The sequence below is a fragment of the Xenopus laevis genome, chromosome 9_10S (genome assembly GCF_017654675.1).
Source record: "Xenopus laevis strain J_2021 chromosome 9_10S, Xenopus_laevis_v10.1, whole genome shotgun sequence".
In the NCBI taxonomy this organism is placed as follows: Eukaryota; Metazoa; Chordata; class Amphibia; order Anura; family Pipidae; genus Xenopus; species Xenopus laevis.
This window is the reverse complement of record NC_054388.1, coordinates 51,212,525-51,327,061: the sequence shown is the minus strand read 5'-3', so window position 1 is coordinate 51,327,061 and position 114,537 is coordinate 51,212,525. Positions and strand designations below refer to the sequence as shown.

At 41.6% G+C, this 114,537-nt stretch overlaps 1 protein-coding gene and 1 pseudogene across 2 annotated transcripts; one reads left to right on the top strand and one right to left on the bottom strand.

Annotated features, from left to right (window-relative positions):
- Positions 1 to 21,830: 21,830 nt before the first annotated feature.
- On the bottom strand, positions 21,831 to 39,808 carry LOC108702247 (annotated as a pseudogene).
- Positions 39,809 to 40,255: 447 nt separating this feature from the next.
- marchf4.S (membrane associated ring-CH-type finger 4 S homeolog) lies at positions 40,256 to 86,188 on the top strand. Of its 2 annotated transcripts, none has more exons than XM_018238681.2 (4): positions 40,256 to 42,100; positions 71,555 to 71,710; positions 72,955 to 73,147; positions 84,787 to 86,188. In XM_018238681.2, exons 1-4 carry the CDS (start codon positions 41,660 to 41,662, stop codon positions 85,146 to 85,148), a joined length of 1,152 nt encoding a protein of 383 aa, XP_018094170.1. In that variant the 5' UTR covers positions 40,256 to 41,659; the 3' UTR covers positions 85,149 to 86,188. The 2 variants fall into 2 exon arrangements, with proteins under 2 accessions (XP_018094170.1, XP_041434609.1); XM_041578675.1 differs by having other exon boundaries at positions 40,260 to 42,100; positions 71,555 to 71,716.
- Positions 86,189 to 114,537: the final 28,349 nt, after the last annotated feature.

Sequence of the window (114,537 nt, the reverse complement as noted above, 5' to 3'; positions counted from 1 at the left end):
CATTTCAAAGCTGAAAAGGGAGAAAAGGCACAGGATACACAGCAGATAACAGATAAGTTCTGTAGTATACATTGGGATTCTTCAGAATCTTCAGAAACTTGAATGGCTGCCCCCATGGCTACACAGCATCTTGACTATATAAACTATAGTTGTGTTTCGGAAGCAAACTCACCAATTTTAGCAGTGCAGGGCAACACTAAATTATATTGTCATTCATTAAAAAACAATTTTGGGGGGTTATTGTTCCTTTAATTAAATTATCTTTCCAAGAACACTGTAATATACAGTTGATACCTACTAACCATATTTGTGTGGAATGCCAAGGGTTTCCGCTTGGTTAATCACCAGATATGCATGTAAAATAATTTACCTGCCCAGTGAGGAACTCTCCTACATCCCTGTCAACTGGCATTATTCTTAGTCTGGCAACTGCCCCCTCACCACCAGCAACTCAATTCTTCTCTTCCCTTCTCCCTGCCAGTTGTGCTTCCCACTTTTCCATTCATTTTCCCCTCTTCGGCATCTTATACTCTCTGCCAACTGTCCTTCTGCCAAATTCTCTGATTCTACCCCACTGTCCCCCCCATCTACTCACAAGTTCTGTGACAACTGCAGTACATTTTCCCAGCCAATCTTTTCCTCAGTAGAACTCCACACTCCCTGCCAAACACCCTTCATGGCACCATGTTCTTGCCTCCAACTGCCCCATATTTAGTACCAGATGCTTCTTGCCAGTAGCCATTACTTGACATTCCATTCACCCCCCAACTACCCCACCATGAGGCGCCCACTCCTCCCACTAAGTTCCCCCTTCCCAGACATCCTGCCTGTTAGTAAATCTGCCTAGAAAGGCAAACTGTAGTTATCATTTGGAGACATCACCCTGCACATTGAAAAAGGTAGGCAGGCTTGAACAATAAAAAATGTGCCTTAAATTCTGCAATTCCCTTTTATGAGTTTTATTCAACATGTTTACTTTCCCTTTAAGTGTTTAGCTCTTTGGTGATATTTGACCCCTTATGTGCGAATGTTGCATCATGTGTTTGCTGTTAATGTTCATCTTCCTTTAAGAAAATAAGGGGATCAGAGCAAAATAATGACCCACTATGGACTACAACTGGGACAGGAGAGTGAGTTTGTTGGCTGTGTTCCTAGACGAGTCTCCTTCACTGCTCTGTGCCAGCCTGATCAAAAACTCTATCCCAGAGTTCCGTTGGTTACCACCAGCTCCAAGAATTAGCACACAACTGGATCAGGCTTGATTCTCGTTAGAAATGCTTGCATTATTTCTTTGGAGTGAGTTGGATTAGGATGAGGTGTTCAAGGAGAAGGAGAGAATGCAATCTGACCATGTGAGAGAGAAGAAGAAGAAAAGAAATCAGATGAAAAGAAAGGAGGATCAATGTTAAGGAGGAGGGAAGTGGTCTCCATCTCTCCTTGAAGCAACTGAATGGCCGATACCTACTTGTTTTGGATTGTAAGCTCCTTTGAACTTCCTTTGAACTGGGACCTTTACCTCTTGTGTCAGTTGTATTCTGTATGTTTAATGTAATTTAATGTGTAATTTATATAATGCATACAACCATTTATTGTACAGTACTGGGGAATATGATGGAGCATGAATGCATAAGGGGTTTCTGAAATGAACAAAGTTGAATCAGGATTTGGTCCAATTGTCCTCTTGAAGTCAGGAAGGAATTTTTTCCCATCTGAAGCAAATAAGTGAGGCTTTTTTGCCTTCCTATGGATTATCTGGCACTTAGACAGGTTTTTGTTTTTTTATAATGAACTTATTAATTGGTGAATGTCTTTATTCAGCCTTAATATTCTATGTAACTTGAGTGCTGCAGGGTTCCACCTAATCAATCTTTCACAAGCTCATCTAATGGAAGCCCAGCCCTGTTGTCAGGTCGTACCTAGGCAGGTAACCTCCAAAAAAGGGGAGGTCATAAGCCCAGTGCAGGGGTCATTTTTTTTCTGTAAATGACAAGGCACAACTGACTGATAAATAAAGACAAATACATACCTCCCAACATTTTCGAAATAAAAAGGACAAAAAAAATTTGCCGCGTGTATCGCAGCAACATTTTTTCACCCCGCTCAGTTTGTGGCCACACCCCTAGTTACCATGTTCATTTTACAAAATTTGGAAGGTTATGAAAGAACACATTTCTGTGGTTTTCATGTGTCATTACAGTTTTGATAATGAAGGTGAATTGCCCTTTAAGCTTCAGTTTGTTTCCCCAAGAGACCTGTTTATCTCAAATTGTTTCTTTGCTTGTCTTAAATTGTTACAAAAGTATCAAAGTGCACCTGCCATGTATTCTGGGCTCTCTGCCAAAAGCCAAATACGTTTTAGAAACTTTGTATCTTTTTCTGGCTGTTCAGTGCAGGGGATCAAAGAGAAAGTCGGGACATTTCAGTAACAATCAAAAATCTGTCACTAACTTGTTTACCTTGTTTCCTTATTAAATTGCATTGCTTGTAGTTACTTAGTGTTTCAGATTGGTTCACTCATCAACTGAAAGGATCTTTAGGTGTATGACCAGCTAGGCTTTTTATTATCCTGATTGTTTCCAGCTTCCTTTCCAACTTATATCAGAGAATATTGTTCATCGAGATATCTGATATGGCTATGTGGTCTACCCTGAGAATGATCTAATGCTGTGATTGAAAACCCAGACCACCAATAATTTTTTTACTTGTAGGGGGGCAGATCATTTTATTGTATGGGGGCTTTCTGATGGCTTTCCTGGGCAGAGGTGTAACTACTGCAATGGAGCCTAAGGGTAGAGCTCCATGGGCAATTTTAAGTGCGATACTGTCCATTCCGACACGCCGAGTTGAATCACAGGTGTCACGTCGGATGCGCGAATCTAAGGAAAATAACAGAAATGTCGGACATTGTCACTGCATGCATCCAACATGAATGTCGGATGAAGACGCAACATGCACGCATCGATAAGGTCCGACATTCCTATTGCTTACCTTAGATTCGGCATATCCGTTGTGATGCCTGCGATTCATCTCAACATGTTGGAACGGACGATATCAAACGTAAAATCACCCATGGAGTTCCACCCTAAGGGGCAGGGGGATTAGACCTAAGGGTCTGCTTTATGGTAGTTCCTTTTTCCAACCCCTTCTGCCATATAATTTTCAAGTGTGCAGTTAGATAGCAGTGAGCTGGGAGGGGGCATGGGCCCTCCAAATATCTTTTTTGCGGGGAGGGGGCCTGGCCCAAACTAGTCCCACCAATGTGTTTGGCCTAGCCATTTGAACTGAGCCTTTTGTTGGAATGTCCAGATGGTTGTAGGTCTAGTTTGGACCACACAAATGCCACAAAAGGCAACTAAGCTGCAGAAATAAAGCACCAATGAAAACCAAACAAAATCTAAAACATTACCCTTGATCAATTTGGGCACACAGACATTGAAAGAGACAATCGCAATATAAATTCCATATTACAAACCTGCTCCTGAAACCCTGGGGGGCACTGCAAAGAAAAATCAGGTCAAGCAGGACCAAAAAGTTGGCCAAATAAATCTACTTCTGTTGCAGTAACCTTAAAGGAACTTGACATCTTTTCTATTTAAGCGACACCCTAACATTGGACCAACATAAAGGTGTTGAGTTGTGTTTGCCCAGCAGAGCCGAAATTCAGAAATTTAGAAATTCAGAACCTGCCCTGTTATTTCCCAACCTGCTTCCAAGTGACTTGTACAAACTGCTACAACCAGCGGGTGCCAAGGTCTCACTAAAATGAATTAAACTGATACAGAAAAATGTGAAACTCAATCAGACAGAAATGCTAGAGTATAATTTGTTATTAGAGGGAATGAGGGCTCAGGGGCAGCCTGGCACCAAATCAGTGCTCAGAAATCTGCAATGGGGGATGCAAACAAAGATACGCAGCTGAGCACCCATAGATTTCCCTGATTGGTGTGTATAGTAAGACAAATTGACATGATGGAAAACAACTTTATGTCTGTTACTTCAGGACACTCCAACATTGCTGTTGTTTTAGTTTTAGTACTATTCATTACAATTCCGAGCAATGGAATTTTGCTTTAGGAGTTGGTAAGAGTTGCAGCTGAATCCTGGGCAGCCCTGCTTGATATAAAATGTGGGACCCCTGAGAGACTATTTTGCATGGGGCCCCATCACCACTGGAGGCAGGCTTGAGGAAAACTTGCAGGGAATTATTAAATTGTGTGTAGGAGAAAAGGTGGCGGTTTTCCCAAACAGATTGGGATTTGGATTTCACATTAAACGCCACTGTAGTCTTCACCCCGGAGCCTCCCTTATTTCCATTACCAGCATGGATTCTTTTTTTGTACCTTTTGTGTGGATTTCGGTGCCAAGATATATAAATGCCGGGAGCCGCCTGTGACTTCTTGCTGCCCATGGCCTCGGATTCCCAAGCAGGTGTTTCAAATCAGCCGCATTAGGCCAGACTTCCCTCGCATTCTTCTGCAATGGAGCAGCGAGAGGGCTCTCCTTCCAACACACTCTTTATTATGGCTGGAATGTCGGCCATGTTGTCATTTTTTGGATTATTAAATGGGAGGTACACTGGGATTTTAAAGGAACAGTAACACCAAAAAATTAAAGTGTATCAACGTAATTACAATATAATGTACTGTTGTGTAACCATGGGGGAAGCCATTCAAGCTGAAGAAAAGGCATAGGTCACTTAGCAGATAACATATAAGACCTGTAGAATACAATGATCTTTTATCTGTTATCTGCTGTATATCATGTGCCTTTTCTCCTTTGTTCAGCTGGAATGGCTGCCCCCATGGCACAAAGCAGCATGTTTATATAAACTATAGGGGTGTTTCTGAACTTTTACCAGTGCAGAGCAACAGTACATTAAATTCTTATTACTTTGATACACTTTCAGTTTTTGGTGAAACTGTTCCTTTAACTCTTAGCATGATGGCAGTATGGCAGCATTATTATTTAAGTAATGATGCAAGTGGCTCCTCCAATGAAAAGTACTGACTGACCAATGAGAATGTGATTTCCAGCACTGTCAGTTATCTTGCTGCTTCTTAATACTGAAATGTTACATGTAGTTAAAGGACGTTGATGTATGATGTAGAGAGTAATATTCTGGAACAATTTGCAATTGGTTTTCATTTCTTATTTGTTGGTTTTGAGTTATTAAAGGGCTTGTTCACGTTTGGGTTTTTATTTGTGGTTATTCAGTTATTTAGCTTTTTATTCAGAAGCTCTCCATTTTGAACTTTTAGCTACCTGGTTGCTAGGGTCCAAATTACCCTAGCAACCATTCATTGATTTGAATAAGAGACTGGAGTATGAATAGGAGAGACTTGAATAGAAAGAAGAGTAATAAAAAGTGATAACAACAATACATTTGCAGCCTTACTAAGCATTTGTTTTTAGATGGGGGTCAATGAACCCCATTTGAAAGCTATAAAGACGATAAAAAAGAAGGACAATTGAAAAGTTGTTTAGAATTAGCCATACTAGCCATACTATAACATAAAAGTTGTTTAGAATTAGCCATACTATAACATACTAAAAGTTAACTTAAAGGTGAACCACCCCTATAAGCTTTTTATTCAGCAGCTCTCCATTTTGCAGTTTAAGCAATCTGGTTGCTTGGGTCCAAATTACCCTAGCAACCATTCATTGATTTGAATAAGACACTGGGATGTGAATAGGAAAGGCCTGATTAGAAAGACAAGCAATAAAAAGCGGTAATAACAATAGATGTATAGCCTTACAGAGCAAATGGGTTCAGTGACCCCCATTTTAATGCTGGACAGAGTCCAAAGAAGGCAAAAAATTAAAAAAAAAAAACAATAAAACGTAAAAAATGAAAACTGAAATAATAATGAATTATTAATAATATAAAATAATCTAAAGGTTAACTTAAAGTTGAACCACCTCTTAAGGATACACCGAGCCCCTGATTTGGTTCAAAATGTAGCACCATTAAAATCAGTTGACTTTAGACCAAATGACAATGAAATGAGTCAATTTTGATTCTGAACATGCTGTGACTCATTCTGAAATCAGCCAATCAGAGCAAAGGAAAACTGCCAGCAACTTGACTCATGATTTTGTCGCAACTGGGAAAAGAATTAGGCTTGGATTTCCTTATTTGGCGCCCCTAGGCCACCTGGTCCTAGCACCTGCCAGCTTTCGCACATACCCTGGGGATGGGGAGCTACAGCTCTGCAATGGTCCCCAAAATGTGCCTGCCGCCCTTGAAATTTTGCCACCCCTAGGTCCGTAGGGTGTATAATTCTAAGCAACTTCCGAATAGACATTTATTACAAAGCCTAACTGGGTTTACAATTACTGTATGTTATTGCTCTTGAGAGCAGTACCTATCTGTCCCTTTCTGTTCTCTGGTTCTGATGCTTGAAACCAGGAGGTATTCTTTTTTCTTGCTTTCATAGACTCGGCACTCATGTGACTGTCTATATTGCCTGTTTTGCTTTAGTGTAAAATCACACGTGGTACATTCCATTACATATAAAGCACATGCAAAGTCTGTGCAAGCACTGATTTCAAAAGAGAGGGGCAGCTGCCATGTGGAAGGTGCATTGTATACTGCAGTCAGAAGTCCTATAGAAGAAGGGGACCCCAATATGGAAAAATACAATTTACTGGTCACAAAAGGGGCAGGGCTTACTGGAAAGTGGATGGGGTTTAATTGGGTTGCGGCACTCCATCTAAGGTTTTTTTTTTATTGGGCACCCCTTTTACTTATTTGCAGGGACCACCCAGGGGGCCCAGGTGACCAATGGGCTAATTATTTGGACTCCCTGGGAGGCCGGCCTGCTATCTTCGTAGTATAGGGCCCCATGATTACTGATAGCGGCCATGATGAGTGTCCAATGAACAGCTGTGATGGGCCCACAGGTGCATATACAGAAAATATAATCCCGACACTGGCATTTTAGATATGGCAGCTACAAGCTTTTGTTCTTGTAACTTTGTTACCTGCAGGGAGAGTGTGCTCCATGTGTTTGACTAAACATCTGAAGATACCCTGCATGTAAACTGCCATGGAGATGACACTCAAATTACATCATTTAAAATAAATAAAATGAAGAGGCAGACATCTGTACATGATTTTGTTTGCCCATGGAAAAGCCAATTTCCTCAGGGTAAAACAGCACCAGGTGTGCCATAATTCTTACTATAGAGCAATTTTGGTGTCAGAAGGGAGAAAACCTGCTACATTCCCCCTATGATCGCAGTGCCAAATATATGGTTGTGTCTGTCTTTATAGGCTATCTGCCCCTTTCCTTGCTCTCAAGCAGTTAATGTGAATAAAACTCTGGAAGAACCTTAAAAGCTAATTTTTCCCACATGTGTCAGGCAGGGAGAGCACCTCAACTTGCAGCCCTGTGGAAACCACATTTTCTTATGGTATTTAAATGAGCAGAATTGGCCGCCATCCCTTTATTGCTGAATTCACTTGGAGGTATTTGCAAAGTAGCGAGATTGTAATAATAACCTGCGCCGAAAATAGGGCAGACGCAAAAATAAACTGGCATGAAACCTAAAGGCCTAAAGAAGATTTCATGCCAAAAATAAAGTTCTGTTTAATGAAAGAAAATATTATTCTAAGCAATTACCCAATATACATTCATTCCTCATTCTCATTGATTGTAACATTATGGGGCCTGTCTACTAACATTCGAATTTCTTTCTTATTTAAAAATCAAATTTTTCTCTAAAAATGTATGTTTTTTTATTTCATTATTTCTAAAAATTCAATATTTATAAAGTGTAAAAACCACCAAAAACAAAACTTCAGCAAGTCAGTGGGAGCTGCACTGGACCTTTATTCAGCCATTCAGACTTTTATAAGCTTTCGGATTTTTTTTACTAGTGATTGCCCAAAACAACCCGACTTTTTAGAAGTTTTCGTATCTGTTTTTTTTTTCATTCGTACTTTATAGCTGTATCTTTTATTACATTACAAGGCATTTATTTTCGATGCAGTTTCGTGAGAAATATTTGGGGTGGCAACAAAACGCGAAAATTCGGCGCAAATCCATGCCTGGCGAATTTATTCGCCCTATATGGAACTATGAAGTGGCTCTGAGGAAGTGGCTAGATGCAACAAAATACGAAAAACTGCGCTCCCCTGCGTTCCGTTTTTATGTGTTCAGCTGCAGGGGGGTGCAGGAATAGACGCATTCAGTTTTTTTCAGTGGGGCTGTACTCACACAGGCGCATGTAAGCGCCGAACGCAACATGCTGCATTTTTCCTGCAATCGGCGCCTACATGCGCCTGTGTGAGTACAGCCCCACTGAAAAAAACTGAATGCGTCTACTCCTGCGCTGTCCTGCGGCTGAACACATAAAAATGGAACGCAGGGGAGCGCAGCTTCAAACGCTCGTCTGTAAGAGCACTTAGGAACCTGGGACTTAAATAAGCTCCGTCCTTGACTTTCCCAGGTATCCTAGTTGTGACCTCACCACAATATATATATATATATATATATATATATACACAGTATATTGTGAGTCTGTGCCTGACAGCATCACAGAACAAGACAATTAGTTGGTCTTCAATATTTTATTTTTACAGCCACAAGGAGAGAAGTCAGAAGTCCTAGGGCTGCAGCCAATGAGTGTGCTGCCTTCATCAGCTCTCTATTCTAGATTTAGCTGAACTATCACAATTAGGAACCAACGATGGCTTACAGTAAAGGTATTGTCCTGACCTGGTAAAGCTTTAAAGTTAAAAATTACACAGGTCCTTTAATTGTGAATAAACAACAAATTGTATCAACACCCCCACTAATTTTAATCTCCAAATGTCTGTTTAATGTACAGAGCTCAATGGTGTTCTCTATGCAGGAAACTTAGATGAGAGGAGGAGGGCTGCTCAATAACACCCAATTCAGGGAAATACTTTATCTCTAATCCACAGTTTTGGGAATGGGGGTTCTAACACAAATTGGTCAAAAGATCAGCGTTTAGTGAATCAAAGTCACCTGGTGTTTGTCAGAGCGGATATGGAGAAATTGGCCCAATGTTAACATCACTCTCTACACCCCACCCCCCATGTTCCTTTGTTTGCTATGAGTAGTTGGGATCCGAACGAAGAAGAAAAATGTGAAGTCATTTGAGACAGGAGGAAATAGAAAGAGCTGGTAATAAAATAAGAATAACGGCTCATGTGCTTGACTGTAGGGTTGGGAGTGAGATATGTAGCAGCTGGGCATCTCAAACACATAGTTCATAACGGGCCCCATTTATAGTGATATTTTTGATGACTCTGCACCCAGGCACATTAATGGTTTTGTCGAGAGTGCCGATATCATGACAATATGTGTATATATATCAAAGAGCAATATTCATTTAATTCACGAGGGGTCCCTTGCGGATTAAATGAATGTTGCTCATTTACGCATTTTTTGGATACTAGATAAAGTGTCTAGGTTAGTATCTAATACATAATCATGTTATAAAACCAATTTATAAAACGACGTGTTTATAATGACGTAGAAGAGAGCTATTTATAAGGATATAATTTACAGTTTGGTCCCACCATAGATAAATGACCAAAGTGTAGAATATATATATATATATATATCCTGATAACCTTTATTTGTCTTAACATTTTGAATATACACACTAGAGAAGTCAAGCCAGTTTTAAAAATAAGCACATGATCTACCTGTCCTGCTGTTGCATTAAAGGACAAGGCAACCCCTGAAAACTGCAAGCAAACCTCCCACTTGTAGTGCCCCATTGCCCCTCCTGAACTATTTTTTTTTTAAATTTAGATGCTTACCTTTTTCCTTAACTGCACCATCGGCTCCAGACGCGTTAAGGAGTTCTAGCCTGAAGTGTAATCACGTCCAGTCTCAAGCTTCTTTTTCCAGAGAAAACAACCCCAACAGTGATAGTCTACCCTCAAAAGTTCTCCCAAAATGCAATGAACAGGATGTAAATGGGTCTATGAAGTCAGCCCATCCTTCAGTGTTATATGGAGCCCCTGGCTGCCACTGCTACCTAACTGTGCATCATAAGGTAGCAATCGATAGGCCCCTAATATATAGGGACTGAGACAATGGGAAAGTATTGAAGGGTTACTGCCTGCTCTGCTCTCATTTCCCCTACAGAAAAATTGTTAGTTAGCACTAGATAGCTACATAATATCTGCAAAACCATTTTCTCTTTTCTCTTGTGCTTTGAATATCATTGGGTTCATATACTGTAAGACAGGCCTAATTTAGGGTGTTTTGGTGGTTATGTACATAAACAATGAACATGATTCCAAAGCAGTTGGTTTATATTCTGTATGCCCACCTCCCAGTTCTTTTTAGAGGTAGAGCATGAGCAGATGTAGAGTGTTTGCTTTGCTGACATAGGGGTGATAACAGGTATTCTGATGAGATTTATGCGCCACTCAATGAATCTGTTCCAACACCCCATTAAACACTCAGGTTGCTCCAACACCCCATGTTGGGCCCCTCCAGAGCTGAAAGGGTTAGAATTGAGCTCTGGCGGCAAACAATGAGGTTTATGTTCTGTTTGTTATAGATGGTGTCTGGGTCTCTGCAATGGGACCCTCTTTGGTTCTGGAATTCTCAGTGAGATCTGGCCTGGCGCTTCCTAAATCTCCCCTTTGTCTGCAGCGAATGTGTAATGTGAAGCTGGGGGCTGAAAGGTGCAATGTGCGGGGAAGTGCGATTTGCAGAGTGGGGGGAATCATAAAATCCACAGATGTTTTGGCGACACAGACGTCCTGCAAATGCGCTCAGGAAACTCCATAAAGAAAGGTTAATATTGAGGATCTTTTTCTGCAGTTTGCTGCTAGAGGCAACAGGAGCCTATTTGCTCTGCAATCTGTTTCAGCCTGCAGCGACATTTGGATAAAAGGCGAGTTCTAGTGATCACGATTTTAATATCTCGCCCCCCTGGGAAAATATAGTAGTAGATTGTGAAGTATGAAAACCCCTGCAAAATATCTGCTTGGTAAGCACTTTATCTCAGCCTTTCTGCTTAGCCAAGAGATGCCATAGTTGCTCTACACAGTCATGCATTTAACCCATGCACACCAGGTCTAGACCTGTTCAGTCACACTTGGGTTTCATTATGTGGCACCCATTCTCAGGGGCAGTGTTATGGTAGGTTTTTTTCACTATGCTTTTAAAGTGCCACAGAAGAGACTGTCCTATATGCAATGCACCCCTAACGATGGATTTTATTTAAAGGGGACCTGTCACCCAAAATGTATTCAAAATCCTATTTTATCACATTAGTCAAGCAAAATGAACTTTAATTACACTATATAAATTGTTTGAATCTTGTTTCCTTCAGTCTGGGAATTCATAATTATAGCAAGTAGGCAGGATCCATTTTGTGGCCACTTTTATTAAGACAAGCCTTGTATCATCTCAGAATCTTGTTTGTGCACCAGAATGGGGGACCTGCTGTCCATCCCCATGCCCTGGCTACACAATTAAACTTTGAAGAGAATGAGGGAATGTGGGAAAAGTAGTGACATCTAGGAAGTGCTGAATGGAAAGTGAAAGTAATTGTCTGCCCCGCCTCTATGTCTGAGGCATAGAGGAGGGGCAGACAATATTTGATTGACAGCTGAGATTTTTAAATGAGCTTACAACTGCTATGAATGCTTTAATAAAACATTTAAATTGTATTTCATGTTTAATTTGAAAAGGACTTTTATTATACAGATTTTTGTGTCTGGGTGACAGGTCCACTTTACAGCAGAGAAACAGACACATTGTGGGGGGGGGGGGTAGCGTCTTTTGCAAATTATTTGCAGGAATAGCTGCCAAGATCCAATGAGACAATGAGAAACATGATCCCCAGAAAAGCTGCCGTCTTTAGGCCTCTGCCCCAAATACATTGGTTTCCTTAGGCTCTGCCTTGTTATGTTGCCCTGTAACCCAGTGCCAGACAATGGAGCCATAATTCAGTTGAAGATTTCCATCAGGCATTCTGCAATATCTCTCTGCTGTGCACCCCAGGCTACTATATGTTTGTTCATAGTCTGTACAGAGAGATACCATAACACTATAGCAGCACAGGTATTCCTCTGTACTAAGGACAGTTCAGCAGTAGTGATCAGCGAATTTGTCCCATCTTGCTTCGCCAAGAAATCCGAATTTTTCGAATTTGTGAATTTCGTGTGAAATTCATGAAACAGGCAAAAAATTTGCAACGCCAGCATCAATTCTGACACCGGCGACATTTGGCGTGCATTATAGTCAATGGGAGTCCGTTTAAATGACACCAGCGTAGAAAATCTGGCAATTTCGCAAATTTATTCGCCAGTGGTGAAACGTGCGAATTCGCATTTGGTGAATAAATTCGCCCATCACTATTCAGCAGGAACAGCCCCATGCATTTGCAAATAGCCTGTACACAGAGATACTACTATACAACTAATCCAGTATAGGTATTTCCCTGTACGAAGTTCCATTTTTACAACATAGAAAATCTACGGGGACAGTCTCCCTTTAAAAGACTGTAACTCCTTCCGAAATCTGTTCTACCAAAGTCACATAAAGTCACATAAGCTAAATGGGAAAGAACGAGATGCTCAGCACAGTATCCCAGCAGGTGGGTGCTGGCGTATCAGCAGTTGGAGTCCATGGCAGATGTGTGACATTTACCTTCTGAAGAAAGAGAGCTCCATGTATAGAGATGTGCTTACAGTCTGGCAGGGACTCAAGTCAAGTTGTATAGGACAAAGCAGAGTTGATACAAGAGCAAAGTCACTTTATGTTCAGCTTGTAACTGATCCATACCCCCCTATGCCATGCACACATGGGTGGCGGCTGCCATATCGTTTCCTTTGGGTAGTACAGTATAAGGTTATGAAAGTTATAAAGCATTAATCATATTGACAAAAACTGTAATTTGTGTAAGCGAATTACCCAAATCAGCTAAATATCAGTGTGTGATGAAGCTGCACACAATATACTGCAGAACATGGTTTTACTTACTGTGGTGCAAGAATATGCAAGTATGGACCATGCAGGGAGATGATATACACTCCTGGCAGAAAGTGGAATCAAACTAAGCACTGCACAGCAGCAATGCAACCCTATACCTGCTGGGCTGCCCATAGTTATAACGTTCCTGCTCTCAGGTGCAGGAGGTGCATGCTAATGTTTGCCAATAAGGCAGTGTGTCCAGTAGAACACGAGTCCTGGTGTCCCTTGTACCTTTCTACCATTACCTTCGGTATTTATATCACTGCTAAAGAACTATAGTGTTACACTGATGATGTGAAGTCTGTAACAAAGGAATGGAGAACCCCACTAAGCAACCCCTTATTAATCACTGGCACCCTTATAATGAGACCATCTATTAGTGACATTTATTATTATCCTTTATTTCTGCCTGTCTGTTGAATCTGCTACTAAAAATGTTACATCTACAGGGACAATTCATTACATAAATACATGCCCAACTGGCAACTCATTCAAAATCATTGTAAATTGTACAGGTTGGTGTAGTCAATGCTTCCATTGATTATAGGTGATGAAGCCCTGACTAAATTCTAATGCACTGATTGGCTGTAGGTTGATGAAGCCCTGACTAAATTTTAATACTCTTATTGACTATAGGTTGGTCTGATGATGGCAATGTTCTTGTGCTCCGATTGGCAACAAGTTGGTCTAGCCCTGACTAAATTATAATGTCCTGGCTACACTCCTAGCAGTGCAGTTGACTTCTGAAACAATGTAGCAGAGGTTAATTTTCCTCCAGGCAGGCCCAGACTGGCAATCTGTGGGTTCTGACAAATGCAAGAGGGGCTCCTGTAAGATGCCATAGACAGTCACTATTTATTGGGCTGGTGGGGGACTGTTTGGGCCTCTGTGCAGTTGAAATGCCAGGGCCTATTTCAACTCCCAGTCCAGACCTGCCTCCAGGTCTCCTAATGCGCCTTGTTTCAGGTGTCAGAACTATTAGTCAGAGAATATGAAGAGCCAGACAGATGTTCTTTCAATAGCAATTACATTTAAAGTACTTTAAAAGTACCCAAATGTCTTCTTTAATTCTTCTATCCCTATAAATGTCTCTCTGTTGTCATCTCCACTTAAAATCTTTAACCTACATCTTTAACATGTGCTTAGTTTTTTTCATTCAACTACTTTCCAGTTAGCTTAACTCAGTTACCCTTTAAAAAGTTCCCTTGCACTATTGCCATGAGTTGCCTCCCTGCAGCCCCCGTCACTCACATGTGTCTGGCTCCAATGATTTAGATACATCAGTGTTGGGGTCCACCAATGTCTTGGCACCCACCATAAAACCTGACCCCAAGGGCCCTCCTACCCAGCCATTTCTGAATCCACCCTCCAACTTCACCAAATAGTTCTGCCCCCCAGCTGTCGCTGTTCACGCAACCTGTCACCATCAATCCTCCCCACACTGCACTCTACCAGTCTCTGACACCCCACCAATAGGGTTGCCACCTTTCCTATATATTAATCTTTTTCCCTATCGATAACATCGGGAACAGCCATAATTTTTACCGGCCAGGCTGGTAAAATACTGGCCAGGTGGCAACCCCACCCACCAACAAGGTAAGGGTGGCAGGGCTCACCAGAATTATTCCAGGTGTTCCTGTGGCAAGTCTAACCCTGTGTACGCCCACATCAGTTTTTGCCATGTTCCCAACCCCCCTCCCCATTAGGAATATTACTCATAATATAAAACATGTCATCTATTCTTAACTAGTTACTGTAAGCAAATAAGCAGAACCCATATTTATAGGCTTGGTTTATACCAACTTCCTTTTCCTGCCCAAAGAGTATTATTTATCTGCCTATTTACTTCCATGCATATAAGTGGGAGCTGCCACCCAAATAGTTTGTTTTTTCTGGTCACAACTGCCTGTTCAGGCTTGAGCAGTGTGAAACCTAAACAATCTGGCAACTAACCACCTCTGATATTAAAACTCTGCCCCATTTTTGTGAAAGTCAAGTGGTAACCCTACATACTGTTGCCAGTTACAGCAAATAATTAAAGGTCATGTGCAGTGTCCAGGGCCTCTAGTGGACAATTAGTCCTGGCCAACAGTAGAGTGCAGTGCAGCCAAGACCCAGAGTATATAGTGAGGGGGTGGTACATGTACCCTATATAAGTGGAGAGAGGGGCTGGACTGGAAGCTTGTAAGATATCTCTGGCTCTGTTAATATTTTCTGGAGCTTACCTGGAGAATGCAGAGCATTTTCACCTATTGGTTCCTGTTAAAATAAATCCAAGAGCTGCATACAGTTCAAAGCCACAAAACAAAAGTAGTACAGGGAATTGAGCCTGAGTTATGGGCCCACACAGTGGTCAGATACTAGTACATAGAGTATAGGATAAACAAGGGTCTGCCCTTGGGGGGGAGGAGATTAAATGAGCACAATAAGAAGATGTTGCCTTATAATCAACACAGACTGATAGTACTGAGACATACTCACCAATCTCTCTGTATCGCATAGCTGTATCTAGCCTTCAGGTCAAGGGCAGGTGGTGACATCATTTGGAGGTTCAGCAATGATGTCATGGGGCAGGGAATTGGCCAGGGCTGCACTGCATGTTCATAATCAAGTTAGGTAAGTGCTACAAGGCTACCTAAAAAGAAGGGCGGCCTGTAGCAATAGTGTTAGGGTTACCAACTTACCACTCTCATACCAGCCATATGTATATAACCCCCCTGACTGAATAGTAATCAGGTAGGGCAAGGTGGCAAGCAATTGTTTTACAGGGGCAGATGCCAATGCTATGCCATTCTGTGCAGATTTGTGGAAAGGCCACCTAGGCCCGGGCCTAGGGCGGCAGGATTTTAGGGGGCAGCATGCTGCCCAACCACACCCACATTGGTTCAAAAACACTGGGGATGTGCAGAAGATTTTTGTATCTTCTGCAGTGGGCCTAGCTATGTAAATCCGTCCCTGATTCTGTGCCCTGGTAGTAAACCCAACCTGTCTGTGGTCATAGACATTTCCAGGAAAAATTTAGAAGCAGATGCTCAGTGCTCAGGTGTTTATTATCTGTAGACAGAACATTAGCAGAACTGACAATCGTCTGCCCATTCGGCAGGTGTGGTTCCTGCTGGCCTCCAGCCACAAAGAGCTTAGTGAATGGTGACTTCCCGTATCTCTTACCTGGCAGGTATTTGTGTATCCCACGTAGCAACGGCTCCTAGTAATTCCCACATAGCAAAATGGTTCTGAGCTGTGTGTTCACACACACATGCACGTACACAACTGGGAACGCCTAATCTGCTCCGGTATGCTGTAACAATGCTGATAGGTCTTGGCACCCTCCTCTCCCACCCTTAAAGTCATTCAGGGGCAGGTTTATTGAACATAGAATTTCCAGGGAAAAAAAGCTTACATAATCACAGAAAAATCCAATCAAGATGATTTTCCATATTTATAAAAATTCTCCAGTGGGCTCCCCTTGCTCATGTTCTATTGCAGAAAAAATGTGACACAATGACTGCAATGGTGCCGGGGGATAGGGATGCCTGGATGGTCAGAGTCTGATGCTGTAAAGGTTCCTCCACACACACAGCAGAAGCACAAGCACACAAGGCCTGAGGGTGCAAGTAAGGTTGCCACCTTTTCTGTAATAAAATACCGGCTTTTCTATATATTTATCTTTTTTCCCTTTTTTAACTTGGGGTGGTTCGGCAGCTGATGTTTTTTTTTTAACTTGGGGGGCTGACCACCAAGGTTTTTTTTTTACTTTTATCGGTCCATGCCCACCAAAGTTGTAGGGGGGTCACATCACCAATGTTTTTTTTTACTTGTAGAGGGGTCCAGAAAATGTTGTTTTACATAGCAGGTGCCGATGTGCCACATGCGCTGCCTGATGCAAGAATGACCAGAAATGACTGCCAGCCTGGACCTAAACTTCATTCTAAGGTTTCCCTAGAAAATCGACTTGCATATCATTTAGGTCAGCTGGGTCCTAACTGGCTCCCATTTTTGCATAATGAGCGCAAATTGCACCACTCACTCCTAAATGAGTGCCCATAATGACCCTGGAATTGTGGATTTAATTTACTGCATTTATTATTTGGGCCATGGGTTTCTCCGAACAACCAACTGTCCGGTCCCAGGCAATCGACAGACGGTGTATTTTGGATTACAGTCAAAACATGTTTGTTGGAGTTGCTTTTGCCTCTCCTCTACACTCTGATAACTTGGTCAATAATTGACATTGGCTGCAACCCAAGCCTGGTCCATTTAAAGCAATTCCCAATGAGATTATGATTAACCTCTGTGCCCTTTTGTTCATGTAACACTTCATGGAAGGGATACGGGATGCCAAGTGGATCCATTAACATCGTGTTTACTGCTAGGGGCACTGACCTCAAGTTTCCAAGTAACAATCTCAGAGTAAACTTTTCCTTTATCTGCCGGAGGGAGCAGTTTTGTTTTGGATTAATGAATCTGGCTACAGATATGTGACCCTCATAAACCCTATTCTGTTATCCATCCACTAGTAAAGGCAACATGCACATGTTTATAAATGTCTTCTTTCACTGTGTGTAAAGGGATACTGTCATGGGGAAAAAAAAAATTTCAAAATGAATCAGTTAATAGTGCTGCCCCAAGTCATGTGACTTGTGCTCTGATAAACTTCAATCACTCTTTACTGCTGTACTGCAAGTTGGAGTGATATCAACCCCCTCCCTTTTCCCCCCCATCAGCCAAACAAAAGAACAATGGGAAGGTAACCAGATAGCAGCTCCCTGACACAAGATAACAGCTGCCTGGTAGATCTAAGAACAACACTCAATAGTAAAAACCCATGTCTCACTGAGACACATTCAGTTACATTGAGAAGGAAAAACAGCAGCCTGCCAGAAAGCATTTCTCTCCTAAAGTGCAGGCACACGTCACATGACCAGGGGCAGCTGGGAAACTGACAAAATGTCTAGCCCCATGTCAGATTTCAAAATTGAATATAAAAAAATCTGTTTGTTCTTTTGAGAAATGGATTTCAGTGCAGCATTCAGCTGGAGTAGCACTATTAACTGATGTGTTTTGAAAAAAAACATGTTTTCCGATGACAGGATCCCTTTAATCTGGGTGAGTGGATCACATGAGTGACAATGACACTGACTTTATTCTACAGCTCTGTTTTAGCTCAAATCCTACAAATTCAAATATACATACTGTATGTGTGCTACTCGTCCCTCATATAACACCAGTGCTGCAGAAAGAACATGTTGCTCTTGTAAAGGGCGAGTACTTTTATTGTTCATTAGCAAATCGGATTACAGGCCAGCAAAAGGAAACAGAAGTTAAGGGCAAGGGCAGAATGCTTTGATTCCTTTACTGCCCACGCTATACGCTATATTCAATTGCAGCAGTTGTAAAGTGTATAAAGGGTCGCAGACCCTCTACCAGACCTGAACTGGCTCAGGCAATAGTTCATTTTATTGTGGATTATTTTACAAGTGCATATACACTGCAAATCTGCTCAGTATTTCATTTTTTTATATAAAAAAACCCAATACTGTGAAGGTGAACAACCCTTTTAAAGAGTTTGTGCAATAGAAAGGCTTATTTCACCCCCTGCAGGTACATTATGGCAGTGCAGATAAAACCAAAAACCTCCTTTTATTTTTTAACAAAGCAATAAAATGGTCACGACTCACAAACAAAATCTGCATTAATAAAATTATTTTCCCATTCTCAGTAGAAAAGCATATAAAAAGCCAGGTTTAAGCCAATGTAAAAAAAAAAAAAATATCACATTCATATGCACTTCTGCTTAAGAGTAGAAAGTTCCGAAATGTATTTTATATTCTGGGGGGACAAGACAAATGTGCACCCCCAAATGTCTGTGGGTCACTGCATTGGCTGGTCTGATGCTCATTTCCTTTTTGGCTTTGTTTCTGGCAGAACCCGCAATAGTCCCATCTCTTTAGATGGACTGAGAGACTAAACAATACTTTTAGGAAGGGGTATATCCCTGTCTGAGACATGGGTAACTCACTGTACAAGCCTGTACAGTCAAGCAAAGATGGTCACTACAGTAACTAATATGGCAGCTCCAACTCAAATATATATAAATACACACAGATAAATTCATATATGCAGAATGAGATGTGCAAACATTGAACATTTGTGGGAAAATAAAGTGAATGTAAATTCTAATTCTAAATGAGGCAGATGTTGCCCTGGGCAGAAGTGCTGCATAACTGGTATAAGGCTAATGCGGTACAGGGAGACAGTTACACAGTTAAGGGGTTGTTCAGCTTTGAGTTAACTTTCAGTATGACGCAGAGAGAGTTATTTTGAGAAAATTTGCCATTGGTTTTCATGTTGTATTATTTGTGTTTTTTGCATTAGTTAGCTTTTTATTCAGCAGTTCTCCAATTTGCCATTTCAGCAATCTGGTTGCAAGGTTCCACATTACCCTAGCAACCATGCGTTGCTTTGGATAAAAAAAAACGTGGAATATAAATAGGAGATGACCTGAATAGAAAGATGAGTAATAAAAAGTAGCAATAACAATACGTGTAGCCTTACAGAGCAGTTGTTTTTTAGATGGGGTCAGTCACCCCCAAGGCAAATAATTCAAAAACAATAAAAATAAATAAATAAGAAGACCAATTGAAAAGTTGCCACTCTATAGCACAGTAAAAGTTAAATTAAAGATGAACCAACCCTTTAAGTGGGTTAAAAAAGTTCAACCACTCCAAATGAAACCAAGTATCCATACACAGACACACGAGCACAGACCCTCCATACACTGAAATAAGCAGCACATACTAATAACTATACTAACTGTAGACTTCAGTTATAACCTCAGTAACTCACATTTTTGCTGTTGGAGCTGAGCCTTAGCCAGAGCTCCTGTGTATTTCGACACGCTGGTCTCTCTTCTAACAACACCTTCTCCTTCTAATAATAAGAGGCAATGGCAAACTCTGTGTCTACTTCAGGCCTCTGCTGATGATGGTCACACTGAGAGTTGCTGAACACACAGACACTGCAAGTATTCATATTATTTTCATGAAACCACAGCAGCCTGATGGTTGGGGCAGTATATTCCTGTATCTGTATCCATATTATTAAATAAGGGGGTTCAGACCAAAAGTGGGATTGCAAGAAAGAGTGGCCGAACCAGAGAAGGCTGGACCCTAATCTAATTGGATGAAAAACAACCTGCATGTGACTGTGCAATTGCATGTGCCCACTAGATGTCGCTTTAATTTAAGGGGATGAGTAAATAAAGGCTGTTGCCATCTGATTTTTTTAAATGTAAAACATGGCCATGTTGTAACATTACTTCCCCTTTCCTGTAGAAGGTCACATGGTACAGCTAAATGAATGCCCTTGTACCTGGTGTTCGCAACAGAATCAGCTGTTTGGTTTTTCAGGTCTTTGGGCGCAGACCAGAATTCATTGTGCGTCTGGGCTTCCTCTATGAGGGCACCACTCACCTCTGCCATATGTGCCAACATTGAAGCATAGAGATCTCTTTCTGCTCCCCTACAGGAAACCAGAGAGGTTCTTTGTTTAACCAAAAATACTATGTTGGATATTCCTTTATATAGCATTCCCACTGTCTATCTCTCCTTCCATAATTTCTTTCCTTTGAGCAGTGCCAAAACAAAGTTCCCCACTTGCAAGCAAAACCCCCTAAAACTCCACAAGCAAATCTTTTTCTTTGCAGTTAATGATTTTATAGCATCCCCTAGTGGCACAGCAGCCCTTCAGAACTGCTTTTATCCATGGAGGATCTTAATTGCCCTACTGTACCTGCTCCTGCCCTACATGCACCCTCCTTCCCCCTACAAGGAAAAGGAAAGCTCTGGCCCTGTAAAGACCAATATTCTCAGATCGAGGCTTTCAGCTGATCAGTGCAAGGGGCATGATTCCCAGTGGTTGCTGGCAGCATACATACATCAATGAGATCACTGACAGACAGTCATATTGGTTACCATTATTTGACCAACAGTTAGTGCTATATTTTTGGCAGGGCAGGCAGGGAATCCAGCCTCTTACGCAGCAACTCCCAGCACTGACAGGGGATCCAACCTCTCAAACAGCAACTCCCAGCAGGGCATCCAGCCATACAGTGTGTCAGAGGATCCAGCCTCACACACAGTGATTCCTAAAACTAACAGAGGATCCAGCCTCTCACAGTCACTCCCAGTACTGACAGGAAATTCAACCTCTTGGGTAGCAAGATATTGGAGGGCCCAATGCAGTGTTTCATAGCAGGGTTGGTGCCTGCCATGATTGGCCAAACCACAGTGGTGATAACCAGAATTATGTATGGAGAGCTGACCTGGTGATGCCTGTCTGTGCTTATGCCACAGCCTAGTGGATGCAGTACAACCAAACCCCACTACATAGCTCTGCATCTGTCAGGCAAGTGGCACAGGGGCTCCCTTTCGTATAAATTATGCTTTACTCTTTTATCAAGCAAGGCTGCCCATGGGCAAAGCAAATGATGTAGTCACCCATAGGCAGAAAGTTTGGCTGAGCCTCATCACCCCAGAAAAGCTCTCTCTCCCTTATTTTCCTACTTGTATTTCTAAGGTTAATGAAGTGCTGCACTAGTTTTACTACATGGCAAGAGTTAATGTAATATTCTGAATTCATTTTCTGTGCTGTCTTACTGGCATGCCTGGGGTTAAAGTAATCTTCTGAATCGAAATATAGGGGATAGGTTAGATGGAAGGTGAATGTCCCCTTTCTTTGCTGGAAAGGTTCCAGTATAACCACCGGTAAAGTGGGGCAGCCAACGAATCACCCAAACTGGACGCATTACGTAATAAAATTAGAAATCTTTTTTTTATTTTTGTGTAAATTAGATTCAATATATTCCAAAAAATACTGTACAAGTGAATGTATGTTTGGTTTTCTGTATGGATCACAGTGCTAAGTACTCGTCAATCTTCCTCCACTTGCAGGAGTTTCCAGAATAATCTTTTGGACTGCAGGTGGACTCTCCCAGTTCAACCCCCTCACACACCTCCAGTAACAGAGCTTCGTCTGCTTCATTCTCCGCTCCCTCTTCTGAGAATGATCTCTGGTCGTAGATGGTCTCCTGTTTGGGGTCCTATTAGGTAAAATAAATTGTATTCTCCTAAATAACAAGATGACAACAAAACTGGAGCCTCACACTTTTTTTTTAAGTTGTTGTGGTCAGCATCCCATTGACCACCAGACATCATTTTCAGCAGCATGCTGGGAAAAGCCAGAAAACAGACAAAAACATGCAAAATAATTAAAGAGCAAGTGAAAATGTTATTTTAACTATTTCCATCTATAACACACTGAAATTTATTGTAAAGGTAAAATTTGCCTTTAATACTCTTGTCATTATTATAATTCACTGGCCAGTGGGATGGTTTCTACCTTATAAAAGTAATCTGTAGACTAAATTTGCTTCTGAGAGTCCAGCTTGGCCAAGAACCTTTATCTTCTCCTGAATCATCAGCCTATATGAGTGGGATGATTTCCAAAAAATACAGAATTAGATGAAGCAGCAGGACCAATAAGCTTCTGCCTATCATACATATATATATTGGATAATCTACACTCTACTGTAAATTCTAAGGATATTAGAAGTCACTGAGGGGTTCTGTGACCATATAAAGGCAGAAGCTGCTGGCTCTGTATAGTGATGGGCGAATTTATTCGGCAGGTGCAAATTTGCGGCGAATTTCTGTGCTTCGCCGCCGGTGAATAAATTCGCAAATTTGCAGTGAAAATTCACCAGCGTTCAAGGTTTTTTTTTTTTATGCCAGCGACAATTCAGACGGCGGCAATGTAATGACTGTAATGGTCGCCGGTGTCAAAATCGTTGTTTTGCGTAAATTTTCACCCGTTTCGAGAATTTTGCGTGAAATTTGCGAAATTCGTGGCTTTACTCTTTTACTCTTGTACTCTGATTTCTAAAGACAAATATTTTATTTGATAAGGAAAAAGAAAACAAGTAACATAAAAGTTTTCACATGGGAAGTATGAGCAAATAAATACATGACTCATTATTTGGTTTATTGAAGGCAATAATACCATGTTTACCGGTAATAATTCTCCTTCTCTGCTATAACCCAATGTCAGCAGGTTGATGAGACCATCACTTACCATAAATAATCATCAGCTGTGCCTTTTGTCACCAGGTTTGGAATATTCACAGACCTTGTCTGGCCAATTCTATGAACCCAATCCTCTGCTTGGATTAAAACCTAAAAACACAGGTTGGTTTAACATGGAAGCACATTTTTTTGCAGAATGATTACAGGCTGGTAGGTTGTAATTCCCCATTGCTGCCCAAAATACAGCAGAATGCCAACTATTCCCCCACCTTCCTGTTTAAAGAAAATAAATGTGCAACACTATCTTAATTAGTATAATTACAATTTAAAAAGGAAATCTTCTAAAAATGCTTAAAATAAATTATTTTGGCTTAAATTGTGCAGCACTCGAGTGTCAGAAGGTTCTGCAGCTCCAGAAGACTTCTGTACTGTGCCCGGCTGCTGAGAACGAATGGAAAGGGCACTGACTCAGAGCTGGACGGGTCAAGTGGAAGAAGCCAGAATCATGTTGAGAGGAATAGTGTCACTGATTGGGCACATTATACAGAACAGGCAGCAGCCTTATACAGTTATACAGCCTTATACAGTTCGTGGAATGCTTAAGTGCAACTACCCCAGTTTCCAGAGCAGTATGGGCTGTGCTAATTACCAGCCAAACATCCCTTATGGTGCTGCATTTATAGCCAGACTAAAAGCAAAGAAATTGCAGAACAGTATAAATCACTGAGGGTAAAGCCTTGAGTGACATTTCATTTAAGGTAAAATTAACCTTTAAGTTAACTTTTAGTATGTTATAGAATGTCTTTACAGTTTTTAAATGATTAGGCTTCCTCTTCGGAGTTTTCAAATAGGGGGTCACTGTCCCCGGCAGCCAAATAACTATTGCTCCGTTAGAGTAGAGTTTTGTTTTTATTGTGATTCTGTGTTCTTATTCCTATTCATTCTATTCATATCCATCTTCCAGTGTCTCATTAAAGCCACTGCCTGTTTGCTACAGGAAACTGTCCCCTAGCATCCAGATAGTTGTTGTTGAAAATTATGACCAGCTGCAAGTTGTCTGCATTAATTTAACTTTAATTTGTAAAGTACCAATATATGAAAGAATTTTAAAGTAATGAAAATGTAATGCTCTGTGCTGCTACTAGTTGCTCTGCACGGGTACAACTGATGTGTTTGCTTCAGAAACACTACTATAGTTTATATAAACAAGCTGCTGTGTAGCCATGGGGGCAGCCATTCAAAGCTGAAAAAGGAGAAAAGGCACAGGATACACAACAGATAACAGATGAGCTCTGTAGTATCCAATGGGATTCTTCAGAACTTACAGTATCTGTTATCTACTGTGTATCCTGTGCTTGAATGGCTGCCCCCATGGCTATAGAGAAGCTTGTTTATATAAACTATAGTAGAGTTTCTGAAGCAAACACACAAGTTTTATCAGTGTGGGCCAACACCACATTATATTTTCATTCCTTTAAAACACTTTTATTGTTTGATGTTACTGTTCCTTTAAACCAGGAAATAAAAATACCCATAAATAATTTTCCTACAGGGTTCATAGTATTCAGATAATGTTGCATGTGCCAAGAGCTTAAAGTTCCACTTGGCACAATAGAATAGGGGGTGGGGGTTTAGGCAACAGCTAGAATATGGCTAACGCAGCAGAGCTGATCCCTGCTCAAAACAGTGATGAATCTGCTTTTTACCCATCTATAGATGTATATAATTAAGGGGTTGTGTCCCTTTAATAATCTGAACCTTACATTCTTACTTACTCCTGGGTTCCAAAATAGCTCTGCAAAGACAACCAAGTCAGCGGTGGAGAGAGTCAGCCCCATATTAGTGATGGACAGGACAGCAACACAGAACTTCTCAGAGAACTGGAACTTGTGGCATAGGGACTGCGGTCAGCAGACGAGGTGTTACCATCAATTCGAATGTAAGTGACTTCCTGCAAAGAGGTGATGGGATACATGCAAATGAACTGGTTCGTACAAATGGGATATAGCATTGTGTAGATATATGAATGGAAGAAAGAAAGGAGATTGGTATAATTATAGGTGATTATACTATTATATGCAAGCCAGTAAACCCGACACTCACAGATACAATTACACAAATGTCACAGTGTGAAGCTGTAAGAAACCTATGCCTGCACCAGGTGGCACTATCTTCACCTACCTTCCTATATCAAGGGCTTCTGTCTTTATTTCAACCTCAGTTACTATGCTACCTTAAGCCAAATCCCTTACCTTCTTCCCCAGCTCTTCGCAAATGCTGTCCAGAACCAATTTGTGGTGTGCTAACACAAGGAATTTCTCACGGCCACTTTCCTACTATAGGGGGAATATGTGGTGTTTATACAAATGGCCTGTAGATGTCACTGTGCTCAAGACTTATACTGTGCATACTTTCTATACAACTTGTGGTGTTAGAGTTGCTTACTGTTATGTAATGGTTGCATGAGCCTGCTAATAAAGCACTGGTATACTCTATTCATCCTCGGCTACCAAAACATAACAAATGCAACATGGTGACCCATGTAAGATCCCAAGATCCCTTCATATAGTTTGGATGTAGCCGATACTCTGCCTGACTAGGGGTTACATCACCAAACCCAAGTGCCCGTTTTCATTCCTTCTATACAGGGACTAAGAACTGAGCAGCCACACATAGACTGCTTTATACCCCACCACTACAGCTAACACAATGTTTCCTCTCCATGATTTGTTATAGTCTGTACCACAGGGCCTCCGTTCTGATTACTTTGCAGCTGCTTTGTATTATATGTAAGCTCTGCACCGCAGGCTTATAAAGTAATGAGCATTGGGCAATGAACAGTTGCTGCTTCCTACATTTCATTCAAGGCAAAACGGAAATGTGCATTGACCCAGGAGTGGCAGGACGTTAATGAGTCATGTTGTCTGTAAAGGTTTAACAACATGAGTAGTTTGGTTGCTATTGATACCTGGCATGCAGCAAATTTAGGTTTTGTAATTACATAATATAAAAATAATGAAACACTCGCAATACTGATCAAATTTTGGCTTCTGCTCTTCTTTTGTAGAGGGGAAAAATGAATACGGGGTAATTTCAGTTTGATTGTTGCCAGAGGGGTTTCATTTTGCCTTTTATCCTACCACCTTGGTTCTTAGGAGCAATGGTGGAAGGAGGAAATATTTAGTCCAATTCTCCCTCCTGGTTAAACAATGACCTCCTCCCTCGCCATACACTACCAGTGGTGGGTTAGTATGCAAGCAAGCCAATTACAGTGATACTTGCAATGTTGACATATCCGAAGAATGTATTTCAGAAGAAGTGGCTTATGGAAGGTGAGGGAAGTTTACTTGATCAAGTTGGGAGGAAAGGGCAAGAACAAAGGGTCAAAATAAAACCATGATCCATTTGCTATTTGTTATAGAAAATAAGGGCATATTTCACCTTTAAATTCCCTCTTGCTGTGTCTCACTGGCTTAGGATTACAAAAATGTTTCTGGCAACATTCTCATCCCTCATTTTCATTCCCACTGGGACAACTTACTCACGCTCTTAATTCCCTTGGCCATTTCCTTAGCTGCTGCTGCAAGAGATGCCTTGGTCTTTTCAGTAATGCCTTCAGGGGCCACCACAACCATTTTGTGCTGTTTAGCGGGAAGCTGGGACAGGACCTCGGATTTCAATCGTCTAATCATTATTGATTCTTCAAGCAGAAGTTTCAGCCCGTTTAGATTAGAGGATCCGGAATAATCCCACCCCCAAGGCATCTGTTAATGAGAGTCTGTGCTTTTAGTATTAACTGGATGCTGCATGAGCCAGGCTGCGGAACTGAGGGAAGAAAGTAGGTCTGACGGCTGCAATCTGTGTGTACAGCTCGGCTGGCCTGGATATGGCTGGGGTTCCCAACAGTAAAATCACCCTCTTAGCGATCTGGGAATCGGAAAAGAAATGCAAGACTATATAGTTACATAGGTACTACCTGCAATGCACCTGGTACCCCTCAGCCCCCCAGCTTATGTCTCTGGCTGAGGAGAATTTGTATTACAGTAAATAACTATTAGATGGTGCCTTCATATAAATATGCTCATGGAGAAGAGGACAAAAAGAGGAAGACAGGAGTGCAGAAGAGTGTAAAGCGGACAATAAACAAGAAATAAGGGGATACAAGTAGAGGGTGAGGCCAAAAGACAGAATGGATAGAAGAGAGGAGCATGGGTTGGTAAGAGACTAAAGGAAAGACCTAGGGTTTTCTGTGGCACTAAAAATGTAACTCATTTCAACAAACACATAGTGATTCTAAACAACAAAGACGTTCCACCAGATCAGGTCTAGTGGTAGACCAAACCATAATACCCCAATGCAAAGCCCAACACAAAATCCCAAATGCACAATTCTTTCACTATCTGCAACTTAGACATTTTGTGGAATCTAAAATAAAAGTGCATCCGCGCTCACCATCCACATATTTCAAAGCATTATGTCGCTCACAATCCTATCCAAGACACTTAATATCACTGCAATATGCAAGCTCTCCTTAGGCAACACAGCTATTACACAACCATTTGTGACAAAGTGGGAGAAAGACCTGGATATCACTATATCAGAAATAACTTGCCTGGAAATTTGGAAAACAGCCAGCAGGTCCCCATATGTGTAGTCCAGCAAGAGAGCATACAAAATTATTAGGATTATAAAATTATTATTAAATAAATTCAGTGGAAACAGACATGGCAACGTGTTCAGAGGATGCAGAGAAATGGGCACATTAATGCACTGAAACACAAGTGCATTATTGTACAGTTCATTCAACTCCCCCCTTGGCATGGAAATTAGGGCCCTAAAACAACAAAACAATCCCACAAAGTAGCCACTTCTCTCAGCTGCCAAAATGACTTAGCAGAAGATTGTCAAAAAGCAGACACTGCGGGATTACAGACATTAATAATGATTGGAAAACTGAATTAGAGCAATACAATCAGTCAGAGACAGCCTCCTAGGGTCAAAGTCAGACTATGAAGGTGCACTGGAGTCGTTACCTTGGCCCATTAGCTAGAAAACTCAGCAGGAGGACAAGTAAACCCAACTGGCACAACCCAATTCACAACCCCTTTGAGGTGTTAATCTCCCCTTCCCCAGCCCCATTGTAGGCACTGAAGCCTTTCCCTTCCACTTATACTCTCTCTCCTTCGTTTCCTTCTTACTGCATGACAATTTTCATTTTTACCTAGGACTGAATCAAACAATGCACAATCATTGTAGCACAGGACCTTGTGACATGAGAATGCTTGTGCAATACAATTTGCTAGAACACTGGGCTCTTGTCTTTGTGTCAAAACTTTAAAAAGAAAGGAAAAGAAAAATATGAAATGATAAGAAAGGAAATTAAATAAATGAAAGAAAAGAAAAGAAGGAAAGAAAGAAAGAAAGGATGAATGGATGGATTAGGGAGGAAAATCTAGTGTGGGAGGAGAACCTCAAAAGGTAGCATTGCAAAGCAGGAAAGTTCTAAGAAGAATTTATAAAGGAACAATACTGTACATACAAAACAGGAATGGCAGGTAAGTGGGGTGGAGGAGAGCAGGTAGGTGAGGCAGAGAGAAAAAGACAGGAGAGAGATTTACCTTAAGTAGTGGCGTAGCAGTTTTGCAACAAGCATTTTTCCCGTTCTTCAGGAAATGAGATTCATCCTAAAAGATACCAATTTTTTTTCTTTATTTTTATTTTCAAACGAAGGGGGAAAGGGGAGAACTTACATACAAATGCGTTCACAAGCAGTCCATTGGCATTTTATTTCTACACTGATATTTATTCTCTTCATATATCGTCTGTATAGCTCACAGATTCAAAGTAACTATTCCTGTATACATGGCTGTGCTAGTTTGGACAGGACACAATCACACCTTGAGGAGTTATATAGATTCCACAGTTGCACGATAAATAAGAATTTGCAATTCCCAAAATTCTCTAAAAATCCAACACAAAATGTTTTCCTAAGGCTCAAAGGGATGATATTTCAGGCATGCTAGTACCTTCCCTCCCATATTACTCTGCAGCATATTCCATGCCACCCACTTTTTACAGATTTAGTGATCAGGAACTCACAAAGCGTTCAATCTTCTCTAGCGGTAGAAGCGATGCCTGGGCTCTTTGTCTGGTGACATTTCACAGAGGGGCAGAACCTCCCGCCACTACTCACTATAATAATGACTTTAAAATTAGCCACAATCTGCTTGTCCATCTTCCCAGAAGGTCAAAACTAACGATGTTGATCAGACTGGTGCTCTGGCTGTCTCGACCAGTCACAATGACATTAACGCTTTCTGGGTCCAAAGAAGGAAGCCACACATGAAAAGCCTGCAGGAAAATAACAGGAGGCACTAGGCATAAATACATTGGGGGGGATAAAATGGTGCTAATATATAATCCCAATTTAGTTAGCCAAGGAGAATGGTCTACTAGAGCTGGGGACTTGGAGGGCAGAAAGCACAGAAGCTACAAATATAGAACTGAGCAATCTCCTTTACACACTACAACTGTGAAACAGGACCCCAGGAGCCTTGCATTCATAGTACAGGGATCCAGAGGGGAAAAAAAGCATCTGGCACTTGAGAAGACCATAAGGACAGAGAAATGATCCCAACTGTAGCCGCCACCCTGTACATGCAATCAAGCATGAATTCTGCACTCTGTAGGCCAGGTTGCCTCAGTTACCCCTTCCCTCTCATCCATCTCTAGGGAAGCTATTAAGCACTTCCCTTGTGGTCTGAAGCAGGGCATGGAGTCAGCCGGTGGGTAGAGAAGAAGAAGAAAGTCTTGGACTTTGTGTGAAAAAGGCAACACTTGTGGCAGACAGTCTCTAGGCAGAACTGTAAGACGTCTCTCATCCTAATAAGCAAATCAATGCTGCTAAGTCTCAGGGGGATTCTGGGTTTGGTTCTGGTCAACTCCACTGAAGCTTTGGTCTGGTCACATCTCCAGGAGCCTTTCAGTTGCCCCTGTTATTTGCCCTTACATGGGGCAGTTGTGTTTGCACAACATACAGTTGTGTTCAGAATAATAGCAGTTTTACATCACTAACCTGATCAATCACTGGTTTTGGTAGAAATGATATTTCTACATGACAAATAATTTACTAGTAGGTGTAGTAGAGTAATAGAAAACCAACAGTCATGACATGCATGTTGCTGATTCTGTGTAATTGAATTATTAATTGAGGCTTGTTCCAAATAATAGCAGTGTTCAAAATAATAATGGCTTGTTCCAGATAATAGCAGTGTGGAGTTTAATTAGTGAGGTCATTTATTCTGTGAAAAAACAAGTGTCAATTAAGGCCCTGTTTAAGGAAGGAAGGAAGGCAGCAAATGTTGTGCATGCTGGTTATGGGCTATTCCACACGGGGAGATAGCGACTCGTTTGCGGTCGCGGCGACAAAGCGCCGCGACAGTCGCCGCGACCGGCGCAGGCGACAGTTTTGTATGGGCGCCTATGTAAAAACGCCTGTGCTAACCACATGAGGCGATGCGCTTTTCAACAGTCGCCTGAAAATGCCTCGCCAGGCTTTTTCAGGCGACTGTTGAAAAGCGCATCGCCTCGTGTGGTTAGCACAGGCGTTTTTACATAGGCGCCCATACAAAACTGTCGCCTGCGCCGGTCGCGGCGACTGTCGCGGCGCTTTGTCGCCGCGACCGCAAACGCGTCGCTATCTCCCCGTGTGGACTAGCCCTAAATGTATTTCTCTTTAAATATCTGAGTAAAATGGGCCATTCCAGACATTGTTCAGAAGAACAGCGACTTTAATTAAAAAGTTGATTGAAGAGGGGAAAACAAATAAAGAAGTGCTAAAATGATCTCAGTTGCTTTAAAATGACAATCAAAACCTGAAAGACATGGATGAAACTTAAAACGACCATTCGAATGGATAGAAGAATAGCCATAATGGCAAAGACTCAGCTAATGATCAGCTCCAGGAAGATCAAAGAAGGGCTAAAGTTACCTTGTTGTTACAATTAGAAAACACCTATGTAAAGCCAAGCTATTGCCAAAAAGCCCCCGCAAAGTCCCATTGTTGAGAGAAAAAAAAGACGTTTGCTAAACAGGTTCCAACTTATTAAAGACTGGTCTAAAGGGAAATGGTGCAACATTTTATGGACTGATGAAAGCAAGATTGTTCTTTGTGGGTCTAGGGGCCACATACAGTTTGTCAGACGACCCCCAAACACTGAATTCAAGTCACAGTACAGTGTGAAGACAGAGAAACATGGTGGCACAAGCATCATGATATGGGGATGTTTCTCATACTATGGAGTTGGGCCTATTTATCACATACCAGAGATCATGGATCAGTTTCAAGCAAAGTTCAAATTAAATTCGATTCAGTTCTTTCAAATTAATTGAAGAGGTCATGTTGCCTTATGCCGAAGATGAAATACCCTTGAAATGGATGTTTTAACAAGACAATAGTGATGGGTGAATCTGACCCACTTCACCAAACAATTGCAAAACAGTGAAAATTCGCCAAAATGCATTGAAGTCTATGGGCGTCAATTTTTTTTGTCGAGCAACAATTTTTCCACCCATTAGAGTCTATTGGCGTCTTGTCTGTGGCAAAACTGAGAAAAATTTCATTCATCACTACAAGACAACCACCCCAAACACAAGATTGACGTTATGGAGTGGCCAGTCCAATCCCTTAATCCAATAGAAAACTTGTGAGGCAAAACCAAGAAATGCAGAAGAATTGTGGAATGTAACAGGTGCCAGAAGTTGGTCAACTCCATGTAACACAGATGTGCAGCAGTAATATTAAACTAAATATTAGTTCAGTAATTCAAAGGAAAGCAACATCTTTAAACATTTTTCAGTTCATACAGTGAATGTTTGAGTTTGTAAAGAAGAAGGCAGACACTAAAAAAAACAACACAAATTTGATCTATTATTTTTCATATTTTGATTTGGAATTGAATGTGCAGTGTTCCCAATGTATTTGCATATTAAAAAAATAAAAGCTGTTATAAGGATTTTGAGCTTAACTCACTGCTATTATTCAGAACACAACTGTATATAACCAAACAGGCACCTGCAATAAATCCAGCGCCTTGTGCTTATGGACTTGGCCGGTATAACAATGAATAATTGAAATGGCTAGATACACTGAATATAATATTAGCACTGGTCTATTTATACAGCCCTTCAGCCAAAGTGCATGTTCTTTCAATAATCCCTGTTTCTCCAGTAATTCTTTACAGGTCAGGATCTGTCTGAGGCTTCTTAGTTTGAAACCCTGTGCATTTGGTATGGTCTATATTCTGACTTTGATGTGGGAGTCTCCTTGCTTTCAAGTCTCTACAGAGCTTCAGGATTCACATTTGGTTGGTGTTATCGTTTCAATGACTCATAACAAGGTGATGGTTAATTGGAATCACACAGACGTGGATATTCAATATCCACATCATCTGCATGAAAGCTAATGACTGAAAAGCCTTCACATGTATAATCAATATGCTAATTACTTATCCTCTAACGAGCGACCCTGCAGGTATAGTGCAGAATGTAGAACAGGCACTTACAGTGGAAGGGTCTACAACAAGCAGGGGCCACTCTTTTTGGTAATATGCAGCAATACAGGTGGCTTCAATAGTCTTTCCCAAGCCCATGTCATCGGCGAGGAGCAAACGTCCTTCCCGGGATACTGCAAAGCTGTAAAAGCAATGGGCAGGATAAGAATAAGCGCAATTCATTAAGAGCTAAAATAATTAAACAATGACCTGATGTTTTCAGGGAGAGAAACAGTGTAGTGTTATTGGGATCTCTCTGTTCAGGCTATGAGCATACTTATGGGACTGTTCCTAGTACAGGGAATACCTGTGCTGCCATACTTTTATGGTATCTCTCTGTTCAGACTATAAGCAAACTTGGGGAATATTCCTGCTGAATTGTGCTTAATACATGGGAATATCTATGTAACCTTAGTTTTATGATATCTCCCTGTGCAGGCTAAGAGCAAACTTCGGGGCTGTTCCTGCTGAAATGTGTTTAGACTATCACCTATGAATCTTTCTATTAAACAAATACATAGGAGAAAGTAAGAAATAACAACTCAGTAGCCATTACACGTCAGGCTGCTTTGGGTGTTGGGATCTGCACAGAGGGAAGTGAGAAACTCAATGTCAAACATTTACTTGTTCGCTGGTGGATCTTTCTCTAATAGCTGCAGCTGTGTAACATTTCTGATGGTTTTCCAGCTCATTTCCCCTATGGCAGCAAACCGGCACTGTGGATACAACTTGCATTTCCCTACTCTGATCATGAGTCGGAGCAACAGTTCATTAACTAAAGTACACACGTTCCCATCACTGCAGCCAAGCAGTTCATTCTGCATAGACTAAGCAAGTGTCCAGGATACATAGAAGAAAGTGACTCCTGACTCAAAACAGATGCTGTGCTGTGAAGCAAGGGGAGACATTTCTGCAGATACTGGGGTTCCTTGTGTCTGCAGACTCACCCTGACATCCCCCCCCCAACACACACACACACACTTCTCCATTATAACTGTTTCATCCCTTTTACCCCCTCCCAGAATGCAATCTTTATAAAAAGGATTATGGGCACAGCTATGAGATACACCCACCCTGCTGGAATGCTTAATAAACATGCTGTTCACCTGATGCAGCCATTTGCCTTGGCCTTCAAGTCAGGGACTCATCACAATACATTTATCTATAGCAGAAAACATGTTATTTTCATGGGCAAAACAAAACATGATCATTATCTATAAAGGGCTATAGGCTGCCAGGGATGCTAGGAATTGTAGTTTGTAGTTGTGAGATACAACACATCACAACTTCTAGGTATAGCTTTTTCTGTGTCTGTGTGTGTGTCTGTGTGCGTGACTGTCTGTGTGTATCTGTCATTGTGTCTGTCTATAGGTGGCCATACATGGAGAGATCCGCTCGTTTGGCGATGTCGCCAAATGAGCGGATCTCCCTCCGATATGCCCACCTTGAGGTGGGCAATATCGGGCTGATCCGATCGTGGGCCCTAGGGCCCAATGATCGGATCCTAGCAAACGGGCGGTTGGATCGCGGGACCACATCCACAAACAGATGCGGCCGCGATCCGACGGGATTTTTAGTCCCATCCGATCGAGATCTCTGTCGGCGGCCCCCATACACGGGCCAATAAGCTGCCGACTCGGTCTGTCAGCAGCTTTTACCTTATGTGTGTGTGTGTCTGTCTGTGTGTGACTGTCTGTATCTGTCTGTGTGTCTGTCTGTGTGTTTCTGTCTATCTATCTGTCTGTGTCTGTCTCTCTGTGTGTCTGTCTATGCGTGACTGTCTGTGTGTGTCTGTCTGTGTCTGTCTATGTGTGACTGTCTGTGTGTGTCTGTCTGTCTGTGTGTCTGTTTATGCGTGACTGTCTGTGTGAGTCTGTCTGTGTCTGTCTGTCTGTATGTGACTGTCTGTGTGTGCCTGTCTGTGTGTGTGTGACTGTCTTTGTCTGTCTGTCTTTGTGTGTGTGTCTGTCTGTCTGTCTGTGTGTCTCTATGTGTGTGTGTGTGTGTCTATATATTGTTATGAGCTAAGGGGCCCAGCCTGAGAGTCAGTAAGGATGAGATATAGGGTGAGTGCTTATTTGTGCCCTGGGTACCCTTGGAGTATTCCAAACGAAGAAAAATTCACTGGCACTCAAGTAATACTTGCAGGGTGAAACCCTTGCCTTAAATTTATTCAATGCCGCATTGGAGGGGGAATTCTGAGGGGGTGGCCGATCCCCTGTTTCGCTGGGCACCAGGTGTTCTGGTTTCAAGAGGGCCAGGGTGTGCGCTTGTAATTTGGAGAAGCTATACCCTTGGAGTATAGCAGAGTGACTGTTACCCCAATTTTTCTATATATATGTAACCTTGTTTTAAGCTAAAGGAGGCCCTGACAAAAGGTTGGACTGAACAAGTCAGATAACCACTGTCCTAGAACACTCAAAATGGTTCTTGGTTCAAGTTCACAGGGCTTTTATACAAAGAAGAACAGAATGTTACTTTATCAGGTATTACTGCATTGTGATGCTTTGAATGTCCGGGGTCACCTAAAATTGGCGATCTCTCATGAGGAAGAAGGGGTTGACGCCAACATGGGACATGTATTACGGAGAACAAAAGAGGCTTTTATGGATTTTCGCTGAATATGGGTAAAATGAAACAGTGGTCAGTAATTGCAGCAATTTGCCTGCTTATTACATTGGCCTCTATTCACAGCATGAAGAGAAAGTCAATTAGGTTGCATCTCTCAATACAAGCCTGGCATTATCTCCTGAAATGACCTTTATTTATCAGCGAGTGAGTGAGCGAGAGGCACAGGAGGCAGGAGAAATGTTAAGCTTCACATACAATTATTCAAGAAAAAAGAAAATAAACCCATGTGAAAGATAAACGCAATTATAGAAAGGTTCATTTATCAGGTAAATACAAAAAGGTCTCTGGTGAGCAGTCTCACAGGCAATCTAGTGTTAATTTTTAACGGTCAGAATATGGACAGGCACTGTGGGTACTGGACCAGTACATAAATGTCTGATTAAATCAATGCTTTCTTCCTAAAGCTTCTCCCTCAGGACACAGAGTATTGACGTATCAAACTAGAAGGCAGTCCAGGCCCCCTATTTGGACTATGCATTAGTTAGTTGCATAAATACCATGTTTTTGACCAAACAGAGCCTCTTGTAGGCTGCCAGTCCACAAAGGGACTACCAAATAGCCAATCAGAGCACTTATTTGGCACCCAGGAACTTTTCTCATGTTTGTGTTGCTTTCCAAACTCTTTCTACATTTCAGTGTGGCTTATGGGTAGAAAACGATTGGGGATCCCTGTTCTAGACAGTGTGCCTCCATATCCCTCTCTTCAAAGTTGCCCGATGGCGCTCTCGTCTCCGGTGCCGCATCCAAGATGGTGGCACCCATGACCCATGAAATAAGATATATTGATCCTTATTGGAAGCAAAACCCACCTATTGGGTTTATTTAATGTTAACATGATTTTCTAGTAGACTTAAGGTATGAAGATCCAAATTACCGAAAGATCCATTATCTAGAAATCCCCAGGTCCTGAGCATTTTGCATAACAGGTCCCATACATGTACCCTACACTTCTGCCTGTAAGCTTCTGCTATAGTTTTTGAGTTATGGACTGCCTGCCCCTCCCCCTGAAAGCTTCCATCAGAGTGCCCTAGTTCACTCCACAAAAGCCCAGTTATTTCCTGATCTTTCTAAAATAATTGCCCCGATATAAATGTTTCCACCCTTGTTTGCCTAGTAGACTTAGTGAGAGAGGTATAATCTTCAAGGCCAAAATTACACATTTTGTGTTGCTGGATCTGCAATGGGAAGAGAAGAAGAACATTCAGGGGCACTGTTACCATTACAGTAAACCCATCACAGGAAATCAGTGCAAACCCTGATTTGCCTTATAGGTCATAACTAGCACTTATATCTCCTCTGTAACTAATTTGGAGCATGGGGTGCAACCAGAAAATCAGATCCCATCAAACATACATATATCTAAGCAAGGAGTGCTCTGTGTTCTGGATTCTGCTTTGGCCATACACAGATGCAACAGAAAACAGAAGAACAGAAATACACCAAAAGGAGCAGCACAATAGAGAAGGGCTTAAAGGATAACTAAAGCATAACTAATGTAGGCTAGAAATGTTCTAAATCATGTTATGGGCTTTCCAAGGTACTCACAGCTGTATCTGTGTCTCCAAAGATGCATCAGTAGCTCCCCATCTTCTTTTTTGCTGATTCACTGCACATGCTCTATGCTGTTGTCACTTACTGAGCTTAGGGATGACTCACAATATACTGTATATACAGAAAAAATTCCACAATATAACGCTGATTAGTACTTAATACAGACAATTACTAAATGTCAGCTCAGAAATCAGTGCAGTTAGCATCAGAAATTGATAATCAGCCATGTAGCATCAGCTCTATATTAAAGACAAACCTAATTTTCTGCTTGATAATTTGCGACGACCCCTAAGCTTAGCTTCTCAACAGCTGCTCAGACTACGCTGAGCATGTGAGTTTCGCAGACACTTTCCAAGATGGTGACCCCCTGTGACAAGCTTGAAGTCCTAGATCATTGCTGCTATTGAGGAGCTGAAACTTTAGGCTGATACAATAAATTCAGTAAGTTAAATATGGCATTTTAACCATATTAATTTTTAGGGTTTAGCTCTCCTTTAACACTAAGGTGGATTTGCCACTTACCGTATTTCTTGGGATCGTTTTAAATAAGGCAATGAGTTCAGCACTGTATCCAACTTCAACTTGGAACCGACCTTCCACATGCTTTATACATCTCCCTCAGGTGGTGCTAGATGCCTTCTTGACTGGTGCAGCCTTTGCTGAACTGCCAGTGACTCCTTTGTCCCTCACTTTGCGTAGTCTTGTTACTTACTGGAAGAACAGGCCTTGTAACCAGGTTGGCACCATAACATTTATAGATACAGTAGCTGTAGTATTCCTGATGGACCCAGGCCTCGTTGAAACCTTATCACAATCAGTGTGTGAGTTGGTCCTTGAGTATGAATAGCTGGAGTGCTTGGGCTTTTCTTGTCCCTTAGTAGTGTCAGCAGGGTATAACTGTTTAGGATTAGAGATGTCATTGTAGCTAAGCCCGCTTGGCACACAGTGAGCTTTTGGGGCTACTTATTCCCATTAAGTTCTTAGAAGAAGAGAAATCCTCAGCTGGGTTTATGGGCACCTTTTATCCATTGCCAACTGCTTGCGGTTTATTCTCAGCTGCACCAGGTAAAGATGAAGCAGTGCTTCCCCCAGTTGGGGTTTTTCTGGAAGGCATATTTATTATAATTGCTTTGTAAAGGTTCCCTACTCGCAGCTGGGGCATGAATACTCTGGCCTGAGGAGGAGAGTACTCCCTACTGGCTATTGTTGGCCTGTTTGTATGTATTCTGCTGGGAGGCCAATCTTTTCTGTCTTTTGTGAGTGACTGGAAAAAAATACGGGCCTTCCTATATATTTATATTTTTTCCCTATTAATAACATTGGGATCAACCATTACTTTTACCAGCCAGGCCTGTGAAATACCGGGCAGGTGGCAACCCTAACGCCACTAGGTAACATACATCATCAGCTTACATTAGTTGAGTGAAAAACCAAAGCACAATCCTGCGGCCATGATTCTGTCTGGCAGTTCTGGCAAAAGAAACGCAAACTGCGATGGACCCACTTTAGTTGGCTGCAGCAGGTCTTTTAACCATCACGCGACGATTGTACAACTTATGTAACAATTAAGATATTAACAAATCAGGCACCTGTCAGCATTCCCCTTAGACAAACTTGTTCAGGGAATTGACCTTTGCTCCCAATGTAAAAAAAGTCCTTTTTGTCACTTGTTTGCATTATCCTGCCTTTTCTAAGATCCTTGTGAGCTGCTTTCCCCATGCCTGGTTTGTAGCAATGCCGGTGTCCAAGGATTTTACTTGACAAATCTCTCTGATGTTACATTTTTATTATGTGCGCCTCCTAGTGGCAGAAGCAATTTATTACATATAAGGATATTATTAGTCACCAAGGAGTTCCATGACTATACAAAGCATGAGGCCGAAGGCCCGGCGCTGTTATACAGGTCATGGAACTCCAAGGTAACTTCTAATGTTTTATATTATTACCAAGCAATGGTTATAAATGATGACATCACTAAGCACCTTTGTAAGGAAATAATTTACAGAATATTTATGGCTTTTGTGTATTATAACTAAGTATAAAGCAAGTCCATATTAAAGAACTTGTGGTTGGCAATCTTCCTGGATCAGCAACAGCTATCACTGAATTAATGAATGTAAGAATACATAGCACTGGACCCAAGTGATTTAGAAGCACTGTATTTATGCACTATGTATGTCACTGTTCTGCCCCATATTGACACCCCCTGACAGCTGAATAAGGGGTCATTCTATTTCCCTTTTTATTGAAGAGAATCACAAATTCTGGCAGAACAAAAAAACTAGGTCAGGACCTATTTTCCTGCATTCATTAAGCCTATGTTTCCCCCATCCTTTGAAACCACTTGTGTGTACAGAGCTCCTGACATGCCTTTGCTTTACATTGCATCAAACAATAAGCTTCTCGGCAGCAATGAGCTGATTTAGTAGGGGATGGACAAACTAACAGCACTGAATACTTTACCTGCCACTCACCCTTACCCCCGAGCCATGAATCTAAGCCTGTTTTGAAGTCATTCTTACCCAAAAATGTGAAGCTTAGTTCAAAAGATACTGCATTTGGCTACTTAATTGCGTTGGGGACTTACGCCATAGTGCAGAGATGCTCCAACTGTTTTAACCTGTGAGCACCATTCAATTTTAATTAAAATTGGAGTGCAACATAACCATGTAAAAAGTTCATGGGGTGCCAAATATGGGCTCTAATTGGCTAATGGTAGCCCCTATGCGGACTGGCAGCATACAGGAGGCTCTATTTTAAAAATAAACACATGTTCTGAGGCCACTGAAAGCAACATCCAAGTGGTTGCTTTCAGTGGTTGGGGATCACTGACATAGAAGGATCCAGAGATCCAGGAGACCACCAGTTAATTTCCAGGGGTCTTACATTTTTGAGGGATCCAGATCACTGAGTCATTATGCAGTAAATACTTGCTAAGGGGATTTAGAAGGAGGCAGATTATGGGTTTCACAGAGTGGGATGGAGAGTAGTTAATTGCCTGTGAGACTTACCTCATAGAGTAGATCTTATTAAAGAGGATCACAGCGGCACTGCCAGTCAGTCAGACTATTGGGGCAAGTTATAACTGAGTGATAAAAGTTATACACCCCCTAGGAGACCAGGCAGACAGGGTGAGGAGACCAGGCTGCCACATCCATGCTTTTTTGGGCACACTGGCTCTACTTTGTCAATCTTGCTGAGCTGCAAGTTAATGACAATAACTCAGACAGATAGAGCTGCTAGTTAATGACAATAACTCAAACAGATAGAGCTGCTAGTAAATTCCAATGATTCAGACAGATAGAGCTGCTAGTAAATGGCAATGATTCAGACAGATAGAGCTGCTAGTAAATGGCAATGACTCAGACAGATAGAGCTGCTAGTAAATGACAGTAGCTCAGACAGAGCTGTTAGTTATAAATGCTAGCAAGTGACATGCCTGTAACAGTCCCACCAGCTTGGAAAGCAGCAGCCCCTCTGCCTCCCTCTCCCTGCTGCCTGCGTCAGTCCCCCAGCACCGTGACGTGGCAGACTGGGAGGGAGCTGTCCAGTGGAACAGAGTGCTGAAACTGCAGCAGCAGCATCCGTCCCTAAACTCCCAGCGCACTCTCCATGCACCTAAATCCAGCACTCACCCCCTGTGTTCTGCTCCTGTCCAGCTCCCTGCACCCAAGGATGTCACAGAAGCACGTTCCCTACTTACTATTCTAGAAATAAGGGGATCTACTGGCATTGTCTTTCTCTCTATATATGTATACATTGTATCATGACTCCTTCCCTTCATAGCAAGGAAGACAACAACAGCAGCAGCAGCAGCAGGAGGATCATATTCATCATCACTGGGATCTGCCTGACCAGGAGGGTTCTGTGTTAGGAGCTTGTCGTTGGGAGTGGGGCGTGAAGCGGAATTTTGGGATTGAGATGGTTGCTTGCCATGCCAAGCCAGGGCAAGACAAAGACCAAGGGAAGGAATGGCGAAATGGGAAATTTGCTTTCTGGGCTCGGGGTGGGATAGCAACAGCTATGCAGTGAGCCCACCTGGTACCTTTCAGACTGAATATAAATCCTGACAATGACGCTGTTTGGGTTGTAAATTACTCCGACCTCTGCACCCCTCCCTGCATATTCCATTCCCAGGAGACTCTGTAAGGCACGCTGTACTGCTTCTCCCTCCTTTAAAGTGAAATATTTACCGAAATACTAAACTGCACCCCACCTGTCATATTGGGGGCAGTTGCAAAGGAAAGGGGAGGGGGATACAATTTAAACAAACTTTCTATAATTTTATAATTAAACTAATCAAATATAATCTAATATGTAATGCCTGTTTTTGGTAAATACTGTCATTATCAGCGGTCTGTTTTTGATAATACACTTTTTTTATGACTAGGTGACACTTTTTATTCCATTGTAAATGTAGCTGCTGTTGCTAGCTCATTTTCTAAGAGCCAGATTGGTTTATATAAGGATTTATTGGCATTGCTAGAAATCTGGGGACAGAGGGAAACTTTGCATCTGCACATGAGCCAATGATATGGTGATTAAAGGGAGAGAGGATACAAAGTGATCACAATAGAACCCCATAACTGCTGTGTTTCAGTCGTCTGGTCATTAATAGGAGACAGGCAAGGTGAGCACAATACAATCTGGCCATTCCTGCTTGCATGGTCATTAAAACACAACCTTATAGAAGCACAAACAGCACTGGCTGTGGATATTTGTGAGAGATGGTGAGCACAATACAAGTTTATTAATGTTGTGTGATCATGAAATAAATATAGGAGGTTGATTGAGCACGTCACAAACTTACAGAAGCAATGGCTGGGTTCCATTTTCACCCTTGGTTTTTGGAGTACAAATCAGGCACATGTTCTTGAGAACCATCCTGCTTTTATGGTGCTGTGGTGTACTGAGCTGTAGACAGATGTTGCGCCATCAAGGTCTGTTGAAGTGCCGGTGCCGCATGTTTTTCAATGACTTGAAGGTCTTCCTGCTCCGGCGCCCCCCTGCCATCCCTAGTTTGCCCATGAACAGCTCAGAATGTGACTTGGGAGCTGGGGGTGCTTTGGCCTCCAATAATAACATAATAATAAGAGCCTGGAGAACTCCAGCAGGTGGCACAACCCCAGAGGAGAACTGGATTTATCCTGGCAATGGACTACAGCACCAGCAGATGTCTATGGTGAGCAGCACCTCCTCTGATGACTTCTGCAAAGGGAAAACTGAAGACAGATATTCACTGGGCAGCAGCCTGGACAGTGGTATGAGGACACCTCTTTGCAGGATCTGTTTCCAAGGACCTGAGCAGGTGAGTCCAATGCCCATCTTATTTACTACCTGGGTTGTATAAGTTGATTCCTGGAAGATATATCATTGTGTGAAATTTGGAAGATGGTTATGTGAGACCTAAATCATAATAAAGAAAGGAATCCCAATTAATATTATCTTTATCAAAATGGTTTAATCTAAGTATTTTTCTCTTCATAACAATTATGGTACTGTTTAAGAGGTCCATATGATAAACAAAAATCAAGGAAAATAGGAGGGCAATTTTTTGAGCATATTACGTTTTGGTGTTAAATTGTATTATGTGTTTATCAGAATCAAAACCAAGAGAACTTTTTTTAATTGAAATTAGGTTTTTAATATACAAAAAATTAGTGGTCACCAGGCCAATGGGAATAAAGTATGCCTATTATTTAAGCCTTTATAGATCAAGATCTCCTTATATGGAGGAGGAGTACCCCAGTTGGATTGATCCAAATTTGCAGGCAAAATGCGAAGCCGAGTCCTATAGAGTAAGCTTGCATTAGGTATTACAAGTGGCTCTAATGCAGAGCAATGATTGTAGACTATGGAGCCTAGTTGTAAACAGTTGATACAGAGGTAAATTCTATTTATTTAGAAATGGTGGAATTTTATACAGAGAATTGAAAAAGGGTGGTAGAGTCTGGTGCTAAAAAGGCAGTGGAACATTTTGGGACAACTCAAAGAAAACAGAACAGTCTGTGAACAATGGCAGGAAAGTGGAATCATTTGGGGAGACAGTTTGGACAGTTTGAGGACAAAGGAAAAGAGATTAAAACAGTATGGAGAAAATACAAACAAAGAAGTTGGAACAGAACTGTGTGGACAATGGCAAAAAGGTGGAACAGTCTGGTGACAATATAAAGAGGATGGGACCATTTTGAGGACAAAGGAGAGAAGGTGGAACAATTTCAGGACACAGGAAAGATATTGGGACAGTCTGAGGACAGTACAAAGAGGTTAGAACAGTCTACTTTTTCGATGAACGAAAGGAGAGCACTCACTCGCAGATTAACTGCTGATAATTATTTATTATTCACACTGCTTAACAAGACATGTTTCAGGTTATTAGTGCCCTTTCTCAAGTGTACACTGCGAGTGCGTGCTCTCCTTTCGTTCATCGAAAAAGTGGATAATTTTGGATGTTTGGCACATCCGTGTGAAAGGATTGATGCATTCCACAAAGACGCCATTAAGAGGCTGAGCCTGGATCTTCACAAGTTGTACACAGGTTAGAACAGTCTGTGACCCATACAAAATGGGGGGGGCAGTCTTTTGACAATGACTAGACGGTAGAACAGTCTGGGGCAAATCAAATAGGGTGGAACAGTCAGGGGGTAATATGAAGAGGGTAGCGCAGTTTGAGGACAAAGAAAGGGGATTAGAACAGTCTGGGGACAATACAATGAAGTTAGAACAGTCTTGGGATAATACAAAGAGTATGGAACAGTCAGGGAACAAAATAAATGGGGTGGAAAGATATTAAGAGGTTAGAGCCAGTTCTTACCTTGGTGTGTCCCAGACTGTAGCCTCTTGCCATTGTCCACAGACTGCTCCATCTTCTTTATGTTGCACCAGACTGTTCCAACCGCTTGCTATTGTCCACAGACTGGAACATTCTGGGGACATTAGAAAGAGAGTGGAAAGATACTAAACGTGGCCATACACGCACCAATATTATCATACTAAAGATCTTTTGTACAAGTACCAGTACCAGTATTGGTAAAAAGCCTTGGATATCGGTCGTCTCGTCTATCGGGCAGGACTGAAAATTTTAAGGTGCCCAAACATTATAACATTAATGCCGAATCGTTAGATAGATCTAAATAATTCTTTTTTTTTCACCTGCATATTTGACGATTCAGCTCTTGATGTTAGTAGAGTGGGCGAAAGATCCTTAGTACAGCTAATGGTCTTGGGAAAGATTGTAATTGTAATGTGTATGACCACCTTAAGGGTGAAGACACACAAAGTTACCAGTAGCAACTACTTGTCACAACTACAAAACACCAGAAAATACCCTGCCATATACAAGATTGAGAATTGCCTCTGCTAAAATACACGCAGGGGCGCTCTACCAATGAGGCAAGTTTAGGCACTCGCCTCAGGCGGCAGCACCAATTGCTCTCCTGGTAACTAAGCACCAAATTTCCACTTTTCAACCGGGAAATTTGGCTCTTCTAGTGCAGAGAGCGCAATAGCATTCTCTTCTCTAGCGACGTAGACCACCCCCGACCCCTCCTGTGCAACGTGAACAGCCCCGACCCCATAGGGCACTGAAGAGGTGAGTGCCGTGGAGAGAGGTGGGGGCAGCCTCAGGTGGCAAAATGACCAGGATCGCCCCTGAACACATGTGGAAACAATTATTCGTTAATTATCAGCATTGTCTATTTTTGTAGCTGTGACAAGTAGCTCCATGTGTCTTCACCCGGAGAAGTTGGAACAGTCTGGGGTCAATACAAAGAGGATGAAACACTGGGGATAATACAAAGATGATGGAGCAGTCCGGACAATAGAGAGAGAATATAACAGTCTGGGACAAATCAAAGAGTGAAGAACAGTAGAGGGAAAACTAGAAAGAAGGTTGAACTGCTTGAAAGGAAGGATCCTATACTCATGGGGGAGAGCAGTATCCCCCAAGGACTGAGCACCTAGCAACAGATACGTGGGAAGGCCAAGGTGTGCAGGCGAATTTTGGAATTGCTGAACTGCTTGAAAGCAATGGTAAGAGGTTGGAACAGACATTAAAAAGGGTAAAACCGTCTATGGCTAACAAAAACATCATTGGTTGCCTAGCCTTGTAGATCCATTCTCCAAGGGAAGACTGAAATGTGCAGGCACAAAGCAATCAGAGTAGCATGAATTATAGCCAGGTGTGAATGAAATCTGAGCCCTTTCAGAAAGCAAGGAAATAGGCTGACAGTCTGGTCCAGAGGATCCTTATCTGCTGTTCCTTCAACAAAGGTTGAATTATGTAGGTCAAGCCATCTATGTGTTGGGCAGAAGTACTAAAATGTCCTGGAGATGGAAAGCTGCAGCTGGTTAAAGGGGAATAACACTGTATGACTGATTGAGGGTTAAAGGTATCAGGATTCTTCATGTTTCTGGGATTAGATTCCCTAATTCTTTCTATTTTGGAAATTATAAGAAATAATTAAAAATCTGACCCTGACCCCTAAATCTAATCCCAATAATATAGCCAGTTAAATAGTGAATGTTAACTATTAGGCAAACTTTCAAATGAATCCTTAACTTCACATTTTGCATTTAGCAAACAGTAACCAACCTATAAACTTGGGAAACTGTAATGATTTGGTACAGTAAGGCCAAAATTCACCCTTTCCACACCCAAAGGCACTTAGAGGCACATCAGCTGCATCACTCCAAATGTACCAACTGCTTGGCTGCCCTACTACACTGCTTTGTGTGGCATTTTGCAGCAGTGTCAGATTTCCCTGTAGCATAACTAGACAACACAGAGCTCTGCAGCAGAATCATATTTTAGGGCCACACAATGTTTAGGGAAAACAATCTGATTTACAGATGATGAGAAACTGCTTATGAGTAAGGGCCTCCCACTGGGTCTGTCTACTCTCCCAGGCCCCCAGCAGTCACTCAGCAGGCTGTCTCTTTCTGTACACACCTGTGCACAACGGGAGACGCAATGCAGATGTATTTAGAATGTAGAATATAATACAAAATAAATTGTTTTCTGTATATGAGAAAATCATCTCTGCAACTTTGTTACCAGGAACTTTTGTAGTTTACTCTTTAGCAGGGGATTGTAAGTCAGAGCCTCCTGTAAGAGGGATGTCAGGTAGCATCCATCAGTTGGCTCCCAGCTGCCATTTTACCCTACATCTCCAGCCACTCAGCCAGTTACTAACAATGACAGCCTAATACAGTGATGCCCACTTCTAATTTATTGAAGTCTACGTGAGCCTGCTCAGCTTGCCAGATATACTTTTTAGCTCTGAAATAGCTGTGGTAAGGCTTGGAGTAGCTACTATTGCTCAGGCATAGAATACAGCACTTTAGGGCCCAGTAGAGTTTTTGACCCCTAATTGATAGACACGTTGTACATCAGATTCTAAGACAAAGGACCAAACAGAAGTGGTAATGTACCAGACCCAAGCCAGTTCCATAGATGGATGATAGAGATATATATAAAACAGTAAATATATATATATAGTCTTATAGCTGAGAGACAAGAGAAAACTTCTTTCTTAGCCCAGGGGCAAGCATTTCCTGCACTCATTTCAGCGAATACAGCCAGTGACTCAGTGGCATGTGAAGCATGAAAGTCACAGAGTGACCTTTAAAATGAGATCCTGTTTTGTATTATATATTTTGAACAAGCACCTCGCTTGTGTGAGGAAATAAAGGTCGTTATTTTGTACAGAACGTGACAAGGTTTCCACTCTCCAACATCCCTTTGGAAGAACTTGTAACGTTGCAAGGGTTTGTGCCCAATTTCCTCTCGTATGAGATGTTACTTACCGTATGTAGCAGTACTGTTTATGAAGAGGAACAACCTCCCAACCCCATATCACACAGTCCAACTTTTGTTTAGACTCCTCTAACAGGGCATATAATAGTAAAGTACTAGACGGTGAGCCCTGTCTTCTATTCTGGCTCAGTGTACAGCTGTAAAACCCAGTATTTGTGACTGTGCCACACAAACACACAGATATATATATATTGGCATTCAGGTAGTTAAGACCATAGCCACGGTACAGATTTAGCACATAAATGGACTCTGACACCACCTTTCACATTTTTAATGCAGCTTGGCTAGTTTTTATTAGGAACAAAAATCCCTTCTTACCATACTAGGATTACCACATAGGATTAACAGTCCCAGTTCAACACTCACATTGGTGTACACCAGGGGTACCCAACCTTTTTTACCCATGAGCCACACTCAAGTATAAAATAATGTTGGAGAGCAACACAAGCATGCAAAAATTTCCCGGGCTTCCAAATAAGGTCTGTGCTTTGGTATTGGTAACCCCTTTATGGACTTACAACCAACAGGAGGCTCTGTTTGGCAGTATACAGGATTTTTTATGCAACTAAAGCTTGCCTTTAAACCAGAAATTCAAAATGAATCACATGTTTGAAGGCCACTGGGAGCAACATCCAAGAGGTCAAAGAGCAACATGTTGCTCACGATCTAAAGGTTGGGGATCACTGATGTACACATTAACACAACTTTCCAGCACTTACGGCTTTCACCATACACAGTAACACAAGTCCCAGAATCCCCTCTTGGATTCATACTTGACACTCAGTCTCTTGGCAAGGGGTTTCTCTTTCTCCCTCCGGTAACTTGGATCTCTCTTAAGGTAATTGGCTTCATGGGGAATCACAATCTCCTTCTCAGCTACACACACAATCACACCTCCTTCCTGAGGTGGAGGTTTCCACAGGCCACTCACCCTCCTCCACTCAAGGCGGTCTACATCGGGAAGCACTGAGGTGTAGTCTAACGCCTCCTTTTAACTACAACTCCTTTTAACTACAATTAGATAACTGCCTCTAACTTTGGCAGCTGCAAAACACTAAGTGGAGTAAGGAATGGAAGGCCTGCCCTGCTCTCCTCCATTCACTCCAGGGACCCATTATCCAGCTTTTCCTAAGCCATTACACAAATACAGCCGTGCAAGCTGCAACAACACACATCTTTTCCCTGGAGTTTTATATTCACCAGCCTAATACTGGTGAAATACTCACACAATCATCATATTTCTAACCACATGTCTTACAATATATATATATATATATATGGATGCACCATGCACTAATAAAAAGCCTTTGATACATATTTGAGGAGTCAATGCCGTGAGTACTTTCGCTGGACTGATATCTACGAATTTGGTTAGCACCCGGCCCTTAACTATATGAATGGTGAGTGCCGATTTACTTGAAAAAAAAATATATATATATATATACACACACATGTAGCATATCTATACATCCCATAAGTGTAGGCCGATGCTTCCATATATGAGCAGCTTACATTGAACATCTGTTTCAGTGACTGTATATGTTGTTGCACGTGCATCTGGGTCTCAAGCTGCGAAAAGCAATTACTTTTTTGTGCTCTCTCTTTCCTCCTGCTGTGCCCAGCACAATACTGTACCAGCTCCTGGCCAGACCATAGGGGGGATTGCTGAGAGCTCTCTAACCAATATACAGAGAATCTACACACTTTGTCATTGTCAGTGCTGCTCCCTACATAAAACCATGATTCCAAAAACTATGGGACACTGTGGAAAATGTAACTAAATAGAGAATGGGATGATGTGCAAATCAATACACTCCTATATTTCACTGAAAATAGAACAAATACAACATATCAGATGTTGAAACTGAAAAATTTTGTTTTTGGAAAAAAATATATGCACTTTGAATTTGATGCCAGCAACACGTTTCCAAAAAGTTGGGCGAGGGGCATGTTTCCTATTGTGTTGCACCGGCTCTTCTCTTACAACACTCAATTGCTGTAGTTCTGAAAGTGAAAAGTTGTTTAATTTTTGCCTGATATAGGAGCTACTCAACAGTTTGGGCTCTCTTTTGTTGTATTTTTAATTTCATAATGTGCCAAATGTTTTCATCGGGTGATAGGTTGTTACTGCAGATGGCAAGTTTAGCACCCAGACTCTTGTGCTATGGAGCTGTGCTGTTGTAATACATACAGCATGGGATATTGCTTTATTTTTCTGAAATAAGCCAGGCCTTCCCTGAAAGACTTGGAAGGCAGCATACTGTAATGCTCCAAAACCTGTTTATCTGATTCAGCATTATTGGTGCCTTCCCAGATGTGCAGCTTCATGTGCACTAATGCACCCTCATACCATCACAGATGCTGCTAGCTTTTGAACTGATAAGTCAGACAGTTCTTCTCCACTTTAGCCAAGAGGACAAGGCATCCCTGATTTGGGTCCAAAAAAGGCAATGGTGTTTCTGGATCATGTGTAAATATAGTTTATTTTTTTTTTTATATATTCTTTATTTTTCGATTTTAAAAGACAAAATACACATAATAAACAACAAGACTGATATAGAAGAGTTACATGCATACATATCCTGAGAGTAGCATTCATGGACTATCGCACGATGCAAGGTAGTAATCGAATTGCAGACTAAGTCACATATACAATTTCCATAACAATGAGTACAGAGAGCTGTAACCATATACCTCAAAGTAGAGTCATGTATGCACGTTATACATCAATAACAAGGGGAGGGGGGGGGACACAGTTCCAATGCTAAACCATTTATTTCCCCTCTTAGCAAACGAGGGGGAATACTAAACCCGAGTATGTAACATCCTATGAGTTGTCTCAAGGTCACCCTGAGCTGTCTGGGACATACAGGTAAAGGGACAGAGAAACAGAGTATGCAATTAACTGACCAGCATATTAGTATAATCAGGTGATTCCCTAAAGACGACCCACGTCGACCATGTGCGGACAAAATTGTCCTGTGTTTTGTTGGAATAAGAGAGCAATTCTTCATTGCGCATGATAGAATTAAGTTCCTTTATCCAGTCCCCTACGGGCGGGGTAACACTTTGTTTCCAATATCTGGGGATAACTGACCTTGCCGCCGTTAGGGCGAAAGCAACCAATGCCTTCCGCACAATAATGGTTTGTGGAGGAGGTATTGATAAAAGTGCCATCCCAGGGTCAATGGGGAGGTCTATAGCCGTCACTTTAGATATACATTTTATTATAGCGACCCAATAGGTTCGAATCATAGGACACTCCCACCACATATGCAGCATATCCCCCATGTGTAAATTACACCTCCAGCATTTGTTAGAGGAGTTTGGGAACATCTTATGAAGGACCACCGGGCACCGATACCATCGGGACAAAATTTTATAATTCGTCTCTTGCGCTTTACAGGCTGTTGCCATCGTATGTGTTAGCTTAAAGCTCACGTCCCACTCTTTCTCGGTAATGTTGCGTTTGATATCAGCTGCCCATTTCGTAGTGTAACCAGGTAACTGTAACTGTTTCAGATTGCGAATGATATTGTAAATCTGCGAAATGGTATGTTGTGGTGGGGCCTTAGCTAGACATAGATCATCAAATGGCGTTGTATCCGTTAATAACTTAACCTTGTCAGAGTGTGTTTGGAACCAATGTACCAACTGATGATGCATAAATTGAAAGGAGAAAGAGTTCCCTGGCTCAGCAACAATAGCGTGAAGGGGGGCTATGCCATTGGAACTTCTGACCGAGGTAAATGTCAAAGTGTCACGCCCATGTTTATGTAGAAACCCCTTACTCAAAGTACCTGGAGGAAAACTAGGATTACCAATCAGCGGGGTCATAGGTCCTGGGTTACTTGAGATGGCGATCGATCTAGATAATTTATCCCACATAGAGAGTGTAAGTTGCGTAACTAGGGGGAGAAGTTGTCTATTAAGTCTGTCAGATACTTTCAGCCAAGGAAGCGCTGTTATGGGCTGCTTCATCTGGTTTTGCTCAAGCTGTACCCATAGTTTGCAAGTGGTGTGATGGAAGCAGTCCACTATACGTTGGCAATTGGCCGCCTGGCAATAAGTATGCAAATCTGGGAGCCCCAAGCCTCCTTTCCGTTTGTGGGTAAATAGAATAGACCGTTTCGATCTCGGCGATTTGTTGTCCCAAACAAATCGTATCAAAATAGTATTGACCTTCTGGATCATCCCTGGGGGCGGTGGATGAGGTATGGTCTGGAAGTAATATAAGTATTTTGGCAAAATAACCATTTTTATTGCGTTGATCCTTCCAAACCATGACAGATGCAACAACCCCCAAGAACTGATATCTTGTTTCAATTGAGCTAATAATGTATTGTAATTCAATGTTGCCGTCTGGCTCAGATCTCTGGGGATTTGAATGCCTAGGTATTTAAGCGAATGAGACTGCCAGGAAAACGGAAAATTCTCCCGTATTCGCCTGGCTTCACCCGGGGTCAACGAAATATCTAAAGCTTCAGATTTTGTGACATTTACTTTAAAATTACTAAACTTCCCAAAATTAACCAATTCCGCAAGTAAGGGCGGAGTGGATAGGAATGGAGATTTAAGAAATATTAAGAGGTCATCTGCGAATGCGGCAGTCTTGACCTCCTGGCCCGCAATCGTGGGCCCCAATATCAGCGGATTTGATCTAATCGCTTGCAAAAGGTGTTCCATCGCCAAAATGTATAACAATGGAGATAAGGGACACCCCTGACGCGTCCCATTCGCTAAACTAAACGGTTCAGACAGGATCCCGTTAATTCTAATCCTAGCAGTGGGAACAGTATAAAGGGCCATTACCTTAGAGATAAACCACTCACCCCATCCCACCTGCAGCATTGCCGCTTTAAGGAAGGCCCAACTCACCCTATCGAAGGCCTTCTCCGCATCCAGTGACAATAAGAGCACCGGGGTTTTCCCCGTTTGAACAGTCTGTATAAGAGAGAGGACCTTCAAGGTATTATCTCTCGCTTCCCTCCCGGGCACAAAACCCACCTGATCTGGGTGTATCAAATCATTCAACAACGGCTTAATTCTGTTACCCAGCAGTTTTGCGTATAGTTTATTTTTTTCATGGTAGCAGCAGACTGTGTTTAGAGAAAATGGATTTGGGAAGTATTCCTGAGCCCATGTACTGATTTCCACTACAGAATCAGGTCTGTATTTAATGTAGTGCTGCCTGAGGGTCTGAAGCTTACATCTATCCAATATTGGCTTTTGGCCTTGTCCCTTGCGTACAGAAATGTCTTCATGTTCTCTGAATCTTTTAATGTTATTATTTACTGCAGATGATGAAATCCTAAACTTCTTTGCCAATTTACATTGAGGAATTGTGTGTTAATTTGTTACAATATTTGCCCGCGCAGTTTGTCACAGAGTGGGGTACCCCTCTCCATCTTTACTTCTGAGATTTGCTGTTTTAAGCATTACACAACTTTTCCAGTATTTGTTGCATCAGATTGTTCTGCTTAAAATGAAGCTTCTCAGAAACACAGCTCTTTAGGCACAAACCTGCTGAACCTATTGATGCAGCCCAAATTACCCAGACTCACTTACAAAGAGTGTAACTATAGGGGTGTGCAAGTGGATGCAAGTACAGCATTTGCGTATAAGCTCCCTGATTGGATGCCAGGCTTGAGAGTTCATTGGTTGACATATTTGCCCTTCCAGCATGAGTCATTATTCTTAGAGAGGGTGACATCCAAAATTGGCTTGGCCATTAGATCTCATATTTGTCCATAGTCTTAGCCGCACAGTGTGGGTCAGTGTTGGTTTTGGGAATGCCTTTACCAATGCTGTTGAGTGAACATGCCTCTGAGTGGCTCATCCGGTTGTGCTATTGGCTGCTCCAGTTTTGTGGGTATCTATGGACTGCTTTATGCCTCTATCCAATGAATATATACTTTATAGATTAGGGCAACTTTTGCATTAGAATTTCTCTCCCATTTCCAGGATCCTAAATACTAGTCTGATATATCCATATCATCTTTGTACCAGTCTAAACATGTACAGTGCACTTAATCCTTCTTCTTAGCTCAAACCCCCCCCCAGCCCAGCCAGAGGTTATGCCTCTTTTAAGAGCAGTCAGATCTCCCTGGGGAAGGTATCTAAGTAGTTCATGAGCAGAGCACTCAGTGGATCAATGTCGCTCATCTGGATGTGTAACACTTTCTCCATGGCTGCATTTCAGGAAGTCTTAGTCCAGAATTCTCCTTTAAGAACCTGACGTGTCAGTACTCTAGGAATCCGTCAGCCACATTATCCCCCTGTCCTACGTCTCTGCATTTCTGTATGTGGCAGCAAGGTACAGACTGCTTTGGTCATAAAAAATAAATTTGCAGCTTCCTTTCCAAAATAAATACAAGACATTGTAAGAAAGCACACCGAAAATAAATACTATTGTATAGTATATCTGTAAAGGAACAATGTATCCCAGTGATTGTGCTAGTGCCCAATAAAGGCCAGTTCTGAAACAATAAAAGGTGCCCAGTTCAACCAATCGGAAATGCCACATGAGGTCACTCAGTGAGATGGCCTACTCACAGACCTACATGGATAAAGGCTCAATAAAGAGTTCCCAACACAGAGCTGTGCCGCAAACCACAAGCAGATGCAAATTGCAATATACAGTACTCAATGCAGAAGTAAAAATCTCAACAACCGATGTGGATTTTGGAAATCAAGGCAAATATAGGGCAATAATTTTATTTTAAAACATTATTGGGAAATTAGAGGAAGATAGTAACCGCCCACTCTCTAACACCATCCAATGCTTATTTGCTTGTCACTGACAAAGTGCTATGTGCCATAAATATCAAGATAAATACATACATAAATTACTAAATTGATTGTGTGTCCTTATATACATAATTAATTGATTGTAATTAAAGTAGTCCCACAATGGAAAATCAGTTAATTAGAGTGCTAGTGCTCATTTCATTCACGTTGTGTTACTACTACGAATATCACCTACTCAGTTAATTACATGGCATTTATATATAAATTCATGAATTAAAAGGTTACTATAAGAAAACTTATATCACACATCAGAATTGATGATTAATTGAACGTGCTAGTGCTATATAATATGCAACCTCAGGCTGCCAGTGATTCAATAAATTACTTGCAATTGTTTTAAAAGTGCTAGTGCTAATAGGTGTTATAAAAACTGAGTTCAAAAATTAAAACTCCCAAACCGTCATTTAAGAAATGTAAGGAGGAAAAGGAAAATAATAAGAGGTGGAGAGGTCCCAACAAACATCTACAGAAATATTTCTAGGCCCTGGGACTCTACACGGGGAGAAAGTACACTGGGAACTGTGGTGTCGGTAATTATCTTTCTAACTGCTGAGGAGAGCTAAGCTTCCCTAAAAAACACAAATCCTTCAGTGCCATAGAATATGTAGAGAATTAAACGTTTTTAAATGTGGTAGGGAGAAAGAGAGAAAAACTATATATTCAGTATCCACGACTGAAAATTCTAGATTAAAATTTGATCCTAACGAGATTAGCGATGGGCGAATAAATTCACCTGGCACGAATTTGTGGCGAATTTCCACTTTTCGCTGATGGCGAAAAAATTTGCGGATCTCCAGTAATTCACCAGTGAAAATTTGCCTCCGTCAATTTCTGTTTTTCACGATTTTTTTGTGAAACCGTTCGAATTTCACAGATTTTTCGTGATACCATGAAATTCACTATTTTTTCACCGTTTTGCTAATTTCGCAGGAAATGTAACGGCTGCTCTGCCAACGCATTTTGCTGATGTTTTTTTTTTTTTTTTTCGATTTGTCAAGGCCAAATGGCATTTTTTAACTGATTTTCCATTGTGGGACTACTTTAATTACAAATAATTAATTATATAAATAAGGACATACAATGAGCTAGGTTATCCCTCTGTGTTATTTATTTTTAGTCAAAAAAATTGTACAGGCTATTTACAAACATGCGGATGTATTTGGTATGTAACAATTCTAAGAACAGCTCTCAAATTGTCTCAATGCGTTTCACATGGTTCTGGGGTAGGGTTGCCACCTGTCCGGATTTCACCAGGATAGCCTGGTGTTTGGAAAAGCTGTCTGGGTGAAACCTTCCTGTCCAGATTTCCAAATTAAGAAATCTGGAGAGGACATTGAAAATAATGACATGGCGATCAGCCAATCGCTGGTTGCCATGTCATCAGTCCCACCCCGACATCACCAGTCCCGCCCCTGATGTTATCAGTCTAGCGCCCAACCAGGCACAGATTTGTGGCGAGGCCACAAAGGCCCGGGCCTAGGGTGGCACAATTTCAGGGACGCATGCTGCCCAGCCGCATCACCCTGGCAATGCACCGAGGACTGCATGCATGGCAAATTTCCTGCAGTTACTTACCAGACACATGCAGTCCTCAGTGCCCCCAACATCACCAGTCCCGTTCCCGCCTCTGATGACATCCACCCCGCCTCCCTGCCCATTTTGCAGCCCCAGCAAAGGTGACAACCCTAGTGTGGGGGTATAGCTTATTGTGAGCTCAACACATGTGGGTGGGAGCTGTAATGCTACTTTAGAGCTGCCGGGTATATTGTTATACACATACTATGTACCCAAAACTTCCTTTCCTTCTCTGTATATTTGTATTTATACATACTGTATGGCAGAAAGGTGCCATAGTGCTTCTGTTAGACAGTACATTTATGAAAGTATAGTTTATTTGGGCCCAGAACATTCCTTTTTGTATATTTGTATTTATACATATGGGTGCTGCCATTATCAATTGGCTTCATATTATCCATATAACCTGAGTGCACCAGTGCCCTAAGTGACCAGAAACCTTACAATGTTATAAAATTCTTATTATTATAGGAACAGTAGTTATTTTAGTGACAGTTTTGTTCTTATCTGTATATAGACCAGACACACACTGTCCATTGCATTCCTTTCTGTAAGTGAAATCCTGTTTCCTTGAATAACGAGATCAGTGGGGATTGGTTAATTCTGCCAAGGCTTATCCTGGGTAATGGGTGAGTTCACCTTTAAACTTGGAAACTTTTATTATAATGTAGCAATCACTTTCACAGACATCTTTTCATTTGAACTTTTTTTTTTACATTGGAATTGGAAAGTGATCTGATCTGGCTGGAACTAGGGGTAGGCATGTGCCTAGGGCTCAATGTTAGGGGGCCCAGGCACGTACCGCCTACACCTAGTTTGTAGCTCCTGTACAAACTTCCCACTTTCTTTTTGTGGTGGCACTCGCACCCCCACTGTATGCTGGCTTCTCCACACTAAGTGCCACTTTGCCAGGTGCAAATATGTTACCAATACGCAAATTCACTAAAATGTATCACAGCAGCCGAATATTGGCGAATTTTCACTAGCATTGCTTCAAATGGCGAGCATTTCATAGCAAGTTTTCGCTAGCGTTAATTTCGGCCTAGCTAAACTTCATTACCATTCCTATGCTTAGGTCAATTTCTATAGGGTGAGTACCTAAAAGTCTTATAGGTTCCCTTTCTTCAGGTGTATTGCAGTTGTCATCAGAAGTAGGAAAATGTCCTTCATCAAATGAAACTTCTCCAAAGTCATTCCTAACAGGAGCAAGACGACTTGCATTCCATATGTGTCCATCAGACAGTTCATATGTGTATGGTCCTCGCTGGCGTCTCACTTCAAGTGGTGTAGTAAATTTAGATTGTGTCAGGCGCTACCTGGGATCGAACTCTGAACTTTAAACTTACAAGCTCCTGCATTTTCTTATTGAGCCACTGGAGACCTTTGGATTCTGTTTCTATTGGTATGATTAAAAACGTTCTACCTTTTACGTTTGCTCACCTCCTCCTCCTCCTCCTTCTTGCTCTACCAGGTGTTGGTAATATGTTAATTAAGGGACTTTATAAGCCTGTTACTAATGTTACTCCGGTGCTTGATCATTGAAGCTCCCAAGCTAGATCCTGCCTACTCCTTGTTCCTGTGACTCCTGATTCCTGTTTTGTTCCTGAGATTCCTGCCTTGTTCCCTGTGCCTTTGTTCTCTGCTACAGTTCCCCTTACCTGCTCTCTGTTTGATCTCCTGGTAATTGACCTCAGCTTGTTTACTGGACTACCCTCTGCCATCAGCCTGCCTCCGACCTCGGCCTGCCATACGGATTTGTTATTGCCTTCAGCCGGCCCCGACCTCAGCCTGTTTCTCGGACTTGCTTTATGGTTGCCTGCCCTTGACCACCAACCTGGTGTAAGAACTTATATTATTTATCTTTTGTTCATCTGTTATTTTGCCATACTTTTCATTATTAAAATACTATTCTGCATAACATGTTTCCGGCCTATCAAAACCTCAAATACCCGCTGTACTCGTGTTATACAGCACCAAGGCTCCTAACTACCAGCCACTCACCTGTGGCCAAGCCTGACGGAATGATCAAGCCATTTAATCAGGAGCCTGCTGGTGACACCTCTGCTGTACAGTCTGAACTACAACAATCTGCAGAATGGCTTTCCTCCATTAAAAGGTATGAGGGTGAAGATGATTCCTTTCATGATCTACTTGATTTGTGCAAGAAGTTTTCTATGGTTCCATTTGTCAAAGAAGCCCCTGATAATATGATAAGCAAGTTAATTATTCTGTTTCTTTTGGGAGGTAAGGCCTTGGAGTGGGCTGAGGCATGTATTGATGAAGAAGCTCATTTTTTAGAGGACCCCTGTTCCTTTCTATCTTTTCTAAAGGCAACATTCACCGGAGATTTGTGGCCAGTTATTTCCAATTTATTTTCTTCCAAGGATTCTTCTTCTGTTAAACAAACCAAGCCTTTCCAGCTCACCCCTCCTGTTCCAAGGTTTTCTAATTTTTGCTCCAAGTTACAAAGACCAAGTACCTGTCAACCTGTTACTACCTTTTCCTATGAAGATTCAGAGGTAGATGATTCTTTCCAAGTTGATTGGGGGAATATATCGGATGAGGAAGATTTGGAGAATTTCTCTATTGAAGAGGACTGTACAGATTTTTCTGATGAGGAAGATTGGGAAGATGTCGAATCGGATGAGGATGAAATACCTACCGCATTTACCACTAGGTTCAAGGGCCGATTAGTCTCCCAGTGTCAGCCTGTCTTCCACTCTCTACCTACTCCTCAGTCTGCTACCATGTCCGTTACCGATCCTGTATCAGCCTCTCTGAGTCTCAGGCCTGAACCTCAATTTGTTTCTTTTTCTAATATAACTGTGCCAGCTCCCCAGTCTTTTCCAGCCTTTGTGCCTGCATCCCAACGGCTGCCTCAACCTGTGCCACTGCCTGTTCCTGTGCCGGCTCCCCGAAAGCTGCCTGTTCCCGTGCCGGCTCCCCGAAAGCTGCCTCTGTCCATTCTCTTGCCAGCCCTCCAGTCTGCAGCCCCGGTGCCAGCCCTCCAGTCTGCAGCCCCGGTGCCAGCCCTCCCGTCTGCAGCCCCGGTGCCAGCGGTCCCGTCTGCAGCCCCGGTGCCAGCGGTCCCGTCTGCAGCTCCTGTGCCAGTACTTCAGCTTCCAGCCTCCGAGCCAGCAGCCTTGCCGCTTCCAGCAGCCTTGCCGCTTCCAGCCTCCGAGCCAGCAGCCTTGCCGCTTCCAGCCTCCGAGCCAGCAGCCTTGCCGGCTTCAGTCTGTGAGGACCTGTGTACTGTGGCCTCTGGGCCCAAGGACAAATCCACTTCTAGACCTGCCGTACCTGCTACGGGATCTGATAGTTCTGGTGCTCCAGAGTCTACCAGTCTTGTTGCTGTTCATGATGGTCTTTCTGTTGTCCTGGGCAAGCCACCACCTGTAATGGGTGCCTCTGCTGGTCCACCACCTGTAATGGGTGCCTCTGCTGGTCCGCCACCTGTAATGGGTGCCTCTGCTGGTCCGCCACCTGTAATGGGTGCCTCTGCTGGTCCGCCACCTGTAATGGGTGCTTCTGCTGGTCCGCCACCTGTAATGGGTGCCTCTGCTGGTCCGCCACCTGTAATGGGTGTCTCTGCTGGTCCGCCACCTGTAATGGGTGTCTCTGCTGGTCCGCCACCTGTAATGGGTGTCTCTGCTGGTCCGCCACCTGTAATGGGTGCCTCTGCTGGTCCGCCACCTGTAATGGGTGCCTCTGCTGGTCCGCCACCTGTAATGGGTGCCTCTGCTGGTCCGCCACCTGTAATGGGTGCCTTGGCTGATTCTTCTGCTCTGCTGGCTGACTTTGGCGACTCTTCTGATTTGGCTTCCGACTCTTCTGATTTGGCTTCCGACCCTGGCGACTCTTCTGATTTGGCTTCCGACCCTGGCGACTCTCCTGATCTGGCTTCCGACCCTGGCGACTCTCCTGATCTGGCTTCCGACCCTGGCGACTCTCCTGATCTGGCTTCCGACCCTGGCGACTCTCCTGTTACAGCTTCCAACCTGGCTGATGTTTCTGCTCTGGCTCCCATTTCTGGTAATTTATTTATCCTGTCTCCTGGCTCTGTCCATCCGTTGCTGTGGTACCAGTTCCTGGCAACTCTGGCTCATGTTCCTGTCAGCCCATCTGTTTTGGTTCCTTTTCTTGGTAGCGGTTCAAGTTCCTGGCAACTGTCCTGCAGTGGCTCATGTTTCTGCCATTCTACCGGTCCTGGCCCCTGATTTTGATGTTCCACAAGTTTTGCCATTTCCTCCACTTGGGTTATTTTTGGAGCAACTCTTTCTTTTTGTCTGTTTTTGTTCTAAGATTGAGTTTTTTCATATGTGCTTTTTCTTTATTTCAATTTATCCACATGCCACAATGTTCATGTTTCCTTGCCTTATTCACTATGTACTCTGCTAATCTTAACTATAATTTTCTGTTGGACAATATGTGGACTATAATCAAGAACTCTGCTAAAAGGAAGGTTCCACCAGATCCTGGGATCGCCCGGTGGTCGATCCTTGAGGGGGGGGGTAATGTCAGGAGCTACCTGGGATCGAACTCTGAACTTTACACTTACAAGCTCCTGCGTTTTCTTATTGAGCCACTGGAGACCTTTGGATTCTGTTTCTATTGGTATGATTAAAAACGTTCTACCTTTTACGTTTGCTCACCTCCTCCTCCTCCTTCTTGCTCTACCAGGTGTTGGTAATATGTTAATTAAGGGCCTTTATAAGCCTGTTACTAATGTTACTCCGGTGCTTGATCATTGAAGCTCCCAAGCTAGATCCTGCGTACTCCTCGTTCCTGTGATTCCTGCTTTGTTCCTGAGATTCCTGCCTTGTTCCCTGTGCCTTTGTTCTCTGCTACAGTTCCCCTTACCTGCTCTCTGTTTGATCTCCTGGTAATTGACCTCGGCTTGTTTACTGGACTACCCTCTGCCATCAGCCTGCCTCCGACCTCGGCCTGCCATACGGATTTGTTATTGCCTTCAGCCTGCCCCCGACCTCAGCCTGTTTCTCGGACTTGCTTTATGGTTGCCTGCCCTTGACCACCAACCTGGTGTAAGAACTTATATTATTTATCTTTTGTTCATCTGTTATTTTGCCATACTTTTCATTATTAAAATACTATTCTGCATAACATGTTTCCGGCCTATCAAAACCTCAAATACCCGCTGTACTCGTGTTATACAGCACCAAGGCTCCTAACTACCAGCCACTCACCTGTGGCCAAGCCTGACAGATTGTCCTTGTTTCAGTATTCCTGGTTTCTAAATTCTGACTAAAGATCTTGGCTGAAAGTGCTCTTCTCTTGCACCACGTTTTCTGTCAGTATAAGCCTTGCATTTGGCTTGTTAACGTTTGACAATGTCAGCAGTAGATGATTTTGTAGGTACAGTATTTTGTGGAAGTTTGATGTCTGCAACATGTAACAGTGCGCATCTGTCTGCCATGTAATTCAGCTGGAGTTGATTGGGTTGTTGCATAGCACGTTGCTCTGTAGCTATGTAGGAACTCTGTTGTAAATACTTTCCAAGATTTCCCAGTAAGATTTGCTGTCTGTAGTGCTTCTTTCAGATTTCTGTTGAATCGCTCGATTTCTCCATTTGCTTGTGGGTAATACACTGAAGATTTCCTATGCACAATATTCCTCTCTCTCAAAGGATTCAAACTCATATGAGACATACTGTGGTCCGCTGTCTGATATTAACTCCTTTGGATTACCTTCTCTGCTGAAGACTGTAGACAGAAATATTATTACTGTAGCTGATGTTATATGAGAAACAAATGCCATTTACTGTAATAGCCTATCAAGGTTATAGCAAATCTACAATCTATAGGAGCATCTGTAAAAGGACCCACAATATCAATAGCAAGTTTTTTCCCATGCTGAATCAGGAAATGGTACTGGCTGAAGTGGTGGTGTATGTGTGATAGCTGTTTTGTCATGATTCTGACAAGTAATACAAGAATGAATCGCAGTTACCACATCAGCGTCCATTGCTGGACACCAGTATAGTTGGCATAGTCATTGTCATTGTTTTGTACGTACAATTCCTTGATGACTCTCATGTGCATGTTGTATGAGCTTTTCGCTTTTCGCAAGATCTCTGGTACCAGTAAGCTGTGAGCTCCACAGACAACATAGCCATCAACTAAGGACAGTTCATGTCCGTATAGAAAGTACTATGTACACAGGATAACTCTTGTGCACAGTGATACCTACAGGCCATTTGTATAAACACCACATTATATGTACAGTATAATAGCACAGGACACATGACAAGAGCCTACTAGGGGTGATTTTGCTTTGGAACTGGTGATAACTAATAATACTGAATTAATAATACTGAATAATACTGAATTCATCTCTAGCAGTTGTGTGGGTGAACATTTAGAGAATAGTTCTCATATCATGGTCAGAGCTGTCAACCATAAAAGATTGCTGATCAGGTGAGATGTGGCACGGGCCAGTGCACCACCGCCAAATTTCTGGGTCCGCGGAAGTGATATATAAGTAAGTAACGTCAAGCACAGGATCTCTCCTGAAGCTGCAAAAACAGCATGCACATATTGCTCTGCGCAAGTCACTGAAATGGTCTGCGCATGTGCAGTAATCCAAAACGTTATCCTGCTTTGACATTCTGTGGTCATATTAAAGGGGTAAAACACTTTTCTGATGCAACATTTGTGCCAGGCCTGGACTGGCAATCTTTCAGTTTGGGCATTTGCTCGTGGGCTACTCCATTTATAGCTAAGTGGGCCAGGGGAACCCGGGGGCCACCAAATTGGAACCAAAGCTGCAAGCCACTGAATGGGAGCCGAAGCTGCAAGCCGCAAAGGAGAACAGAAGAAGCTGCTGTGAGAAGACCGCCTGTCAGATTTTAAAGGTAAGTTTCCACTGAACACCAATGGTCTTTTTTCCCCTTTAAATCCCTGGCCACCAAATTATTTTAACTTTTATTTGGGGTAGTGTTCCGACCACCAAATGTTTTTTTTTTTTTAATTTAAAGGGGGACCCTGGCCACCAAAGTTTTTTTTAACTTGGGGGGGAGGCTGGCCACCAACGTTTTGTTTTTTTTTAAGTTGGGAGGGAGCTGGTCACCAATTTTTTTTTTAACTTTTATTTGGGGGGTCCTGACCACAATTTTTTTTAAACTTGTAGGCAGAAGAGCTGGCCACCAATATCGCACAATTATATGTGGGCTGCTTTGATTTTTTTGCCAAGGCTGCTTTTCAGTGGCAGAATTACGGGCCCTGTGGGAGCCTCAGGCACGCGCAAATCCGGTCAAACGCTGCATCTGGAGGGGGGGGGGCAGGGGGCCTGGCTGCAAGTCTTAGACCTGGGTCCCATCAGTCATAGTTTCTTTACTTCTGCTTTTTATTCCCAGTCCAGCCCTGATTTGTGCTCCTATTTTTCTCTATTGGTGACTGGCAGGTATCTAGTTGGCATATGTACCACCATTTATCCATTGTGTCCAGTGTGAGGGAACCAGTCAATCAATTCTGGTTTATTACAGCACCAACTCCATGTGCAATATCTTTATCTTGTGTGTTGCAGGAAATTCACTGGCTGAGCCTCCCCAAGCCCTTGTTAAAATCCACCTATGGCTGCCTGGGGAAACACTAGCAATTGCCCCATATGCCACTGCCTTAAAGAGTCACAACCCTCGTGCTGAAGGTGCTGCACAGCTTATCCTGTCTCTCTGGCTGGTGACTTAATCAAGGTGCTGAGTGCTGAATCACAACCGGCTAAGCCGCAGTAATGAATGGTCAGTAATCTGGGGTCAGACACAGTGCAGGAATCTGCTGTCGCTGTGTCTGCAATATGCTGGGGGCATATTTGGGAGAGACGTGATGGACATGTAGAAGACTTGCCATCCAGGCCAGACTGCTCCCACACTTGCAACCACTATATACACACTATATATATATATATATATATATATATATATATATATATATATATATATATATATATATATATATATATATATATATACCAATAGTTTCCAGACCAGCACTGCACTCCCTTTAGTGAAAAAAATTAAATTTTTATTATTACATGGTATCTACTTCCAACGTTTCGGTCCCCATTGGGACCTTTTTCAAGGATGATTACATTTTTTTCACTAAAGGGAGTGCTGGTCTGGAAACTATTGGTGTATGCAAAAATTACCGTGCACCCCTCTATGCTATGACACCAACTTATTTTGCTATTCAAACTTGGCAACGCTTACTGCTCCTTCCCACAAGGGCTAGATCTGATGGGGCACACCTGAAAAGCAAAATATGAGTTAAAAAAAAAACCTTGCATCATGCATAATCATCTAAGTCTAAAGGTGGCATGCAGATATCTCTCCCTGATATGCTACCTTGAGGTGGGCGTTATCGGGCTGATCCGACAAGCATACAGGCAGGCAAACTGAGGACCGCATGAATGAACCCATGCAGTCCTCGGTCTGATGGAATTTAAACCTGGCCGATCGACATCTAGATGATCAGGGGAAGCCTGTCAGACAGGTCTGGAACTAAGGGTAGGCAGTAGAGGCAGCTGCCTAGGGTGTAACAATTGGGGGGTGTTGGGCAGGTACCCCTTCTGCCTACACCTAGACTGGACTCACCTGCCACTCAGCTCGGTGCGAGTGACGTCACTGTGCATGTGCGCAGGGGACGGGAAAAGGGGCGAGTTGGCTGCTGGGTTGTCTAGGGCACCCAGCAAGCCCGCCTCTGCTGTCAGAGGGCTCCATACACTGCCCAATAAGCTACAGGCTTAAGCTGGCCATAAATGCAAAGATAGAGCCTCCCCATACAAAAAAATCAACATCCACCTAAAGGGGTGCAAAACACCTGTGTACCCAGGCAGCCGCCTGTGTCCCAAGTGCAAGCTGCTCTGTTTTCACACAAACAACAAAAAATGGCAGCTTTGAATCCTTTTTTTTGCACTTTGCACCCTGCCGTCCTCTTTGTTGCTGAGCCCTAATATGTTTCTGCGCCTGAGATAACAGCAGTTTGCATCATGCTCATCCCATCACTAAGAATTGCCATCACAAAGAATGCATTCTTCCAACCTCGCGGGCTTTGTATTTTGCATAGAAAAAAGGTTAAGATAAAATTCATGCTTGACAATAAAAACATTTTGCAGGTAATGGAACCTTGGGACAAATAACTGCTTAAGAAATGTGCATTATACTTACATCTCATTTCACTATAAAAAAGAAGAATTTGGTTAGCGGAAAGTAACAAAAGGGGAACTGTATTCTAATCCGCCTGCTGTTATAATGAGACCATCTGTAACCATGTTCCCTATACCCCAACAAATTCCATTATTATAATATTGTTATTACCTGAGAGGGGAAACTTTCATTTGGCACAACTGTAACTCTTTCTTGGCTTCTGATTTACTGCAGACAAGGATAAGCAGGGAATGACATTGAGCATTTAGGGGCCACACAGATATTTGACCGTATTAGACAGAAAGCTTAAGACGCATCCAGAAACTTCTGATCATCTTGGATAACACTTTTGCATCTTTGGGACAAGAAACTGCTACCATGATGTCATCCATGTAGGCTACAGACCTGAGGAACACTGGCACCTGAGGAAGGATCAGATAGATCCGAAACATGTAGTGCTACCAAATAAATGATCACTTGATTGATGATATTGGTTCTCCAGAGTGGTGATTTGGATTTATGAAGACAAGGAGAAGTGGCGGCTCCTATGCTCTGTTTGAGGAACCTAACACAGTGAGGATAAAAAGAGGGTCCTTTACCTACACCTGATCTAACTACAGACCTGAGGGCCTGGCCATGGGGAATAGAGAGACCCTTTTTTCCAGTTGCCTTCAAACACCTTAAAGAAGAATTGATAGCAAAAATAAACAGTAAATAGCTTAGCACCCCTGTCTCACCCTTGCCCCAAACTCAAAGTTCTAACTATGCCACCTATTGAAGAGTTTGACCATATTATGGTATGCTCCAGGACACCTCCTGTGGGAATGACCTATTCTATTGCCCAGGTTGCACCTAACCTGATTACAACTGTTTGCCTCATGCCCCAGAACATTGCAAAGTGCACACCAGATAATCTCTAGCCCCACACTTGAGGCATCGCTACATAGAAACTAAAACCCCTTTTCCTTCCCTATGAAAAAAGAATTAGGCAGATCGTTTGGTACATTGTCTGCCACGAGTCTAACTTGTGTGCGCCAAACACCTGCCCAAACATTATCCTCATCATAGGTCTTTAACAATGGAGACAAAACCATGCACTAGTGCTGCAACCAAACCAAAATATCCTCCTGGGAAACTGCATCGTTTTTCATTATTGTAGTAAAGAGTTTGGTCATTGGAATGACAACTGAATTCTCCCAGTTTTGGTATCCTGATTCTTTTATCCTCCAGAAGTGATCTAAAGCCTCAGGCAACTTAAAGGTGATGTCATATTCTACCTCTGTTTGTCGAATTACAGCTGATGAATCAAATCACCCACCTGGCCAACTGATTCCAGCTCAGACAATGTAGAAACAGCTTGTTTGGTAGTACAGCCCTGGACTCTCCACTGCTCACAATCCACAGTCACACTACTGGGGAGTAATTTGGTAAATATGTAAGTCACTCTGCACAGTTGTTTTATGGTTTACTTTAAAGTCAGTCTGTATCACAGAAACATGTTTATTTCCAGGCACATTCACACTTACTGCTTTTCCCTGTGGTGTTCTTGGGGTCCCAACAGACCATGATACATAGCCTTGTATTTTCAGCCACATGGCTAGGCCCCAACACCTGGACCTCAGTTTTGTGAGTAGTCCGGGCTTGCTTCAGAAATCCAGAGAGCTCTTTGATACACCACTGCTTGTAGATTGGGTTGCCACCTGGCCAGTAAAAATAATGAGTGATCCCAATGTTATTAATAGGGAAAAGGGCATAAATATATAGGAAGGCCGGTATTATTTTCTGGAAAAGGTGGCAACCCTAAATGGAGATCAGATAGGGTCTGTGCCACTGTGACAGAATGCTCTGTTATAAAGATGGCTGGAATCTCAGTCATAAAGCAGGACAGGACTATTGCTTACAATGGGTAATCAAATAGAATCTGTATCACTATGACAGAATGCTAAACACACAATACTTTGCCATAACTTTTACTATATTAAAATAAATATTAAATACATAATAAATAGAAATAACAACCCCTTTCATAGATTTCCCTTTAAGAGACAGGGTTCCCACATGCTAGGATGAAGCAGGCAGCAGAAGGATACAGTAAAGTGATTTCTTCCCAGTCTGTTGTATCATTTAGCTTCTCACCGCTGTAGCAGAACAGCCCCCTTTGGTGTCTTGCTTTTTGCCTTGATTGCACTTAGAAAGATTCACGTTTATATTTCAGAATGGTCTAGCTCTATAACGAGATACAGTAATTGTGTGAGCTCTGTATGGACGATAAAGCAGTGTTTCCACTATCGCATAATGGGGCAGGTAGGAGATTTTTTAATGTAGCACTGACAATCTCATTGACTCATTAGAAGGGATTGAAAAGTATCGGCCAGAATTTGCCTTGGAACTCAGTGACCCCTCCCCCCTCCTGTGTTCTTTCCTCTGTCAGTCCTGTAGCTCTGTCCAAACCAGGGCCCATCTGCCATTATCCCCACTGCTAATATTGGCACCAACTCTTTAATAATATCCACTCCTGAAATGATGTTACAGAGACAACTCTATAAAGGAGAAACTAAAACACTACATTTTAGCCATGCCAACTTTGCCAGCATAAGGCCATCATAACTGGAAAAGGTTTTTCGAAGGGTTAAAGACAGAAGGAAAAATGGGATGTCTATAAAATGCTGCTAATTAAATGCACCTCAGTATATAAGTGTTGGTGTTGAGGTCGGTAATAAAAGACGTGCTTTTAAGGGCTCTTACTGACGAGCGGTTGAAGCTGCGCTCCCCTGTGTTCCGGTTTTCTGCGTTCAGCCGCAGGGGAGCGCAGGGGAACCTTCTTATGACTAACCACCAATGTTTTTTTTTTACCTTGTAAGGGGTCCCAGGACCCCAATGGTAATTTTTAACTTGTAAGGGGGGGCCTGGCTACCAATTTTCTAAAAAGTTTTCTATGGGGCCCCTGACGACCAATGTTTTTGGGGGGCCTGACCATGAGAGTTTTTTTTTTTTTTTTACTTTTATGGCCATCAATTTTTTTAACTTGTAGGGGGGCCAGGGCCACAATGGGTTTTTTTAATTTGTATGGGGGGCCTGACCATCATTGAGTTTTTAGTTGTATTGGTTGTTATGGTTTACTGCTCCTGGGCAAACTTAGTGCCTTTTATTACATATGGGGGTGTAACTTTAAATAACATGCAGCTATAGGGATCTCTTTACAGTCGCTCTTGAATGGCTGCTGTTTGTAGTCACAAATGATCAATAAGTGCTTCCAACTAATAATCATGTAGTGCATATTCCCTACTTTCAGGATGAAAACACCCCAGAGGTAGCATTCCCTGCTTTTGGTGCACAATCCCCACTGAAGTGAATCTCACAGGTCCCACGCTCCAAGGATCTCTCTATCCCTGAGCTTATCAGAGTCCCTTAGCTGGCGGTCTTGTCAGTGCAGGGTACTAACCCTCCTGGACTCCTCATCAGAGCCTCTGGCTGCTCACTCAATGACTCCTGATCCTGCATTTCACTCCTACAGTGACTATAATAGAACAGCCCTTGCACTTCACCTATTCTAGAACCTTACTTTGTTCCAGGCCCTATGCAGCACCACTGTACTTCTCAAGCAAGTGTGCAGCCCAAAAAGACTGAGCACATGGAACCTTCCCTTTTATAAAATAGAATAGTGACATCTAATGGCCAGTGGAAAAGAAGGAATTACCCTCGCACACCCTGGCTGTCCAATAGGTACGGATCCCCGGTGCTCGATGAAAGAAGATACAAATCAGCGTAGAAGAGCAGAAAATAACCGGCACAACTGGGTAATACTAGCAGGGAGAACCCTTGCTCGTTTATTGGGATGCAACATTTCAGGGTGTAACCTCTTTGTTAAGCTTGTGTATCTTGACCTGCAGTCACAATCCTGGCTTGATGCCATCATGACCTTTCAGTCAGTGCTAAGAGCACTACTGTCAATCTTAAGCTGCTGTCTACTTCTAACCTTATTGCTTCCATCTTGTCCTACTTGTCCCTAATGTGTCCTATTGTTTCCATCTTGACCTACTTTGACCTAGTGTCTCTATCTTGTCCTACTCTCTCTCTCTTTCCTTAATTGTCTCCATCTTGTCCTACTGTTTCCAACTTCTCCTGTTGTCTCCATTTTATCCTACTATCTCCATTTGTTCTGCTGTCTCTATTTTTTCCCCACTGTTTCCCTTACCACTTTGTATAATTTTAACCTGTGACAGACACCTTGTATTATTTATGCAGAGACGTGACCAACTGCTAAGCTTTGTTTACAAAACCTATTCCATCCCTCACATATGATGATTTTCAACAATTGAAATAGAAATGTATTAGATATTTAATTTCTAGAATACTTGTATATAGGCAGAACATTCTGGGCACACAATAGGCTTTACTTATATACTGTGCCATCTAAGGAAAACAATGTTCTGGGCACACAATAAGATAAGGAATATTCTGGGCACACAATAAGCTTTATATCATCATACTAAACTGAATAAGGGTAACAAATGTAAATCTGTGTTTTCCCACAATTGCTTTGCTTTCCTGGACACATTATCTCAGCTGATCTGACCTATTTCTGTTTGTATCGCTGGGAGAGGACCATGGGAGGCAGATTTCATTATTGCCGATATACAAACATTACATTGACCAAAGCAGCGGAATAAACACAGGGACAGTGTCTGCGATTTTCCTGTCACTTCTGCCTGCAGTCGCTTTCTCGTTCATTAACATGTCTAGCAGGGAGTCTGCTGGGGATGCGGCTAATTGTGCACTGGCCGGCTTCTTTCCATATAGACTTTTTAACTACTGAATGCAATGTGGTCATTATGGTTCTGCCCCTGCCCAAACCCAGACAGAAAATAGAATCGCTATTTAAAGCAACCATTGTTTATCAATTTTGTTTCTCTGCCTCTTAAAACAATGTAGCAAAAGTCCGCTATCCTCTGTCTGTTGATCAGTTGGCTTTTGCTATATTTTATTAGGAGTCAGAACCAAAAGTACAGAGAATATAAACAGCCTGACAGACACTGTAGGCAATTGCAATTACACATATGCATAACTGTTTTAATGTTGACTTAATAGATATTGTGAATTTGCTTAGAATTACATTATTCCCATCAGATAAGAGTTAAGGACCAAAGTAGTACTGTATCACCTACCTGCAGATATTGCCAGGCTGCCCCCTGGTGGTGGAAAGTGCAACTCACAGGCACACAGTAGGGTTACTTGTAAGTAGGGTTACATCAGTAACTTGTGTAAGAGCACAGGAAGGCTTGTTTATTAGTAGATACCTGTATATAATTATTGTTGGATACAGAGAGTGTGTCAGAGCTACATGATCATCTTTCTGACATTTGCCCTCATGTATGTTTGGGTCGCCCCCTTGAAAGCCAGACATCAGTCTTGAGAATGTATTTGTTGAAGCTGTGTTACTGGCCAACCTCAGGAAATAATGTAGGGGGGACACAGGAGGGGGCAGTTTTTGAAATTAAAGCTGGCTAAATGGCAGTGACATGTGAGTCATGATGGATAAGAAACCTGGCACCAGCTGCACTGTGCAGTGTCAGAAGGCACAGAGCAGGCGTTAAATGGATTCTGTTATGGGAAAACATGGAATCCGTTTTTTTAAAAGAGCAAAACATATTTTTTTATATTTAATTTTAAAATTTGACATGGGGATAGACATATTGTCTGTTTCCCAAGTGCCCCCAGGCATGTGATTTGTGCTCTGATAAACTTCAGTCACTCTTTACTGCTGTACTGCAAGTTGGAGTGATATCATGCCCCTCCCTATCCCCCAAGCAGCCTGACAACAGAACAATGGGAAGGTAACCAGATGACAGCTCTCTGACACGAGGTAACAGCTTCCTGTTAGATCTAAAATAAAGTAAAAATGCAAGTCCCTCTGCGACTCCTTCAGTCAGATTGAGTAGGAGAAACAACAGCCTGGCTGAAAGCAGTGCCATCATGAAGTGCTGGCTCTTTTTGATCGGGCAAAATGTCCTGAGATGGCTGCCTACACACCAATATTACAAGTAAAAAAATATATACTTCTTGGTTCAGGAATTACATTTTATATGATAGAATAAATTATTTGCAGTGTAAACCGTGTAATTTAGAAATAAAAACTCTTTAAAAGAGATACTGACACCAGAAATGTTAAAATCAGGAATCAAGTCCTGTTTTGCCCTAGAGTCTTTAATGGTGTATAAGTGAGCTCCTTACACTGAGCATGTGCTTTCCTGCTGCAGAGACATCGGCCCTGCTGAGAGTCTCAGGCTAATAAGTGTCCTCTGTGTTCCATGTGATATTTAGCTTGATAGCCAGAGTAATTGCCTGTGTGTGTGGAAATGTGCATTTTAAGGGGTGGAGACCATTCAATTTCCATTGATGTGAAGAACAGGGACCACAGACAGGTATCAGGCTGCAATAACTGGCACAGAAGCGCTACATGTCCCATTACCCTATGGAATTTTTACAATGGATCAAAGTGGGGCATCATTAGTCTTTGTCAGAACTTGCATCAAATTGGAGCAGGAGTTTTTATGGGCACAGCTTTTCTTGCATTAATAGCAACAAATTCAGAATACGTATAAAGTCGCCTGCCTGTGCGCAGCCTATAGAGACTTCACCTTGTCATTGGAGAAGTCTAAATAAAGTAGAGGGTGATACATTGTACCTGTCACAATGTGAGCGGCATGGGGGGGCGGCAGGCACACAGGAGGGAGCTGGGGATTTCTCTATTAATTACCAAACTGGTCCTGTCTGTGCGGCATTCACACTTGTAACCGTTTAAGCCATCTGGCGTCCCGCTGCTGCCTGGAACATCACTTTGCTGACACGGAAATTTCATGTAAAGATTTTTTAATTACCCCGTGCTGCAAATGGAAGCCTCTATTTCCCAGCTTTCAGCCGGAACAATCGTGGATAATTCATTATTCCTTGCTCACAGCTGACGGGGGGCTTATTAATGCCTTGCCCATCTTTTTTTTTTCTCTTTAATACATATATATTTTTGTGGATTTGTAGTTTCTAATAACTCTGTCAGTTTCTATATAATTAGGGCAAGAATTCTGACGGTGGAAATCCTCTAGGGGAAACGCATGGCAGGTAACAAGCAGCCGAGTTGGGACTGTTCACATTGGAGGAGCGGGGTTTAAAGGAGAAATTAAGTCTGAAGCTGGCTAGGAATTCTGCATTTTATATACTGAATTTACTGTACAAGACCTAAGGCCCTATAATCCACGTCTTTAAATCTGTCCCCCATCTTCTAATATTTTGTGTGTCAGTGGCACTGCACATGCTCAGGGTGCTCTGGGTTACACTTAGGGGTCGTTGGAAATGATTATAACATTAGTGAACTAATGCATCTGTCCATGTTGGATTGTGTCCTGCAGGGAGAGCTCCTGAGCCCATGTCGGTGTGACGGATCAGTTCGGTGCACTCACCAGCCATGCCTGATTAAATGGATTAGTGAGAGAGGATCATGGAGCTGTGAGCTTTGCTATTACAAGTACCACGTAATTGCCATTAGCACAAAGAACCCTCTTCAGGTAAAGGTATATAATTCCATTATATTATCTTTATTATGTATACTGCAGTATAGGACACTAATTTATTGCTCCACAGCACAGGGTATATGACTTTGCTTTCCCACCCATTTAGGGTTAGAATGTGGGTGCAGAGCAGTGAGAACTTCTTTGGACTTCTTTGGGTTTGGCCAAATAGAAGGCAACTCTTCACCAGGTGCATATGGGCCCTAAATGCCTTCCTCTCTCTTTCTCTCTCTGCCTTAGGCGCTCAACTACATTTTGTATATCTCAAACCTGGGCTCAATCTTTCTTTCTATGTACAACTAGTAATAAATGGCACACATGATGCCACTGGGTTCCCAGTAGGCCCAATTAAACTCAAACTGCAATAATAACGTGACAACTGCCAGCGGGCGGAAGTATCTTAGATGTTCCAATAGTAATTTGATTTGACCTTCAGAGACCCAAGTCTGTTTCCTACATGGTCCGGCATTGCAACATCTTTTGGATTTGTCATCTAACAGTGACACAGCAAACACCCCATCCAATTTAGGTGCCAATGGCTAATGGTCTTTTTGATGATCCCTCACTAAATGTAGAATATGGCGGTCTCCCAAATTGCAGCACACCTTGCAACCATCACACTTAACAGGGATGGGAAGTATTCATACAAGAAGCTAAAGATGTAAAATCTCGGTCATTTCCTCTATCTTCTAATTGCTCCATTTCTTCCAAATCCGTACCTGCCGTTTTGTCTGTAGCCTGAGACTGTCAGTGAATTTACTAAACCCTTTCCTTTGATCCAGTTTGTTGGGTTCAAAATGATCTGCCATTACATATAACAGTGTCCAATCTGCCCAACTATATGTGATCACTCATTTGTCCTGTGGTTTAATGATTTACATCATCAGAAATCCCAATAGGACTGTTCAGCTAAGACGTGACTGTTGAAGGAAGTTATTGCGGTGGCATTGACATTAGGCTTCATTTGTTATTCATCTTTTTTGTGGTTTTAAAAATTTCCCTCCTCTGTGTCCAGGCTGTTGGCTGAGGTCAACGTGCCCATAAATCTGAATGCAGTCTGACTGCACAACTGAATTTCTTATTCATATATTTTCATTCACACTGTTGCCTGGTTGCTGGTGACATAGTGGGCTTTGCAGTTGTGTAGTAACCGTAACAGAACGGACCATGTGTGTAATAGGCCAATATTCTCCTCTCAGACTAATGTAGGCCCCACCCTGTGCCTGTTTATGTTCACTCAGTGGCAAGCCATCTCCCTGACTGTCATCGAGAAGGTGCAGATTGCAGCGGCCATCTTGGGCTCCCTCTTCCTTATTGCCAGTATATCTTGGCTCATCTGGTCGACCTTCAGCCCCTCGGCAAAATGGCAGCGCCAGGACTTGCTGTTTCAGATCTGCTATGGAATGTACGGCTTCATGGACATTGTCTGTATTGGTAAGTGGTATAGAAGAGATGTACAGAGATCACTGTACAATGCAAAAACACACAGTCATTTTTACTTTTATTTGTCATCTTCCTGACAAACCAAAGCTTGGGGGAGAATACAGGGAATTGTCCGAGGCTAGTGCTTGTCATTGAAGAGGTTACACATAATTGAGTCTCATGAAGACTAGGGATGCACTGAATCCACCATGCATTTTTGTGGCCCAACAAATTTCCTGTTAGCGCTCAAATTTTCTTGAGACAGCCCTGCATATTTGTAACGAGGAGGGTGAGGAAGATGCAAATGCTATGAGGGGATGATGGTCACAGTGGAAGTTGTGCTGCAAGGTCCCTGGAATAGGATGGGGTTCTCTGGTAGGTCCCAGGTATCCCATTCTTACACATGATTTCTTACATCTAGATGTGTTTTATCTGCCTGTTATACAAAGAAAATCAAATCTAAGTGGACATTACACTGTAATTTGGGTAAGCTGTGACTGTATAGGTGTGAGTTCTATTATCTGGAATGCTTGGGACCTGGGGTTTTCCCAAGTATCATTGTGTTGTCTCTGTCTTGCCCTACTGTTTCATTATTCCCTACTATGTCTATCTTGATCTTTCTCTAGTCTTGCTGCTGTCTTCATGATGTCCTTCTCTCTCCATTTTGCCATACTATGTCCAACTAATCCTACTGTCTCCATCTTGCCCTTTTGTCTCAGTCTTGCACTATTGTCTTCATTTTGCCCTTCTGTCTCCAATTATCAGGTTTTACTGTCACTATCTTGTCATATTGTCTTCATAATTTCCTTCTGTTTCAATTTTGTCTCACTGTCTCAATCATGCAATAATGTCTCCAACTTGCCATACCGTCTCAATCTTGTCCTTACCATTTATTATATGTCCAACCTTTATTTGTTGTCTTCATTTTGCCTTGTTGTCTCCATCTTGTTTTACTGTCACTAACTTGCCTTATTGTCTCCATCTTGCCATGCTGTCTCTATCTTGCCTTACTGTCTCCACCTTGCCCTACTCTCTTATGTTTCTCTAGTGTCTTATTTTATTGTCTTCATCTTCCCCTGCTGTCTCCATGTTTCCGTACTGTCTCCATATTTCCCTACTGTCTCCATGTAGCTGTACTGTTTTTAATTTGTCCTGCTGTCTCCAATGTTTCGAACTGTCCTATCTTACCCAACTGTCTCTGTCTTGTCCTATTGTATTCAGCTTGCCCTACTGTCTCTTATCAGAATAGATTTATGCAGTCATCATGTACAATACACAGTCCTATTATTACAGAGAAAAAAATATCCTAAATGAAGAGTTGCTTGTTTAACTGGGACCCATTTGGAACTGAGATGACTGTATTTTGTAGCTTTTACAGATAATAAATTCTACAACTTTACACTTATTTCCCAGCAACAGAATCAGTGCTAGAATGTCAAACCTAAGGCAACTGAAGCATTTTGTGTGTTTTGTGTTGAATAAGAGCAGCAAGCAGCCCTGATTAACCAATGCACAAACTTTGCTCCCTCATTGGTAATGTCTCATCTTCTAAAACTGATCCAGTCCTTTGAATATTTTCCCAGCACAGAAGGAAATAGTCTGTGAATTATCTGAGGAGTGAGGGCTTGCTAACAGCATGAGGCTTCTCTGTGCAGCAAAGAGTGACTTCTGTCGGTACCAATGGCACATATTGGGCAGGAGAATGATACTGCCTGGAGACTTTATTCCTCCTTTTATTATTGTATATAAGTTTTTCTGTGGGAATAGTCCTCGTGTTCTATTATCATCCTTTTATCCTATGTGCCTATTAGCTGGTCAACACCATCAAAAACGGTTAATTGGCATAATTATTATTATTTATTATTTACATTTATTTATATAGTGCCAGCATATTTCACAGCACTGTAAAGTGAATGTGTTTATACAACTAAATCACATTAATTACATACATAGAACATATGGAGTTACATACATCACAACCAATACCGGTACAAAAGGTGAGGAAGGCCCTGTGCAAAGGAGCTTACAATCTAAGGGGAAGGGAATAAGAAACAAGGTGTGGGAGTGGGAAGGATCAGAATTTAGTGAGTGAGAGATGTAGTACTGTATGTGGTATTGCATTGGGTAGTTAAGCAGAGTGAGGGTAGGCTTCTCTAAAGAAGTGCGTTTTAAGAGATCTTTTGAAAGCAGAAAGGTTGGGAGAAAGTCAGACAGACCGTGGGAGAGAATTCCAGAGGAGGGATGCAGCCATTGCAAAGTCTTGAATGCGAGCATGTGAGGAGGTAAAAAGGAGGAGAAAAGAGTTGAGTAGCAGGTCAGTAGAGGAGCATAGCAAGTGGTTGGGTGAGTATATAGCGATGAGATCAGAGATGTAGGGTAGGGGGAGTTATAAAGTGCTTTGAATGTCAGGGTAAAATTAAATTTGAATTTTATTCTGAAAGGTAGCGGAAGCCAGTGTAGGGAATGGCAGGGTGGTGTGGCAGAGGAGGAGCAGTTGCTGAGGTTTATGAGTCTCGCAGCAGTGTTCATTATGGACTGGAGAGGTGACAGTCTCTGGAGGGGTAGGCCAATTAAAAGAGAGTTACAGTAGTCTAGACGTGATATGATGAGAGAGTGAATAAGAATTTTGGCAGCATCTTGGGTGATAAATGATCGTTCTTGGATATGTTCCTTAGGTGGAAGTGACATGATTTAATAAGTGACTGGATATGAGGAGTGAAGGACAGGGCTGAATCGAGGATAACCCCATGTCACCGGGCCTGGGGAGATGGGGTGATAGTGGAATTGTTAGTTATTATGGATACTTCTGGGATGTTAATGGTGTTAGTTGGTGGGAAGAGAATAATTTCTATTTACAGAGGTTTAATTTAAGGTAGCGACATCCAAGTAGAGATAGCGGACAGGCAGGAGAAGACTCGAGTTAGGAGTTCTGGGTTGAGATCAGGAGAGGAGAGATACATCTGAGTGTCAACAGCATAGGGGTGGTAGTGGAAACCATACGAGTTTATTAGTTGCCGGGGGAGGAAGTATAGAGGGAGAATAATAAGGACAGAGCCTTGAGGATCCCCAACAGAAATAGGAAGGGGAGAAGATGCTACTCATTGTAGGAGACACTGAAGGAACAATTAGTGAGGTAAGAAGAGAACCAGGACAGGGCCTTGTCATGAAGGCCAAGTGAATGGAGGGACTGGAGAAGAAGAGGAAGGCCCTGTCCACAGTGTCAAAATGCAGCAGAGAGATCAAGCTGTATTAGTAGTGAGAAGTGATTGTTGGCTTAAGATGTTTAAAAGGTCGTTAGTTAGTTGGGTTAGGGAAGTTTCAGTGGAGTGTTGTTGCTTAAAACCAGATTGTAGGGGGTCCAGCAGGTTATTGTGAGAGACGAATGAGGTTAGTTAGTTGTAGACTAGGCGCTCAAGTAGTTTAGAGATGAAAGGTAGCAGAGAGATAGGCCGGAGGTTATCAAGATTGGAGGGATCAAGGGTTTTTTTAGAATGGGGGTGACAAGAGTATGTTTTAGTTGAGAAGGAAAGATTCCCATTGAGCGCTAGTTATTAAATAGATGAGTTAAGGCTTTGATTAGACAGGGATTGGTATTGTGGAGAAGTTTTGAAGGAATAGGAGGAGAGGGCAGGTGGTAAGGTGAGAAGAGCCAACAGTTTTGAGAAGGAGCACAGGAGAGACTGGGGAGTGTGGAGGGAGGGTAATGGAAGTCTAGGGGGGGTGAAAAAAAAATTCCAATAACCATTCAGAACCAAATTTGCTATTTTTTTCTGAACCAGAAAATAGAGAGGGACAGACAAACACTGCTTCCAATAGCAATTACATTTACACATAACCAGTTCTGGACTGGGATTCAAAATAAACCCTCACATTTCAGTTACAAAGATGCCCAAACAGCTTTCCACCAGCCCAACAAATAGTGAATGTCTACGGCATCTTATAGCAGCCCCACAGATTGCCAGCCTAGGCCTGCACATAGAGCACTTCCATTAGCTGACCAACCCTGTTGATATTGCAGAATAAGAGGAATGGAGCCCTATAGTTAGCTAGATAGGCTGCACAGCACTACTCTGGCTAAGGGAAGCTTTGGAGCCAATGTTGAGCTAATGGCCCAGTACCAGCCACAAGCATTTTACCACTAAGCATTTATAATTTTCATCTGATCCGCAGTCCAACTCATGGCCTCCGAAACAGAACATAATCCCATATATATTTATGAACTCGGAATAAAACTGCTTTTGGCCAGCGCCCATTTCAATTATAAATGCTCTAAAATACCATTTCAGTGTTTTTAGATTGAAGAGGCCAAACACAATTAAATTGGCATTAGCAGTCTTGTAGTGATTTCTGTAGCCCTCCAGTTGTATCTAAACTATACCTCCCAGCATCCCTTGACAGCCTGGAGGGATAATGGCTGGACATTGCGACCCTGAAGACTATCCAACTGTACAACCACGCACATAAAATAAAAATGCAAATTGCCTTTTCTAACACCCGCCTATTGGCATAAGACCTGCATGGCTAGAAAATCAAACCTTCATTCCTCTTCCTCCCAGACCATTAATATGTGGTGAGGGCTTTCCTTTTAGGCAAGGGTTGGCAGAGACAACCATAATAGTGCGTGCTGTTTCCAGGGACTAGCAAGCCAAGGGAGTATAATATCCATTGGCAGCCGTATAAGGTTATTATACCATGAAACAGTGTCACAAGTCTGATCTGGCACAGTCCAGGCCAGTACACTTGGCCTAAATTATGGCATTATATTATTTAGTTAAGCATGTTCATGAGAGTGCAAGCTGTACCCAACTGCACATATCGCATATCTGCATGCCGGGCAAGAAATCATCTACATAAATAATACAGAATTGAAAAATTACATTTATTTCTCCCTATTTTTTGCTAAGTGGATGCAGGGAAGTGTGAGGTCTGGAGTCTGAAATTCTGCAGGCACACAGGGGACTGTCACATTAATTTCTAGCATTATTGCCTGTAAAACGATCTTGTGTGTATCCTCAGGATCAGGATTTTAATTTCTTGCGGTTTTTTAAATGATTATATGTATATACATATATATACAGTATATTGTACAAGTTGGAGGGGATATATCCTGGATGGCAGGCAGTGGCGTAACTAAATGTTGCTGGGCCCCACAGCAAATTAATTCTAGGGCCCCCAACATATCCAGTGTTTGTCCTGTTTTAACAATATATGTTGAAATTGCTCATCAATGAGAGCCTCATGGGGCCCCCTGTACCTCCTGGGCCCCCCTGCAGCTGCAGGGTCTGCTTCCTCTGTAGTTACGCCCCTGATGGCAGGTATATATCGCTCCATTCTTTTAGGTTTTGAGCCATCCTTTTAAGAGTCACCCCTTTAAGAGACACCAGAGGGTTAACCAGCCAAAGTGTGGACTGGGCATCCAAGGGGTGTTTAAGGGAGTGAGCAGCAGGTGAAGGAAAGAGGGAGCAGGAGCTGCCTTGTACTTCACCTGCTGAACTTACTGAGACCAGAGTGTTTGGGTCTGATAGCAACTGGGATATTTTGCTGCTGTGATATTCACCTGTGGGGTTCCCTAAGAGACCAGCCTGTTTAGTCTCCTTGGGTACTGGACACTAGAACTGCTGAAGTAAACTATTTGTTTTATCTTGGACTTGTGTTGCTGAATCCAAGCCTATTTTAGCTTTACTGCTGCTGCTGAAAAAGAGCTTTTGAGATGAAAAATAAATGGACTGTTTTTCCTTCACTCTGGAGTGGCTGGCATTTATGGTGCAAATCCCGGTGTTAACCCCCTCCCCAAACTTCACAACTTATATTTGCCTATTGTCACCGTCTTTCTTATGTACAGTTTCCTTCACTATAACCACCATTTACATATGTCTCCATTTTTCCAAATTGCTTCCATCCTCTCTAAGTATCTCCATCTAGTTCTACTATATACTATACTATATATACTAATATATACTTTATATATATATATATACAGTCTCTATCATGTCCTACAGTTTACATATTGCTTTTATCTTCCCAAAGAGTCTCCATCTTGCTCTATTGTATCCATATTTTCCTACTGCCCTGCTTTCTCTGTCTTGCCTTATAACTTCATTTTTCCCTCCAGAGTCCATCTTGCCCTACTGTCTCATTCTTGTTTTCTTATGTCCATCTTGCCCTACGTTTCCATCTTGTTTTACTGCCCTTTTGTGTCCCTCTTGCCCTACTGTTGTTTTCTTTCTTTACTATGCTTGGAACAGCATGACAGGTAGCCCCATTTGCATAGACAGAGAGAGCTTTGTGGTCGATATTGGTTATATTATTTTTTTGCTCTGCTAAATAGAAATATCCCTTTATTTAAGTGAGGCAGAAATGAGTCAGACACAAAGCACACCATTTCCATAAAAATGATGTTGGGGGAAGAGAGGTAACCTCTTTCCTGGCACACGGTGCTGCATAAACCCAATATCATGGAATTGCTTAAAACTGACTTCCCTAATTGATTCCCTGTCCTTCCAGTTGGAGCCTCAACTGTTACTTAATCTGTAAAAACCATACCAGCCAAGGAATTTCTACCTCCTACATCAACACCTACAATTGAGCTATCCAACTGCTTACTGCTTCTATGTGGAGGGTCTGTAAGCTTTTTGTTTCTGGGCTGGATCATAAAATGTCATATGCAGCCATCTGTGGAGCCTATAGGTAAGCCAGGGCCATTAAAAACAGCCACAGTAAATTTTCATCCAGGTTTGTTAATCAACTGGCCTCTACTACAGTGTTTCAGGTGTCAAAACCATCAGTGCAGAGAAGATAAAGCAGTGTCAGGCTTTCATATTTATACAAATACCTCTAACACCAGGGTAACACCAACTGTATAATGAATGTATATTTGGAGTTACATTTTCTCTCAACATATAGTTTTTGAGTGGATTTGTCCTCTAATTTAAACAATCATATCAATAAGCATGAGCTATGGAAAATACACAGCAACAGCAATATGAAGGTAAAGTTTCCCTTTAAATACAGGCAGGCTTCGCATGAATATAATGTAGGAAATTCAGCATTGAGTCCTGTGTGGTTGCACCTGCCAAGGCTTGCAGCTGCAGTACAAAGTAGTGCTTCTGGGTTTTGAAAATTGATTGATTGATGCAGCATTGTCTTTTTTTTTCAGGCAAGGTTTAAGAAGTGAGAATCCTGGCCCCAGTCCAGTGCTTGGGTGCACGCGTGGGGTTGCAGAATCTGAAAATTCCCATAAAAGGATCTTTAAATGAGTAACAATGTATCCAGGAACCTGAACTCTAGCGTAACTAGATATTATTGGGCCCCACAGAAAATTATTTTTCAGACCCCCAAAGTATCTAGAGGTTGATTAGTTTTACCAAAATTTATTGAAATTGTATATGAATTAGGGCCTCATGTGGCTCCTATGCCTCCTGGGCCCCCCCTGCAGCCGCAGGGTCTGCTTCCTCTGTAGTTACAACCCTGAACCTGAACTACTTCACTTAGGAATAAAAACTAGGATAAAAGTGGGGCCAGTTACTGGCCCCTAGTTGTATAGTGATGAGCTGTCTCTGTGCTGCTCTGCGGCATGTGCTGGCACTATATATTATAAGTAAAGAGAAATTATTAGTAAGAATATAGAAATTAAATCTGGGAGTTGGTTTTTATTTCCTCTTCAATCCAGTCTCTGTTCTCGTGATCAGATCATTTTAAACGGGATATTGACCCCCTATTGAAAGAACTGAGCAGCTTTCCAGTATACACCCATTAAATAGGTTCAACCCTCAAAAAGTATGTAAATAAGTGATTACTGCACTTTTGCAACCGACTATTTCATTTTTGTGGTTTGCAAGACATTAGCACTTCATACACTGTGAATGAGTCTGAAGCAACATTGCCACCTGCTGGTCATTTCAGCTAGCAAAGTTACATAGCTCCAAAATGAAGTTAAGAATAAGTAACTGCAAATTCTCTTTTAAAATGTCTCTCCGCCAAACTCCCAGACCAGAGAGTTACGCCATCCAACCCACCCCCCTCTGCCTCCAGTTTAAAGCTGATAGCGTCTCTCCAGCTGTTTATGTTGCCGTGTCTCTTCCAGATTAAACATTGCAGCCCTTTTCCAAAAAAGCGACAGATGTTAATGACTTTGCCCAGCAAGCATGTGAGCAGTTTGCAGGCCAAGTTATGGCCGTCGGTCAGTATTGCTCACAGGAGCCCAATAAAAATAATGTCTATCATAATCATATGGCCATCTGATTCATTCAGCCATGTTCCAAGTGATGATTATTGGCTTCTGTGAATCAGCAGTACTGTAATGTATTCTAATATAATGTGCCCCCTACAGGTATAGAGATATTCTGGGCACACAATAAGCTACAATATACAGATATACAGAGATGGAATGCTCTGACACACAATAAGCTATACCCACATACTCTACTGTCTATTTAAAGGACAAATAAATGGCAAGCAATCCTATTAGCCACCTCTTGCACCAGGAGGATCTGGAAGTATATGGGGGTTATGATAACACATTACAAATCTTTTCAATTACCTTAGAAACACAGGTGTATTTATGACCAATAAGTTAGTGTTTCTGATTGCCATCCCCGCCACCCCCCTTCCCTAAGCTCCTCTCTTGGGAAAAGCAATAATTATTTTCCCAAAGACATATTTATTTTGAGCTTTTAATTTGGATCTGACATCTTTGGGAATAATGGTTTAACCTTTTAACACCAAACAAAATAAAAAAAATGATTACAGCTCGGAGCGAAGCGGCTGTAACTCCCAGTTTTGAATTGAGCTGTGTCCAATCTATTTGGGATTGAATTTAGCCATGCACTTGTAGCTATTTGTAGCTATAAAGGCCCAATGCAGTTTTATCCGCCACGTTTAATAAAATGATTTCCCTGGTGCTGGTTCTGTAGAAAAACATTTAGGAATTACCAGTTTTAAAATCCTGTTGCGCTATATGAAAGGGCAAGGCCATGCTTAGTAACAGCAGTATCAGGGCCAAGCTAAATAGGGAAGTCTGACCTATTAGTTGCTGTAGTTGGGGAAACGCTACTATAAACAAGGTAACGCACTAAAAGGCAGCGTGTTGGGAGCTTCCTTAACTGAGAAGGATCTATTGGTTTTTGTAGATAAAGAGTTGTCTAATTTTAGACCGGGCGCCCTAGTCAACCCGACTGCTCAGGCTGCTTACCCCATGCACGCTCACGAACGAGACTGTGCATGTGCAAAAGCACAATCGTGTGCGTGCACACATGTGCAGTAGCGGAGGGAAGGGCATGGGGAGTGTGGGGAGAGCGACAGGAGGGTTTTAGGGGAGCAAATAAAGTACTGTCTTGCATAAAAAAAGGGCGTTAACTCTAGTGCAGTTTTGGGCTCCAGTCCTTAAGAAGCATATAAATGAGCTGGAGAGAGTGCAGAGATGTGCAACTAAAATGGTGAAGGGAAAGGAAGACTTAAATTATGAGGGTAGACTGTCAAGGTTGGTGTTGTTTTCTCTGGAGAAAAAGATTCTTGCGAGGGGACATGATTACACTTTATAACTACATTAGAGGGCATTATAGACAAATAGCGGGAGATCTATTCTTCCATAAAATGGATCACAGCACCAGAGGCCCCAACTTCAGACTAGAGGATAAGAACTTTCATTTGAACCAATGCAGGTGGTTCTTCATAGTCAGGACAGTGAGGTTGTGGAATGCACTTCCGGGTGATGTTGTGATGGCCGATTCTGTTGATGTCTTTAAGAATGGCTTGGATGATTTCAATGGCTTGGATGATTTCATGGACAAGCATAAAATCCAAGGCTATTGTGATACTAAAATCTACAGTCTATATATATATATATATATATATATATATACATTGTTATAAATAGTTAAAGTGGGTGTCTCCATCTTGTCATACTGTCTCCATCTTTCCTTACTGCATCCTTGTTTTCCTGTGTGCTCAACTTGCCCCACTGTCTCTATCTTACCCTTCTGTTTCCATCTTGCTCCTTCATCTTTCTCTGGGCTTGTTATCTTCTTCTTGCCCTAGTGCTGCCATTTTTGCCTTCTTTCCTCACCTTGTCCTAATGCCTCAATCTTACCCAAATGTTATTATCTTGTCCACCACTATTCCTCATATTTGCAGCTTTTATACGGATGTATTATGTGGCACTGGTGTGTGGTTTGGTGGGACTAAAGGCATTCAGCTTAGTTAGAAAATGTAAATGCACTTTCATAAAGCCTTTCAACACATAGGTTACTTTCAACACAAAATAGTCCTAATTCCGTTATCTTTATTGTGAATTACAAAAAAAAATTGTTTGGGAATATAAGATTGATTAAGACATTTAAAAAGATACTGTATATGCCTTGGGAGCAGAACACGTGCATTTGCCAATGTTTGGTTGAGGAAGGACACTACTTAAGCCTCCAAAAGGAATGACAAATAAAAACTCTTCATGTAACACAGTTGTTCGATATGCTTTAAGTTTGATTGTAAGTTGCACATCGGTGATAGCTCTTCTTTAAAGGAGAACTAAAGCCTAACTAAAGAAGTAGCCAGAAATGTTGTACATTATATTTTGGGCTTCTGTACCAGCCCATGGCAACCATAGCCCTTAAGTAATAAAGATCTGTGTCTCCAATTATACCCCAGTAGCTCCCCATCTTCTTTTCTGCTGATTCACTGACACACAGACAAACCTCTTTTTCTGCTTGATAATTTTTGACGACCCCTAAGCTTAGTTTCTCAACAGCTGCTCAGAGCCCACTGAGCATGTAAGCATCGCAGACACTTTCCAAGATGGTGACCCCCTGTGACAAGTTTGAAGTCCTGGATCACTGCTGCTATTGAGAAACTGAAATTTAAGCTGGTGTAATAAGTTCAGCATATAATATATTACATTTTTAGCTACATTCATGTTTAGGGTTTAGTTCTCCTTTAACACTTCAGTTTATTAATTCCCAGTGTATAAACTTGTTTGACTGTGAATAAATCAAAGCTCTGATCATGTTCCGCCCTCTGTCTCTTCCAGTTTGGTGCTCGCAGAATGCAACAGAGTAAAATCAATATTCAATTTTAAGGCCTGTAATGGAGGGGAAATAAAGACAATGAGCTGCTATTATTTGTACATTTGGCTTATCATCCTGGGATGGCCTCATGAGCATATAATGCACAATCCCATCCAGAGATAATGACACGGATGAATAAGTGGTTTAAAATCTTATATTTATTTATATTCCAATGGAAAATATAATTAAAAACATTTTTTTTTTGCATTTTATAATTAACTTTTTGTCTTGTCCTCCTTGTTTATCTCTCTCTCCATTTGAAGGGTAAGTTAACTGGGATAAATTATTGTTCCATCTCTCCCCATTATTTACCCTGGGACAAATTTGTGTATTTGAATATTTTTGTGCTACTCTCTAAATGAGAGGTTATATTTGATTAACATACTCAACTCTTGTTGATCCAATGGACATTGCCTCTCTCCCAAGCGGCCCTATGTCCAAACCCGCTTATAAACACAGCTCTTGATTAACCACTTGGACAATCTAGACCAATCTCACTGCTTCCAGGACATATGAAGGATTACTTGACCGCACTGGGCATTAAAGTAACCAATCACTATGGTTTATTTTTGGTTTGTTCTTTTCTTGCTTTAGGTTTGATCATTCATGAGGGTCCGTCAGTCTATCGGATATTTAAAAGGTGGCAAGCAGTAAACCAGCAGTGGAAAGTAATGAATTATGACAAGTCTAAAGACCTGGAAGACCAGAGATTAGGAACTAGTCAGAGGACCAACCAACAGACAATATCTAATAATAACAACTCCTCTGTTGGCGGCACAGGCAATATTACCACTCCTGCCGACAGTGGAAACCATACCAATGGCCACACTGGAACTTTATCTGATCACCACTGTGCTTACACCATCTTCCACATTCTAAGCCACTTACGGCCACATGAACAGAGAAGTCAGTCTAATGCTAATAGAGAGTTTGTAATGAGAGTGACAACCGTGTGAGGCGACCAGGAGGCCTTATCTGTAAGGAGCAAGTGCATGATTCTCTGTGCCTTTTTGCCTTAAGGCCTAAGCCTGATCCCCTCGCCAACAGAGAGGCTGCAAAAGCTCAAAAGGTGCAAGGTCCTGACAACAAACCAAGTGCAATACTGACTGTATAGAGAATTCAGACTTATAAGCATGATGATAGATTCAGACACCCAATGGGAAGGTGCCTCCCAAGTACATGTGCCGAGCCAAGATAGAAAAGTAGAGATTGTTGGCCTCAAAGGCTTAGGAGTACAGAAGAGGATTTCGGTGGTACACCCTCTGCCCCTATTCCCTTAACAAAAAACCACCCTCTTGAAGCAGGATTGCTTTTAGCTGGGGCAGGGCCAACAAGGGCAAAACAGATATTGTTGGTCTGTATATCTATATAGGCACCTGAGGGCTGCAAACATAATGTTGCCACCCTAGGCATGGGCTTTTGGGTGCCATATAGAAATAAGGCCATGATTGTGGGCATCTTCCCTTCTTTCACCATATTTTATACCAAATATCCCACTACTCTTGCTACTGAAAACTGCTGAGGGACTTAAAGAGCCTCAACAGTCACCCCTATTTGCAACTCTATAGAAAGCTCTGTCTTGAAGCACAAATATGAATCTCCTAAATTGTTCTATGAAGGAGCCAAACCATCCTGTCCCCCAAGAATCTGTATCCAGCTCAATTGACCCAAGGTAATAATTCTGCACCCCGATCTCCATTAGAGTAACAAATTACTATCAGGGTTCGACAAACTCACTTCCTTTTAGAGTTTGCTAAAAGCACGATGAGAGTGTGATCGTTTTAAAACATGATCATATTCTTTATTGTGTGGGGATAGAAATGCAATGTTAAGATTTACTGAGCCTTCAGTTGATTTCAGCTTTTTTCAAAATGAAAATATTGTTCTCTGAATGAAAGGCAAAGGAATTTATTGGAAAACACCTACAACTAATTAAAACAAACGATCAAGGGCAACAGTTCAGCAACATTTCAATAAAGATTTTGTTAGAATTTGACCCTCTCTTTTTCTTCATTTGAATAGTTTCTGCATCAGGCGATAAAGTCCCCTCTTTCCCCCTGTGGCGAGAGATAGGCAAGATGGCATAAACATAAAAGCGTGAAGGAGAAGAGGAAGGTAGAGAATGAAAGCAGAAGACAAGACAGGTTAAAAATGATAGAAGAAAAATGGGAGCGACATGGGTAATGGAGACAGGAGAAGAATTGATAGAATTTGTCTTGATCTATAAATTCTTAGAACTATAGCAAGATCACTGACACAGCAACATTTTCATATCAGTCTGATTTTAAGAGAGCCCTGAAGAGATGTTGGACCAAAAACTGGACCAACAATCCAACATTCAAATTTGAAAACCCATGGTTTTGGTACTGATATTTTAAATGAGAATAGAAACAATTGTCTCTTTGCATCCCAAAATCCTTTGCTTCAGACTATTCCTTCTGGAGCTGGTAAATTGTTTGAAGAAGATACCAGGAAGAATGAATAGGAGAAATCCAGATCTTTCGCCTTAGAAAGGTTAAAGAAATTGGTCATATTTCTTATTCAGGTTATACTGGGTACTATTCCATCAGGATTGGCTAACATATATACAAATATACAACATCATAACATGCAACTAATATATTAATATATTTCTGAGGTCAGAAACAAGCTGATAGAAAAAGAGAATTAGACTTGGCCTAGCATAACTACACCTTTAATGCTAAGAAATGATAGGTGAGTATTTTACCCTCCAACATTATAACTCCTTTATAAGAATATTAAAAAAACAGAAGAGTGAGGGGTTGGTTAAGTGTAAGAGAGGAAAGGCACAACTATAACTAAATGTAGAGTACATCTATGAAGAGATCAGCTTGTAGAACAGCAACTTCTATTTGTAATTTATATTCCAATTTCAATATAAAACACTTTTGTAGAACCTATTAGTGGTGTTACCCTACTGTCTCCATTGTCTCCTACTTTGTACATCTTCTACTAGTGTCTCTATCTTGTTCTTTTGCCTCCCTGGCAGAGGTCCCCAACCTTTTTTACCAGTGAGCCACATTTAGCGGCTCACCCAAAAAAGTGGGGGGGGCAAAACAAGCATGAAGAAAGTCCCGGGAGATGCCAAATAAGGGCTGTGATTGTCTATTTAGTTGTCTGTCTATATGGACTGGCAGGCTACAGGAAACTCCTTGAGAGTACACCTTGTTTTATGCAATTACAGCTTGCCTCCAAGCCTGGAATTTTAAAAAAAATAAAAAAGCTCCTGCTTTGAGGCCACTGAGATCAACATCCAAGGGGTTGGAGGGCAGCATGTTGCTCACGAGTCACTGGTTGGGGATCACTGGCCTACAGTCTTCATCTTGTCTTAGGGCTCTTCCACACAAGTGTTCTGGGCTGTGCTCCCCTGCGTTCTGTTTAAAGCCATTCCACCTGTGTTCAACACTTACCTCCGTTGTCGTGTGAACAGAACCATAGGTAAGATATGAGGGTGTCTGGGCCTGTGCTCCCCTGCAGTCAAACGGCTTTAAACAGAGGGGATCGCAAAACTCTTGTGTGGAAGAGCCCTTACTGATTCCATCTAATCCTACAGTTTCCCTTGCATTCTTCTGTTTCCACCTTGCCCTACTCTTATCATGTTGAACTCTAAATCTACTTTCTTCCAACCTACACTTGTGTGAAGATCAGGGGAGCCCATGTCTCATAAATGGTGTTACTCACTATACTGACAATTACTCAGTCATGCCATTTGGGATGTATGTTCTTTATGCCCCTTCTCTGAACAGACGGCTATTATATTCCCTAACAAAGGGAACCATATTGTAGCATTTGATATTTTATATGCCAATTTCTTTCTAATATCCTCATGTTGAGTTTTAGTTGTACAGACTTGAAAAGCACATCTAAGGCATATATAATTCATGTACAGGGGGAATGAAAGGAAGAAACGAATGGGAATTCATCTGCCTTAAATATCAGGCTTTACATAAACTAACAAGCTGTTGGATACAAGCACTCGCTGTGACCCGCATTCTGAAAATTCCACAACTTCCTCCTTCATAATTGTGTGTACACAATAAATAAAAAAGTATTTATATAGGCTTTGCAATTTAATAACTATAAAAGATCCCTATATAGCTCAGCCTGCAGCCTTTATATGGTCCCAAAACCCCTCAGTTCTAATATCCTTATAATTCACAGTAGGGGTACATTATAGGGATGCAGCGAATCCAGGGTTCGGTTTGGGATTTGGCCAGGATTCGGCCTTTTTCAACAGGATTCTGCCTTATCCTTGTGCCTGGCTGAACCGAATCCTAATTTGCATATGGGCCGGGTAGTGAAATCACGCGACTTTTTAATCACAAAATAATTTTTTTCCACTTTTTCCTTTCCTGCCCCTAATTTGCATATGAAAATTAGGATTTGGATTAGGTTTGGTATTCGCCAAATCTTTCACCAAGGATTTGGGGATTCGGCTGAATCCCAAATAGTGGATTTGGTGCATCCCTAGTACATTATCCCTTATAAAACATGAGTGATACTCAGGGCTCCCTATATAACTCATCCTGCATCCTTGTGCCTTTATATGGTCACAGAACTGGTTCTCCTCTCTATAATCTTGGTATATTATCCCTTACAATGCTGCGTGCGAGGCTGTAACTGATGTGCTCGGCTGGTGCTTTCACGGATCATTGGCTGTTCATATCTAATGGAGTAGAACCAGTACACTGATCTGTTCCACATCAACACATTCAGTAAATATCATACCTGACTGCACTGGAAGAGGAGAGAAAGGTCTCCGGGGGTCAATATATTTCAAGTGTTTATTTTCTTATTTTTATTCTTTATCAAGAATGAAGTGGTTGTTGAGAGGATTGAGAGAGGATAACTGTTGGCATGGGGAATGACATGATAAACAGGGGCAGAACACGGGGCCAGCGTATAGGTGAATCAGTGAAGGCAAAACACACCTAGATATAACAAGCCACATATAAAAAATATCAGGCAATGTGTCACTGATTAATGAAGGTTGTCACACAGGATTGTTGCTTATTTTCAATTCAATACTGAAATGTATCAAGCTATAAGTGCATTATTATCCCACTCTCACACACATGGTGGTCCCCTGGTAGAACATTTCCATTAATGGTACAGACAATGGGTTCCCTACCCTGATCATTGCCCGTGTTTCATTTCAGGCTCATTAAAAAATGCATAGAGAAGAGCGATTCCGCACACCAGGCCGTTTTAGTTAAAATAGAAAATCTTTATTCGACCATGTTTAAAAATACGCGCTGTAGTTTCAGCTTGACGCGTTTCGGGCTCAGCTGCCCTTAATCATAAGCATAAAAGAGAAGGTGAAAATCCCAACTTAAATAGCTAGTATACACAGTGACCTCTAATGGCCAAAAATAGGTAATAGATTACAAAGTGCATAAAAAAGTATCCATTAAGTGAAACATGAAACAATTGTGATACATACAGTAATACATTATGATTAGCCACTTAAACTGTTTAGATAAAGTAAGAAATATCAAATCTTGTATTTAATCCATCTGGATTGCGTGTGTGTAAAGTTAAAATCCAAAAAACTTCACGGTTATTTAAAGAGAGAAGTGGATCACCACCCCTTATAGGCATGGGTACTCTTTCAATTATTTTTACCCCTAAGTCCTGTATACCCCGTTTACTGCAGGATTTAAAATGTTTACCAATAGGGGATTTGATATCGCCTTTTTCTATAGCAAGTAAATGTTCTCTTATCCTGTCTTTAAGAGGGCGGGTTGTGCGTCCAACATATTGTTTCTTACAGGACTTACATTCAAGTAGATACACAACCCTATTACTGCAACAATTATTATAAGTATGGTTGCTAAACACTTTCCCTGTAACATTTGATTTAAAATCTGTACTTATTGAAATAACCGTGCATGTTTTACAGGGATGTTTTCCACATTTATAGGTACCCTTCGTTGTTAACCAAGTATTGGACAAAGGGGAACCTTGACTACAAATCATGCTTGGTGAAAGTCTGGTTCCCAGAGTAGGAGATCGTCTCGAGATCATTTTAATTTGGCCATCATCGAGCACTCTCTTCATAGTAGGATCATTAAACAAAACCGGAATATGTCTACGTACAATTTTGCATATGTCATTAAATTCCATGCTATATTGTGTACTAAAATAAATCGGAGTCTCATTGTTATTCTTGTTTTCGGATAATGGGGTGTTTATCTTCTCAACACTCATATCTTTATTTTTATTTTTGTTTTTATCTCTATTCTCATTTTCATTTTTGAGAAGGAGGTTGTGTCTATCCCTATTTCGAGCCTTCTGATATGCTATTTCTACCAAATTTGGAGGATAGCCTCTATCGATTAGTTTCTTTTTTAATATTAACGACTGCTCATCAAAAAACTGAAGTGTTGAACAGTTCCGTCTGAAACGTAAAAATTGGCTAAAGGGAATGCTGGTCTTAGTGTGGCTGGGATGACAACTGTCGGCCCTAAGAATGGTATTACCCGCTGTGGGTTTGATAAAGACTTTGGATTCAATCCTACCTGTAGTTGGTAGTCCAATTAGTAAAGTATCCAAAAATTCAATATGAGTAGAATTTTGGTTCATTGTAAACGTCAAATTGAAGGAATTAGTATTGAGGTAATCCAGAAACATGGTAAGTCTAGTGGGTGACCCACACCAAATAAATATGAGGTCATCTATGTAGCGACCATACCAAATAATGGAGTCACTGAAAGGGTTGCTGTCACCAAAAACATGGATTCTCTCCCACCAACCCATGTATAAATTCGCATAGGAAGGTGAGAAAGCAGCACCCATCGCCGCTCCCCGCCTTTGGAGATAGTAAGACCCATCAAAGTAAAAATAATTATGGGTTAACAAAAATTCCAAAGCCATAATCAAAAAAACTAAACAATCCTGGGAATAAATTTCAGATTTGGCAAGAATGTGATTGATGCATTCCAGCCCCTTGGCATGGGGGATGGATGAATACAGTGATTGAACATCCATAGTAACCCATGTATAGTCATTAGACCATTTTATGTCTTTAAGAATTGATAACAAATGACCTGTGTCTTTAAGGTAAGATTTCAAATTCTTTACAATGGGCTGGAAGCATTTATCAATCCAAATCGAGAGACCTTCATTTAAGGAACCAATGCTGGAAACAATGGCCCTTCAATGGACGTTTTCCAGGATCTTATAGAACAAGACCTGTGGAAACTATCCAAATTTAAAACCAGAAACAAAAATGGGATGATTAATTTTAGCCCCCAGGATAAATGCATATTGAAACAACTTCATGACAATTCTAACATCACCATACGCCAAGCAGACAAGGGTGGGGCTGTGGTAGTATTAAATACTGTTGACTACATTTCTGAGGCGTTACGCCAGCTCTCGGATTCAGACACATATTTAAAATTAACAACAAACCCAATTGAATGTTTCCAATCGGAGCTTGTTGCCCTAATTAATTTTGGAACATCAATGGGAGTGATTAATACTAAAGATGTATCTTTTTTGATTCGAGACTTTCCTATCACCCCAATCTTTCACCATTTGCCTAAGATTCATAAGTCTATGACCCGTCCACAGGGCAGACCCATTGTTTCCAGCATTGGTTCCTTAAATGAAGGTCTTTTGATTTGGATTGATAAATGCTTCCAGCCCATTGTAAAGAATTTGAAATCTTACCTTAAAGACACAGGTCATTTGTTATCAATTCTTAAAGACATAAAATGGTCTAATGACTATACATGGGTTACTATGGATGTTCAATCACTGTATTCATCCATCCCCCATGCCAAGGGGCTGGAATGCATCAATCACATTCTTGCCAAATCTGAAATTTATTCCCAGGATTGTTTAGTTTTTTTGATTATGGCTTTGGAATTTTTGTTAACCCATAATTATTTTTACTTTGATGGGTCTTACTATCTCCAAAGGCGGGGAGCGGCGATGGGTGCTGCTTTCTCACCTTCCTATGCGAATTTATACATGGGTTGGTGGGAGAGAATCCATGTTTTTGGTGACAGCAACCCTTTCAGTGACTCCATTATTTGGTATGGTCGCTACATAGATGACCTCATATTTATTTGGTGTGGGTCACCCACTAGATTTACCATGTTTCTGGATTACCTCAATACTAATTCCTTCAATTTGACGTTTACAATGAACCAAAATTCTACTCATATTGAATTTTTGGATACTTTACTAATTGGACTACCAACTACAGGTAGGATTGAATCCAAAGTCTTTATCAAACCCACAGCGGGTAATACCATTCTTAGGGCCGACAGTTGTCATCCCAGCCACACTAAGACCAGCATTCCCTTTAGCCAATTTTTACGTTTCAGACGGAACTGTTCAACACTTCAGTTTTTGATGAGCAGTCGTTAATATTAAAAAAGAAACTAATCGATAGAGGCTATCCTCCAAATTTGGTAGAAATAGCATATCAGAAGGCTCGAAATAGGGATAGACACAACCTCCTTCTCAAAAATGAAAATGAGAATAGAGATAAAAATAAAAATAAAAATAAAGATATGAGTGTTGAGAAGATAAACACCCCATTATCCGAAAACAAGAATAACAATGAGACTCCGATTTATTTTAGTACACAATATAGCATGGAATTTAATGACATATGCAAAATTGTACGTAGACATATTCCGGTTTTGTTTAATGATCCTACTATGAAGAGAGTGCTCGATGATGGCCAAATTAAAATGATCTCGAGACGATCTCCTACTCTGGGAACCAGACTTTCACCAAGCATGATTTGTAGTCAAGGTTCCCCTTTGTCCAATACTTGGTTAACAACGAAGGGTACCTATAAATGTGGAAAACATCCCTGTAAAACATGCACGGTTATTTCAATAAGTACAGATTTTAAATCAAATGTTACAGGGAAAGTGTTTAGCAACCATACTTATAATAATTGTTGCAGTAATAGGGTTGTGTATCTACTTGAATGTAAGTCCTGTAAGAAACAATATGTTGGACGCACAACCCGCCCTCTTAAAGACAGGATAAGAGAACATTTACTTGCTATAGAAAAAGGCGATATCAAATCCCCTATTGGTAAACATTTTAAATCCTGCAGTAAACGGGGTATACAGGACTTAGGGGTAAAAATAATTGAAAGAGTACCCATGCCTATAAGGGGTGGTGATCCACTTCTCTCTTTAAATAACCGTGAAGTTTTTTGGATTTTAACTTTACACACACGCAATCCAGATGGATTAAATACAAGATTTGATATTTCTTACTTTATCTAAACAGTTTAAGTGGCTAATCATAATGTATTACTGTATGTATCACAATTGTTTCATGTTTCACTTAATGGATACTTTTTTATGCACTTTGTAATCTATTACCTATTTTTGGCCATTAGAGGTCACTGTGTATACTAGCTATTTAAGTTGGGATTTTCACCTTCTCTTTTATGCTTATGATTAAGGGCAGCTGAGCCCGAAACGCGTCAAGCTGAAACTACAGCGTGTATTTTTAAACATGGTCGAATAAAGATTTTCTATTTTAACTAAAACGGCCTGGTGTGCGGAATCGCTCTTCTCTATTTATCTTCACTCTCTACGGCGTGGGACGCCGAAGTTCCAGCACCCAGATCCGGATTCATTGTGCCCGGCTACCTTTGATCAACTTGCGGTGAGTCGGAGCGGTTTTGCTCTCTCTATTTGTCATTAAAAAATGCACAGAGTATGCCGCACAGTCTCCCGCTGGTGACAGGCAGGTTAGTACAAGGGATTGATATACAGAGATGACAGATTCTTTCCTCGCTGTTAATGCAGGTTATGAATGGCACAGTAAGTGGCAATATAGCTGATAATACTGGGCGCTTCATAGGTGCACGCTCGCCTGTTTTATTTATTATTATGTATTCTTTCCTAATCCTTTCAAAGAGGATGTAAACCCAAAAATTATCTTTTGTCTAATAAAAGGAAATGTAATTCTCAGCAATTTGCCTATATATATATTCATCAAAATAATTGTCAGTGGTTTTAAAGATATTTGTGAATGTAATAGCTATTGAAAGCAGTGTCTGTCTGGCTGTTTACATTCTCTGCACTGCTGGTTCTGTCTCCTGAAAAAGGTTCACTAGTCAGAGCCAGGGAACAGATAGGGACAGGCAGACACTTTCCGTTAAGCCGAAATCTAATAACTCTGTGGGGTTCCTATCATACCCGCTCTGTGCATTTTGTGAGGAATATAATACTATAGCATTGAGCTGAAAATATTCATGAGCTAATGTAATCGTCGGAGGTTGTGAATTAATCAGCTTTAAGGTAATAAAACCCCCTCATTGTTCAATTTTATGTTTATATATACCCCCTCCCTGTGTGATGCATCTTCGTTCAGGCGTGATTAGACACGAGCATGGCCGCCGGCAGATCAATAAAAAAAGCAAATGTTCCAACTTCCCCTTTGTCTATTGCCATTTATTCTCCAGCTTTGTTTGATGTATCACTAACACAGACATTTTTGGGGATAAAAAATATATATATATATATATATATATATATATATATATATATATATATATATATATATATATTATTTATTTTCTCAAGGTTACAAGATTTGTAAGTAAAATATTCTCTATATTTCTTTCAAAGCAACTATGCTTTGGCATAGCTTAAACTAGAACTGAAACCTAAACACATATTGTGCCAAGAAATGCGGTATATACCATATATTGAATATTGGGAAAGGTTCTGGCAAGTCATTATTCTTTTATAAATTCTGTATGAAGAGAGAGGATATGTGGTACATACTGAATATGGCAAGGTTACTTTCTATAGACTCAGAAAAGCTAACAACAGGCACCTATACAATGCACATTTTATTCATGCTTTCTCTGGCTGAGGACTTGGCTGGCACAAGCTGTTTCCTTTTGATTTATTAAAGGAAAAGTAAAGTGGGGAAAAGCCAAAGGATTCATCATCCAAACCTTCTGCCTGTTAGTGAGACTGAATCCTTGAGAGAACTAATGGTATAAATAATAATATGACACAGACAGAAGGATAGAAACTCTAGGAAATGTTAAGTTTTCATAGAATGAATTCTAAAAAGAAGGGCAAAACATGATCCATTAATAATTATGTGTTAATCTGGTATAAATATTGGGAAAGTGTTTCTTGCTCTTGAATAAAGATTGACAGATGAATGTACCATTTTTCCACTGACAGCAAAATACACCCCTTTTATATAAAAGAAACAGCCGCAGTCCCTTCCCAGAGACTGTTATCCCACTTCTACTATAGACACCATCTCTCCCTACTATATATGTTATTCCACAGCCGCAGTCCCTTCCCAGAGACTATTATCCCACTGTTACTATAGACACCATCTCTCCCTACTATAACTGCTATTCCACAGCCGCAGTCCCTTCCCAGAGACTATTATCCCACTGTTACTATAGACACCATCTCTCCCTACTATAACTGCTATTCCACAGCCGCAGTCCCTTCCCAGAGACTATTATCCCCACTGCTATTATACACACCATCTCTCCCTACTATATATGTTATGCCACAGCCACAGTCCCTTCCAAGGGGCAAATTTACTAAAGGGCAAAGTGAATAATGCTGACGAAAATTCGGTACTTTGCCGATCTTCTAATGGGTGCGGGTGTAAACTTCGCTAGTGAAGGAGACTGACACTGGCGCTCATTCGCACTCAATCGCCAGGCGAAGTTGCGCTCTGGCGAAGGGAGGTAACTGCACAAATTCAAGAAGATGCGGATTTTACTGAACGTTACCTCTTGCGCCAAACTTACCTTTGCCACCTCAGACCAGGCTGCAATAGAGTAGAAAGGACTTCCTCAAAATTTTGTTGAAAATTTTTCTAAGTCCCAAAAAACGCTGGCGTCTTTTCCTTTTTTCAGGGTGATAGGCTGCAAAAGAGTGTAAATTTTTTTGGGGGTAACCTTCCCCCCTACATTTCCTAATTTATGGCACATAAACTAAACACCAGGCTCATGTGTAGGGCATTATAACAACGCTATTTTCTTTTATTGAGCTTCCCTGGGCTTGTGTAATGTAATGTATTTGCTGAAACATATACGTCCATTCAACTTTAACTTCCTGCCGTATGCAAATAAGCCAACGCTAGCGCAACTTCGCTCTGCTTGCCGAATTACCCCTAGTGCAACTTCGCCAGTGTTCGGCACCCTGGACACAAGTTCAGTGAATTAGCGTTGTCTGAGCGAATTTTCGCCTGGCAAAGTGTTGCGCTGCCTGCGAAGCTGTCGCTGGCGAATTTCCGGTGCTTAGTAAATTTGCCCCCAAAAGACTATTATCCCACTGCTACTATAGACACCATCTGTCCCTACTATTAGTGATGGGCATATTTCTTCTGCAAAATTCGAAAAATTTGCAAAACGGTGAAAAATTCACGGAAAAATCGTGAAATCTGAATGTTTCACGAAAAAATCATGAAAATCTGAATTTTTTTACGAAATTTTCAAAAATTGGAAATTGACGCCCGTGCCCAAGCTGACGCTGGTGTTAAAGTCAATGGGCATCCGAATAGTTTTGATGCGTGATCGACTTTTCAGATGCGCTCCCAAATAAATTTTGACCACCGGCAAATTTTTGCAGGAGATTCGCGAATTTATTCGCCGGCGGCGAAACGCGGAAGTTCCCCACTAATTAGTGACAGGCCCTACTATACCTGCTATCCCACAGTCACAGCCCCTTCCCAGAGACTATTATCCCACTGCTACTATAGGCACCATCTCTCCCTACTATACCTGCTATCTCACAGTCACAGTCCCTTCCCAAAGGCTATTATCCCACTGCTACTATAGGCACCATCTCTCCCTACTATACCTGCTATCCCACAGTCCTTCCCAGAGACTATTATCCCACTGATACTATAGGCACCATCTCTCCCTACTATACCTGCTATCCCACAGCCACAGTCCCTTCCCAGAGGCTATTATCCCACTTTTACTATAGGCACCATTTCTCCCTACTATACCTGCTATCCCACAGTCCCTTCCCTGAGACTATTATCCCACTTCTACTATAGGCACCATCTCCTTTGCACCACCCATTCTACTTGCTGGCAATGCTCAGTGCCCAGGGGCTCAGGAGAACCAATAAGGTTCTTCTATCTTAGTAGTATGCAGCACCATGAGTACTGATGGTGCAAGTAGGACATCACTTTTTGGTATATGTGTCACCTACTTTAGATTTGTCTTCAGGCTTTTATACCATCCTCTGTACAAGCCATGAAGCACCCTGATATCACTGTAATTGCAGCATGGGAACACAGCGAGTTATCAGTGGAATATCTGTATTTGCCCCCATATAACCCCTATACCTTAGATGTTCAACAGCCCAAAATGTACAATTTCCATTCCTCCAATCTCTTTTATAAAATACCTATGATTTATTTTACAGGAGACATGAAAAATTCCTAAGCATAAAATGTTTCCATAAAGCATTTAGTGTATAGGCTGCTGGATACATTTGATTTGTGAGTAAACTGCCGATGTATATTCTCTTCAAAACAAAAGCCTCGCACAGATAAATCCAATTTATATTCCTCATCAGAGTGTCGTTTTCATTTACATTTATATATCAGGAAAAAGCACTTTCCCAAACAAAACTCTTAAATCTCTGTGCCTTGCAGTGATAAATTGATATGCTCTCAGAAGCACCACGGTTTATCGGTTAAAAACTATCTCTGCAAGCAAATCAGCGCACCTGCCGTCACCTTGGACTGCCACAAGATTGACTTCTCAGTGTAAAAAATTAATTGTAATCAAGCATATTTAGCATCCAAACAACTGGTAACTGCTTTGTACATAATGGCAAAGAATTTCTGAGTAACTTCACAATATACAGTCATTACATATTGTCACTGAGTTTATAGTATATGTAAATAGTACGGCTATTGGAAGTAGTGTCTGTTTCTGTTCTCTGCTTCTGACTCTTTAAACAACGTAGGAGGTTGCTGTGCCTCTTCCAGGTCTGTTAATCAGCTGCTTTTTACTACATAGTTTCAGGAGTCAAAACCAGAACAGAAAGGGACAAACAATATTCCTGGGGTTTGCATTTGATTGTGATCAGGGCTCTTACATTCAAACTACTTAGGGAAGTTGTTTACTACACCCCTACAAAAGGTTATGCTAAAATGGCATAATACAGAATTTTTTTAATCAAAAACTTAAAATAGCTACTGTAGGTCTTACACATAGAAGTACCCAGAGCTGTCTTAAGTGGTCTAGAGGGAACTGACTGCATATAGTGTAGCAGTTATAGGTAATAAATGTGGTGGATAGTGGGTATGACAAGATGGAGACAGTAGGACAAGATGGAGATAGTTAGTCTAGATGAGCACAGTAGGACAAGATGGAGACAGTAGGACAAGATGAAGACAGTGAGACAAGATGGAGACAGTAGGACAAGATGGAGATAGTAGAACAGATGAAGACAGTAGGGCAAGATGAAGACAGTAGGGCAATATGGAGACAGTAGGACAAGATGGAGACAGTGGGACAAGATGATGACAGTAGGGCAAGATGGAGACAGTAGGACAATATGAAGACAGTAGGGCAAGATGGAGACAGTAGGACAAGATGGAGAAAGTACGACAAGATGGACACAGATGGACAAGATAAAGACAGTAGGGCAGGATGGAGATAGTTGGACAAGACAAAGATATTAGGACAAGATGAAGACAGTAAAGCAAGACGAATATAGTAGGAAAAGACGAAGACAGTAGGACAAGATTGAGACAGTAGGACAAGATAAAGACAGCAGGACAAGATGGAGACAGCAGAGCAAATCAAACATAGTAGGAAAAGATGGAGACAGTATGACAGGATGTAGATAGTAGGACAAGATGGAGACAGTAGGACAAGCTGAACACAATATGACAAGATGGAGACAGTCATCAATAAAACAAGATGCTGACATAACAGGAAGGTGACAGTAGGGCAAGATATATCAATAGCAAGACAAGATGACAACATGGTAAAATAGCAACACAAGGACAAAATATTGACAGTAAGTCAAGAAGGAGGGGGCATAGCACAACAATAGGACAAAATGGCAACAGCCGTGATGGAGGAAAAACAGAGACAATAAGGTAAGATAAGTATAGTTGGACTAAATGGACGTAGCAGGAGAAGATAATGAGTGAAGATAAGATGGCAACAGTAGGACAAGTAGATGGTAATACTATATATCAGTATTGCCCGCTAGCAGCAGTTCAGCTGTGTAGAGTTGTGCTTCAACAAAAATTAAAGGGGTGAAGTTTAGTCGGACTTCACATAAATAATTGGGGTCCTGAAATATATGCTTGACCCCTTAAATACAAAATACAGACCTGGGAATACTTTTCCCAAATTTTCTATTCCTGAATCCCCCGACTTCCATTTGAGTCCTTGAAATGCTAGAGCCCAATCATCTTTATTATGTGATGCCAGACGTGATTGCCAACATGTGCTACCCCTCCTCTGCCAGTCTTTCTCCTGTGTGACATGCTCAAGCTAATTGTGTGGAGCTTATGAGAGAACGGTATGTACTGTGTGATTCAAACCAGATTCTGTTGAGTCAATGACAGACTGTCTCACCTATCTGCCAGCTAATGACAGCCTAGTCTGAGGGGTCACTCCATCAACCATCAGAACCATAATTAAATAATACAGGAGAGGGATCTTCTGGCCTCAGACAATTATTGTCTTGCCCCAATGCTTAATTCTAACACTCATATTCCCCTTGACTGTGGTACAAACTGAAATAATACTAATAATAATAATATTGAGTCATTGATTGGAGTATCTTTTTATTCCTCTCTCTTTATAAGGTTCACAATTCAGAGTGAAGAAATGCAGTGGGAGACTGGGAGGGAGAAATGTTAAATGTTTGGTTTTATTTATGCAGATTAAGCACAGATATATAGATCCCTATTCAGGGCCATATTTACATATATGGTGCTGCTAGGCCAGGACCACTTGTCTCTCCACTTTCCCCCTTCCTGCCCCTGCACCCCCCCCCCCCACGTGCACCAAGCTTTTGATGTCATCCCACAAGTTTTCTATTGGAATAAGGTCCAGGGATTGGGCTGGCCACTCCATAACGTCAATCCTGTTTGTTCTGGATCCAATACGTTGCTCATTTACTGGTGTGTTTGGGGTTGTTGTCTTATTGAAACTCCCTTTTCAAAGCCATGTCCTCTTCAGCATAAGGCAACATGACCACTTCAAGTATTTTGATGTATTGAAACTGATCCATGATCCCTGGTATGTAATAAATAGGCCCAACTCCATAGTATGAGAAACATCCCCATATCATGATGCTTGTGCAACCATGTTTCACTGTCTTCGCACTGTACTGTGACTTAAATTCAGTGTTTGGGGTCATCTGACAAACTGTTTGGAGCCCCTAGACCCACAAAAAACAATCTTGCTTTCATCAGTCCACAAAATGTTACACCATTTTTCTTTAGGACAGTCAGTGTGTTCTTTGGCAAATAGTAACCCCTTTAGCACATCTTTTTTTCAACAATGGGACTTTGCGGGGGCTTCTTGCTGATAGCTTGGCTTCACATGGGCGTCTTCTAATTGTAACATTACTCACTGGTAACATTAGACCTTCTTTGTACTTCCTGGAGCTGATCATTGGCTGAGTTTTTGCCATTTTGGCTATTCCTCTATCCATTCGAATGGTCGTTTTCAGTATTCATCCATATCTTTCAGGTTTTGGTTGCCATTTTGAAGCATTTGAGATCATTTAGCTGAGCAGCCAATCATTTTCTGCACTTCTTTATATGTTTTCCCCTCTCCAATCAACTTTTTAATCAAAGTACCCTGTTCTTCTGAACAATGTCTGGAACTACCCATTTTAAGCGCAGTAATTGACACCTGTTTTTTCACAGAATGAATGGCCTCACTAATTGAACTCCACACTGTTATTATTTGGAGCAAACTATTATTATTTTGAACACTGCTATTATTTGGAACAAGCCTCTATTAATGATTCAGTTACACAGAATCAGCAGCATGCATGTCATGACTGTTGGGTCTGTTTGTTTCCATTACTCTACGACACCTACTAGTAAATTATTTGCCATGTAGAAATATAATTTCTATCAAAACAGTGATTGATCAGGTTAGTGATGTTGGACTGCTATTATTCTGAACACAACTGTATTTATAATTCAGTGGGTCTGGGTTATTCTGCTCACAGAAGGATTTGGAATACAATACATTATGTAGCACAGAACACCCACATACAGTATATTCAATCTGTGAATGAGAACACAGTACCTTGGGCCAACAAGCCCATTTATTCTCCAGTCACAGCAAACACCCAGGGTCTCACCAAACTCCATTCACAGTTTTATTTGAGTCTTGCTTCTTGCAATACAATCTGACAGCTCTGCTGTACAACCTGCCCACGCTTCTATAGCAGTCACACAAATAAAATCCACTGGGGGGCACCGGAACGCAGAATTGGAAGAAACACAAAGAACACAATTAAAATATGAACTATTAAATGAGAGGCAAGAAAGAACAGCACACAGATGAGAGAAGCTTTAACACTACTGAAAGAACATGCTCAAAAGTATAGTAAGCCATAGCAATCACTGGTGCAATTTAGTCCCTGTATGTGTGCCCTAAAGGACAGTTCTGCAACCTGCTGGACTGGCACCTATGTACTTTCACACAAATATGGAGAGCTTCCACCTGTAGAAAACCCTTTTTGCTGGGTAGGGTGCTTAACAGTGAAAGGACCATCCGCCTGTGACCCAATAACACATGTAGCAAACCAGGTACACTGTAGCACACCACACTTGAAGATCAGTGCATCAAATTTTCTTTATTGGCCCCAAAAAGTAGATACATGCAAGGCAACGTTTCGGACCCCACTGGGCCCTTTCTCAAGCTTGCACTGATCTTCAAGTGTGGTGTGCTACAGTGTACCTGGTTTGGCATCTATGTACTGGCATCTCAGCTACTACTCTCTCCCCTCCACCCAGAGTGAACAAGTGGGCACAAGTTTGACAGCATTGACAAGCAGCATTATATCTCATTGTTAAAGACGGATTAGCAAAAGAATCCCCATCAGAGTCCTTCCCCATCATTTGACATTATGTCGAGTCACTAGAATTACAGGTTCACCAGTGAATCCAAATACTGATTGTAGTGCCAGATCAACATGGCCCAAGGGTCAGAGTGAGAATCAGATGAATCCCGGAACTTCTTTGTCAGGATCAATGAGTCATGTGACAAAAATGTCCAAGAAAAATGAAAGTAAAAAATTTTTTAGTTGACTTTGCGATTTTGCTCTAGTCTGAATATGCAAATTACGGTTTCATTCGTTAGGTATTCACCAAAAATTACTTTTTGCTACATCTCTAATTATTACGGTCTTGTCCAACTACTGCCATTTTGCCCTACTGTCTCCAACTTGAATTTCTGTCTTCCCCTACTATCTCTCTTTTGACCAAATATCTCCATCTTGACCTACTGGCTCCATCTTATCTATGGTCTCCGTCTCGGCATATTATCTCCATATTGCGCTATGTCACCATTTTGCCTACTGTTTCTATCTTGACCTATGGTCTCCACTTTGCTCAGCTATCTTCATCTTACTCTATGTTCTCCACCATGCCCTGCTATTCCCATCTTGCCTTACAGTATCCACTTTGCCCTACATCTTGCCCTATGGTCGCCATCTTGACACACTGTCTCCATCCTGACCCATGGTCTCCATCTTGACCTACTATCTCCATCCTGACCTATGGTCTCCATCTTGACCCTGGTCTCCATCTTGACCCATGGTCTCCATCTTGACCCATGATCTCCATCTTGCTCTACTGTCCCCATCTTGTCCTGCTGGAACCATCTTGCCCTGTTGTCTCCATCTTGCCATGCTGTCCCCATCTTGTCCTCCTATTGTCATCTTGCTCTACTATCTGCATGTTGTCCTATGGCCATCTTGCCGTAATGTCTCCAACTTATCTACTGTATCCATCTTGTCCTGCTGTCATTATCTTGTCCTACTGTCTCCATCTTGAGCCATGTCAAGATCTTGTCCTGCTGTCATTATCTTGTCCAACTGTCTCCATCTTGGCCCATGATGTCAAGATCTTGTCCTGCTGTCATTATCTTGTCCTACTGTCATTAGCTTGTCCTTCTGCCTCCATCTAATAATGCCTACTATTTCCCAGTCATTTGAGCTACAACTGCTACTGTTTGGGGTCCTAATATGTGCAAATTACCCCTATCTGGACATCCTAAAGATGTCTCTAAGAAAACATAGAACATGATCTGTGCAACAAGGGAACGGTGCATTGAGCATAATGGGGCTGGTTACCGCATGCAGTGCCTCTGAGCCCCATTAAGAGAGAGAGATCATGGGTTTGTAATTTTTGTATTTTTTGCTAAAGCATCAGAAAAATGAGCAATGAATGATGAGAAATCTCCTCTTCCAGCCTCACGGTTTGTTTATGTACTTTCTGGTATATTTAACAGCATGGCAGTTAGAGGCAAAAGCCTAATTGTGCATAGTCTATTGACTGGCAACTTAGATCATATGCATGCCCAGCTTTTGTGGGGGCGCCACGCTGAGACGATTCCGTTGAGGTATTGATCTTAGTTCTTTAGAGCTTCTGATAACATTCTGAATAAAATCTCTACTTGACCTGAAAAAATACAATTTTATACCAATATTTCTCTGACAGTAGATAATACTTTGAAGAAATCACAAAGGAGTAATCACGTGGATGAGGCCAGGATTCTTCATTAGACACACACAGGTTAAATTTAACTATTGTACAGCAATATACAGGGAAAATATAAGTCAGGGTACAGTGTCCATTCCACCACCCCCTCAGGACGTCACACATGTCTCCTGCTGGCTCTTGTTAGGGATTGTAACACAATAGGTGGGCAATGAGAGGAGATATGGGAGCTTATGTAAAGTCAGCCTCGCAACTAGGGAGTCAGTAGCACTTAGCTGGTAATATTTCCATTACAGAAATACAAAGAGAATATTTCTATTTCACTCTTAAGATCTTGCAGCACATGATCCGGCAGCAGCACAAAGGTTAATCACAGCGAATGAGTCTTTATTGATTTGCCAATGATCCTTTCCCTTCGAATGGTCTTTAAACAAAAGCAATTGCTTGACTAACACTTCACATTAAGCATCCAATGCAGACAGGTTTGTCATGGAAGCCAATTAGCCTGTTCCCTTCTCTGAATCAATTCCAGCTTTTTACTGTAGGTGAGCGGCATGACTCTGCTTCTTTAAGGGGGGATAAATGGAAACTGGGGATGGATGAAGCCGACTATTAGGTTCCTGTCTGTGTGAATTCATGGATGTCTCCGATACAGGGGGACTGTGTCAGGGAGGTGAGGATGAATAGTCCCTGAAAGCGCTTTGTAGGCAGAGCACAACAGCAGTGAGACCATTTCTTTCCTCATCAACTACATTTTTATTGTACTTGGCTTTAGCAGGGCTTGGCATAGCTGGAATTGGGAAAGATTAATAATAATTATTAACCTATTCGCTGTACAGGCAGAGAAGCTTAAAAGGGGTTGTTCACCTTCGAGATAACTTTTAGTATGATGTAGAGAGTGATATTCTGAGATAATTGCAAATTGTTTTAATTTTTTATTATTGAAGGTTTTTGAGTTATTTAGCTTATGTTTTTTAGAAGTGGACAGTGACGCCCATTTGAAAGCTGCAAAAGCTGCAGAAGAAAAAGACAAATAACTATAAACCTATAAAAAATAAAGAAAGAAACCCAATCGAAAAGTTGTTTAGAATTGGTGGTTCTATAACATAATAAAAGTTACCTTAAAAGTGAACCACCGGTTAAATGACATAATAGCACCATAATATCAGGTATGGTAGAGAGAGATGGTACCTATAGTAGCAGTGGGATAATAGTCTCTGGGAAGGGACTGTGGCCGTGGGATTGCAGGTGTAGTAGGGCGAGAGGGTGCCTATAGTAACAGTGGCTATAGTAGCCTCTGGGAAGGAAATGTGGCTGTGGAATAGTAGGGAGAGTCACTGCAGTGGGATATGCCAGCAAATAAGGTACATATTGTAGGACAGTGGGATACTACAATTGCTAAAATTATTGTTTCCAGTTACAACTCCAATTCTGGCTCTGTTTATGGTGAAGTATATCTCTATCTATAAAGGGAAAATGGGTGTTAACAAGGTTTTCCTAAAGCTATAGATATATAGAGCAATGTTAATCAGCACAACCACAATTTTGCCATTTATGGGAAAAAAACACAAATCATCTAAAACAGGCGTCCCCAACCGCCGGGCTGAGGGCCAGTACCGGCCCGCGGACATTCCTGAACTGGGCTGCCAAGACTGCACTTAACGTGGTAAATTGGAAGTGGGCTCCCCGTATCCGACGCGGGCATGCTGATTTGGACATTGTCGCACTAATTTTACACAGTGCACGTCCCCCTCAGTCCTTAAAAAAAATTTGCCCCAAAAAAAGATTGGGAACCGCTGATCGAAAACATTTTATTATGGAACAGAAATGCATTGGCACAAAACTGCACTGGGTCTAAGGCATTTCTGTGGTTCTGTAAATTAATGACTGAAACAATATGCAGGATAGAGATCACTCAAGTGACTAGCTGGGAATTATAGGAACTGCGCTTCATTCAAATATATTTAACAGTATCAGACATTCATACCCAGAGTGAGAAGTATCATGTTGAACCAAAAATTACCCCATGTACCTCTGAACAATTTTTCCCATATAAAGCCCAGTGCTCATACTCCGCCGAGTCTGACTGCAGGCCAAATAGATAGATATTGTACAAGGGGCCAGACATATCTATGGCCAACTCTGTAACGTTCCATTCAGTTGAGCCAACCACCAAAACTATCAAAACAGCAGGAAGTAGAGCCTTAATCCATTAGGATTGCCGAAGTATGCCCCCTGTCTAGCCACACACCTCCAGGTATATAATAAGCCCAGCCCCCTATACCCAATAGCTTACTGGTGAAATGGAATAACTGGCCTACATGCAGCCATCTATTCTGAATGTTTCTGTAAACCATTAAAAAACAGTGCCCTCTTCAGGAGGTATTCTGTGCATAGTGCAAGGATCTGACAGATGCCAAGAAAAAGATTGTGGGTACATAATGAACTACAGGATCCTGCACTAAACATGACAGCGCCCCAGCCCTTCCATGTTCCCTTATGGAATGCGAGAGTGTATGCATCATATACAGAAAATAAAAAATAGTTAAATCTGTAGCCCATGTGCACTGTGATGCACAACTAGCCTGCAGAATCTCAAGCATGCGAGATACTAAAGGCAACTGATCTCTTCTATATTATATTAAGGATATTGTCTTCCTCTGGCCTTTGATTCAGCCTCTTACATCATGTCAAGTTACAAAAGAATAAAAGAAAAAGCCATGAGCCTCAGTGCAAGAAACCAAGCAATCAGAAACAAAGTGGGGTGTTATTCTTCTCACCACATCTCCCTCATCCATTATAGCTGCCCCTTCCACTTTCTCCTCTTTCTGAGCCAAGAACTGCAACAAGAACAGAGGGATATTCTAATCAGGCAGGAAATCGGTTATTTAACGCACAGGCTGATACAAGTTGTCAATTTGTCCCCTCCAGACTAAATTGTCAGCTTATTGGTCTGCAACTCCCTGCGCTCTATCTGCGTTGCTTCTTCAGGAGTCACTAAGCTGCTTTTGGATTCTGAATTGTAATCAGGGACATGTCCTCTAGAAACAAAGACAAACAAGAAGTGTTAGAAGAGGCAGATTTTATGATCATCCTTCATATAGCACTGATATATTTGACAGTGCTGTACAGATATTATCCATTATTCCCATCAGTCCCTTCCCAAGTGTATTATAGAATCTAAGGTGGACCTCTCTCACAACAGCAATGTTGGGCCTTATAGACCTGCTCACTCCTCATGAAGGGGTTTGCCAGAATACACTACAGGAATGAATGGCTGGGAGAGCCTGTTGCTGTTTTAACACAGTCTTAGGGTCCTGGCAGTAATAGGGATGTTGGTGCTGCTTTAATAAAAATGTCACCTGCACTGCTTTACCTTGAACAATAATGTCTCAGATTTCCATGAGTGCACTACTGCCCACCTTTTTTTTAAGCAGTTGAAGAAAATCATTGAAGATCTGGACCTGGCATAACTTCCATGTGAAAAAAGAACAAACAGAGCATTTGTCAATTGAGGCATTCATTGTTTCTTAAATAAATAAATAATGCTTTGTTTGCATAAATGAATGCACAAAACATTTCCTTACCTTGACGGCTTCTGCTCTGAATGTTTTTTTGCAGCAGATGCTCTTCATGTAGTACAGATACTGCTTTACGTTCAGACACTCACATACGTGCTTTATTAGCTGCTCGCTTACTGCCGCCGGTAAGGGAACAAACAGAGGCAACTGAACGAGCAATGCAAAATACAATATTTTGAAGTGTGTGTAGGTGAAAGGTCTAGCTCTTAAGATCTGGGCTATAGTCTCACATAGACACTGCAAGCTTCTAGTGTGTTGGCTGCACCCTGATAATTACGACTCCCAAATAATGTCCCTCTTCATTAAATCTCCATAAAAACATGATTGGCTGATAGAAGAAATGTGCCTTTATACATTCAACATTGCTTCCCAGCAGTATTTGTGTCTCATTAACAGCAATAACGAACCCCGCACTGTTATATTTCTTAAAACTCAGCATCCCAAATCACAGTTTAAAATTTGGCTTTAGATTCCTCCCCATTAAACATTGCCATCTCCTAAATTAAAGTCATAAAAACATTATTTAAGCTTCCTTTTTTATCCCACCTTATTGCTGCTCACACTGGATCCTCATTGAAGTGTTAAATTGAAACCTCAGGCACTATTTCTTTATTCAACAACCAGAGAAGGTTCTTTAAAAACTCATAAACATTAAGTTACAGGGAAAGCTACAGGATGACACCATTTATTTTTAAAATGTTATACAGATAGCTAGAATCTCAGTAGTAGTTTAGCAAAATCTGAAGCATAATAAGGTGACAATGTGCAACAACGTGATACTCAGTGAAAAACCCAGGTATATGGAACATTCAAGCCTTACAGAGTCTGTAATCCGTAGTCCCCAAGGCCCGTTGTCATTCATCATCCCATCCCCTCCCTTTTATTCGTTTAAATTTTCATCATCAGGACTGGAGCAATGGGGATTGATTCACGGGAAATTTAAAAAAAAATATTGTATCTCCTGCGCATCTCCCAGCATTTCTGAACCAATGTGGGTGTGGTTGGGCAGCATAAAATCCTGCCGCCCTAGGCCCGGGCCTTGGTGGCTTCTCAAATCCGAGCCTGCGAAGCCCAGAACCATTCGGGTGCCCAAAGTCTAATTAACATACATCTTAGGCCTGACAATGCTCCACTAGCTGGACTGTGTCTGCACCCACCAAACTGTATCTCTCAGACTTCTTACCTGCACTCTGCCTCTATAAGATAGATAACATTCCCTTTTCGGTGTATAATACAGATACACCCCCTTCCATGAATGTACTGGTAACCTGTAGATCGTGGGAAATGCCACAGACAGTCACATAGGTTCTTCCATATGAAGACATGCGGAATTCACCATGTTTAAAAACTGTGTTCTTCTGTCTCAGCAACACCTGGAAATTCTGATCTGGATTCACGCTCCCCACCTGCAAAAAGCAAAATAACTGTCAGGCCTGTGGGAATAAAGGGAACTATACCCTACAATCAGTGACTGACTGGAAGCTGCCATGGTGTGCTGTGGAACCATATCTGCAGCATCAGTTTTTTACAACCACAGAAGATTTCACCCTGGTGCAAAAGTAGTTGTTGAAAAAAAAGGGGGTTCTTTGTACTGTACTTTCTAACCCAACATTACTCTAAATGCAGATCTCAGAAATGATTAAAAAACAAAGTTATCAGAGAGAATCATGGCTCAGTGACTGCTCTGGGTCAGTAAATCAGCAGCCAGTTGTTTCAGTGCCTCTCAAAAGATGAGAAGCTGCAATACCCCATACATCTACCGTCTGTCTAACTACCCGTCCCCTGCACTGCATCTTCATGACATGAACTTGGAACACGCAGGAGAGACGGCACAAAATCAGAGAGCAGAGCTGTGAATCACTGAGCTGGCACTGAATTCCCAGTTTCCAGCACAACAGCAAGATGAAGAGCCAATGTCCGACTGCGCAAACCAATGGCAAAGCAACCCAAGCACAACCAAATGCAGATATGTGATCCTACCACCAGGGGAAATCAGTCCTAATACCCTTCTATTGTGTGGCAAAACATATCCTAATACTTAAAGGAAAAATATACCCCATCTCTAAGTAGACTTATTTTTAATAAGCCCGCACCCCCTCAGGGCCCCCCGGCAGACCGCACGCCGCTGACAAATGCGGTCAAATGCGGCCGTTCGGAGGGGGTGGGGCCCAGCTGTGCGTCACGCACCAGGGCCTGCCCCCCTCTAGTGACGCTTCTGCAGTGCAGGGCAACAGTACGTTATATGTTCATTACTTTCATTTTTGGTGTTACTGTTCCTTTAAACACATGGTTCCACTTGTACTCAAGTTCAATGGCTGAAAGAAGCTGTTCTTTCTCTTACGGAAGTGACATTCCCATCTGCCAGACGTGAAAGGTTGAACTCTTCATCTTCAGTTTTTTAGCATCGGATTCATCAGTCCTGAGAACGACAATAATGAAGAATCATATGACTTGGGTACCAATAGCTCTAAATATTCCAAAGCCTTTTCAGTGGGTTATTTGTAAATGTAATTATTTTTAACAGCAGAGTTTATCGGTTTTTGTTCTCTGGTTATAACTTTTAAAACAATGTAGCAGTATCTGTTAATCGGCTGGCTTCTGCAACTTTGTTTCAGGAGTCAGAACAAGCAGTGCAAAGAATATAAACAGGCAGACAGATATTTTTCCTCCAAAAGCAAGCAGCAGTTACCGTGCCTGGAATAGATGCAGTATCAAAGTCAGTATAGAGCTGAAGGAAAATGGATTTTACTCTCCTTGCCGACCTCCTGCTTCTCTATCACCCGTGTTACACGCTAGGCGACAGCTGGATAATGTGCCATTGGCCACGGGTCATAAAGAGGCAGAGAGATGCCATCAGAGTTCTGATCTACTTGGTGACATTTCTGTGACGCAGCAGGTGAGCTGACCTTTCAATTAACCCTTTCAGTGAGACCTTGTAGCCGCTGATAATGAAATGATGGTGTGGATCAGTTGAGGGACACCTTCGCTTGCCCTTAAATAAATGGATATTTCTCAGATAGGACCCTTTAAGCAGGGTACCAACAGAAATTCAGATGGGCTGCCTAGAATTGAAATTAGCTTTAGGTACAGTACACTTATCCAAATTGATTTTAAAGGGGAAGTTTGACTTACAATTACATTTGGGTATGATATGAACACTGACACAATTTGCACAATTTGATTTCATTTTTATCAATTTAAACAAATAGCATGCAACCCCCTGGCAATTCAAGTTAGCTATTTATAATACAATGATACAAGTGTGTGTAACATATTCATTTAGTAACCAAATTCTTTATATTATAAATGTATATTCTATCTAATATAATGCATGTATAATATAAAGTTATAAACCCCACACACACTCCCTACAACCATCACTACTATTACTGGGACATAACTGTCGTACGATTGTTGTCTGTCAATTAATGGGCAGATACAATTTAAATCTGAATGTTAGTTTTGGACCGTTGCATTAAACTGCATGATCAATATACAAATGTTCACTGCATCACGAATAAAATCTGAACGTGTAAGGCCAGCTTCAGTTAGTCTCCCCTATTTGGACCCATTCAAGACAGTTCAGAAAATTGCATAGTGGAGCAATGATACTTAAAGGAACAGTAACACCAAAAAATTAAATTGTATTAGAACATTTTCTAATTGGACCAGTGTTGTTAGTGGAGTACCGCAGGGCTCTGTACTAGGTCCCTTGCTTTTCAACTTGTTTATTAATGACCTGGAGGTGGGCATTGAAAGTACTGTTTCTATTTTTGCAGATGATACTAAATTGTGCAGAACTATAGGTTCCTTGCAGGATTCTGCCACTTTGCAGAGTGATTTGTCTAAACTGGAAAACTGGGCAGCAAACTGGAAAATGAGGTTCAATGTTGATAAATGCAAGGTTATGCACTTTGGCAAAAATAATATAAATGCAAGTTATACACTAAATGGCAGTGTGTTGGGAGTTTCCTTAAATGAGAAGGATCTAGGGGTCTTTGTAGATAACACGTTGTCTAATTCTGGGCAGTGTCATTCTGTGGCTACTAAAGCAAATAAAGTTCTGTCTTGCATAAAAAAGGGCATTAACTCAAGGGATGAAAAGATACTTATGCCTCTTTATAGGTCCCTGGTGAGGCCTCATCTGGAGTATGCAGTGCAGTTTTGGACTCCAGTCCTTAAGAGGGATATAAATGAGCTGGAGAGAGTGCAGAGACGTGCAACTAAATTGGTTAGAGGGACGGAAGACTTAAATTATGAGGGTAGACTGTCAAGATTGGGGTTGTTTTCTCTGGAAAAAAGGCGCTTGCGAGGGGACATGATTACACTTTACAAGTACATTAGAGGACATTATAGACAAATAGCAGGGGACCTTTTTACCCATAAAGTGGATCACCGTACCAGAGGCCACCCCTTTAGACTAGAAGAAAAGAACTTTCATTTGAATCAACGTAGGGGGTTCTTCACAGTCAGGACAGTGAGGTTGTGGAATGCACTGCCGGGTGATGTTGTGATGGCTGATTCAGTTAATGCCTTTAAGAATGGCTTGGATGATTTTTTGGACAGACATAATATCAAAGGCTATTGTGATACTAAGTTCTATAGTTAGTATTGGTATGGGTATATAGAATTTAATTAAAAGTAGGGATGGGTGTATGTATGGATGCTGGGTTTTCATTTGGAGGGGTTGAACTTGATGGACTTTGTCTTTTTTCAACCCAATTTAACTATGTAACTATGTAACTATGTAACTATGTAAAGGAATGACAATATAATGTACTGTTGCCCTGCCCTGGTACTACTGGTGTTTTTGCTTCAGAAAAACTACCATAGTTTATATAAACAAGCTGCTGTGTAGCTATGGGGTCAGCCATTCAAGCACAGGATAAGCAGTAGATAACAGATAAGTTATGAAGAATTTCAATAGTTCCCCTGAAAGCCACCCCCATGAACCTTTGCGCAGCTGAACTGGTGGCACAGCTGACTGATCTTTTGTCTTGCTTCCGTGACGCTGGGTTTGGGGCGGAGCGATCCTTCCATAGGCTGAAGTCCTGTTTTCATTTGTAATTAGCCTATGGAAGGATCGTGACACACCAGCCCAGCGTCACTGAAACTGCACAGAAGATCTTTTAGCAGTTTGGGACTCGGAGGGTCGGGTCAATGGAGGTTCGCGGGGCTGAGGGGCGGCTTTCAAGGGAACTATTGCGGTTGCAGAAACAACTTGATACTTACACGTTCCTATGATTTTTATAGTAACGTGTCAGTATCGCTTTCAAGGTTAACCACCCCTTTAAGTTGACTTTTAATATGTTATAAAATGTCCAGTTCTAAGCAAGTTTTCCATTAGACTTTATTATTTAACTTTCATAGTTTTTTTTAATTATTTGCCTTCTTCTTCTGACTCTTTCCAGCTTTCAAATGGGGGTCACTGACCCCATCTAAAAGACAAATGCTCTGTAAGGCTACAAATGTCTTGTTATTGCTACTTCTTATTACAAATTTTTCTATGCAGACCCTCTCCTATTCATATTCCAGTCTCTTGTTCAAATGAATTGATGGTTGACCCAAGCAACCAGATAGCTGAAATTGGAGAGCTGCTGAATAATAAGCTAAATAACTCAAAAAACACAAATAATAAAAATTAAAAACAATTGCAAATTGTTTCAGGATATCACTCTGTACATCATATTAAAAGTTAACTCAAAGGTGGACAACCCCTTTAAAGGTCCAAGACTGAGAGTTGAAAAGTAAAAAGAAAACAACGCACAGACCAACTGACATTTATCTTAGCTAAATATTTAAATATAGACTCTTGGCTCCTGTTATCCATTCTCCTGGACAGTAAGTCAGCCAGGGTTTTTATTATATTATATTATTAAATTATATTTTGTCTCTATCCTGGCCCATGGTTGGCCTATCTTGGGTAAGGATGGCAATTGGGAATAGGGACCAAATCCAATGTAACTATTAATTTCTCTGGTGCCAACCTCCCCCCCCCCAAAAAAAATATCACATTAATTGCCTTGGAAACAATTTTTTTGTTTTCAATAATCCATTATGCAGTGATCTCACTGACATGGCTGGGTTAATGGCATGCTCATTGGCCATTTCTACATTTATTTAATGTTTATTTATAATCATGGGTATGTGGCTAAAAGGTGGGTATGGCTAAAATTTTGCCGCCATGCTACATGCGAGATATTGAGCATCTATATCTGGTTTAGTGAACAAAAGCTACTTTAAAGGAACAGGACACCAAAAAATGAAAGTGTTTTAAAGAAATAGAAATATAATGTACTGTTGGCAGCCATTCAAAGATGAAAAAAGAGAAACAGCACAGATTGCACAGCAGGTAACAGATAAACTCTGAAGTATACAATTGGATTCTTCAGAACGTGTCTGTTATTGACTGTGTATATTGTGCTTGAATGGCTATAACTATAGTTGTGTTTCTATAGCAAACACACCAGTTTTACCAGTGGAGGGCACCAGTACATCATATTGTCATTCTTTTAAAACGCTTTAATTTTTTGGCGTTACTGTTCCTTTAATATACAGGAGTAATGATACATCAAGCTGCTTGCTCCTAGGCCACACTCATTCAGAAGCTTGTATAAAGCAGAAAGGCTGACGGGTTTTTCGTATTGAATTTTTATTAAAATGGGTCAGAGAAAGCAATATAAAAGAGTAAAAGCTCCCTCTTGTGGTCCCAGTTTAGCATTAAAGCTTGACATTGCTTTCTTTTTTCTATAGGGATCAATGTAAGGTATAGGGTTGCCACCTGGCCAGTATTTTACTGGCCTGGCCGGTAAAAATTATGGTTGATCCCAATGTTATTGATAGGGAAAAAAGATAAATATATAGGAAGGCCAGTATTTTTTTCCAGAAAAGGTGGCAACCCTATGTAAGGATAAAGCACCTGAGCACTTTATTTATCAAATCCAAACGAAGGTGTTGCCTACATACCTCCCAGTGGCGGAACTACCGGGGGAGCAGGGGGTGCGAGTGGGCCAGGGCCCGCACCCCCTCAGGGCCC

Coding starts and splice junctions, on each gene's coding strand:
- marchf4.S (XM_041578675.1), top strand. CDS start 41,660: ATGTTCTTGAGAACCATCCTGCTTTTATGGTGCTGTGGTGTACTGAGC. Junction 42,101..71,554: donor GTTTCCAAGGACCTGAGCAG/GTGAGTCCAATG, acceptor TGTGTCCTGCAG/GGAGAGCTCCTGAGCCCATG. Junction 73,148..84,786: donor CATGGACATTGTCTGTATTG/GTAAGTGGTATA, acceptor TTCTTGCTTTAG/GTTTGATCATTCATGAGGGT.